We start from the raw sequence: 120,279 nt of genomic DNA, 5'->3' as shown, positions 1-120,279 counted from the left end.
ATCGCATAGAACCAGAAGGTAAAACACATTTTAACAGCAGAACCTAGTTATTTGCAGCAGAGTGAAAATCATACCATAAATAGTCTCATGGCCTCAAGTTCTATATACAGTGGGTACAGAACAATTACTCATTTCATTTTTTTCACTTTTTGTTTCATTGCAGCCAATTGGATCAAAAAAGTTAGTTTTTTCGCTCATTAAAGTATACTGCACCCCACCTTGACAGAAAAAAAATGTAGATAATTTATTAAACAAAAACTTAAATAAGATGCTGTAACACATGTGCTGACCCTTCTTGAGATGGTTCTGCTCCTTCATTGAAGTCCAGCTGTGTTTAAACTGGTTGGACTTGATTAGGAAAGGCATGCACCTGTCTAGATAAGACCTCTCATGCCAGAGCACATGAGAATCACAAGGCCTAAGAAACTACCCAATGAGCTCTGAGACAGAATTGTGTCAAGGCACAGATTTGGTTAAGTTTTATAAGAGTGTCTGCAGTACTCAAGATTCCTAAGAGCATAGTGGCCTCCATAAACCTTAAATAGAAGAAGTTTGAGATGACCAGAGACCAGAACTCTTCCTCAATGCGACCCTCCAGCCAATCTAAGCAATCGCGGGAGAAGAGCACTGATGAGAGAGCTAAAGTAGAACCCAAAAATCACTGTGGCTCAGCTCCACAGATACAGTAGGGAGATCGGAGAAAGTTCCACCGTGTCAACGATCACTGCAGCTGTGTACCAGTCAGGGCTTTATGACAAAGTGTGCTGACAGCTCAGTGTAAGACATATGAAAGCCTTATACAGTTAGCAAAAAAAACACACAAGGGACTCTCAGACTAAGAAATAAGGTTCTCTGCTCTGATGAGATGAAAATGGAGCTTTTTGGTGTTAATTCTAAGTGGTATGTGTGGAGAAAACCAGGCACTGCTCATCACCTGCCAAATAGAATCCAAACAGTGAAACACAGTGGTGGCAGCATCATGCTATGGGGTGTTTTACATCGGCTGGAAAGATGCACCGATATCTTGGATAAAAACCTCTTCCAGAGTGCTCTGGACCTCAGAGTGGGCTGAAGGTTCACCTTCCAAAAAAACAATGATCCTAAGCACACAGTTAATATAACAAAGCAGTGGCTTCAGAACAACTCTTGACCATTCTTCACTGGCCCAGCCAGAACCCTGCCAAAATCCAATTGAGCATCTTTGGAGATGCCTGGTCACCATCCAACCTGAGGGAACTGGAGAGGATCTGCAAATCCAGGTGTGAAAAACTTGTTGCATATTTCCCAAGAAGACTCATGGCTGTACTAGCTCAAAAGGTTTTTCTACTCAATTCTGAGCAAAGGGTCAGAATACTTCTGACCATGCCATGTTTCAGTTTTTATTGTTTTAATAAATTAGCAAAAATATTTTGGTTTTTAAGATGGGGTGCAGAGTGTACATTAATGAGAAAAAAAAACCTTTTTCTTATCAATTGTCTGCAATGAAACAAGGAGTGAAAAATTCAAAGGAAATTGACTACTTTCCATTCCCACTGTACATAAAAATAGAACCAAGCTCAGTATACTGCCAGTAATTACTGTAAATCTGATTTATCATCTTAAAGGGGTTTGCCTGTGAAAGAAAATTATCCCCTAGTGATGTTAACACAAAGATATCTTTTATTCCTACTTTAATCAGTTTTATTGCTGTTTCAGCCCCTATCACTCAGTGATGGTCAGTGTAAAATTCCAGAGTGTAGGCAGGGACTCTCTAAGCAGACACTTAATTATTCCTCTAGTTCTGTGAGATGCTGTGTGCTGACAATGTGCTTCATTTATTGTGCTTTTCATTTAAATTCTGAACATTCACTAGTGTCAAACACAAAGAAAGAGAGATGAGATGCATATCACACATGATATTCTCAGCTCTGCTATAACAGCCATGCCATACACTCTCAGCCCTGCTATATGCCTCACCCTCCCTCTGCCCTGGATAAAGACCTTCTCTTTTTTCTCCTTAGGCATGAAGTCTCTGTGTAAGCTTATCCTGGAATGTAAGGGGGAGCACTGCAGAGAGCAGTATGTCCTTCCCGACCCTAAATCAGAAGATTCAGCTACAAGTTGTCTCTGCTGATTTAGCAAAGCAAAAAGTTTAGGCTTCTCACTTCATCATCATGATCTCCACAAGAAAATGGTGCAAATCGTTTTATTCACCATTTTCATTGCATTTGGAATTTTTTTCCCGCTTCCCAGTACAAGGCATGGAATATTAAAGGTAGGGAGTAAAAAATGGAAACACAAAAATGAAAAAGGGCCTCGGCGTAAAAGGATTAAAAGATGTTTTTCTAGGAAGCATTTATTATTTGTGTGTTACTGGTACCGTATATACTCGAGTATAAGCCGAGACCCCTAATTTTACCACCAAAAACTGGGTGGGAAATGCATTGGTCACAGACACCACCCCAGTATATAGCCAACCAGCCCCCTATAGTATACAGCCAGCCCAGCCTGCCCCCAGTAGTATACAGCCAGCCCAGCCTGCCCCCAGTAGTATACAGCACCCTAGCCTGCCCCGTGTGGTATACAGCCCAGCCTTCCCCCGGTAGTATACGCCTGCCCCCAGTAGTATACAGCTTGCCCCAGCATTAAAAAAATAAACGTATATACTCACCCTCCGCGGAAGCCTGAAGACGAGCCGCGCGGACATCGGGGGAGCAGCGCTGCACATCGGGGCCACCGGAGGGTGACTATATACGTTTATTATTTTTAAAGTATTTTTAACTTCCTATATGACTCGTGTATAAGCCGAGGGGACGTTTTTCAGCACATTTTTTGTGCTGAAAAACTCGGCTTATACACGAGTATATACGGTATTTTCAGGAGCACTTTCCTTGTAGCTGTATTACAGTATTTGAGGGAGAGTGTTAGGATAACCCCAAGAAAACCCTGTTATAGGGACTATGCAAAATATAAGGGGAGAGATGTATCATACGCCGGCGCTCGTGCACAACACATCTGGCACTAGATAAGTTTTATGTTTCTGAGTTAGCATTTTAGGTGGCACTAATCATGACTTACCAGTGTTTCACAGCATTTAAAACAATACTTAATGGTGATTGTTGCCCTGGATTTACTATTGGATGTTGATAGACACAATTATGTAATGTAATTTGTTCTTGGTTTATTCTCCCCTTATCTGAATCGGCAGCATTGTTCATCTGTGTCTGTTATTATTTAAGCTACACGCGGACTAGGAAATGCATATTGTAACAATACGACAAATCCTGTACTAAGGCATCAAATGTTTTTGAGTATCAAGTCTGCCCACTAATACTTTTTCAGTTTGTTCTTTTCTTATATTTTTAAGATTGGCAAGATATAAATATTCAGACACTTTAGTTGAAGTTTGAAACTGGAGATTTTCTAAAATTTTCATATGATTCTTATTGATAACATTGGAACTTTTGAGTTTTCCAGGAGATGGCACCATTGTACAAAAAAAAAAATGATTCTACATTTTCCTGACAGCAAAGCATAATGCCAAAAAGTGATTACTCACTATCTGGGTCTCTTAACTGTATATAAGTGATTGTAAAATTGAATTGGCCATTTCAAATTATGCATAACACATAATATGTTAAATGTAACAACAAAACTGTATTCACCAAAAGCTTTCCAACATTTAACCTGGTTCACACTGGTAATGTTGATAGATAAGGTAAGTCATGCTCCATGATGCAGAATATGGTTTGACTCGCATTAATGATGTATATCCATTATATACATCATTTGCTATAGATAAGAGTATGTGAAGAACTAGACATAACATTGATGTAGGTCAGAGAATTATGGTATCTCAACAGGGAAAAGAGAAAAAGAAAACCTCATTTGGGAAGGCTAATATGTGTATTTCCTGGAATATGCGTCCCCTTTGGGGAAAATACACCACAAAATACAAAAAAATTGCAAATATATGTATAATAAGTATTTAATTAAAAAAATTCTAAGTTTAGTTGACTCCTTAAAGGGAACCTGTCATCAGGATCGTGCATTTCACCTAATGACGGGTTCCCATAACCTTTTTAATACTAATTCCCAATCTTTGTTTTAGAATTAAAATTCCTGCACCAATCAATTTTAAAAGTATATAACAGTATACCTGGCTCCCTTCCCGAAAACTGCATCGATGATGGAGGCATCTTTGCCAGGCTGCATTTCTTATGTCGTCGTCGTCATCATCATTACCTTTTTTCTGCTATGCTCTCTCTTCCTGCTTCCCTCCCTCCCCCTTCATCATGCAGCCATTTGCTGACCCCAAGCTCCAAGAAAATATCTGGTAGCTATTGTCTGCAGGAGGAGGCGAGGGAGAGTTAGAGAGGAGATAAAAATGATGACACAAGGACTAGGTCACCCCCATGACGCAATGCAGTTTGCTGGCACGGAGCCAGGTATACTTTTATCTACATGTAAAAATTAGAGGAAGCAGTTATGTGATTATAATAGCAGAAAAGTGAATTGATAAAAAAATCTATGGGAACCTGTCATTAGATGAAAATGGGTTATGCTGACGCCAGGTTGGCTTTAATGAATGGATATTTTTAGCAAATTTCCGTACGTAGTAGTTTAATGGCCATAACTATTTGGGTGTGCTACTGTAAAGTATTTTGTGGTGTTTTATCTCTTAACACATAGGAGCACATAAGGGTCCATGGACCGCAGGTTTCCCGACTATTTGATTAGTGGCGTATTTAACAGGGGGTTTTGGCGCACGCGATCGGATTTTGCCGCAATCTCACTGACTTTCAAACGACACAAATTGGGGGGCGTGGCTGTCGGACAACCGGACTGATTCGGACTAAGCGCAGGATTTAAAATTTAAATTGTGTTGCAAGACAAGCACTCACATACACCGGGAAGAAGATGGTGAACTCCGGCGGACCTCAGCGGGGAAGCGACACATGCAGGATATCGGGCGCACTTAGTGAATCACACTGGACTTAATCCTCGTCGGAGAACGCACCTCGTGGATCGCGACAGGACTGGGTAAGTAAATGTGCCCCATAGAGTTAGTTAAAAAATAACAATTGTTATAGTATTTTTTTTCTCTTTTTGTTTTTAGTTTTATTCAGGGTTTTAAATTAACTCAAAATGACCATTATAAATGAATTTTTTTGAAGGTTGTTTTTGATATATATTAGTATTAGCTAAAAAAAAGTTTTAAAAAATGTAAAATAAAGATTTGAAATCACCCACCTATCCCTAGAAAACATAGAAAAACAAGTAAAATCAAAAACATGTTAGATATTGGACATTTTAGGATGCGGGCAATCTATCAAAATATAAAAACAATTATTCCCAAGGTTGAACCCCTTAAAGAAAGTAGAACCCAAATTTCCAAACCACCACTTTTTTGCCATTTTGCCTCCAATAAAATTTTGAATAGAAAATGATCAAAAGGTTGTACAGTTGTAAAAATGGTTTCATTGAATCACTTTCCCATCTTGCAAACTATAAAACCTTACACAACTCCATATACAGAAGTATAATAAAGTTACAGGTGTCAGAAAATGGCGATGCAAGACATTCTTTTTAATCCCAATATTTTTGAATATTTTGTAAGATATGAACATATAACTGAACTATATAAATTTGGTATCTCCGCAATCGTACTGATACAAAGAATAAAGGAGAGAGTGTGTGTTTGTGTGTGTTATCTTGAATGCACATTGAAAGCTGTAAAAATAAAGACCATCAGAATATGAATGAACTGAGGTTTTTTTTGGTCCTGAAGTTAAACAAGGTTATCCCAAATGTCATACCATTTAAAAGGAACCTAACCTATACTAACTAAACTATATTTTGAAAACTGATATTATACAGCAGTACAACTATTCCCTATAGTGTTATTCCCCATGTTCCACAGTCCATTTGTAAAGTTGAATCACCATCCAAGCCAATTCCACCATTTTGATTTTGATCATCGTCTTTCCTTTAAGCTGTGTCCAGCATATTCATGTCTTTTCTGCCCAGCCACACTCTCAGCTCATTTCCCTAGGTGAAGAGATTTCCTGAGGTTGCATACAGGCTGTTGTATCTCTCTAAACCCCCTCATCCACCCCTCAATCAGGAATTCTCTTTAGCGAGTCAAACAACCAGCATCTCTCTCATTCCTGAGGGAGTGGTGAATGATGTAGCAGAGCCTAGTTCACTGGGCTGAAGAGGAAGCCGGCCCTTTCTCTGTTGGAGGCACAGCTAAGATAGAAGAAAATTAATATGCATACAAGGTGAGTCAACTTTACAAACATACTGTGATACTTTTCAGGCATGGGTAATCCCAATATTGGGACAGTTGTACCACTGTGTGATAGCAGTTTTCAAAGATATGCTTTGTCAGTATGGGTTAGTTTAACTGACAGGTTATTAAATGGTAATAACAGCTGATATATATTAATGACTTATGTCCTGTTATGTCTTGATGACTTGAGGATAAGGAAACAGCCAGGCTTGTCTTTCAGATTTGTTGCCCGTCTTCTTACAAATACAGTTTAAATTAATTACCCTCATGCACAAAGCTATGCACAATGCTTCACAAATCCTCTGCAATGACCTACTCAAGTCTATCAGACTAAAACCCAACCCCCAAAGCTTCAAACATGCTATTAAAATCCATCTCTTTAGGCAGGTCTATCACATTCCCTAACTGCGTGCAAGTTGTTGCATGAGTTGGTTGCACAAACAGTGGGCAGCTCACAGCCCCCATAGACTTGTATTCTGCATGGCGTTGTGCCACCCCCCTGCCGATGTCCACTGGGCCTGTTTGCTGCCCATTTTGCATACACATTAGTGTGCATTAGGCCTTAGCATGTTGAATGATCAAGTTCAATTATTAAAAGCCTGAACAGGTATGGCTTGTCTGGAAGAATTGCCATGAGTTGCTTCTTCCTAAAAAACATAAATAACAAAGTTTAAATGTACACACCTCAAAATTTGGACAGATGTGACCATGGTGGAGATGTTTTACCATAATGGTGCACACCATAATTAGGTCCAAATACAGAATATCAGCACATATGCCTCATATCAATAGGTAGCATGTGGGTGGAGATGAGGGATTTGGGCTTGCTGTTCTCCCACAGAACCTGAGAACCTTGCAGTCATTGAGCCAAAAATTAACTCCTCTGTACAATCAAGTATTCTACCCACAAACCTCACTAAACTGAAGCAATGTTGACCGTGACAAGTTAGTAAGCAAGGCTATGATGCTCCACAAGGTCCAGCCATCCCACAGGTAACAGCACCACTCTCACCCTGAAACTTGTTGTATCCCCTCAACCCAAAGCTCAGCGCTATATACACTGTAGAGAGGAGCCTAAATACGAGACTCAGGGTGATGCCACACGTTGCAGTTACAACTGCATCACAATCAGCTTTATCTTCATTTATAGGCAGCTGTGAAACAGAATAAGGCTACATTCACACAAACGATGTGGTGACCCCTCCCCTCTCCATAGCAATGCATGGCGCACAGTGCCGTAACACAGGGAAAGATAGGACAAGTCCTATCTTTTCCCTGTGTATGTAGCGGTACGGTGCCGCATGTGTGCTACACAGTATCGCTCTGTGCGCCTATTGCCGGCCTACGCATCCGTTTTCAGTCCATTTAAAAGCGGTCCAAAAACAGTCCAAGAACACGACGTGTGGCAGCACCCTTACCCTGTTCAGTTCAGCAGATAATTAAGGAAATTAGCACCAGGTGCCAGATCAACACCAATAACTTGCAGGTATCTGAAAGTGTTATGAAATTAGCTTAAAATATCATTTTACTCATGTTAGGATACATTCACATAGGATTACACAATGACCTGGACATTTAGGAAATTGTGCGTCTTTCCCTAATTTTTGTTCTCTGATATTTGTATATTATCACTAATCTTTCTATATTTATATATTTTGTATTATTGTTTCAAATTTAGACCACGTGGTTGTCTGGAGCATAAAGCAAAATTCCAAAAGGATTCCCTGGCAAGAAGTTTCTTTCTATGACACCTTAAATGGAGCATGTGACACCTCAAAAGTGTTTGGAAAAGAAAGGAATCATGTAGAATCTCAAGGGTCCTGTTGTACACCCTAAATACTTGTAAGTAGTAGGTAAATTTACAGATGAGGTAGTATTACAGTTAATGGATGACTATTTTAAATTGTTTGCCTTTTAAAGCAGACATGTTCTTGTATATATGCAAGCTTTGAAAATGTTATTCCCACGCATATAACTGCCTTGCACTGTTAGCTAATTCTGCTTATTTTGATTATTGTTTTCCAAAAAAAAACTACAAGTAGGTGTAAGTGCTCTTCTAGGTGAAGCTCTAAAATCTGAGCAGATATGCTGTAATTCTGCATTTTAATAAAAAATTTTAACTTATTTCTAAATAAAACCAGCTACTTTTTAAATTGCCTACAGTAAAATTTGACAAATGTGATTGCACTCTGTTTATGTTTGTGTGGACCATATCACTTAACCGGTTTCGGAATGCTTGCTGGCGTTAGACGCTAGCCACCGGAGCAGGACCCAGTCACAGACACCCGTAGACCCTAGGGCCCTAGGACAGAGTTCACCAAATAGGACCAAATCCACCAAATCTTCCTGCAGTCCCAGGAAACTTAAGAGATGCTGCTCTCAGCGCTATTTTAAAGCGACACTTTATTGGCTGTTTGGAACTGCGGAAAAAGGAAGAAGGTGTGGACAGAACTGCATTATCTTTGGAGGTTCTCATTCTGGACCCACTATTCTTCCTCAACAGAGGCCCTGGAGAGAAGCTACGACGAGAGTCTGAATTTGCCCTCCTTATTCCAACTGTATTGGTGGACTCAGGGGCCGATATGATTGAAAGATGTGGAAAAACAGGTAGCAATAAGTTACTGCTTAAAATGCCATGTTGGCACTTCATGGTAAATAAGTGGATTTTGGTTGTATTTTGGGCACTCTGTCTCCAAAAGGTCGTCATCACTGCCCTAGGGAGATGCGGTTTATTACCGCTCCTCTGCTCCTCACAGCATCGCACTTAAGTAGGAGCTATAAATTCCAAAAAAAATACTTTTCCACTTTTAACCCCTTTGTGTCTAAGACATTTTAGACCGTTAGGACCAGGCCTGATTTTTAAAATTTGCCCTGTATCATTAAAGGAGGTTATAACTTAGTGACGCTTTAACATATCCAGGGGATTTTGAGATTGTTTTATCGTCACACATTGTACTTCAAAGTAATAGAAAATTTTTAATGATATCTTTTGTGCTTAGTTGATTTAATTGAAATTTGGCAAAAAATTCTAAAAATTATTCATTTTCAAAGTTCAACATTTTCTGCTTTTCAGGCAGATAGTCATAGCACCCAAGTAACTTTATAACTAACATTTCCGGAATGTCTGCTTTATATCGGCATAGGGTTTTATGCATCCTCTCTCTTTTCTAGGTTGTTAGGAGGTTCAGAATATTGGGTGCAATTTTTCTCATTTTTATGAAAATCGCTAAAACCCTTATTTAGAGGCACATGCTCAGCTTTAACTGACTTTGAGAGGCAGTAAAACCCCATAAATCATGCCATTTTAGAAACTACACCCCTCAATGTGTAAAAAATCAACTTTAAGAAGTGTGTTAACCCTTTAGATGCTTCACAGGGGTTAAAACAAAATGGAGGTGTAATTTACATGTACATTTTTTAGACAATATATTAATTTTGGCCAAAAATTAAACCGTTACAAAGTATTAAATGACAAAAAACTCCACAAAGTCTGATACCCAATTTCTCCCGGGTATGAGGATGCCCCAATATGTGGTGATAAACTGCTGTATGGGCGCACGGCCAGGCATAGGACGGAAGCAGCGCCATTCAGAGCAGATCTGCAATGTCACATTTTACAGGCTATAAAATGTTAATTTTTTGTAATTAAATGGGAGATTATTTTTTTTGTGGGTGAGATCCACTTTTAAGGTGCATCATTTACAGGGGGCTCAATAGCTAATAATCAGATTTTATTAACTCTTTCTTGGTGGTGGTTAAAAAAATCATTAATTCTTGTTTATGGTTTTTAGCTTTTTTTTTGCCGGATGTTCACCATACCATAAAAATAATGTGTTATCTTTATTCTATGGGTCTTCACGATTACAGCGAAACCCCATTTATATGGCTTTTTTTATGGTAAACTTGCTTTGCAGAACATAAAACTCATTTTGTGAGAAGTTTGTTTGTTTTTGTATCGCCATGTAACAATGGGTAGAACATTTATATTTTTTCACTATGACCGCGGCATCTATAGGGTTAAACAGTCGGGATCGCAATAGTCGTGATCCCGGCTGTTACTGCGGGATCCCGGCTACCGCATACCGCCGGGATCCCGCGGTGATCAAGGTGCGGGAACGACCTGCATCCTATGACGTAGTATCACGTCTAGGTGCGCAAAGGGGTTAACCCAAAAAAAATAAAATAAATGAAAACATTGTTTTAAACTTTTATAACGTTTTAACTATCTCTATGTGTCCCAAAAAAAACACAGCAAAAATTTTAAGATAGCACGCAACAAAATGTAATGGCCCTTATACCACCATGTACAAAATTTCCCCGGTTACTAGATTCTTTTCAGGCCGTGTCACTAAGGGGTTAAAAGGTGAGACCTAGTGCTTGTATGAGCATAAACACCTGTTTTTTTATGATATTATTAGCACCAAGTCTATAGTATAGTGATGTGGGCTCACAATGTAATCTGCCATTGCTCCCATCCTCTTGTCCTGCTCACATACTCCAATGGTCTTTAATAAATTACAGTGACCCTTATTTCCGTCTGCAAATGTAGAAAATGAACATGCTCTGGCTTTTTATGCCAAAAACTGAATGTAAATTCACATATCATGCAGATTTACATTATTGTTTTAAAGAGATTTGCCTTCAGATTTTAGGTGTGAAGATTTTAATCATCTTCTTTCACTTCTGATCTTCTATCATAATTCCAGAATAAACTGCATAAAATCTGCAACAATATAAGGTTTGTTTGCCGATTTCATGCACATTTTTAAATGCATGGAATAATATGTTTACCTGGTGTAGAAACCACACCACAAGTTTTTCCATGTTATAAAAATACATAATGAAATCACAATTGGACTTTGTGAAAATGTACTGGACTACACAGCGTAATCTCTGTATGTAAATAATCAGCCATGGTCACAGCATAAAATTATCTGTTAGCCTACAAAATGTGACTTACTGCAATCTTGGGTTCCCTAGTTCCAGCAGTAGGGTTTAGTCACATGGGACGCTTGCATTCAGTTTACTAATGCAATCCAATGCAAGTGCACGGGGACAGCCTGGTTGCTTATGTGTTTCCATGTAAAAGTATGCTATTGGTAACCAGCACCCAGTGTGTTGCATTGTTTAGCCCCATGTAATAAGCAGCAGGTTGGGAACCCACTATTCTATCCAACTGGATTTGACTTTGGGCCACACTCTAAGGGCATTACCCCTGGACCTCTCTGGTATTCACCCTTTTACCCCTATACAGGGGTCTGGACTTCGCTGCAGGGAGATCGTGGCATGCAGTGTACAAGCAGAATGGTAAACAAGCCATGGCAGGCAGCACAGGTTCAGTATACAAGCCGGGGTCAGATACCAGGGAACACCGAGAAGAAACAGAGTCAGAGGATGAGCTGGGGTCAAGGAAGACCAGCAGATACAGACACCATACAGCAAGTTAGAACAACCTTACTCAGGTGCGGAGAGTAGGGCATGCTGGACTACATGACGGAAGGTGCATGCTGATAGGATGGGACAGCTTAGCTGCGAAATGCCCTGTTCCTTTAAGAAGGAGAGAGAGGCGCTGCCCACACCCTAAGGGGGCTGAAGGTAAGTCTGTAACAGGGACCACAACAAGGGACGGAACCTGTCACCAGGGTGACACCCCTGACTTAGCTAAGCCCTAGGTGCAGATACAATTGATATCCCTGACAACTCTGTTCTCCATCCCTCTTATCCCATCAGTGCCACAGTAATGGACTAATCCCTCATTAATAACGATTACAGAATTGGTATCTAGACCTCTAAGATTTTGATTATATGCCTTGTAGATATGTTTGAGATTGTGTTTCAATTGGTAATTAAATGTAGCACTTAATTACTTCCATTTAACCTGTTTCTTCTGATAGTATCCAAGAGAAGGATAACCCATTTGTGTTTGAAACAGGGAGACGTGTAACAAAGCTCTGTACATGTAAAAATAAAAGTTCAGTATATTGCACTACAAAGAAAATTTCTGTCTTTAAAGGAAACCTACCATTTAGAATGGCAGGGGTAAGCTGTAAGTACCGAGCACCAGCTCAGGGTGAGCTGGTGCCGGTACTTACTTTCGTTAGTGTTATAAACCGCGGTATCGCGGTTTTAACAGTTTTTAAACTTTAGAGCAGAAGGGGCTTCGGCGCTGCACGCGACCGTGCGCGCGCAACATCTCCGCTATTCCCTATGTAGGTGCGCGCACGATCGTGCGCACGCAACGCCGAAGCCTGTTCTGCTCTAAAGTTTAAAAAGTGTTAAAAACGTGATACCGCGGTTTATAACACTAACGAAAGTAAGTACCGGCACCAGCTCACCCTGAGCTGGTGCTCGGTACTTACAGCTTACCCCTACCATTCTAAATGGTAGGTTTCCTTTAAAGCATAAAGTACATTTTTAAGAAAACTCAATAAATTAATAATGCAGAGGATTATAGTAAACTTATTAATATAATTTTTATATGTTTTTAAACAGTTTGTGTAAATCAGCTTTGTGTCCTGTATACACTGACAGCTGAGAGATAAAGGAGCCCTAAGTATCTAATAACACACAGTCCCTGTAGAGTCTAATCTCATTAGAGAGCTGATCATCAAGTGAAATTTTCTCTAGATATGGAAAAGGTTTATCTTAAACCTGCTTTCCTTATCGGCTGCTCAGTGCAGGAGAAAGAAGAAGAGAAAAAGACACAGAGCTTATTTTCTTAAAGGGGTATTTCAGAAATATGAACGTCTGATTAAAAAAACCCATAATCCTAAAAATAAATTAATACAACAAAATTCAATGTAATCACAAAATGGAGCTTTAAAAGTTGGCTTTTATGATTCATCAAATGATATGGGATTTCTAAAGTAGGTGGTAGGATACTACAACTCCCTCAGTTCTCAGTAATAGCTCCTCCCTCTCATACTCCCAGTGATGATGTAATAGACTATCCCGCTCTGTTACAATAGTAATGATGTGTGTAACTGCCATCACAACTACATAATTTGAATCAGATGTAAGCCACAATATCAATTCCTTAAGAACAATATTTATTCCAGACTTCAAGATATCAAAATATAGAAAAATTTAATTAGCGCAGTCTATTCAAAATCCTCAATTTCACTCCACCGAGGCAATCAATAAATTATGTAATCGTCTATAGGATTCCACAAGGCGTAGGCTTCACTTGATTTAAACAGGTGTGCAGTGCTATATTTTGGAGGACAAGCCTCATTCATGCCTTTCAAATATCAGACAACCCCTTTAAATCTACCAACAAGCAAAATTTTAAAAAAAACAACAACTGCCCAACATACAGTGCTACATATGAGGCACTCCCTGAATCCTTCCAACATAGTCCCATGTAAATGCATCTGTCCTGTTCCTCCAGCCTCCTAATATGCAGTCCCATGTAAATGCCAAACATAGTGGTGATCACATGACCCACACAGGCAGGAGTAGGACATGTGACCTACAGGCATCTTATCTCCTGTTTTTCCTCCACAGAGACAAAAACAATTGGACCGATACAGGGCCATTAGCATTTTAATTCTGCATTATATATTTTAATGATCATTTGAATATTAATTATGCTTATTCCTGGAATACCCCTTTAATGAAGTATGTAACAATGTTTTTTTATTATCACCTGCACTATTAATTTCTTTAATAAAAAAAATAGTTTCAAAGTTTAATTACACTATAAAGTTATTAAAACCACACTGAGTGCTTTAAAAACAATTCCTATTCCAGTTTTTTGTACCCTCCATTACAGAGCACCATATATTAATTGCCACCATTAAGAAAACTCATATTTACTGCAAAAAACTTTGTTAAAATGTTAGAAGGTAGTAAATAAGAAAATAATAAGTAAACCCTAAGAACAGACTGGGCTACAGTATGGGGTTCTAGAAGGTTACTTTGTGACTCCAGTTTCTGGAAATTTCACAGCACTATTGAGTACCGTATATACTCGAGTATAAGCCGACCCGAGTATAAGCCGAGACCCCTAATTTTACCATCAAAAACTGGGAAAACCAGGTAGTATACAGCACTGCCCCCCCAGTAGTATACAGCACTGCCCCCCCAGTAGTATACAGCACAGCCCAGCATTAAAAGAAAATAATAAACTTATATACTCAGCCTCCGGTGGCCCCGACCTGCAGCGCTGCTCCCCCGATGTCCGCACGGGTCCTCTTCTGGCTTCAGCGTCCGTCTTCTTTCTTCTCTAACTTCGTGCTGGGCGCCGCCATTGTTTTCCCCCGGACGGAGCCTAGTATGATGCGCTGCTGCTGACGTCATACTAGGCGCCGTCCAGGGGAGAACAATGGCGGCGCCCAGCACGAAGTTAGAGAAGACAGAAGACGGGCGTGGTAGCCAGAAGAGGACCCGTGCGGACATCGGGGGAGCAGCGCTGCAGGTCGGGGCCACCGGAGGGCGAGTATATAAGTTTATTATTTTTCAAATATTTTTTATGACTGTATGACTCGTGTATAAGCCGAGGGGACGTTTTTCAGCACATTTTTGGTGCTGAAAAACTCGGCTTATACACGAGTATATACGGTATGTGTCGTAGGTGCCACACCCCAACATATGCGAAGATTTGGCACTCAACACAGGAAGTTGCTTATTGACGCTTTTATAGTTTATTCAGAACACAATCGAAAATGATCACTGCTGCCTCCCGTGTAGCTGTCACGTGATGCGTCCCGCGCACACGCACTCCACGCGCTCTGTGACCTAACTTCTTACCTAGAAACCATGTTTCAGACACTAACTCTTAAGTCAGACCCACTGTGTACCGTTCTGTAGGTCCTTGAGGTGTTTGTTCCTTTTTCTCTCCCTTTTATTTTAATTTTTTATGTAAGAAAAACCAAGATTGCCAGGTCTCATGCAATGTATTTACTGAGTTGGTAAACTTTCCAATTGTAATCACTCTACATAATATTTATCTTTCTTTCTTTTGTTGAAGAGATGAATGCTTATCATTCTGTTCTTGCAAAGCTATTTCTTAGCCTGTCACATCTTATTGCGTGGATGATTTTTGAGCCCTCAATCCTATTGGAATAGAATAGTATTCGTTTTAGTTTCCTAAGAGACACTACTAGGATACATAAAACATCTGTAGGGTTGGGAGGGTGAGAGCTGTTGCTGGGTGGCTGACCTACCCCCTAAAACAAATGCAGTTTGCAGCTCATGGATTCCTGCAAACTCACCAGCTAAAGGGTAGATAAGCACATACCTGGTAGTGGCTCTCATAAAATCCAGTCTTTCCCGTTCAGTAGGTCAATAATATTTTACAAAAGTATGTTTGGAAGACCATCTGGCTGCTGTTAGTGTTAGTCCGTCGGTACTTTCTTTGCTTTTGCCTTAGTTGCAGCAGCACCTATGACTGAATGCGCCCTGAATATGTTAGTATCTTGCTCATTGCTTCAAGTACCTAACCCCTAATGGTGTTTAGAGATGCTCTCCTTATTGGGGTTCTAGAGGTGATAAACAGTTTTGTAAGTGTGTCAGTTCTAGATATTTCCTCATTGCAATGACTATGCATAAGCCCGGGTCTAATATACCCTCAATTTAATCAATTTCTACTAGACTTTGGTCAATATGTGAGGATTTTGTTCTGCCTTTGTTCTGCCTCGAGGATCACCTACCTTGTTTTCCCCAGAGCCCACTGCAAAGCAGTTTCCACTTGCTGCGGCATGGTACCACCAGGTCGCTCCACAGGCGCTAAGGCGAAGTACAGAATTGTGAGACAGTATCGTGGTCGTGCATGCGACCCGAAATATGGGTCACCTGTGCCCGTGACAGTACCCCCCCCCTTCCGCCTCCTCTTCTTCTTGGACTGGAGGAACCTTTGAAGAAGAGCACGATCTAGGATATTCTCCTAGCGCTCCTAAAACCTCTCCTCCAGACCAAACCCCTTCCAGTTGACAAGATAGAATCGCCTCCCTCTGACCATATTCATCTTAAGGAGTTCTTTTAACCTCAAAGACGTCAGTAGCATCAGCTTCATGAGCAGGAGCAGGTTTATGCCGAGAGAAGCGATTGAGGATGACAGGTTTCAGCAGGGAGACGTAAAAGGAATTCGGGATGGGCATGGTGGGCGGAAGACGAAGCTTGTAAGCCACAGGATTAATGCTTTCAATACCTTGAAAGGATCCAATAAGCAAGGACCGAGCTTGTAGCTGAGAATCTTCAGCTGGACATACGTGGATGACAGCCACACTTTATCCCGTGGAGAGAAGATCGGAGGGAGTCTGCGATTTTTGTCAGCCTGGGTTTTGGTTCACGCAGACAAGTCTGCTTCAAGATGTACTTAAAGGAAACCTACCACTTGAAGTGGCAGGTTTCAGATGGAAATACCGAGCACCAGTTTAGGGTGAGCTGGTGCCGGAGCTTATTTTTGTTAGTGTTTTAAACCGCGGTATCGTGGTTTAAAACACTTTTTAAACTTTTTAGCCGGCGCAGGGAGGTACGCGCTTGGCGCTTACCATGCGCGCGGCTCTCCTTCACTTCCTATGTAGCCGCGGGCACGGTCGCGCGCATGGTAAGCGCTGAGCGCGTACCTCCCTGCGCCGGCTATAAAGTTTAAAAAGTGTTTTAAACCGCGATACCGCGGTTTAAAACACTAACAAAAATAAGCTCCGGCACCAGCTCACCCTGAGCTGGTGCTCGGTATTTCCATCTGAAACCTGCCACTTCAAGTGGTAGGTTTCCTTTAAGATATCTGACCAACTCCTCCACGGCAGGAACATTGGAAGTAACAGTCAGAGGGAGTGGTGGACGAGGATGCTGTCCATAGACAATGAAGAAGGGGGCGAAGCTGGCAGATACAGAATCCAAGGAATTATAGGAGTGAACCAGTCGCCTTGACGGGCAGAAACAAAATGACGGAGGTAACATCCTAGAGTCTGGTTAACTCTCTCTACTTGTCCATTGGACTGAGGGTGGTATGCAGAGGAGAAATCCAACTTTACTTGAATTTGACTTCGGAGAGAAAACCAGAAGCAGGTAACAAACTGCACCCCCCTGATCAGGGACAATGTGCATAGGAAGTCCATGTAGCCGGAAGATGTGGATGAAGAACAGGCTAACAAGGCGAGAAGCTGACGGCAGACCTGGCAGAGGCACAAAATGGGACATCTTGGAGAACCGGTCAGTTAAAACCCAGATGATGGTATTCCCAGAAGAAGATGGAAGATCCGTGATAAAGTCCATGGCCATGTGAGTCCATGGGCAGCTGGGTATTGGTAACGGCAGTAGTAGACCAGCTGGTTTGAGGCGAGATGGTTTATTACGAGCACAGGAAGTGCAGGCTCCCACAAAATCCTGTACATCTTTGACCAGATCTGGCCCCTAATAGAAACGGCAATTGAGGACTACAGAGCGTTGCACCCTATGGTGCCTAGCCACACAAGAGCAATGTCCCCAAATCAATATCTTCTTTCGAATGCAGGTCAGACATAGGTCATGCCAGGAGGAAGCTGCCGAAGATCCACTGGAGCAGCATCAATCAGTCGCTCGGGTGGAATAATATGTTGAGGAGCCGGTTCTTCCCCAATAACATCAGAGGTCATGGAGAATTTGTCCACTTCTCTAGGCGAACCACAGGAAACTGATGCTGGGAGACCAAGGCAGCATCCATGAAATTCCCTGCAGAGCCAGAGTCCACGAAGGCTGACACTTGAACTGGGTTGCCTGTTCCAAAACTGAGAAGTACAGGAACATTCAGAGGAGAAGCTTTGCTCTTACATAGGGACGCTTCTCCCAAGAACCGTAGGTGCATTTATTTCCAGGACGCTATGGATGAACTGGACAAGACATAAGAAAGTGCTCCAGGCTGGCACAATAGATGCAGAGGTTCTCCTGTCTTCTCCTAGAAGACAGACAAGCTCTATCCACCTGCATGGGCTCCTCTGCAGCAGACACGGTAGACAGCTGAGGTGGTCTTTGGAAGACTGGAACCCAGTGGGGCAGATGTAAACTGAGTGCTCAGAGTGCTCAGTAAACTGGCAGTCAATCTGAGTGGCCAGAGAGATGAGACCACTCAGCATATACGGCAGGTCCTGTGCATACAGGGTTTCTTTGAACTGACCAGACAGTCTTTTTTCAAAGTAGTAATCAAGGCTGCCTCATTCCAACCCAGCTTGAAGGCTAAAGTATGGAACTGAACCGCATAGTCTCCAACAGAGGAGTCCCCTTGACGCAGGTTCAGCAGTGCAGTCTCAGCAGAAGATGTCGGGCAGGTTCCTCAAAGACGTACAGGAATTCAGTGAGAAACGCAGTGAGAGTAGCTGTGATCGGATCATACCTGTCCCAGAAGGGAGTAGCCCACACCAGGGCTTTCCCGGAAAGAAGGCTGTTTATGAAAGCCACCATAGCCCGTTCTGTGGCGAACTGTGAAGGCATCAGTTTGATACGTAGGAAGCACTGAGTAATGAAGCCCCTGCATAACTTTGTAACTCACCATCATACTTGGAGGCCATGGAAAGACGCAATCTGGGTTCAGTAGTAGACAATGCAGCCATAGTAATGTGGGTGGTACTAGAGGTATTGGACGCTGGTGCTGGGTAGCCAACAATTGCTGCAGGGTGGCGGTGAGTTGTCCAAGTTGCTGTCCTTGTGCGGCAATCTGTTGAGATTGCTGGACCACGATGGTGCTAACATCAGTTCATGTAGCGGATCCATGGCGGAATCAGTGGTAGTGGATCCTCTGTGCCACCACGGACGATGACGTAAGCTGACACCTGGGAGTGAAACCTAATTGGCATCTGGTTTTCAGCAGAACCCGCTGCAAAGTGGGTTGGCCAAGCTGCGGCATAGTACCGCCCGGTCGCTCCACAGACGCGACTTAGTCGGTGGTGGCGGCCAGGGCGAAGTACTTTATTTTAGTAATATGAAAATTAACTGCAGAAGCTACTGGGGCGCCAACTAACCTGGCCGGGCACTGGGAGCCGAGGCTACTCCACACCCCAGTAGCCTCTACAGTAAGTTTTTAACAAATCAGGTTCCAGGATTATTAAATTACAGATTAGGGCAGAGGCAGGCAGGAGGAATCTACCATCAGATCTTCTTCTGATAGCAGATTCCTCATGATAGGTTTCCTTTAAATGTCCTCATTCCTAATTCTGATGGACTTTATTGCTGAGATGCTTTTTTTTCTCCATCTACTGAAGTGTCTTGGCTTTATTTTTTTTTATCCTAAAAAGACATACTAATTTGTACTTGAATATTCATTTCTCTCATAAAACCGATAATAAGGAGAAAAAATTGAAAAAAATGAGGCCATTATGGATGTTCCAGCATGGATGTGAACAAATTCTTCTCTGCAAACATAATAAGCTGTGTAACAGATTTATTGCAGTCATTGATATTACATGCCACCTACATATGTTAGCGATTTTCCTTAAAGGGATTGTCCAGGGACAACAAGTTAGGGGCTAACTTGTTGATTAGTGGGAGTCTTATTGGGAGTCACAGATCATAGATCACAGAACGTGGGTCCTTGGACCAATTTGGCAAGCTCTGTGTAGCGCTGTGTAATCTGTGTGCGCTACATAAATAAAGGAATTATTATTATTATTTATTAATGGAGAAGCCAGTCATGCATGCACCCTGCTGCTCTATTCATCTTTATGGCGCTGACGTAGATAGCCAATCACAGTGCACGGCTATCTCCATCAGTTCCATAGACATTGAATGGAGCAACAGTAACAGTGAATGGAGCCTGATCTCATAATCCGTGGGGGTCCCATCATTGAGACCCCAGCCGATCAACAAATTAGGATGGGGCTAACTTGTTGTCTCTGGACAACGCCTTTAGTTCTTTATTGCTACACTCTATGTGATCGCCCTGGTGTGAAGCTGGAAAGCTTTGCCGTCTGATCTGACAAATCTGATATTTCCCCCATGGTCCTCTTTCACAGAAGATATCATGCACAGGGTGATGCTGACACATATTAAATAAATATTGAAAAATATGACTTTGTTTTGTCAGAGAATACTTGGCAAAACAGCAAATCTTGTGAAAAATGATGACAATATTAGTATGTAGAGGCCAATGAGCTCTTTCACAATTGGGTTATAGTGGACAGAGATTTTTTCGACTGGATCTCATGACACACATATAAGATTCTGTATTTTATGCTGGTTTATAAATCTGTGCAATTTGTGTAACTCAGCAGTGAACACACTACTGTAATAGGGCTCTGCATATAACCATACTGGACTTTATATCTATCTCAATGAATTAATCAACTCTATTTCATTTTCTATGATGTGTTTGTATAATGTGCATTTAGCATGTACATCTTTTCTGTTATTATCAGCAAACTGCTCCGTAATGTCACATAAGAAAACCTATCGTCACAGCTGTGGATGAAGCCAAGTGAAACTCAATCTGTGATGCTTCTATCTGCTGCTTACTTTTTATTTTTGTATTTTTATTTATATAGCATTGACCTTGGACCCTGTTGGCCTACAGATGCAGCTGTAATCCCCCTCCCTAACATGCATAACAAAAAGCTAAAGATAAAGGTAGATGATTGATGTACTGTGCTACAAAGCCCCCACAGACAAAGGTTACATTTAAAAAAAGAGCTAGATATTTACATCCAAAAAAACATCAAAATTACATTTATAAATACATTTATCACAACAAATCAAATGCCTCATACAATCAATTAGAATACAAAATAATAATAATGATAATCTTTGTAATTATGTTATTACAAGAAATATTAGGACTTAAGCCTCTCTTGGGATTTGATGATCATTGTAATTGTTATATTCTGTAAAGGTTTATGTTATAAAATTATGATTAAATTGTACTATGATTTGATCAAAATATTCACCCACTGCTTTCTTACGATGGGCTGGAAATTTAATATAGTAAGTAAACTATTTGGGGAACATAAATTGTATATGTGATAACATCATCTATTCTCCTATGGTTGCCTTGTGATATCATGTTTGCAGTCTGTAATGTTTTACTCTATTTTTAAATTTTATTTCCTTTTTTTATACTTTTTTTTCACATTGAAGCAAAAAATAGTCAGTTTTGTGAGAAGGAATGCTATTTCCTATAAATACCGATATACTTGAAAATGCATTTTTTAATCTATTAAATAGCCATTAAATCACAATTGAGATGGGACTGTCTAAACCATATATATTCATGAAACGTGTCCACCCTTTGACTGACAGATAACAGCTGAGCCATGATTGAGGTCAGTGGAGTCAGGATAAAATAAATCATCAATACAATAGTTTTCAAAGGCGGAGGCAGGGGATTGTAGATGTATTCTGATGCTGTTTGCATTAGATGAGGATTGATGAAACTGTATAACTATTGTCAGGGATCAAAAATCATTCTATACAATTATGAGAAAACGGTTCTAGAGGTTGCATTCTAGGAAGCCAACAATGACCATATGTTGCACCATGTGTACATGAATGTTTGATCTATACAGGTCGGGGGGCTCTATTTCCTATAGTGTTTTAGATAAATAATACTGATCTACATACTAATCCATTTGTTGAGAAGGCATAGGACTAGATTATTCTGTTAAGTTACTGTGACTGTTTAGACCTACATCATGCTTAGAATGACATAGATGCTGTGTTGTCCTCAATCATTTTCTATGCACAGATGCATTCCCTGCCACCATTCACTTCTGTGGAGCTACTATTGTACTGCGCTAATGTTTTGCTTTCAAAAATAGAAATTTTAATAGATGTCTTAAACATCCTTTGATTTGTAAAGGACTTCCATGAGACCGCTTACAAGGAGTTTGTTCCGAATCTTTAGGTCCATATAGGGCAGTTCAGAGGGACATGCAGTTCCCTTTTCTGCAGACCACACGGGGTTCTACACAGAAGAAATGCCAAAAGGACCTCCAATTCCATGACTGCTGCAGATTGAACCATAAAGCAGTGCTCCACTTGAAATAGGTCCTGGCTCTTCAGCTGATATACCTGATTGAGTATACATGTTATAACTAGACATTAGAAACCTTTCATTACTTATTACCTATATGAGCAGACGAATATATAAGTTCATTATTATTCTAACTTTTTGTGGATAAGCTGAGTAGTGGCCCTATCTATGGCGATTATATGACTCTCTTCTGAGGGCTCCATTTGTGACTTCTCCTACCTTCTCCGATGACCCACATAAGTCTTGGGTTTAATTTTGTGCTTGATATTGCCACGTAACCTTTAAAATCACATTTCTACCCATTCACCAGGTCCCCCATTACCACCACCCACCAAGCACCTCACTGCTGTGGCAGATGCCATGAGGCCACTCACCGCTGGTACCTCCAGGTGTACCAAGATATCTGTTTCACTGGCCCTAAGAGTTACTCAGTACCAACCAGGAACCTGCATCTTTTTTTTTTTTAATTTTTTATTGAAACTTTTTTAACAGATTTTAGATGAACACAGTCAAAAAAGACCACAAAACATGAGATATATACAAATACAACACCAACCCATCCCCCCCAAACCCTCACATCCCCCCTTCCTCCTCTAATAATAATAATTTTATTAATATAGCGCACACAGATTACGCAGCGCTGCACAAAGCATGTCAAATTGGTCCCTGTCCCCATGGAGTGTAGGAGGAAACCAGAGTACCCGGAGGAAACCCATGCAAACACAGAGAGAACATACAAACTATTTGCAGATGTTGACCTGGGTGGGATTCGAACCCAGGAGGTGTCCTAGAGGCGACTTATGTATCGTAGTTATATAAACAGGAGAGTTTAATTAACGGGCACATTGCCATCCAGTCAGCATTGGTCTACTAGTATACGCAAGAATCTAATTTCCCCAGCTCTGTATTAACAGAGTCAGTTCCCTCAGAAGGGCAGGTGGCGGTAAACCAGGAGTCAACAACGTGAGCGCCATTGGCCTTCAAATTTTTTTAGTGAACAAATGTGTTTTTCCATTTTTGGAAAATGTGTGATTAAGTTGTTGTTGACGTTTATAGTTCAAATGTTATAACCTTATAGATGTGTATTTATATAGCATATATAATGTAACCACAAGAAATCAACTACTGTATATCACTGATTAAGCAACCACTAATACGCTATATGTATGCTATGCACTTTTATACTGGATAAAAACCAATAAAAATAAAGTAACAAAAAAAGCATGTTCTGTATAGTTAGGAAAGGGGGTTTCTAAGCAATGAGATGCAATTTTCTTGCCCGCTTGATAAGATTTTAGATACAGTGAGTTTTTATTAGGTCTATAAGAAACAATTAACGGCATCCAAAATATCCTTACAAGCGTCATCAGTGAGTCCTGCAATGTCATTGCCCTTTTATCTCTAAGACCATCTAATCAAGTAGGTATAAGGAAACAAAGTAACTGTTTGGAGAGGAAGGAAATCAAATCACTGGTGGAACCCATTGATGGCAACTTACTAAGGCTACATTCACACTAACGTATGGGGGACGTATATACAGCCGACGTTTATACGGCCGATATACGTCCCCATAGGCAGCAATGGGCGCACGCACCCTACGGGAGCGTTACTGGACCGTACCGTTCCGTACCCGGGAAAAAGATAGGACCTGTCCTATCTTTTCCCGTAATACGGCGCCGTGTGCCATTAATTCCTATGGAGAGGGGCGGGGTGAGTTGCGCTCACCTCCTCCTCCTCTCCCCGTACACTGCCGTTGTCCGCTACGGTACGGTACGGGCGGGCAACGGCAGTGTGAATATAGCCTAAGTATCACTGACGACTGTAGTTCTGGAGTAGAGACCAACTGTGTGAAACTGGATGGCCTGGATCATTCTCCCAATTATTGTATCTTTAGTGAAAACATACATATGGTCCACCTAAAGATACAACATAAAGGGGGAAATTTATTAATTTATGGGGCAAGTTATGTTTTAGACTATGATTTTAAATTGTGCTGCATATCTTTGATTTATTTAGCGCAATCCAGGAAGAAAAAGTTGGTGTCTGAAATGACACTCCATATTTAGGAAGGGTATTAAAAGTTGATAGACTTGAGAAACCATGAGGTTCGTAAAATTGAGGTTTTGTGGTGTCAACACTCTTCTGTCCTGTCCGAACAGGCATAAAATAAAAAACCCTCGGTCTGCCTGACAAAAAATGTATTGAAAAATTCTGTACAACAAGCAGAATACGTATCTAGGCAATGGATCAGATACACCTCAGATATCCATGACTTTACAATGGCCAACATTTATCCAAATCAGTGCAAACTACACTAAGTGCAGCATGCCTGTGGAGTGGGGAGGGTGAGTCATGAAAAGTGGTACACGGTCTTCATGAATCTGGCACTCCCTGCACTGCACTGGAAGTGTGCACCAACATTTTTTTTGGTGCTTCTTTAACAATTCTGTTGTGGTAATAAAGGCGGTGCACAGCCGGATTCTGCACCGGTACGCCTCTTTATGTGTAGAATGTTGTACCAGCATAGTGCAGCCGCTCTAGAGGGTCCAGTTCCAGTATTGGGGAAGTATTCTGTAAGGCTTCTGGTACCATTGGAAGTGCTGATGATGTGCCCATTGTCCATGTGACCTTAGGAGTCATATGCCACTCATTCATACATAAATGCTGATGCAGGTATTATTATTGGAAAATCCCTTTAAGTTGCAGTCCCTGTAGAGTGTGGTTGCAGTAGCAGTAAAGGTTCATTTATTCTGCATTCACAGTATATATTTGAAATACGTCCCCCATAGTTCTCTTGGTCACTGTGAAGCCATGTCAAATATATGTCAGAATGCCTTTTATGGTTCCACATAATTGCATAGGAGCCTACTGTAGTCTACATTAAATAATAAATTATTAACGAAAGCCAATAAGTAGCATAGCAGCACATATTCATAGAAACTGTCCTGTAAACAATGGCTGCCAACCCAATTGTTCCTTTTTTCCTAGACAACTGATACAGAAATCATAGACAGATAATGGGGCCCATTTACTTAGGGTTGTGCGGCAGTTTTCTGTCAGACTTTGCACGTTCTTTCTAGTGCAAACTACTAGTCTTTCTAGTCGCACACGACCCTTTTGTGGCGCAGGTGTACTAGTCTTCATGGGACACAAACTTCTGCACTGAAGAGGGCGTTCCGGTGCTCAGTCGGACTGTGTCTAACAGAAATGTGTTGCACACCCTATGTTATAAGTGCACCAAAAAAAATGCTGCACTCTGACGGGGGAGTGCAGGGGGCGGCAGATTCATGAAGAACATGCGCCAGAAATCATGAATCTGGTGCACTCTGCACTATACACAGGCTACGTTTGCACTGTTGTTAGTAAATGTGCCACGATGTATTTTGTGGAGACAAAAGAAAATCATGATAAAGGTAATGATTTTAGTTTATGTGTAAAGTAAAGAAGCCTAATAGACCCACATTAGCAATAGTTATTGAAACATATAAAATAATTATAAGTACAATCTGATCCTATGTGCGATACACATAATATGAGTCCCATCACGTATCTGGTGTTATTCACACGACTGAGCTGACTGCTGGCCATGAAATATGGATGTTTCATTTTTTTTTTTTTTATGCCATTTTTGCATCCATGTTGTATCTGATTTTAATTAATTCACATAAACTACAGTCTTTATAGATCCATGAAAAATGGTTCAGACTGGGACATAAGGGCCATGTGAATTGGTTCATTAAAAAGTAGTGCATTTAGTCTAGCGGTGTGTTATCCATTGAAAACAAACCCCAAATGAACATGTGAGTAAGCTCTTACATGTCAGACATATGCGCCTGTCTTTAAAAGGGTCTGTCCGATTACCATTATGTATCCATCAGTTTCTGGAATAAAAAAATCTTGTGGGACTTTTAAACCTGTAAAATTTTACAGACTATTCACCAAAGACTCTGGGTGATCCTATGAAAAAAATGCAGACATAGTTTAACTTGCACAAGTTCTTCTAGTCTTGAATGGAAACATCAAATTGTTGTTTTTAATTGAGATACTTTTTTTTTTCTGAAATATCCAAGAATTAGTGGGCAGTTGGCTACCCTGAGTTATATGGAGTCACAGAACTAGAAGATCCTGGGCTTGATGGAAATTCTGTAACAAAGCTCTTATATAATAAGATACTACTTGTGCACCCCCTATAGTCGCAGCACCTGTATGCTACATATACATTAATTTATTACTACTAAATATATATAAAACATACACATAAAGCTTATATCTTTTGTCCATTTACCAGTGCATTATATATATATATATATATATATATATATATATATATATATAAAAGGAAGCAATAAATTGGTGATAATGTCCTCACTGCTGTACCCTTCTACTACATATATACTATATATACATGGTAAGGTCTTGGAGATTGGCCTGCACTTGCCTTTAGCTACAGGTTCTGCATGCCATAAAGCGGCAATAAAGGGGAAGAGGGGGGGGGGGGGTGTTCCAGAGGTGGATGAGGAGGGAGCACAGGAGTGTGACAATAAGAGGGCTTTGTGTCTTTAAGATGTGTCACAGCCCCCTTCCCTGTACCAAGTCACAGGCTCTGAATCCAGAGGAGTCACTTTGCTCCTGTTCTCTTCCTCTCCTCTCTCTCTCCTTGCGTTTTACTTTGTTGACAGCCCTGCTAGGGGCCTTTTGTTACCTCTCCAGCCAATGAAAGCATTTTACGACAGAGAACAGTTGGGATATAAAAAGAAGGAGTCCCTGTGCCTAGTACATGATCTGTGGTTGCCTACCCCTCCCCTATAAAGACCTGCACAAGGCAGCTGTCCTCTCTGCACCAGTCCTCAGCCTGGGCACTCAGCGATGCTGTCTCAGCGCTACTCACTCTTCTTCTGCATGCTGGTCCTGTCCCTGGAGTTTTCCAAGAGTGGAGGAGAGTCTGTGATGGAGAAAGGAGCCCTGCAGGTGGAGAGCTCCCTGGCAGAGAGTGAGGAGCAGGAGTGCCCGGTGTGCATGTGGAGGAAGCACAGCAAGGAGATGAGGCTGGAGAGCATCAAGTCCCAGATCCTCAGCAAACTCAGGCTAAAGGAAGCCCCCAACATCACCCGGGAGGTGGTCAACCAGCTGCTGCCCAAGGCTCCCCCTCTGCAGCAGATCCTGGACCAGCACGAGTTCCAGGGAGACTCCTTCCAGCATAATGCTTTCGTGGAAGAGGATGAGTATCATGCCACCACGGAGACAGTCATCAGCATGGCCCAGGAAAGTAAGTGAACCCCTATTACCACAGCCCTGTCAGGGCACCCGCACGTGCTTTGTACCCACGTGTGACAGCTCACCCATTGATCATCAGTGCAGGCAGATGGATGGCTGCAGTTCTCTGGGGCTTCCAAGAGGTTAAATGATCATTTCATGCCCTCACCTGAGGTTAAAGTGTGTGATGAGGTCCTGAGCTTGTAGGTTCACCTACTGCCTCCACTGACACTGGGCATGACCTTATGCTGGTGCCAGAGTGGGTGAGCTAGGCAGCATTGTGCAGCTGTAAACTGGAGACTGTAGAAAGTCTGCCAAGAAACTATTGTAGTTCTACAACTAAGGAGCATGTCATGGGATAGACAGCCAGTACTGAAGGAACTGAATACCTTCTACAGGTCTATAGCACCTTCATATTAAGATAAAGAGACTGCCTGCCTTGGTGAGTTTACACTGTAGGAGCTTTCCCTACAGTCTGATATATTGTGATCACATATATAGAGATGATCACTGACATGATGAAATGACATGAAGGAGTATAGAAATGAATGGCCTCCATGTCATGCTCCATACATGGTCCTGTGCAATCATCACAATCTATATTGTAGTGTGACCTGACAATATTCAGAAGAATGATAATGATGTATCACAGCCAACCACAGACCAATGTAACAATATTGTAGGTCCTTGGAATTGTTTTTTTTTATATGAATAATAATTTATAGGGATTTTACATTTTTATCAAGTTGGAGCATGTATCTTCTGTGGGTACATTGATTACACTGGATGTGGGCTTTACACACATTACAATTGTGATTATTGTGTGCTGGACTTCTGTGGAAACATTACATGTCTGTACAATTTACTTTAGTTTATTGTGACAATGATATAAGAATATCGCTATTCCTAGCTGTAGGTCATCAATAGTGCTGCAACGTTACAATACTTTATGTCTTTTACTATTTGGCTACATTGTGCTTTGCATTGTTTATTACATGGCGTTCTATAGGTGACAAGCTCTGCAGCCTGAGTAAATTCAATTACATAATCTAAACAAAATCACTTTAGGTTGTATAATTTTTGTGATGTTTTGGGTATCATGATGCTATTTTTTGTAGCATGCTCTCAGTATTGTTTTTCTGAGTTCTCTTTTGTGCAAAAAAATTGCCACAATGATACTTAGCCTTGAGACTAGAAAAATGCTCTAATAGTGTGCATAAAAAAATTTCCCTGTCCAGTATGTTGAGTATTATTTATGGTGTGAAAATTCAATGCCTGATGTTACATACCTGCGTGAAAAGGGGTGGGCTTACCTGGGCCCTATAATTGACAGAAGGTTTGACAGTCATTTACCTAAGTGCTCAACAAGTGATATATGTTTCTACATTCTGACAGAACAAGTTCCTCCAAGCAGCTGGGGTCATTCATCCTCAAATGTTCCTTGTCTGGAGATAAATACTGCTGTGTCATGTTTTGCAGCCTAGAAAGAACATTTGCTTTGCTGGGTCATGTGAATACATTTTCTGCATATTTATAGCTAAAAGTCTTATGGAAACATTTGCTTAAAAATGTATCTATCCTTCTGTCAGAACATTCTAATAAAGATGTATTTATGCTCTTCCTCCTTCTTCCTCCTCGTCAGCAGATTCAATTCCATTTTCAATGTCTTTTCTTTCTCATACTTCCCCCTGGTTATCCCTTCTGCTAATTCCTTGCTGTTATCCGCTTTTATTTTCGCTCTGGTTTTGCGCTCTCCTTGGCTCATTCTCTCTAGTCTTTTGTTATCCTCAGGTCACTTCTGTTGGTTTTTCCTTTTTACCATGTGCAGTAATAACAAAGCCTGGCTGTGGTTACCCCCATGGGGTCCTTGTGTTGTCCTTTTCATTGGTTTTGGGAGGAGATGGACAGATCCATTTGGCAGTGTTAAAGGAATGTGACTGGAAGCTTTTCTAATCCCCTATGTCTATTCCAACTCATGCTTAATACCTATACTTTATAATGTCACTAGATCCACTGCCTCCTCATTGTTCATGTTCGAGTTATTAAATAGAAACCCAATTGCCATTTTCCTGGAGTCTAAGTTATTTCTCCATAGGAATTATCTATGTTTTCTATATAGTAACTTTTTATATTGTTGCCAAGTCTAAACTCTTATCTATATCCAATGTTAAATTAACATTCAAAGGCAACTTCTTCCATACCAGGCAATAGTTACACTGAGTTCAGATCATATCAAGCTTTTTGTTCATATAATTTTTCATGGCTCATCCAAAAACAGCAGCAGCCCTGTCCATGGGCTGTGTCCAATTGAAGAGTTGTCCAATGGAACTCAATGAAACTAAGTATCATTGCCACATGTAACCTGTGGACAGGTGTTACACTTTTTTTTAGAAGACAGAAGCTATATTTTTACATTACTACACCATCAAAGTCTGCATCATTCGGGAGCAGAATTTTCTTATGTTACATTTTGCACTATTTATGAGACATCTCAATGTAAATGAAATTAGATCAGAAATTTACTTCAGAAATCCAAACTTATACAAACTTATAGTTTCTGGATATCCTCATAAGAAGAATGAGTGATAATACTATTTCTACTACACTTTTTTTGCAAAAAGACAGCGGGCAATAGTCTTCTACACTGTGAAAGCTTTCATCCGCTTCCCCGTCATTGAGGCATTCCTAAAGGTCAGTTTTTGCACACTAGACGCAACTGCAAATAAATATGCCTACTTAAATGAGTCTCAGAAATTGAGCAAGAGATTATTTTCACATGGATACCCGATACCCGAGAGATATTGTTACGAAAGCACAAAACGGGGCGAGTTAAATTCTTAGGCCCGTTCTACACTTGCGAGTGTGATGCGATGAACTTGCATCACACTCGCAGCCCGTGCTGCCGGGATCTCCCAAATGCTGCAAACCGAGACTGAACTGACATGCAGAGTTCATCGCATCACACTCGCAAGTGTAGAACGGGCCTTAGACCGCCTCTACTGATCCACAAATTTAGACAAAGGGATAAAACCATGAGGATTATAGGTGCCTATGATACTGAACATGTGGAGGTTAGATGGAATTTTGAAAGATAACGGGTACTTCTCACAACAGACCCCAGATGGGTGAGAAGGTGCTCTTCCTTTCAAGATGCCAACCCAGGAAGGGTATACCAATCAAGGGATCTTGCTAATTGTTGAACTTCCCAAGTAGTAGGCCTATACACTTGTAATTGTGGACTAAGATATGTAGAGAAAACCATAAGAGAATTTAAGACTTGTATACTTTACATTTGGGTGATATTACTTACACACGAACAAACCCCACGCTAGGCACGCCATTGATCATCATGGTAGATGATACGGTAGTAGTTTTTGGTGCTGGAGGTAGTCCCAATCTCAATACTTTGGGGTGACTGTGATACAAGGCTGTTACAAAAAGAAATGGAATGGATTTACAGTTTAAAGACATTATCACTAAATGGTTTAAATGAAAATCTTACATATACTGCATTCATCTAGCTTTTCTTCATCTATGACTTAGGTGTACCATGTGGGCCAGATACAGCCCTCGCTAATTTTAGTTTTTTACTCCTTTTTCCACCATCTATACTTGGGATAGACAAACTGTGCTACAATTGGGGGTATCTGAGTACTGGGAGACTGCTTTGATCTGTATTATTGTAAGCGCTACTTTAGCCGGTCAGGGGTATAGGAGTAACGTTTCTCCAAATATAAATTCTGGGGTGTGCACTTAAAACAATGTCTGGATACCCTGACTACGGCCAAACGTCGAAGTAGTACATGTGCCAACACTCGACTCATGGCAGAGTCACATACATCACCTTGGTTATGGCTCAGCATTCCTTCGTACCGGAAGTATATCTAACTTACAGGTTGCATATAGTGCACAGGTTTGACCTGGGGTCATAATTTCTAAGTACTATGTCTTGTGTTATAAATGTGGAGTGAGTAGTGGTCCTTATGGAGAAGCCTGATATGTTTATTAAGACACTACATATTTGTATATTTGTGTAGTTAATAATTCAAAGCTAATTTTTAAGAATATAATGAAGGTTATCTTTTCAATTTTTCTATTGTTGCAGTGACTATTTATTGTAATTGAGAAACATTGGGGGGGGGGCATTTATTAATTTGGGTGCAGAGTAGTGTTGGAAGCGTGCTGTATTTTTCAGATTGATATAAGTTTGAAGCACAAGGGATTATTGATTTAGTGCAAGAACCAAAAGGCTAAGAACTGCCTCCACATTTAATAGGTGAAATAGAACACCATAGACCAGCTTTTGGCTGCTTTAATAGTGCCCCAAAACTTGCGCCACTAAACCAGTTGGAAAAATAGAAGCACTGGAAAAGTGTTGGATTCGCAAGCAGCATCACAATTTTGCGCCCAAAGACAGAACAAATTGAGTGTCGGAAAATCACCAAAATTGTGGCACCGACACTTCATAAATAATGCTCAAGAGGCGCATCCAGGGAAAAAATTCCGCCAGTTTTCTGTTTGAAAGGCGATAATAAATGACCCCCATTGTTACCTTCCCGACGGATATACTCGGTCAGGCTCTTTGATTCACAAGCAACCAGTGGACAGATGTTACACTTTTCTTTTTTAAACAAAAGCTATGTTTTTACATCCTTTATTACACCATCAAGATCTGCAACGTAAACTGTAATGAATTTTCTGTCCGGGAGCAGAATTTTCTTATCATATTATATGCATTTGTTATAATACAGAATGGAAGTTTTATCATACACAGTGGGTGTTCATAAATCATTTTATAATATAACTAGTTGAGATCCAGCCAATATGGAAAATGCGTGTATGCTGATGTGTATGCTTGGTAAAAAAAAACTTAGGCCTAATAACAGTTAAGGCTCTCCTTTCTGTTAGGTTATTTGAAACAATGGGGCTTATTTATTAAAGGTCTGCGGATCGCAATTTTGTCAGATTTTAGAAATTTTGTGACAGGTATTTAACTGGTGATTGTGTGGCACACGATCAGATTGTGGCGCGGCTGCGCTGGCTTTCATGCAACAGAAATCAGGGGTCAGGCTGTCGGTCGTTCTGAGTGATTCAGACTAAGCATGGGATTTAATATTAAAATTGTGTTGCAACCAATGCACTTACATGCACCAGGTAGAACCAGCGGACGATATTTGTGAATTGGAGTACATTGGAGTATTATCAAATTATTCACAGCTTTTTGTTACATAAAATATGGTACTATCCATTCTGTAATTAAATACTGTTATCAAGATTCATGCTTAAAGGGAATCTGTCATCATAAATTGGTCTAATAAAAGATTACCAGTAGCAGCGTTAAGCCTTCCAGATCATGTTTCTTTCATGACCCTGCATCATTCACAAAATCAACTTAGAAATGAGATGTAAATTGGTTGTATAAAGTCAAGCAGGCGGAGAGTTTAACATGGAAGTCATGGTCTCCCTGCCTCAGAATGCCTCCTCCCCTGTTATCGACATCATGCATTAGACTTCTGGAGATCAGGTTAGTGATTTCTCTGGGTACAGGCCCATCAATTACAATGAAAGGGCGTTCTGAGGAAGAGAGAGCTGGAATTCAGTGTAAAAATCTCTGCCTCCTTGACTTTATACAACCAATTTATACTCACTTGATTTTGTGGATGATGCCACCACACTGGACCATGAAAGAAACCTGATCTAGGTGATATTAAGCTGCTTGACAACATACTGGTAGTGATTTATTCAATTTCTGCTGATAGGTTCCTTTTAAAAATAGATTCACCATTGCAAAGTCAGTTTTGTGAGTCAGTTTTTAGACTGTCTTAGGAGCTCATAGTGGCTTAGACTGGCTTAGGCATTTCAAGTGTTAAGGTCTGCAGTGTATTTACGACTTTTCTTTTGTCCAACCAGCTCCTTAGTATTTCCTAGGCCAGAAGGAGACTGGAGTGAATTTGCACCAAAAAATTTGACTTTTTGAAAGGTTGCTCATTATAAATCTGCGTGAACCAAGTTATGCGGTAATAAATGTAGTTTGACAGTAGTCTATTCAAAAGTGACTTAGAAGTTAGTTCAGCAGAAAAAAGCCCCCAAAAAATAAGCAAAAGCGAATCTGAATTTGTAGAGACAAAAAATAGGCAGAAGAAGAATGTAAAATCGTAATCGTAAAATCAAGTTTGTTGAAAGGGTTGGGTACACCTCTATGATTTGTGGGCTTATTTTCATCAATGAAGGGCTAGTGGATCAAACAGATGAAGCTCTGGCACTAATGATCCCAGCAATCCTTCTGCGCTTGGTCACACATGGAGAGGGGATGCAGGCCAGTGAGGATTTTCCTGACTCATGGTGATGCTCAACCAAGTTGAATAGTCCAATACAGATTTTTAAAAAAGCGATCTAGGTGTCAGACTTTCTTAAAAAATGGGCCGCTTTGTGCTTCCTCGAAGCCTCTGACTTTTAGGCTTTGAGAAAGTGCTACCTAGCATGATATGGCTTGTCACCTGTACAGGGCGGACGTCTTACTTGCACCTCACTTAGTGAGAGCCGCTGCGTTCACACCGGCTTTCCACAGACCCAATTGTTAATAGTGGAAACAATGCTGCTGCAGCCCGGTCTTCATTTCCGCTATAAATAACAGACAGAAACATGAGGTACATTGAAGTTTATCCCAATTTTGGGTATTCAGTGAATCTTCCAGTCTTGAACATATTAATAAGACTGCTGACAGAATGAAAGCCAGAAATAATGCTGCATCACTCATAAAGAATGTGTTTTATCTTCCAGCATAAAATCTGAGCTTTGTGATGTTTCAACCCATCAGTTTCATTAGATCTTTTCATTGTGTGGGTTCTCTCTGCTTTGCCATAACCTTGTGCAGGAATGAGGCGATCACATAACTTTAATATCTTTTATGCCTGAATAGGCTTTATGTCATTCTGTAAATCATTACTCAATCTCTGCCTATGGAAAATGAATTCAGGCATTCGATGTTATGCATGAATACTTTTGTAGGCATAGAAACAAGTTTCAAGGATAATTCCTGAAAATTGCACTTATGATATTGCAATGCATTTAAACCATATTCCTAATATCGGCATATATGGGTCCAGGTGTTCAATCATGTGCTTTCTCTTTTACATGGATTATATTAAAGATTATACATTGTTATTCTGCTATCTCATGAAGATGTCCACTGCTCATGTTAGGACATCATAGAAGGAGAATCTTCCTTGGGAACCCCAGTATGGAGAGTTGTTCCTTATAGTCTGTATTTAATAAAATTTTGCTGCAGATTTCTAGCAAATGAAAGAAATGGCCCCTGCTGGAGCTTTTAGAAAGGCATTACCTTGGAGATCTCTACCCCTTATAGGAGGATAAAATATATGTATAAAAACTGGGTAAAGAGTGTCTTCTTTAAGGTTTACAAACAGATTTAACATTGCAGAAATGGAAAGGAACCATTTTAAGAAAAGGGCTTATAATCATAGTTTTTTTTTATTATATGTGCCTCCATTCATTTATATGGGAAGTGTTCTTTCTAGTAACTAACACTCTAATTTACCATGGAGTACATCCGATGAATTGTTCTGTGGTTAGCACTACAGCCTTGCAGCGCTGGAGTCCTGGGTTCATGTCCCATTCAGGTCAACATGGCCTGAAGCAAAGACTGGTTGTATGAAAAATCACGACTGTTGCGGCTTATTATGCCTGTATCATCACAAAGGTTACAGATTGGATGTAGTGTTCGGATGCACAGGTAAAGCACATTATTGCCGCAGGATCATCAGGGAGGGGACCCTAGTACTGAGTAAAGTATATATTTTTTGTGTATTTTACCCCATTCTTTTCTTGTGGTAATTTTGTAAATTGTAGAGACCCCTTTACCATAGCGTGTGCTGTCTTAAAGTCTGTTAATGTTGCCACTTTTCCTGCCACCCTGGCACTGTGAGAGATATACATCTTTTGATTTAAAATGGTCTGTCACTAATGTTGAACCATAAAATGGTCTGTCAGATTCTTTATGGCTGTTATAGGGCGGCACGGTGGCTGAGTGAGTAGCACTTCTGCCTTGCAGCACTGGGGTCCTGGGTTCGAATCCCACCCAGGTCAACATCTGCAAAGAGTTTGTATGTTCTCTCCGTGTTTGCGTGGGTTTCCTCCAGGTACTCCGGTTTCCTCCCACACTCCAAAACATACTGTTAGGTTGTTTAGATTGTGAGCCCCATGGGGACAGGGACCAATTTGACATGCTTGTGCAGCGCTGCATAATCTGTGTGTGCTATATAAATAAAGAATTATTATTATTATTCCAATAACAGTGTTGGGGATTGGTTTTAAATCTACTGAGCTGCAAAGAAATGTATTTTAACAGGGCATAGAAAAAAAGTTTTATAGTGCATGTAAATACAATTTGGCCAAAACCAGCAGTGCTCTGGTTCTTTTGAGTAAACAACTGACTGACCAAGGCAGGCTCACCGGAAAATTCTTCCACGCGTTTAGGTTTAACTTTCAGTTTTATATACATTGGTCCACATTTATTAAAGCGCTTGTGCCAGTTTTATGTCTGACTTTGCTTTAGAAAGAAAGTGAAAACTGCTTGCACATATATTTATAAAATGCGTGAGTATTGTGTCGCGCCTGCACTGTGTCCAACGAGACAGAAAATATGTGCACCTAGAGGGGCATGTCAGTGCACAGTCCATGCGCCACAATCCTGTCCGACATGCGCCACAATTCTGTCTGCGTCACAATTCAGCAGCATAAACAAAGTGCACCAAAAAAAAAAAAAAAGGTGTACACTTCCAGAGCAGTGCATCAGGCACCTGGTCCATGAAGCGTCTGCCACAATTCACGAATCTGACGCACCCTGCACTATTGCACTGTTTTTTATTTACGTGGGACAATATGTTTATTTTACCAGTCTTACGAGCGGGATCCTCTCTCTTATTCTTTCATTAGACTTTTTTATATTGCTTTGTAATGTCTTATTTGGCCTCTATAGGTTCCCCATGATCTGTAAAGGGTTGAGGAATTTGAAAACGTTATATATGACTGCGCTATATAAATACATTTTATTATTATTATTTTTATCATTATTATAAAAAGATATAGGGGCAGATTTACTTACCTGGTCTGGTCGCGATCCCCGAGGTGCTTTCTTCGACGAGGATGAAGTCCGTCTCGATTATTCAAGATCGTGCGTCCATTTTCCTGCATGTGTCGCTTCCCCACTGAGGTCTGCTGGAGTTCACCTTCTTATTCCCAGTGTATGTGAGCACACTGTCTTGCGGCACAATTTGAATTGTAAATCCCACGCTTCGTCCGAATCAGTCGGGTTGTCCATCGGCCACGCCCCCCCATTTGTGTCGCATGCAAGTCGGCGCCAAAATCTTATCGTTTGCGCCAAAAACTCCACTTATATGCAGCGCAAATCGGAAATAGTCGGGAAACCTGACGGAAATGTGACTTGAACCGTTAGTAAATGTGCCCCAGTGTCTGTATAATGAAGTATCAATAACTTCCAAGTCTTCTAACAAAAGATTTTAGTGTTTTTCTCTCCCAAACTAGATTTTGGTAGGTAAGACTCATAAGTGGCATTCTTTCCAAAACATTAAGCGGTTAATTATTTGTTTGGATTTTCTTATATGTTAAATGTCTACTAGTTAAGTAATTATGTTGCGCCTCAAAAGTAAACTTAGTGCCAGATGGGTCATGACATTTGGAGGCTTGGGAGCCACTGTTGTAAATGTTTCCAATTACACAAATATCTTGGTTTAATTGTCTATGAAGTGTACATGACACCCATGACCCCTGACCTCTACCCTTGCTTGAAGGTCTAAAATAACACTAATTTGACCTGTTTAGATAGAGAAGTGTGTAGAGGCTGGGCATCTGTGGAAAGCGAACTATACAAGTCACATACATGGAGAAAATATCAAATAAGGCAGCCTTATTTGCCAGTAATAAAATCCAGACTTTTGTATAGATTTCCACCCTGACAAGCATATTTTGCATGTTGATCCTTGATTTTCTCTGTGAACGGAAATAAAACATTGTGTATAAAGATAAACATTTTGCAAACATATTAGAATAAATATTATAATAGAATAAATAGTGTACAAGATGTACCGCACTGATGATGATAAATATCCAGTGACTCGTGTGTCGAGGAATGTGAATCTCATATATTATGATCTAAACCCTCAGTTCTGTGAGCCAATGATCTAGTATTATAAAAATATAGAACAGTATAGAGGGGGAGGGGGAGACATGTTTACGATCCTTATCTTATGGCCACATTAGAGACCTGTTACATATTATTGTGTCTGCACCAACACAATTGTATGAAAAAAAAAGTGTCTTTGGAGATTGCACAGGTATTTATATTAAGATGAGATTTATCAGAAGTCTCCGAGAGCACGACTATTCTACTTGGCCATGGCAATCAATCAGCGCTCAGCTTTCATTTTCCAACAGCAGTTAATAAAATTAAAGCTGAGCTCTGATTGGTTTCCATGGGCAACTAGAACAGTTTTACCTCAGAAACTTATGATCTGTGAACTGTGAACCTAAGGCCCCTTTCACACTTGCGTTTTTCGCACGCGTTTTCTGCGTGTGCTTTTGACGCGCAGAACTTGCATTTAATAAAACAGCAGTTAATAAAATTAAAGCTGAGCTCTGATTGGTTTCCATGGGCAACTAGAACAGTTTTACCTCAGAAACTTATGATCTGTGAACTGTGAACCTAAGGCCCCTTTCACACTTGCGTTTTTCGCACACGTTTTCTGCGTGTGCTTTTGACGCGCAGAACTTGCATTGCACTCTGACCCATTGTAACCAATGGGTCTTTTCAGACTTGCATTTTTTTTCACGCACACACGCACATTTTTTTTAACGCGCGTTTAAATCTCAGCATGCTCTACTTTTGCAAGTCACGCGCGTGAATAATGCACCATACAAGTCTATGGAGACGCATCAAAAACGCATTGCACTCTGAGACACTTGCAAGTGCAATGCAAGTGCAATGCATAGAAAAGATAGAGCTCAGTCCTGAGTCCTTTCACGCACATTTTCTGCGTGTGAAAACGCATTGAAATTGCATTGAAAACGCACGTGAAAAACAGACACTGAACAAACTTTGACTGAAAACTGATTGCACTCTGATGCAAAACGTCAGTTTTTCACTGACCAAACCCTGATCGCACCCTGATCAAACTCTGACGTGATCTGCAACGCAAGTGTGGAAGGGGCCTAAGGGGCACGGTGTTGTGTGTTCCTAATTTCCACTATACTGTTGTAACAGCATGAAGCAAAGTGCACCAAGAAAAATTAGGTGCAACTGAAAACTAATTAATTAAGAATGTGCCACACTATTAAATAATGTGGCACAACTTGCAGTTTGTCAAAGAACCTTTTGAATAAATAAGGATTGTCTAAATCAGAGAACCGTGTTAAAGGGATTGTACCAGCAGTTTTTACTATAGAAATCTAAAGACAGTTTTGGGTAGCAGGCCATCTCCCCAGACATCTCTCTCTGCTCCCCTAATATCTAAAGAAAAGCCTCCTAGTGTCCTAACTCAGAGGTCCAGCTACAATTCTAATATGTAAAAGTAATGCTCCATTTATTCCCTCATAAGAATAAGTTTGAAAGTGGGACTGAGATTCTTACAGCAATTTACAATTGTACCATGATTTATTAAGATGTAATTCCATTGTAGCCCCAGCTCTATGAGTAAAGCCAAATCATTTATTGCTTAAAACACAACCACTTGAATCCTTAAAAACAACATCAACAATGTCTCCATAAGGCCTCATGCACACAAACGTATAAAAAGCGGCCGCTACATGCATTCCAATGGGCAATACTGCTATCTATGTGAACGGGACATATAAAAATATAATAATAATTCTTTATTTATATAGCACACACAAATTACGCAGCGCTGCAAAGAGCTTGCCAGATTGGTCCCTGTCCCCATGAGGCTGACAATCTAATCAACCTACCAGTATGTTTTGTAGTGTGGGAGGAAACCGGAGTACCAGGTAGAAACCCACACAAACATGGAGAAAACATATAAACTCTTTGCAGATGTTGACCTGGGTGGGATTCGAACCCAAGACCCCAGCGCTGCAAGGCAGAAGTGCTACCCACTCAGCCACCGTGCCGCCTGCATAGAGCATTTCCTATTTTCCACCGTATTCCAGTTCCGTATGACCAATAGAAGTAAATGGGAACGTATAAAATACGGGCTGAGGCTACATTCACACGATGTATGCCCGCCGTACCGTAGTAGGGCAGCACACATCGGTGCCGGGGAGAGGAGCAGGGGATGAGCGCTACTCACCCCACCCCCCATCACAGAAATACACAGCGCACGGCACCATATTTTGTAGAAAGATAGGACATGTCCCATCTTGCTACGGACTGGTAAGGTGCCGCACGTGCGGCCATAGGAGTTTAATGGGGACGTATATACGCCATATATACGTCAGCCGTATAAACATCCCCCATACGTTCATGTGAATGTAGCCTTAATATGTGGTGCATACGGCTGTGCAGCGTATGCTGCTGTATATGAAAGTACAAACCAGGCACATTGCACCAGTTTTTATATATGAGGACCTGTCTTGGTTAACATTACACTCACAACCTACAGATTTGATTAGATGCTGTGTAATGTTTTTTTCTCCTTTGGTGGTGCTGCAGGCTGTTACTCTCAGCATCACAATTGATAGTTGGGCTCCCATAATGAGGAACTTTTGAGATCTGCAGTTTGTCAAAGAATCTTTTGCATAAATAAAGGTTGTCTAAACCAAAGAACCTTGTTAAATTGTACCAGCAGTTTTTACCATAGAGATCTACAGACAGTTTTGTGTAGCAGGCCATACTTTTGTGTATCTTTGTAGCCGAACTTAAAGAGAACCTGTATGTTTTGTCAGTATGTTGTCAAGCACCTTCCAGATCATGTTTCTTTCATGACCCATTGTGGTGGAATTATCCAGAAAATCTTCTTTGAAGTGAAATTAAAGGGAACCTGTCACCAGGGGCCTCATTTTTCACTAAAGACAGGTTGCAGAAGCCCATGACACCTGCAGTGCAAATCTGCCTCTCTGCCTTTTCTAAGCATTTGCATTACAATATAATTGTGTGTTATGACTTACTCTTGCTCCATGACAAAATCTTGGGGTAGTCACAGGGGCTGAACTTTGGTTTAGATGCATTTCATAAAACAACATGTGGCTTGTCTGTGTTACTCCTCAGAGCTCATCCCCCACCTTTGTGCTCCTGTCTAGCTCCTCCTCCTGCTACTTCTCAGAGGTCACAGCCTGGTGAGCTGACATCAGTGGGGGAGGGACAAGCTGTACAGGAGCACAAACATGGAGACAGCCTGCAGCTCTGACATGTCACATGTTGTTTTTTGAAATGCATGCAAACCAAAGTCCAGCCCCTGTGACTACCCCAGGATTTTGTCAGGATGCAAGAGTAAGTTATAACACACAATTATATTGTAATGCAAATGCTTATAAAAGGCAGAGAGGCATTTTTGCACTGCAGGTGTCATGGGCTTTTAGAATCTGTGTTTGGTGAAAAATGAGGTCCCTGGTGACAGGTTCCTTTTAAATTTGTCAAGGAGGTGGAGATTTAAAAAATTTTAACACTGAAATCAAGCTCTTTCTTCCTCAGAAAGCCCCTTCACTGTAATTGATGGTCCTGCATCCAGAGCCTCACACACCATATCTCCTGAAGTCTGATGCATGATGTCAATCACAGAGGACGAGGCGTACAGAGCTCCTCACCTTGACTTCACTGAAATTCTTACAGCAATTCACAATTATACCATGATCTATTAAAATGGTACTACCTTGTGTAGCCCCAGCTCTATGAGTAAAGCCAAATAATTTAATGCTTAAAACACTGGCAACCACTTGACGTCATAAAAAAACAACCACAATGGGGAACATTTACTAAGGGTCGTGCGCTGTCGGACTGTGCACGTTCCTCATGGCTAAAAGGGCTTTCACAGGTATTTATGAAGTGTCTGTGCTGCGGTTGTGTCGCACATGATCCTTTTGTGGCGCAGCTGCGCTGGCTTCTATGCAACACAAATTATGGGGCGTGCGGACGGTCTGACTGATTTTGACCATGCGCCGTATTTAACTTGCAAATTTTGTTGCACGCCCTATGTTAAAGGTGCACCACAAGAAAGATGATGATCTCTGTCAGATTATGATTTCTTGCGCACGATCTTAATGTATCGCGGCACGCAGCATTATACACGGGCAATACACTTGTAGTGAACTCCAACCAATCAAAGTAACAATTACAGGAACCAAATTGAAAATCTTTGGAGGGAGGTGAAACTCAAGGTTGCCAAGGGACAGCCCCGAAACCTGAAAGATTTGGAGAAACGTTACTGTATCAAATATGAAGTTTGTCATGTTTTTTTAAATGATTATTTAAAAATCATACAATGTGATCTTCTGTATTTGTCTAACATTCTATCTCTCACAGGTGACGTGTACCTACAATACAATTACAGACCTCTCTCTTCTTTGCAGGTGGGAAAACATGCAAAATCAGCATTTTAGCAAATACTTATCTCCCCCCCCCCCTAATTGCAGCATCTCATCTTAGTAACATCTCTTTATTTGACCCAGTAGGAAAGTACTTTGATTATGGAAATATGTTTTACATTGGTTTGAATAGCACATACAGTACTGTATACAGTGTATATAAGGTTTTATGTATACGCTCAGCAATATTGAGCAGCTCCTTTCCAAGCTTTCCAAGCTTACTTGAACATGTTAATTTTGTGCTGAACAAGTTGGACACACTGCTTGCCAACATAACTGAAACGATCCAAGTTGCCCACAGTTCAGAGGCATTGAGCAGATCTGTATTTGGCAGAAGCATGATCATTTGGATAACTTACTTTCACAAAACAGTGCCAATACATTGCTGGGGCTCGGAAACCCTATTTCTGGCAGAATGAAGACTGTCTGATTTTACTCATTTAGAAACTGGAATTCTATTTTATCAGAAAAAAATGACAATTGTGTATTTCACGGGCACAGTAAGGCTGAATTCACACCACTGTATGGGGGGGGGGGTGTATGTATGGCCGCATGGAGTGATACGGTACCACACGTGGGAAAAAGATAGGACATATTCTATCTTTCCGTGTGTGCATGGCCCGTACACCTTGCATTTCTATGGAGAGGGGAGGGGTGACCCCTCCTCCTCTTCATTGCGCTGGATATATGCCTGCCCGGCTACATCCCGTTCGTGTGAATTTGTCCTTACTATGGATCTACAAATGATACTAAAAACCTTCTTATATGCTATGACATGCTATGACAATGAACTTAAGTTTGCATATCAGATTGATACATTGAAATTAGATAACAATAAATCTTATAACAATAAACCTTTTTTCATATAGTGCCATCATGTTATGCAGAGCTTTAAATATCATGGGGTACATATACAAATAGAGTATGATATTAAAGAGCAATAACATGGTTTATGAGGATAAAGAATCCCCTAAAATCCTTAATGTTTTTTTTATTAGTCAGTTTTAGCTGACATTGCTTGTGGCTAATTCTTTAGTGAATTATTGTGTATCCTGTTGATTTTATCATTTTGTAGAATTGCTTTATACAGAAACAAGGGGATTAATATTGATATTAAAGTGGTCTATTATTAGAGTCTATTATTAGAAAGAGCGTCCGTGTTTTTAGCGCATGAATTGTTTGGTGATTTAAAGTGGGATGTTAGATTTTAGTGCATGGTTTTAATGAATTGGTGCAAAACCGACAGGGTTCTAAACTGCCTCTTCTCTAATTTATAGCTCATCTTTTTGTACGCCAAAAATTGAGCCAGAAAGGGTGTCTGGAATCTAGAAGTGCAAGCAAATTGTCTGGATTAACAAGCTGCACCCAAATTGACCGTCCAAAAGTTTAAAAAAGCAGTGAGTGTCAGAAACTTTGTGGCACTGACACCTCATAAATATGGCACACCAGGGGCAGCAAGAATTAAAAAAAAAAAGGCAAAAAACTGTGAAAAAACCCCCATTATGCATGTATGGTAGGGTGGAAATCTACATATGCTCAATGTGCCAAAATATATATAGGGGAATGTATAAACCCCTTCGCGTCACAGCGTTTTTTTTGTTAATTTTTCGCTCCCCACATTCAAAAATCTATAACTTTTAAATTTTTTACAAAGTTGTGTAAGGGCTTCTTATCTGTGTAACAAATTTTACTTATCAGTGATGTTATTAATTATTCAATGTTGTGTACTAGGAAGCTGGAAAATAATTTTTTATGTTATGTAAAATCACATAAAAGTAGCGTTTCAGACATTTGGTCTTATAGTCTTATATCAGTTCTAGGGAAAGGGGTGATTTGAATTTTTTTTAAATTATTTTGTTAACTTTATTTATTTTTTTTAGACCCTCTAGGGCAGTGACGGCTAACCTATGGCACGGGTGGCAGAGGTGACACTCAGAGCCCTTTCTGTGGGCACTCAGGCCATCACCAGAGATGACTCCAGGTATCTTCCTGCAGTCCCAGACAGCCCAGAACTTGCTGTGCACAGAAGTATTTTAAAGTGACAGTGCTACCTGGGACTATTTTCTGCTTTATTGGTGTCCTCAGGGTGCTGGTTTCAATGAAAACTGTGACAGAGAAGGGAATATAAATCACAAATTAAATTTCTGTGCTGGCACTTTGTGATAAATAAGCGGGTCTTTGTTGTAGTTTGGGCACTCGGCCTCTAAAAGTTTTGCCATCACTGCTCTAGGGTACTTTATCCCTAGATCATTCCTAACCTATGCTGCAATACTACCGTATTGCAGTATATGCCATTTTACACAGAATTCATTACGATTCATTACAATATGCCACTGGCACATCCGTGTCCAAAGTGCCATCTTAATTTTTTTAAAACCATGATATCGAAAAGGGTCATTTACTGATTGTGTATTTTGGAAGTAAACCTTAGCCCTAAGGTGTTCAGATTCAGATCCTCTATGGCAGTGATGGCAAACTTTTTACAGTGCCGAAGCAACAACTAAAATCCACTTATTTACCATGAAGTGCCAACAGGTCATTTTATGCAGTAACTTATTGCTACCTGTTTTTACACATTTTTCAATTGTATCGGCCCCTGAGCCCACCAATACAGTTGAAATTCAGACTGTCATTGTAGCTTCTCTCCAGGGTCTCTCTGTACAGGAAGAATGGTGGGTCCAGCAGAAGGACCTCCAAAGATAATGAAGTTCTGTCCAAACCTTTTAACTTTTCCTGCAGTTCCAAATGGCCAATGTAGTGTCGCTTTAAAATAGCGCTGAGAGCAGCATCTCTTAAGTTGCCTGGGACTGCTGGAAGATTTGGTGGATTTGTTCCGGTTTGGTGAACTCTGTCCTGGGGTGACAACCTGCGTGCCCACAGAAAGGGCTCTGAGCGCCACCTCCGGCACCCGTGCCGTATGTTCGCCACCACTGCTCTATGAGTTCAGAGAACTGCTTGGTGTCATACTCCCAGATGATGAACACATCATCTATATATACTATTGACGTCTTTTACCGGTGGAGTTTTAGTGTTCCTTTCCTTAAGGTCCATAAATGGGCTCTGTCCTGATGAATTAGGATTCTTATTGGAGAGACTCTGCAGTACTCTAACAGCGTGAGTATATCAATGGAGATGCCAATTTTCCGGGAATTCCTTCTATCTTTAAGTCTAAAATGTTTATGCCACCTCAGTTTTCTTACGAAAAGTTGTATGTCTTTTTGTCAGTTAAAGACATCCCGTTTGTTGGTGGGGACAAAATATAAACCTCTCCTGAGAACTAACAGCAACTGTCAGGGTCAGTAGTAAAGCTTACAGTTACTTCAACCTGTTATTGTTGTTTTTTTTGTCAGAGTATCTAAATGTATTTTCTCCTCTTCTAATAATAATTGCATCAATGAACAAGACTTTACCTCTTTTTCCCATTTGGCTGCAAAGCCTCGACCTTAGTATCTAAGTAGATGTAGCAGGAATTCATTCTCAGACCACGTGGGACTATGTTATCTTTAATATAGTTTTCCAGTACTTGTAATCTAAGTACCCACTATTTTTCATTGTATTGACGTAGTAATCTTTTGGGAGTAAGACACTACCTAAGCCTTTTTGTATTCTCTTAGTAGATCCCAAAGCCATTTCTGCCATGTCGGACCTGCTTAACCCCCCCCCCGCCCTTACTTCTCTCCTCTTTGTTCTTGTTAATAAGTTAGCTTACCTGGTCAGTCAATAGACCCTAGGGGTGCTCATACTTCCATAAATATTAAGGTTGCATCCCCCTACTCTGTCCAACTAGAGTAGGGGGGGTACTCAGGTTCACAAAGGTGGCTCGGAGTAATGATGGCTTTGAATCTAGCAGACCATAAAGGTTACACTGCTGACGAGCCGGTAGGTGCATACTATGAGTGATTGACTGCGACCTGTGGCGAAAAGAGCAGACAAGTGTACATATTGAACCCTGTTGGAGTCACCATCATCCTCATCATCTTTATTGTGTACTTATTCACAATCTCCGACAAATATGCATGCCACCCACTACTTACAGTCCGTAACGGAGAGACTGCGAAAGCACAAGTGATCACGGAGCACCTACTGAATAAGTGTTGATCCTATCAGAGACTTAGCTAACGGAACTTGTTCATGTTTTATTGCCTTTCCTTCTCAGTACTATTCTGTACTTTTGATTCTTATATATGTTTGTAAAACTTATTTTTGTTTTGGTACTTGTTTAATAAATCTTGATTGAAGCGTAAACTGCTGGGTGGAAAACTTAAAAAATTGGCGGGAAAAGGGACTGCATAGTTATACATGCCTACATATATCACACTGTTTTATACAGTTTTAGACACATTTAAAAATGAAAACATTCTTAAATATTGGGGATTAATATGAGGCAACAATGCATTTTATGGCCTGGGGTGCTCACATAATAAAGAGTAGACTGATTTTTATACTATTTGTAGTTTTTTAATGGAGATGAGTGTATGCATTTGTAAATTGCTTTTACTATGATAGCAGGGTTTTGCTTTTTTATCAAAACGTGAGAACTGTAGTATTATTCTTATTTGTGTTGGGTAACCACAAGTGAGAATTTTAATTTTTTAAAAAATATATTATTGATCAGCAGATATTTAAAGCTGCGACTTGAGAACCACACAATACACAAAAAACAGACAGTTCCATCAACTGGATAGTGGCTGTGCTGGGTTACTGCACCTCATTTGAATAAAGACTGAGCTACAGTAGTTAGTTTCAGCCAATATATAGCGAATACAGTAACCCTCACACAGTTTATTCTACCACTTTAGTGCCCCCCACATCATATATATCTCCTTAGCAGCGTGCAAATAGCACAATGGATCTGCATGGTATAATGCCCCCCTCATTGACACCCTGATAATGTAATGCCTTTCTACATTTTCAAACACCCCTCCCTCCAGGAATTTCAAGGTTCAGGGTTGAGGTCAGGGCTTACCGGCCACCTGTCTATACAGTAGGACAGTACCTGAAATCCTGCTGAATGCAAAACTGTTGGGAAAACTTTTTATTATTTTTGCCAAAGTAGCATTGATTTTTACTAAAAAAGCCAAATCTCTGACCATGAGGTAGTTTGAAATGAGGATAGGATCAATAATGCACCAAATCTTACACATCAATCTCTACTGGTTTACTTTTACTCTATGTACTGGACATCATTAGTAAATGGGGGTCAACATAGCTCCTTTGTCTCTACTATATTTTATTACTAATATTTTTATTATTATTTATGTCACTCTGTATACAGTTGCTATTTCTGAATGCTATCATAGGTATTTTGATCACCTTTCAAGCCATCCATGACCTTGCCCCTGTTCTTTGCCCACACTATTGCTTACTGATTGAGCATTAATGACCCTACTGGTTTCACTTGACCTTTTAACCTTAGTGACTAATCTCTACTGCATGCCTTAAACCTTCTGGGGACTGTCAGTAACCAGTAATATAACTACAAGTTTGCTACTAGGTTCAATGAGTAGACAGTAGACACAGTACGATCTGTCATTTCATAGAAATAAATATTAGAATTTTAAGCAACTGTTCAAGAAGAATTATTTAGAATTATTACAGAGAATTTTTCAGCTTTGTGGACATGTATGTTTTAATAGAATCTACTTATATTCTCAAAGGGGTTTTCCCATCTAGACTCTTTATGACATATCCATAGGCAGGGCTGGCGCAAGTACTGGGCAATCCTGGGCAAGTGCCAGGTTCTAGAGTTGCTGTGGGGCCCACATACTGAATCCATATAAATTAACCGTCACGGAGCTGTCTGGAATCATAACTAGGGAATATTTAGGGAACCGGAGACTGTTTTAGCTTCAGAATTTTTAATATTGCCATTTGAGTTCACTGCAAAGGGGGCCCCTGAAGCTAAGTCGCCTAGGGGCCTACTGAAGCCTGAAGCCGACACTGTTCAAAGGTGTGGGTCTAACCACTGCATGAGCAGCCACTCCCCATTTAACTCTATACTATACCGTGATATAATAAATTATCTAAAACTATAAGCTCAACAATCCCATAGAGTTGAATGCAGTCATTGGATTTTGTTCTTAAAGGAAACCTACCATTTCAGATCGTCGGTGTAAGCTGTAAACACCGAGCACCAGTGCTTAGTTTCGTTAGTGTTATAAACCGCGGTATCGCGGTTTTAACACTTTTTAAACTTTATAGCAGAAACTGCTTCGGCGCTGCATGCGCACGATCTGCATGCGCACGGTCGCGCACAGCGCCGAAGCGGCTTCTGCTATAAAGTTTAAAAAGTGTTAAAACCGCGATACCGCGGTTTATAACACTAACGAAACTAAGCACCGGCACCAGCTCACCCTGAGCTGGTGCTCGGTGTTTACAGCTTACACCGACGATCTGAAATGGTAGGTTTCCTTTAAGATGTGGGTCCCAGAGGTCCCATATTGCTCAAAGATTTATATTTGAGTAAGGCCTCATGCAGATGAACGTGACATTTGGTAGCCATTTGTTTTTCAATCTCTAGACACATCCCCATTTACTGGTATGGGCTCATTTCCACGGGCATGGATTCCACGGCTTTGTTCATGATCCAACCCAAGCGGCAAACGACAGGGAAGTCATCTTCTATAGCCATGGGCATGTTAGCGGGGCTCAACGGTCAATTACGGGACAGTTGTTTGCAGCCCACGGAACTGCACAAGTTATGTGCAGGAAGGTTAACAGGGTAGAACTACTTTTACCCCTCTATAATGTTGGCAACCTTTGTCACCAGCAATGTGCATTTTTATTAGCATACTAGTGAATGTGTTAAAGTATATAACAAGCTTTATACTTATATACCAGTAAATAGTAATATAATTGTTAAGTATAATCATAAAAGAATATAACGCAAGAATTTCTCATAATGGTTAGCCGTCAAGAATAAAATGAGTGCAGAGTTCCTGGCGTCTCTGTGTGTTCTTTATCAGCGAAGTTTATAATACTCTACATATTAGCAGTTGGCTTAGCGGGAATTACTGAAGCATAATTAAGTGCTCCTGTGAACAATAATTGGGACCCATCTGCTTTTCACATAGCAATACAAATGACATCCCGTAATCATGGGGAAGGTCATGGAAATGAATGGCTGGTGTCATGTGTGGATGAGGTAGTGCAATTGAATGGAAGATGTCATTATAAAACATGGACTGGAAAACTGTGGTCTTTATATATTGACTGCATGTATAGAAACTTTTATTGGGACAGAAAATTACAATAATGAGCGTTTTTTAGCAAACAGTGTTGCAAGTGATTATGTAATACTGAGCAATGTACTTGATTTATTGTGAGTGTGACATAATGGGAATCCTAATTTCTGGCAGCGGACTTGCCGTGTTCTCAGGCTTTGTCAGCTGTTGAGACAGTATAAGCATCTAAATTGAGATGTTAAAAAAGACTCTTAAAGAAGCTCTGTAGTCATTGCCCAACTCGCTATAAAACAGAAAGTAAAGTATGTCAGCACAGGCAGTAATGTAAATGAAGTAATATAACAATGATAGTAATAAAACCCAGTGATAAAGTTATTATAACACAAATCTCTTGACATGTCGCCAATCCTCCTTTTATCCCTTTATTTTTTGAATTGTTCAGTCCATTCTTGCGCTATTAATCATGTAACTTGTATTTCACCTTACAATCTGCTCTCCTCACTCTGTACTGTAAAAAAGTTGTTATTACCAAAATGGCAAAAATATATTGCAACTACTATTGATTTGTTTAGATCAGTGTGGTGCATAACATTGTAGACACAAACTCACTATGATGGGCATTATTATCTTTAAAAGGTTTTTCCTTCTCTGGAAAAGAAATCACCAATCTCCTAAATTATGGTCAATAAGAGTGGAGAGGTGGTAGGCAAACTTGGCTATTCTCAGAAACCCCAAGTTATTGAGAAATAAGTGCATGCACTGCAAACAATTCACTCACTCACAGCAGATATGAGACAAAGGACCATAGGAATAGGACCATCTCTGACTGCAGGTTCACTTTTGGCCTTATTTATATTTTTTTGGTACATGCAGCCCTTATTTGAAAACTATTCAGTAGGGAATATCACTTCATAAGAATCCTTCACAGCTCAGCCGTTTGCCATATTCAGCTGAATCCCATTGATTCAAATTGGAGCTCTGGCCATGCAGCATGGACTGCAGCCAGAAAACTTTGTAAGCAAATTGAAAAAAGATTGGTCCCAGCTCCGTAATTAAAAATAGTAACTTCCTTTGTTATGACATATTAAAATACAACAACATGACAATCCATTCTAAGCAGCTGACGCGTTTCGGGCAAAAGAGAAATCACATGCCCTTAGTTATAGCTGGATTGATAGTCATGTCGCTGTATTTTGATATGTCATAATAAAAGAAGTTACTATTTTTAATAACAGAGCTGGGGCCGATCTTTTTTCAATTTCCTTAGTGGAAAACCTGTCATACTGGTTTACAGGACAGAAGGTGGAGGCTCCAATTTCAGCCCGTTGTATTACAGCCAGACATAGGGAAAGGGTTGGCATAGTTGAGCTTCTGGGTCACAAAGAGAATTGTGTATATATTTCTTGATTTCCATTATAATTTGACCAAACTTTTTGATAACTAGTTTGTGTGTTTGCTGTATATAGAGTTTCTTTAAGAAATCAAGGTAATTTAAATATGCAGCATAGTAGCAGTCCCTCAAAGTATATAGGACGGTAATTAATAGAGACAAATACTGCCAACCTGACCACTGTAATAATCCTTACTGTCCGGTTATGATGGTTTGGTGGCCACTGGTCTCTGTTTATTGTCCTTTAGTCCTTAAGCTGCTTAACAGCTACAGCCAGTTGTTATGCAGGCATCTACTATACATTGTCAGTGATAAACAAAGATCTACCGTAGCAATGAGCACTGGAGCGGTCAAGAATTTAATAGGTCATTGTTGTTTTTGTTTCTTATTTGTAACAATTTCTTAAACTCCCACTCATCCCCTTTAATGAGAAATGCAAATAGATAAAGCAAACCATGGATCTGCACCTTCAGAAATCTAACTTGAGAGAAAATTTTACTTTTGGTGCCAAATCAAATAAAGTACAATACAAACTTGTCTGTGCAAAATCCCAAATATTGTAAGCAACCATCTGACTTCACTCAAAAGCTGGAACATGAAATCTAGGAGTAATAAACACTCTATATAGTGCAGACCAGCAGGTAACACGAGTATTTCGGTCTTTTATTCCATATTCTCACAAAATAGGTAAAATATGAGTAGTTTTAAAACAGCCCAGAAATCCAGCATGCTAAACCATCAACGGCCCAACCCTGGGTTTGACCCACTTACAGCGTCTTCCTTTGGTGGTCACTGATGACATTTTCCTCCAGAACCATACATACATATACTTTACTATAGCCAATCACTGCCCTCATAAGCCATTCAAGTATATACTGCACAAGACCAAGAAGGTTAGTGATTGATTGAATTGATCCCTTCATGCAGTGCACATCATTATAAGAAATTAAACAAAGATCTAAGAATTTAATAGGTGCGCTATGGCCGTTGCTTTTTTTTTTTTTTTTTTTTAATAATTCCTTAAACTTCAGACAACCCCTATAATAATATAATGCCTTGTTACCAAATCTAATTTGTAATACTTATTACATTCAGGGAGGTAAACTATATACTAGAGAATATATCATAAATCTTTACCGTACCGCCCTGTCTTATATTTAGATATAAGGGATACTAAATGTCAAGTTCCAAATTAGTTAATTTCTTTCATAATATGGTATTTTCTTCACTTTAAACACCTGATATCTTGTCTATTCTCTGTGGCAATGATATATGCAAATCAATTCGATCCAAAGCATCCCAACTTTTTTTTGGAATTGTGGTTGTATTTGTTTAGCCAAAGATCCAAATTGTTTTCAAATAATTGAGGGTGCCAATAGTTGGGCCCTCAGTTATCTGGTATTAATGGTCAATCAATCACCAATATCAACGTCCTCTTTAAAATTACAAAGAAGAAGACTTTGACTCAAGTGTGTGGAAAGGGTGGACTAATTCACGGTGGAATGTCCACAGGGGAAATTTCACATTAATTCCAGCTATGGTATAAACCCACCACATTTTTTTATGCAGCATGTAGATGGGATTTGATCCCTTCCACCATTTATATAACAGTTCAGCCCTAGGAAATGATCACTAATATCAAATCAGTGTGGGTCTCGTGCTTATGACCACAGCAATGAAATGTTTTAAATAATAGTAGTCTGTCCTTTGGATTCTAGAAATACTTACAATTATTGTATGTACTTTTATATTGTTATATTATATATATGTATATAGCCATGTATTTTCCAAATTCTAGTACTGTATTGTGTGGCTGCCATCTCTATGACTCTGAGACAACTAAGTGAATCAGCCATATGTTAATGATCTGTTCCTACATAGATGTCAGTACACATACCAAGGCTCCTTTATATATGGGTATGTTTCACAAGCACTGCACTGTTTTTATGGCATCACATGCTTCAGCTCTCTTCTATTAGATGATGACAGGAGATCTCTGTAATTATTTTTTTCTAAAATATGTGAACTTCTATACCAAGTATACATGATAGTATGTCATTAGTTTAATATAAACATTTTTAGCATTTTTAAATATTCTCAGTGTAAAGAAAAGCCTGTTATATAAGATAATGTATTGAAAGTCATTAGGCTGTGTGCATAAGGCCATGTAATGTATTAATGACATTTTCAGGGACCTGTCACGTTCACCAGCATGTACCATACCCCTTACTTGCCAGTCCAGGTCATTGGGTCTTTGTTTATCCAGCAGCTGGAGCCTATTAAATCTGACACGTGCAGGTAGTCTTTGACCTATTTCAGCTCAATGAAGCCCAGATGTTGCTATGATAGTAGTTCAGAAAGGTGAACACTTAGTTAATTGCTTTTGAAACAATGCATAACCTTGTCCTCAAGTGTAAACTACATGACATATGTAAGCAGTATAAATCAAACTGCAATTTTAATGACTTAAGAAACATGTTCCTTATGGACTCATGCTATTTATATTGTGATACTGAATTTTGTACACCCCAGATCGTCTTAAAAAAGAAAAGTCCATGTGGTTATCTGAAATCAAAATGTATTAGCTTGCTTACTTCTATCAAGATTTTTTTAAAATAAATGACACTTGGCTTGAAACCCAGAATAAGTTCAGTGGCTCATAAGCGTTTTGTTCGTCAACTTTAATAGTTGTTCAGTGTCCGGGTTGGATAATCCAAGCAAGTTCGGTTTCATATCTTTTCCATACATCACTTTTTTATTTTTGTCATGTTTTCTTGCTACTTTCCATCCTTTTTTTTTACCCCTCACTTTTTTCCCGCTATCCCTATTTCTTCCTAGAATTTCTGACATTCCAGTGTTTTTGGGGATGATGACATTATTACATGAGGTAAGTTCCCATATAATACATCTTGATCTCCGTATATTGTCAACTGATTGCTTAACTTATGTAGTTAAACTGTAAAATTACTTAAAGGGTTATGAAGTTGTAGTGTTATTAACATACAGTGGGTACGCAAAGTTATCAAACCGCTTTAAATTTTTCACTTATTGTTTTTTATTGCAGCCAATTTGTAAGATCAAATTAATGCTCATTAATGTACACTCTGCACCCCATATTGACAGAAAAAACGGAAATGTAGATATTTTTTGCTAATTTATTAGACAAGAAAAATGGAAATATCACATGTTCATATGTGACACTCACATGCTATCCATTTCCTTCTGATCTTCCATGAGTTGGTTCTACTCCTTTATTGGAGTCCAGCTGTGATTAATTAAACTGATTGGACTTGATTTGAAAAGGCATACACCTGTCTATATAAGACCTCACAGCTCACAGTAAATATCAAAGCATATAAGAATCATGAGGTCTAAGGAACTGCCCAAGAAGCTCAGAGACAGAATTGTTTCAAGGCACACATCTGGCCAAGGTTACAAAAGAATTTCTGCACCACTCAAGGTTTGTAAGAGCACAGAAGCATCCATAATCATTCAATGAATTCTCTGGTCTGATGAGACAAAGATAGAACTTTTTGTTGTTAATTCTTAGAGGTATGTGTGGAGAAAACTAGGCAATGCTCATCACCTGCCAAATACCATCCCAACAGTGATACATGGTGGTGGCAGCATAAGGCTATGGGTGTATTTTTTAGCTGCCCAGACAGGAACGACTGGTTGCGATTGAAGAAGATGAATGCGGCCAAGTACAGAGACATCCTGGATGAAAACTTCTTCTCAGACTGGGCTGAAGGTTCACCTTATAACAAGACAATGACCCTAAGGACACAGCTAAAATAACAAAGGAGGGCCTTCAGAACAACTCTGTGATTATTTTTGACTGGCCCAGCCAGAGCCCTGACCTAAATATAATTGAGCATCTCAGGAGAGACTTGATAATAGCTTCCACCAACGTTCACCATCCAACCTGAGGGAACTGGGGAGGATCTACAAATAAGAATGACAGAGGATCCCCAAATCCAGGAGTGAAAAGCTGGATTTGGGGATAAAGGGGCTAAATACTTATGACCATGTGAGATTTAAGTTTTTCTTGTTTAATAAATTATGAAAAATATCTAAATTTCAGGTTTTATCTGTCAAGATGGGGTGTCTACATTAATGGGCAAAAAAAATAACTTTTTTGGTCTTACCAATTGGATGCAATGAAGCAAAGAGTGAAAAATTTAATGGGGTCTGAATACTTTCTGTACCCATCGTATGTAAAGTAGAAACATTTTTCCAGTCAATACAATGTCATGGAGAACATTTAGGGTTTGAAATAAGTATGTCCTGATGAAGTAGCAAAAGGAGGTATTGTTTTCCATGTTACACCTTGGAAAACTTATTTGCATTCTTCCCTGATGGGGTAATGGCAGACATGTGAACATGGATGTATCTGGTAAAAACATCTATACTGACTACACTGCAACTTCAGATTTTGCCTGCTGACATTTCAGAAATTGTAACTTTGGATGACAATGAAATACATCTTTTCAAGTTATTAGTGTAAACTTATGAATGTTTATTTTTTCTTTTGCTATGTTTCCTTTAAGTGATCTTTAAGTCAAATATAGTTCAGCCAAAGAAACGGATATTAGCATGATTTTTATAATAGGATTTTTTTCTGTAAAACAGACTATATTTAAAGTTCATATATTATTCTTTGGTGAGATTTTAATCTCCACTTCTTTCCATGCCCCAAGACAGGAAATTTCTATTGCAAGTGTTTGCATTTCCAGCTATTGGAAATTTGGCCAACAGAGATCATATCTGTGCATAGGGAATGCAATTGATGCATGAAAAAACATCTACATTTTATAAATCAGTGAAACATTCTCTCTTATTAATAAGAAATCTTTAGCCCCATATTCAAGTCCTTCCTTACTCTGCTCCTTCTCTGACTCATCTTTGCACACCATCAAACATGTAGCTTCACCCAACTATAACCTTTTCCTCCATCCAATAATCAGCTGTTAGCATCCCAGATCTAGCTGTACAATTTCTGGCCATTTTGCTGTTTTTAAGGTTAATAACATTTCCATGTTAAACATTTTATTGACCAGTAGAATAGGTCATTTACAAGTGGGGATGACCCAGAAACACAGCTGTTTAGATGAGAGTGTTGCAATAGAAGCAGACAATTCCATTGTGTAGCGGATGTACAGGATTACTGCAAGCTTGTCTTTAAAGGGAACTAGAGCCGAATTGCGTACTGTACATGTTCCGATCATCTGTTCCAAAATACTTTTGGATGAGCAAACCCCTTCAGGATGCATGTTATTGGCCATAAGAACATAGGGATTGACAGAACCTACACAGTAAGTATAGTGATTCCAAATCCTAGTTACATATGAACTTTCTAGAGGCTCCAAGAATAGTGTCAGGTTCTCTTTAAAATACAATGCCACAAATATAAAAAGATGCCAGTGCATCTAAACTTATTGTAATGATGGAAATATTATAGAAACAACATTGTTTGGAGAAAAGCAATATGTTAACCTAAGAAAAGTTGGACACAAGAAATCTACAGAAACTTCAGAATGGACAATAGTGATAGGTAATAGTGATCAATTTTGATAAATGATGAAGAATTGGCTAATCATTTATCCTTTGGACTTCCCTTACTGAATTATTATTCTCACCATTACCATTTCAAATTTTAATAGAAAATGATAAATGTAAAAGTGACCTTCTTTAAAATGTCCTTCCTAATGCCACTTACAATTTTGTCAAAGCGTATGAGCTGACCTAAGGTATCTACGATTTGTAAAAAGGACTCATTACATCTTTGATTTGTTTGTTTTGGCAAATACTTGTGTTGCTAATAAAATAACTGATTTTTATACATTTTTATAATATTTAAGATCTTTAAAAAAATTTTAATCGTTGACAACTTGGAGTAATCGTTTATTGAACAATTTTAGAATACAACTTTTAAAATAGATGAGAGTTGACAGATCCTTTTTTAAACATGACCCCAATTGACTTATAGCTAATAGATGGCCACTCTTCTCCTTACCTCTTTAATCTACCCTTAGTAATAGATTATTCTGCACTCTATTCCCATTAGTTTTATATATTGTGTAATGGATGTCCCATTTTAACTATAAATGGTTGGACCAGAAGGCCCACAGCATGAACACACAGAAAATAAAAGAAATGCGAATGATTAGAAAGCATTAGGGAATTGAAAATTCCAGTAAGGCGGTCCCCTACTTAAGAACACCTGACTTACCGACGGCCCCTAGTTACAAACAGGCCTCTGGATTTTGATAAATTACTGTACTTTAGTCCTAGGCTGCAATAAACAGTTATAACAGTTATCAAAGGTGTCTGCAATTAAGATTTATTGTTAATCCTGGTTCTTATGACAACCCAACATTTTTAAAATCCAATAGTCATAGAGACCAAAAAAAATATGACTGGGGTTACAATAATAAAGTATACAGTTCCGACTTACATACAAATTCATCTTAAGAACAAACCTACAGAAGCTATCTTGTACATAACCCGGGGACTGCCTGTACTAAATTCTTACACTAAATGAAACTAAATTCTTACAAAATGCCTTTTTATAGATTTTTTAAAAATAAAATAAAGAATCATAATAACAAATAATCACATAAGGTTTGTACATAATGTGATTCAGCAAGTTATAAAAGGTAAATAATAAGTATATAATGTTAGGATTTCATAAAAAAGAGAGATAGCGCCCCGGAAGAAGCTGAGGTTGGCGAAACCCAGGGTTGTGTGAACATGTGAGGCTGGCGTCCCATTTACAATTTTATATGCACGTTTTTAAAATTTGTTTGCGAGTATAATTTTTACCAATAAATCTCAATAAATCTTAAAGAACATACCGGTACTACGCTATCCGTGTGTATATCTCTTCTAGCGTTCTACTATGGTGAATGGCGGAATCGCAGAAGGACAAATCACACTAAGGATGTTCTGAATAGGGTCTATTCTTGTCGGAGGTTCTTTTTATTTATGTGATGGAGTAGAAACCATATTTTTGAAAGAAAACCTGTGGAACATTTTAGAAAGAGAAGTAGTTGGAATATCTGGAGCTCCGGTCAGAGTATAAAATAAAATGTATCTCTCTTTTTTATGTGTTCATTGTGGGACTCGTAACAGAAAAATGCCCTTTATCTAGCTACACACTCTAATAGCAATAGAATGTCGGTAGAGGACTGTACCAATCACCTTAATTAGTCAATATCAAATCGCATGGTGAGTAATATTAAAACTTAACATTTATTTCATTAATAAAATATATCAATCTCAAAAAAGACCACTATTGCCACATGTATTGCTCCAAGCCACAATCTCATTATCAATATAACTTATCGACATATATACATTATATACAAGGCACATGCGAAAGTGCTGTCGTGACCAAATATAACATGGGGTGTCCCACTTAGAAATATATCTGTGGAGGGAAGTCACTGTTGTTCACAATCAATGCAGGAGATGCATAAATAAAGACATAGTCATATCTGGACGCAATAGTATCACTACATCACATAGCATTAGATCCAATTCACATTTACTAGCCGATCCAAATGCAAAATCCAATACAGACAGGTGGTCAATACAGTGCTAATACATTTGTCCAGGTATGTAGGAAAACATGGAAAATTCTTACCAATCCAGGGTGCAGAATTTGAACCTTAGGGATCATGCAGATAATGATGAAACACGATTTCCCTTACACCCTAATATATAGTCTATTATGGTCCATGAGCTCCCGTCCTAACAAGGACGATCCACATCTGTCCCTGTTATATAACTTGCCCTCAGTGTTTCACCTCCATGTTATCAAATGCAAGGACGGTCCACATCTGTCCCTGTTATATAACTTGCCCTCAGTATTTCACCTCCACATTATCAAATGGTCCCATACAAGAAAAACTGTCCCAACGCCTTTCTTCCGCTATCTTGCGGATTCATCAGGGGATAAGGTTATCTCATATATCGATGGATGGTCAAGCGAATTGTTCATTTAGTGGTAATGGGTAAGCAGTGGCTCCATCCCTCTCTGTAATGTCCGGCTTAGTGAAGCCTGGACATCCGACTGGCTTTATATTGATAATGAGATTGTTGCTTGGTGCAATACATGTGGCAATAGTGGTCTTTTTTGAGATTGATATATTTTATTAATTAAATAAATGTTAAGTTTTAATATTACTCACCATGCGATTTGATATTCATTGTGGGACTCTCTGTTTCTGGATCAGTCCTGGGCCGTTTGCCACTCCCTGTATGTGAAGTGTGCTACACATTACCAATGTTTTTACATTATGATTTGTAAAGCGCTGTGGAATTTGATTGCGCTACATAAATCAAGATTATTATTATAATTTAGATTGCCTTTTTATCATCAATCTAAAAAATTACAAAAGCGATTCTGAAGATTTCATTTTAGAGCTATTTCTTTAATGTGGGTGTCAGTTACCACTGTAGGTGTTGTCTGATATAACATGGCAGAATCAAATAAACGACTCTCTATTTAATACAAGGTTCATTCAAGGTCTTCAAAATGGGAGGCACTCATGGAGGAGGGAAACACCTCTACAAAATCAATATCCTGTAATTTCTAAAATATAAGTGATATAAAATCCTTATTATACCATATGCAAAAGAATGAAAAAAAATCTAATCTCATATATTTTTAATAGATTGGGAGGGTTCTCATCTTTGTATACAAGGAGAAAACCACAGAGCACTCCTTGTTCAGTCTAAGTATCATTCATTTAAGTTTGATATTAAAATCAAAATCCATCATGATAAACCAGTGGCATTCATAGATCCAGACACTGTGACTGTGGTATTCTTCTTATATTTGTTATCCATGGCATCCTTCCTTCTAAAATCAACCTTCAAAATTATTCTCAAGTCAGAAGGGAGTTACCAGAGCCCCTTGATGCTGTAGTTTCACAGGCTATTATACACTGCACCTCTCACACTTAACTCCTACCTCTGCCTGTTGTAATCTCATGGCAGCATAGGAAGTTTTAGCACACAGTAGAAGGGGAAAGTGTTCCTGTACAGTCTGTAAAGCTATAGCATATAGGGGCTCTGGTAAAACCCCATGAGGCCTTCTGGCTAATAAGCATAATATAAAAAAATATTTTTGAAGCAAGGAGGCAATTGATGTCCCTTGTTTATCATGTTGGATTTTGATGGTAGATTTCTTATAAGGCTTTCTGTAACCAAGATACTATACCCAAATGTGCAACTTGTTTCATATCTCTTGAACTGATCATACTAAAAATTTACAGATCTCTTTGGTTATGAAAATTACATTTTCTAATATAACAATTCTTGTTTCTATAATTTTGTAAAGTTAATCAAATTAAACTACTACTTAAAAAATTACTTTTTATGATCAAAAATAGTTTATTGTTTGAAAAGAAATAAAAGACTGTGTTTTATGAAAATTTGGATACATTTCCCAAGTGCCCAAATGCAGTAGCTGTGAATAATAATAAAAAAAAAAGTAAAAAAAAATCTTAATATGAATCTTATTATCAAAATAAACTGGGTAAACCAGTAAAATATTTTTATAAAAAAATAGCCAAAATATGTATTAGCTACTATTAACTGTATAGGGAATTGAATGCACTTTCTATAAGTAGGTCTCAATGGGTCTTAAAGAAAGAAAGTTCCTAAATTTTAATACAATAAAGATTATTTTTACCGCTTTACTTTACAATTTTACTCAGTTTTCTTGCTGTATAACGCCTATAACTCATCGATGGTCAGTGTACAATTGGGTGGGGTGCGGACTCTCTAAGCAGACATTTCATGATTCCTCTGTGCTATGAGATGCTGTGTGCTGACAATGTGCTTAGATTATCATGGTTCAAGGTTTATCTACAGTTTTATTTAGCTTCAAAACATTCTACTACCATCTGACACATAGAAAAAGAGATTAGATAGATCAAAGATGAGAAATGATGAGATCAATAAGATGGAAATGAAACACTTTCAGCTCTGCTTACTCACCTAATCAATAAAACACACAGCTATAAAGACCTTATCTGTCTGTAGCTTGTAGAGTAAGTCTCTGCACACTGCTGTAGTGTCTGTGTCTGAGCTTTTAATACAGGGGGAGGATCAGAAGGCAGAGAGCGCCACAGTGTGCAGAAAAGAGAAGCTATTCATGAGAAGAATCTGATCATAGAAGATTTACAGTTGTATCAAGGAACAACCAAAATTGTAAACACCAAGACTGATAGAGACTGTGTTGGAAGTATTTTTGTTAATGACAGTGAATAAGACAATGTATTATTTTATTATCCTGAGTATATTTAAGAATCTTGTCTTTGTGGGAATATCTCTTTAAGTAGCGATGAGTGAGCCCGAAAGACACCAAGTAACAAACTCGCTGACATCATAGTGTGTGCCAATGCTGGCGCACACATTAGAATGTCAGTATGAGGCTGACGTCACGATGCCTGCGACGGACCATGCAGGGGCCGTAATGGATAGAAGAGGACCTGCTGGGGGGGGGGGGGCAATGGAAGGTGAGTACACTTTTTGGTTTTTTCCTTAGCACAAGTTAGGGTTTTTCAGCAAAGAAAGGACAAGCAAGAAAAAAACATATCCATATTTTCCTTATTTATATTTGAGGGGAGCCACTCTCTACCATTGAATCCCTCAACTCTGAAGTCTACAAACTCCCATTTGCACAGTCCAATCTAAATAATCCACTAACTATGAACTAGAAGCAAAAAATAGAATTGGAGGGGAAAAACTTTAACTTTACAAATACTGACTAAATTAAACTGCAAATACCATCCTACTGGGAAGAGGAGAGAACCTCACTACCCTTCAGCATTATTCTTCTACGATTGTATGTTCTCTCTGTGTTTGAGTGGGTTTCCTCCGGGTCCTTCAGTTTCCTCCCACACTCCAAAACATACTGGTAGGTTGATTAGATCTTGAGCCCCCCTGGGGACAGGGACTGAATTTGCAAGTTCTGTGCAGTGCTACGTAATCTGTGTGCAATATATAAATAAAGGAATTATTATCTGCTATGTACTTCGTACACAGATTTTCAACACTTATGTCAGGTATCTTTGTTGTTCCAATTATTAATTAGGTGTGGGTCTATGGGACACAGATCTACGGCTTTTCCACCCCATATTGAGGTAGACTCTATCCCATTCCAGGGTCATGCCAGATATCCCTCTCCGCATCTCCCTTCTCAGCCTCTTTTTATTGTCCCCGATTTGCTCCTTTCCAATCCTTTCATTTTCTCTCTTCACCCCATTTATTTGACTAGCATTTATGGCATTATATCATTGTGATTTCCCTTTTTTAAATTGTGTAAATAACAAATATTTAGAATTAATAAATACACAATACTTTTATGGGAAAAGCCCTCAATTCATGTGTTCAATTGGCAGTATGTTTTGTGGTAAAAACGGATCATTTTATTATCACATTCTGTACATTGTTTTTGAAAATTGCTCAGTTTAGTGCACAAACCAAGAAAATACAGGCGGTCCCCTACTTAAGGACACCCGACTTACAGACAACCCATAGTTACAGACAGCCCCTCTGACCTCTGGTGAAGCTCTCTGGATGCTTTACTATAGTCCCAGATTGCAATAATCAGCTGTAAGGTGTCTGTAATGAAGTTTTATTGATAATCCTTGGTCACATTACAGCAAAAAATGTTTAAACTCCAATTGTCACTGGGACCAAAATTTTTTTGTCTGGATCTACAATTATAAAATATACAGTTTCGACTTGCATACAAATTCAACTTAAGAACAAACCTCTGGTCCCTATCTTGTACGTAACCCGGGGACTGCCTGTATATGCTATATTTGAGATGAAGTACAACGTGGTAAGTTTAGGAAGCTTGTTATGAAGATAGATAGAGATTAAAATGATGGAACGCTGGGCTTTCATAGCTGAAAAGGATGCAAAACATAGCTTACCAAGTGCACACAAATCAAGGGGAATTTATCATACATAATATAGTTTGTCTTGAATGTCTGTAAAGGTCTCTAATTTTGGCACACAGCTGTCCTTCATGTGGACTTCATAGGTTTTGATGCGTTTGTGTTATGCACATACTAGTATGAGAATGGTTGGAAGAGCTGTTATAGTCACAGACATATAGACATAATAAAATAAGGAAGATTCACTAAACTAAATGGTGAAAATAATGATAAATGAATAATGATAATTTATAACATAATAAAAAGGCAAACAAAATATGATAGGTCAAATAGATGAAGCAGGTAGTTTTATTGTGGTGTCAATCTTTTATTAATCTAAAAGTTGCTCACAGATGACAGATCTTTAAAAAAAGAAAATAAAGCAGAAGCGATGTCCACAAAACCCTTTCATGATAACATTACCTGACCCTACATGCAGCTGCCACAACCTGGTTCCAGCTCCTGCCATTGACAGGTGCAATGCTACTTGTAGTGATTACCAATGAGGTCGGTGATTGACAGCAGCAGTGAACTACTGTTGAACGGCACATCATCTGACAGCAGCCAACGGGAGTTGCAGGATCGGGAACTAGTGCTTTGACGAAGAGATCTTACTTATTTTAACACTTTACTGCATCAAAACTGCTTTACCAATCAATGGGACAACCACGCTATGTATGTACATTTCTAAAAACTTTCAAAAACATTGATGGAGACCCTCTTTATAAATACTGTCTATTAATGCCTGCCTTATGGGACAACCCTTTTAAAGTTGATAGCTATTAGATTAGGATTTAACATTTCATTACTTTCTAAACAATTGTTGACACACTTATATTTCTCTCTAGATTACATTTTTACAACACATTTATAAACTATCCCCTGGTGTCCACTTGCCAGAGGTTAGGAGAGCTCATTAGTCATAGTTGATTTGTGTGGGGTTACCTGCTGCTCACCTAATGACCCTATTAAAACCTAGCTAAACCTAAACATTTAGGTGTGATTACATTCCCCCATTTCACACTTGCCACAGTCCATGGATCCAAGATATGATTACATGAATAGATTTTAAAGGGACCTCACAATGTAAAAGTAGAAGAAATTCTTAGATCAGACTACAACATGAATGGAATAGCGTAATTGTTGTTAGTTTTCTGATAAAAAATCTGGCTAAAGCAGTTATATTACCCTGCGGAGGTAACAGAACCACACAAGGCTACGTCAGCTTCTTAAATAAGGAGAGAAGGATATTTGGACTGGATATTTCTAGGTTTTGAGATAAAAAGTAGGCAGCCATTGTATGTTAGTATATTAATATTACTATGCCATAAACCGCATAAAAATCTGCTGCTATATGAACCCACATGGTACTTACCGGTACATCTCCATATATTTTCATAAAACATGTTTTAGATATTTACTCAACTGTATTCTATTTTTGTTATAGTAGTAGAACCTACTAGAAATCTTTGCTATAGTAATGAGTACAGCTAGATACAGAAGTACTGTTCAAAAATTAGGGTTCAACTATATTTGTTGATGCTACCACTAGATGGCACTTCTTGTACTTAGAGTTTTCACAGCAATCGTATAGCAAGGATGTTTTACACAAGATAAAGAAAATGATGGTTTTCATGTTTTGGCTAACTATAAAATATAACTAATAAAAACAATACAATTATTTAAAAAGTAGATCAAAGACACAATAGAAGTTGAATTGATTACATAATGTTTGATAAATGGGTATTCCCATCATTAGCATCACTAGTGACACCATTAAACTTTAAGTGGTTAAGAGGGCGGGATTTATATTTGGGAATTTTCTTAAAATACAAAAAAATTTCTAATTTAATTTCCTAATACTAAAATGTTTCATTACATCTGTTTTGTTAGTCTATATACACAATGAGGGAGATTTATCAGATGTGTCTGAGGTTAAACTGTGATCAGCTGTCATTTTATAAACAGCTGTGAGAAAATAGAAGCTGAGCTCAGTTCTTCTCTCAGATTCTGATAAATAGCTCATAATAACTGTACAGGCGGTCCCTTACTTAAGGACACCCGACTTACAGATGACCCGTACTTATAGATGGATCCCACTGCCCACTGTGACCTCTTATGAAGCTCTCTGAATGCTTTAGTATAGCCCCAGACTGCAATGATCAGTTGTATGATCTCTTTATTGATAATCCTTGGTTCAATTACAGCAAAAAAATATGAAACTCGGATTGTCACTGGGCTAAAATGTTTTTTTGTCTGGATTTACAATTACAGGCGGTCCCCTACTTAAGAACACTCGACTTACATACAACCCCTAGTTACAAACGGACCTCTGGATATTGGTCATTTATTGTACTTTAGCCTTAGACTACAATAAACAGATATAACAGTTATCACAGGTGTCTGTAGTGAAGCTTTTGTGTTAATATTGATTCTTATGACAACCCAAGATTTTTTAAATCCAATTGTCACAGAGATCAAAAAAGTTCTGTCTGGGATTACAATGATAAAATATACAGTTCCGACTTACATACAAATTCAACTTAAGAACAAACATACAGACCCTATCTTGTATGTATCCCGGGGACCGCCTGTATAAAATATACAGTTTCGACTTACATACAAATTCGACTTAAGAGCAAACCTATGGACCCTATCTTGTACGTAACCCGGGAACTGCCTGTATTTTTTAATTTGCCTGATTCACATAGAAACCAAAACCATGTCATCATCTTGATATTCTCACTAAAAGACATATACTATGGCAGAATATCTCCATATTAATAAGCCTCGTCTAGCCTTCACCTTGCTTCACTAATGTGATGGTGAAGGAAGTTTTATTATACCGTCACTAATCTGATATTGATGACCTATGCTTAGGATAGGTCATCAATATCAGATATATTAGGATATCCTTAGGATGTTGGCCCATTCCTACACCCTGTACAGAATGAGAGTCCTTGCATTATATAAAAATTTGTACAAGTTCTGTACAAGTTGTGCATTCTGTGTAAGTGGGCCGATATATGAGCCTGTTTCCACCGGCTGTATCCAGTAGTGTTCAGAAGGCCTTAACAAGATTTTCTTCATATCATTTGTGGCTGTAAAATATTTTTGTACAACTCTTACATACACACCAGAGACACGTTCAGCCATAAATGATTGCAGTGTTCTACATACAGAACGGCACAAGTCTTGGATTACAACTTTCCATTGAAGCCATGTGAATCAATGCAGGAGAACCACATTAAAAATGGAAACGTATGCAAAATTCCTAAACAACAGAGGCATTTTGTGGATTGAATTAGGATCCCATAAACTTTAGGAAAATGTCTCTAAGAAAGGGGGAGGGTGCCCTACAATAAATAATGATTACTAGAAATTCCATATGCAAGTAAGTTATATCTATTACATAGATCTATATTAAGTTATAGGTTCAATATCTAATTGTATCATACATCAGACATTTAGATCTCCTTCTGTTTGCCTCAGGCATCCTATCCGTTTACCGTTTACTAGAAATCTGCAAATCAGCCATTTTGTTATTTCCTGACCATTTTTTATGTGGGATTGCAATGTTGTTAAGAAACAGATCTCCTCCCAAGAGACATTATTTTCTAATAATTTTCTTTATTGGTTGTATTCATTAGACTATACATGCTATACCAGGCTCCTATGGTATGATTTATATTAAGCAAACATGGAACACAAAGTTTATGTATGATCTCATCAAATGATGTGACTATGGCTTCTGATTTAGTTAGACACCTAAATTAGTTTTACAAAATATATCTAAAGGTTTATAGACTTTATACAGTGTTAAGGTAAATTTACAATGTCTACTTTGGTGTATTCGTTTTCAAACAAATCACTTAAAGAATAATACATTTTCTGTATACCATGCAATTGAGAGTGGCGTTGTGAGTAGGGTATGGTTCAGATCTCTGGGGGTAGGAGGCTGAAGTAACAGGAAAGGGGCTCTATGGGAAGAGAGCAGAGACAGTGGGGCTCATTTACTAAGGGTCCGAACACCGCACTTTCGTCGGGTTTTCCGACGATTTCCAATTTGCCCTGAATTGCCCCAGGATTTTGGCGCATGTGATCGGATTTTGTCGCAACCTGACGGATTCGGACAAACCGCGGAATTTAAAAAAAGATTTGTGTCGCAAGATCAACACTCACATGCACCTGGACGAAGAAGGTGAACTCCGGTGGACCTCAGCGCAGCAGCGACACCTGCTGTATATCGGGCGCACGGACCTTAGTGAATCCCGGCAGACCCGAATCAGCGTCGGACAACACGCCGCTGGATCGCGACTGGACCGGGTAAGTAAATGTGAGTTGGTTTTGGAACACTGAGGTGGCAAGAGCTATGGGGGGAATGAAAATAAAGGTTTTTAGAGGGCTTAGAGGTTTCATAAGCAGAGACTAATAGCAAGGGCTATAGCAATAGAATTGAGAAGAGAAAGCATTAGGTGTATTTGGGGATGGATACAGTGTAGCTAACGGCTGATGTAGGGAGAGATGGGGACACATAAAAACTATAGTACAGAAGTTGCTGTTTGCATTGGAAACATGCAGGTTAGAAGATCTTTGAACCCCCTTTCCTTGTCAAAAATGCACACCGACCTGTTAAGAAACACGGAGGGGACAAGCTTTCATCATCTCTTGAACACCATGTAAAGCCAGTATGTTGTGTACTGGTTCATAGATTATTACAAATAAATCCCCCTCACATTCTTTCATTCTGACCCGGGCAATAATTCGGACCAGGAGGGATGCTGCCAGGGCCCAGAGCTTCTATTGGGAGGGGGGCCACATGGCCTAGCAGTACCTGGCTGCTGGTGCTCCCCCATGGGGGGCTGTGTATAATAGAACCTACAGTAAGAGGCAGCTGTATATAATATAACTTACAGTATGAGGGGGTCGCATATAATAGAACCTATGTGGGGCTGATATAATAAAACCATAAGGGGTCTGTGTATAATATAACCATGTGGGACTGTATATAATATAACTTACAGTATGATGGGGTTGTATATAAAATTACCATGAAGGGGCTGTATATAATGAATCTGTGGGAAGCTGTATGTAATATTACCATGTGAGGCTGTAATAATTGAATATATATGATTAAATATGATTATAAATATATAATTAAACTATGAGGGAGCTTTTTGGGATGCTAAAAATACAGAATGTGGAGTCCCTATGGGTAGAGATAAGGGGAGGGAAAAAGAATAATAAAATATTACTAGGGGTTTGTTATAAGGCTCCAAATATAATGGCGGCAGCAGAGGAAATGCTGATAAGTGAAATGGATGCGGCTTCAAAGCATGGTGAAGTACTTATAATGTGGGACTTCAATTACCCCCATATTGACTGGGGGGTAGAAACCTGCAGGTGCTTAAAAGGAAGCAGGTTTTAGTCAACAACAAGACAATTACCTGTCACAACTAGTCCTGGAGCCAACAAGAGGGGGGGCACTGCTGGACCTTATCCTAACCAACAGACCTGATAGGGTATCAAAACTACAGGTTGGGGAGAACCTGGGTAATAGTGATCATAATATGATTTTATATTATACTTTTCTAAGATGGTTAGTAAAGTGGCAACAAACACTGTAAACATCATTAGGGCAAATTTTAAGCAGCTAAGGGAGGACCTTATGGGCATAAATTGGGACAATGTTCTCAAAAACAAAAGCACCCAAAAAAAAGTGTGGTTAACTATTACTGTAAGGAGAGCAAGAAAGAAAAGGCGTTTAAGGTGCTAAAATGCGAATAGCAAAGTAGCAAAGAGGCATTACAGAATTATAGAGGGGAAAACAAATACTGTAAAAAACAGATAAAGGCAGAAAAAATAGGTACTGAAAGACATATTGCCAAGGAAAGTAAAAATAATTCCAAATTATTTTTCAAGCATGTAAATGAAACTAAGAAACTAAAAACCGAGAGTGTGGGCCCTCTGAGGAATAACCTGGGTGTCAGGGTAGAAGGAGATGAGCAAAGGGCCAATCTATTGAATGTTACCTTCTGAACTGTATTTACCCAGGAAAATCCCATGGTGGAAGACACGATGAGGAATAATGTAAATTCCCTTTGGAATGTCAACAGTTTAACCCAGGAAGAGGTATCCTCACAACCACTAAAATCACCGGGCCCAGATGGCATACACCCCAGGGTACTGCATAAACTATGTACCATATTAGACAAACCATTATTTTTAATATATGCAGATTCCTTGAGGACTGGTTCTGTTCCACAGGAACAAATGTGGTGCCAGCATCACAAAGCAATCCTGGAAACTACAGACTTGTGAGCCTTACTTCTGTTGTAGGGAAAATATTTGAGGGGTTTAGAGATGCTATCCTGAAGTGTCTCAATGTACACAACCTTATAACCCAGCATCAGCATGGGTCTATTGGGGATCGGTCCTGTCAGATCGGCTTATATGAGGAGGCAAGTTCCACACTGAATCTGAGGGAGACTTTGGATGTTGTATATCTGGGCTTTTCCAAGGCATTTGATACATTGCTGCATAAACGGTTGGTACATAAAATGAGATCTCAGAAACATCTCCAGAATCCAACCATTTATGACCATGTCAGACCATTTCTGACAATTGAAACTTCAAAAATGCTAATATTTGCGCTGATTCACTCTCAACTAGACTACTGTGACACCCTACTAATCGGTCTTCTACTAACTAAACTCTCTCCTCTACAATCTATTCTTAATGCAGCAGCCAGGCTCGTCTTTCAGACTAAGTGCTACACGGATGCCTCCGGTTTGTGCCAGTCACTGCACTGGCTGTCTGTCTCCTTTCGTATTCACTTTAAAATAATAACCCTTATCCACAAAGCTCTGAATAATGCTGCACCTCCGGATCTCTCTTTTCTCATCTCAGTCTATCACCCAACCCGAGCTCTTGGATCTGCCAGTGATATTAGATTAATCTCTACTTTAATTCGAACCTCTCATTCACATCTCCAGGACTTCTCCCGAGTCACTCCAATTCCCTGGGTTGCCCTTCCCCGGACTCTCAGACTAATACCCACCCTCCAAAGCTTAAACATGCTCTTAAAATCATCTCTTTAGTCAAGCCTGTCACACTCGCTAACTGCATGAAATTTCAACTCTCCCTTTACTAACCCATCCTATGTCCTATCTCCCGTCTGTTATCTGGCAAACAGCAGATATATAAAAAGTTCTAGGCTTCTCTGTAGTCATTTTCACCTTGGACCCTGTAAATAAGATGGCGGCTGAGGGCTGGTTCAAGCAGCAGGTTTTTTATTTATTAAATTATTTATTAAATTATTTTTTATTGTTCCCTTATAAAGAATGGCTGGACTATTATACAATCTCTTTTACCTCTTGTGTCAACCCCTTTATCCTCATAGACTGTAAGCTCTTGTGAGCAGGACCCTCACTCCTATTGTTCCATATGACTGTTTGTACTCTGTAATGTAATATTATATTTGTATACGTCCCCTATGATTTGTAAAGTGCTATGGAATTTGATGGCGCTATATGAATAAAGATTATTATTATGAGACTGCTGGGGCTATAGACAAATCTGTGTGTTTGGGTAAGTAATTGGCTTAGTGATAGAAAACAGAGGGTCCTCATTAATGGCTTATTCTCAGATTGGGTTGACTTTACCAGTGGAGTACCACAGGGGTCAGTATTGGGGCTTTTTGCTACTTCTTTTTAATATTTTTATTAATGACCTTGAAGTGGGTTTAGACAGTCAAGTTTCAATGTTTACAGATCATACTAAGATGTTTAAAGTAATTAATACTGAGGCCGATAGTATAGCATTTCAGAGGGATTTGTTGAAGCTTGAGGAGTGGTCAGAGAAATGGTTGATGAGGTGTAATGTAGATAAATGTAAAGTTATGCACTTTGGCCATGGAAAGAAAAAGTACAGTTATGTTCTAAACAGTCAATTACTTGGTAAAACTGCAGCTAAAATAGACTTGGGGGTTATTGGTGGATGGGAAATTTATACTTTTAGGGAGCAGAGGCAGGTGGCTGCTGCTAAAGCAAATAAAATTATGGGATATATCAAGAGAGGAATAGATTTTTATCATAAGGAAATATATTTGCCCTAGTACAAACCCCTGGTCAGACCACACATGGAATATTGTGTACAGTTTTGGGCACCGGTGTATAAAAAGGACATAGGAGAACTGGAATGGGTGCAGAGGAGAGAAGCCAAGATTATTAGGGGAATGGGGGGACTAGAATACAATGACAGATTACAAAATTTGGAGTTATTCAGTTTTAAAAAAAGATGGCTGAGAGGAGACCTCATTACAATGTACAAATACCTGAACGGACAGTACAAAGATCTCTCCAAAGTTCTTTTTATACCTGGGCTGTGACCAGGACAAGAGGCATCATCTACACCTAGAGAAGAGGTGGTTCTTCTATCGCCATAGACAAAGCAAAGGTTCTTTACTGTAAGAGCAGGGAGATTATGGGACTCTCTGCCACAGGAGGTTGTTATGGTGGACTCTTTGTACATAGTCAAGAGAGGTCTTGATATATAAAAATATCATGGGTTACATTTGTTTAATTTTAAAAGGTTGGACTTGATGGACTTTTTCCAGCCTTATATATTCTGATACTATGAGTATTTTGGGGAACAGGTTCCTGTTTACGTTTCTGTATTTTTAATGCTGCCACGTTCCGCCGCCGGAGTTCACTACAAAAGAGCCCACTGAGGCTCTGTCGCTCAGGAGCTTAGGGAAACCTTGCGGCGGCCCTGGATGCTGCCACCTACTGCATACAAGAGGGGACATTTATAATGCCCTGTATGCCATGCAAGGCATGAAAGATTCACAATTCTTTGCTAGAAAATTGCATCTTTGTCCTCCTTTTCCCCCTTGCACCACTTTTCTGAAAAGTGGGTGGGGTACAAAGTGAGGCCACTAAATTTACTATAGCCAGAGTTATAGTACTGGACAAGCATGATGCAATAGTCATAAAAATTCCCACCACTATCTTTCATTTAAAACAGAAGAGAGAAAACTATTGCAGTTTCCAAGCGCAACCCTACTAGCCCTACCCTAGTCCTACCCTACCATAGTCCAATGATATTCAAAATGTTTCATTGAGTTAAAAAATGTAAATGATAAAAGAAAGGCATATACCCTAAAAAGCATAATCATGTAGGCAGGTGTCCCAAACTACAGGTATGATGTCTTTCGGGTCCATATTGACCCTTCTTCAGATACACAGGTAAATCCTAAGATGGGATGAATAAAATAGAGCATATCTAATATATAAAGCTGAGTGTGTGTGTGTGTATGTATGTATGTCCGCTAAAGGAATCTGCACCGTCGCGTTTACGGTCACCAAATTTTAGACAGCCTCTCTGTGACTCAGGGAACCTCATAGACTTGCTTTTGAGCTGAAATTTTCACCCCACGCTTTTCAAAATCCACTTATTACCCACCATATACAGGAGCCATTGTCTGCTGCTGTGGCAGTTGGAAAGTGAGCCGTGATTTGTTGCTGTTCTGTCACACGTCATTAATAAGAGCTCTGAGCTTTGATAGCTTACTATAGGCAATGAGTATAATATAGATGTGAAGTAATATGTGAGGTAATATGATAACCACCTTATACAGGAGCCATTGTCTGCTGTGGCAATCAATCACAGCTCAGTTTCTATTCTGCCACAGGTCATTGATATGAACTCTGAGCTGTTATTGGTTACTATAGGCAACTAGTATAGTACAGCTTAGATGTGAGGTAATATGTGAAGTAAAATGTGAGGTAATATGAGGTATTATGATAACCACCATAGACAGGAGCCACTGTCTGCTGCTGCTGTGGGAGTTGGAAGCTGAGCTGTGATTGGTTGCTGTTCTGCCACAAGTCATTAATATGAGCTCTGAGCTTTGATAGGTTACTATAGGCAATGAATATAATACAGGTTAGGCTGTATTCATGCACAGTGTTTTGTTTGTATTAACACATGCGTTTTCATTACCACAACTGAGAAGAGGAGATTTGCCTAATTACATTGTCGTGAACATTGCATTTACAAAACACAAGGGTTAACATATACATGTTAGTAAAGTGTTAATGTGTATGTTAACCATTTGTTAACATACACAATTTTGTAATCACAATATTGACAGCAATGTAGCTAGGCAAATCTCCTCTTCTCAACTGTTGTGATGTGTTTGGAAATGCATGCGTTAACACAAACAATGCAGAGTGCATGAGTGACAGAGAGACAGTCAATGAATGTGAGTGAGAGACAGAAGGGGAGAGTGAGAGACAGACTGGGAGAGTGAGAGACAGATGGAGAGAGTGAGAGTCAGGCAGGGAGCATGAGTGAGTGACAGGGAGACAGCCAGTGAGTGTGAGTGAGAGACAGACAGACAGGGAGAGTCACGGAGAGACAGGCAGGGAGAGTGAGTGACAGACAGGGAGAGATGGATGCATAGATAGATATATATTATTTTTTTGTTAACCATTTCTACTTTATTATAACTAAGGGCAGTTATTTACTATGCCAGGCCCCTTCGGGATCTACAGCTAGTATAGTTATATTAAAATATTTGCCATAACTTACTTATCAGTGTACTTCATTAGGCCTATGTGAACTCGGGTGAAACGTGTCAGCACAGCCACATAGCAGTGACTGGAAGACATCATGTAAGAAGTACTATTTTCTGACAGTTATTGTTACAGATTTTCCCATGGACTTCTTTACCCAAGGCATTGTGTGTGTGTGGGGGGGATTTATTAAGACTTTCATTTAAACCCAGTTCTTAAAATTCCCCCAGTCCCCCCTATCTATTAAGTATCTATTAAGAGGCTCCGGCTTCTTAGTAAATACTGAAGCAAACTCCGACTGTTAGGACCTAAGAACAGGTCTGACCTGGTGGAGACTATAGTTAACATGATTGCCACACCCTAGAAAAGCATGGAAACTGTAAGGAATGGGGAGATTTTCATGTCTTCTCCAGAGCTCTTCATAAATGGACTTCTGCACAAATTATCATTTAGTACAATGATAGCCTAACATCAGCCTACATTTCACTTTGGAATCATTTTTTTAACTCCCGTCATTGATTAAAGTTCTGATATAACAAGCATAGTGTCCAACAAAGGTAGGGACATTTTTGTGAGAACTGGATTCAATGTAAATATGGCCTAGTTGCTGGAGATGAGGAAGAGAATGGTGGGTCCCCACAACACCCATTCCATCAAGACAGTCCAGTTATTAGAAGTGAACTGTAAAGTTGTACTCACAGTCACATTCATGATATCTAGTTTATTTGAGGCACCACTTGTGGACCCAAGGTCTTATAGTAAATGACTCTGGATATGTTTATTTTCAGACTAGATATACTACACATGTTTATCTTACATTAGCTATGTTTCATGCATTTTTCATTATGTGTTTGATATGTTAGATAAATGTAGCATTTTTTCATCTAATTTGTGCGGTCGCACCTCGGAAGATGGGTGCTAAATAGGATTTGGGTTCCCACCCCAAGTAAATACAAATTAACAATAATCCAAGCACTTCTTTAGATATGATGCCAAGTGATGTATTTATTTACATAAAAAAGGGTCAAAGTCATTCTGTGACGTTTCGGCCAATCACAGGCCTTTGTCAAAAACTACAAGATATAAAGGATATATATACATGAGACAAACATATAGGACTTGTTGCAACATGATGCATATTCCATACAGAGTATATAAGTAGGAGTTAGCCAAAGAAGTAGACTTGTATCATAGTTGTAGTATATAATGGTATACAACAGAATACATGGAGATAAATTGTATAGGTAGCCTTGTGTGTCCCCTATTACTTGTATGAGGTTGCATAGTCGGCAGTATAACAAATTCTGTATAGTAACCTAAAGAGACAAGGAAATAGGCAGAAAAATCAGAAAAATCATATTTATCGGATCGTTAGTGTGATAGGATGTAGTTGGACAGCACAGTGGGCATCTGGTATAGCGGATGGCGTGCTGTGTACTAATGGCCGCCGCAGCATTTAAGTGCGTGAGTGCGTCAGAAGGGTTAGGGAAAGGGGGGAGGGGAATAAGGGGACCACATAGAAAGGCTGGCCCGATGGGGAGGGGGAATGTTGTGTCCTACGGGGAATGTATAGGGAGTCTATGTGCAGGTGATCTTACCGTCTTAAGAGTGAGAAGGCCTACGGTCTCTGTGGAAAAAATTAGGATATATATATTAGATAAGGCAAGCTATATAGTCAGAATACAACAAGCAATTATATGAAACTCGAAATTTCATAATTACTGTTCATGCCTCTAGGTTCCAAGCTCTACAAGGAATGAATCAAATAGGATTCTTGTTTTTTCAGAAGCTGAATGCTGTTGCCTCCTCTTCTTGGTCTCAGTACGTGTTCCAATATTTGGAAGCGTAACTGAGCCAAATTATGACTTTTAGCATGAAAGTGAAATGGTACTGGTAGTAAGAGGTTGTTAGTTCTAATTGCTGATTTGTGTTGATCTATGCAGTCTCCTATTCTTCGGATAGTTTCCACTACATAGACTAGATCCCAAGGGCATTTGATGAGATAAACCACAAAGTTTGTATCGTAGGTAAAATAGCCCTTTACTGGGTAGGACTGTCCAGTATGGGGATGGAAGAATTGATCTCCCTTTAGGACAATGGTGCACTGGGAACATGAGAGACATAGGAATGTCCCTTTTCTGGGTGTCCGTAGAAATTGTTGCCATGATGTTTGTGTGTTGAAACCTATGTCTGCCCTGATGAGGGAATCTCTAAGGTTCTTGGGGCATCTGTAGCATGATAGCAGGGGATTTTTGAAATTATGTGATGTCTGGTAAGGCCCTTGTTAGGATCGACCAATGTCGCCTTAGGATCTGTAAAATTTAGTTGGAGACCGGATGGTGATTGGACTGGTACTCTGGGATTGGATGAGGTGGGGCTTGGTGTGTTAGTGTGGGCTAACATGTTGTTTTGGATGGTATGTTCAGGGAACCCCGTTCCCTGAATCTATGTGCCATTTCTTGAAGACGGGTGGTTTGTAGTGTAGTATCACTGACCAAAAGCCTAACTCTAGTGAATTGGGAATAGCCTGTATAGTGAAAGGTGAGTGGCAGCAAGTAAAATGTAGAAGGCTTTTGCAGTCAGTGTCTTTCCGGAAAAGATTCAAGGAGAGATATCCCGTGCAATTTTTTGTGACTGTGGTGTGCAAAAAACTGATGGTAGTGGGGTCGTGGTGTAGAGTAAATTGTAGCTCTGGGTATATAGAATGGGCCAATCCCAGATACAGAAGATATCATCAATGTACTTTTTTTACATGATGACATGTTGACTGAAGAGAGAATGGTGGTAGAGAAAAATTTTTTCCAAATAGTCTGTATAGCAATTTGCGGAATGCGGTGCAACATTTGAGCCCATGACCATAGTTAGAATTGATCCTGGAACATGAAGTAGTTCGGCTTCAGGAACAAAGAGAGTAACTCAATGTAGAGGGAATGTATCAAATTTATACATGGGGCAAAAGGATAGTCATTTTTGTAGTAGATCTATTTGGGCTAGAGAGGATATGTTAATGGTAAGGGTTTGGGAGTTAGAGCTGGAAGCGTGTTGTCTTCGTGGGTCTTTCTCTGGTTGGGTCGCCTGCCACCCTGCTTCCTCTTCTTCCTCGTGTTCTCAAACGCTGATCTAAAAAGATGTGGTTGTCGTTGGAACATGGAATTTTCTGGATCTGAGTCCGAAAATGATGACTCTTTCAATGATTATCTGTTGTAGTGAGGTCCATGTCTGGAGGGAAAGTTGTTGTGCCATTTGTATACGGTGTCCCAAAGGAACTAGCGCCTCTTAGCTGCCTCGACAAACTTGTTATGTTCACTTAAATGTTTAGAGAATTGTTCTTTTTGTTGGGTAAATTCCTTTGCTGCAAGTGTATCTGATAGCTGTTGTTCAATTGTCATCACCTGTTACTTAAGTTCTCCTACTTCCTTGTTAAGGGGGGATACTGTAAGTGTCATAAGATCAAATGCACATTTGTTAAGGATGGATTCAAACTGTTTGCAGTACGTTGTGTTATCACAGAAGATCGTGGGTCGCAGTGGTACTCGTAGTACACGTGGTATCCTTTCGACTTTAATGTATTCCACAAAAGTAGCATAGTGTAATTCGTAATTAGTGAGTATCTTGGAGACTCGTTCCAGGTCCCGAGTTTGCAAAAAACTTGAGATACTATAGCTTCTCTTTCTTCTTGGTAATAGGATAAAAAGGGACTTGTCATGATTCTTCAAGTGCTGAACTGTAAGGGTTATATAATCTGAAATGTCACAGACTGACTTTGATTGTTTTCTATGTGAATAAATACATCACTTGGCATCATATCTAAAGGAGTGCTTGGATTATTGTTAATTTGGTTTTGTAGCATTTTTTCAGTATGAAAAATGATAGCAATTTTATTAACACTCTGGAGTTGCAAAATATTGTGGATATAAAATATTTAGGCTATATACCTGCTGTTCCTACTTGTTTTACCATTGATTCAGGTACTGCTAATCCTTTCCTGTTGATCTTCACTTTTGATAAGGTGATACCGAAAAACGATGCCAGGATGGTTGGCAAATGATAGTTGATTCATAACTATGGATAACTATGTGGATAAGAGAAGGGGCATCATATTTTCCATTCTCAATTGAGTTATTATGGTATTGCAGTTGAATTATTATGAAGGATTATGTAAGACTTATGTCTGAGCAATTTGCTGAAAAAGTATTTTACTAATAAAGTAACATTCTTTGTTCATAGGTATTTCTCTTCTGTAGATGTTTCTTCTCTCACTCACTGAAGGCTTGTTTGTTCTCCTTGCAGAAACAATAAATTCTTCCCTGAACCGCCTGATGACTCAGTAGACATCTCTTATCTGTACTCATCTAAGTAATTATATACACTTATTTATCTTTAGAACTTGTTTTAACCACTAAGGAAAACAAAAATAAGAGGTACACTGAGCCATGAGATTACACTGCAAAGAGGTTTAACCGATCGGCAGTGATAGTTAGAAGAAGCATCTACAGAAGAGAAACAAAGCAACATTTTTGAAGGTAAAAATTAATGTCCAATAATATATTATAGATTCATATATTATAGATTCATAGCCAGCTACTGTATCAATTGAGCAATAAAGTATAAGGGGGAAGGAGTGGTAAAGGGGCACACAGTGGGGGAATGAGAGAGATAAAGGCCTCAACACAAGATTGGTGTAAGTGTAGTAAGTGAGAAAGTTTGCCGTGATGGAGGACTCATATGAGCAATGAAGTTACTGATAAATCTGTATGTAGGGTGATAGTATCAATACCCTCTCAAGATTGCATCATTAAAACAGCTGGAAGATGTTAGTGCTGATCGCCTCAATTTGCTCAACCAACATCAGTAGGTTAATTCTATTTTTGACCGCTGTAAGTCAGATGATTTCCATTTTACCGCTATGTGCATTCGAGTTGCCAGTGCTATGAATTGAATTAGCCAATGTGCTTTGTTTTTGACCCTCACTGGCCCATCTGGCTCGCAAAAGAACTGCTGGTGTCACTGACATTGCAGTACCTAATAGGGACTGTATGAGGGTTTCATAGGGAATGACATTGTTCCAGAGAGAGGCAATTATAGGGCTATGCCGCCCAAGACACTACAGCTCCTGGAACAAGTGTTGGGTGGATGGGGATACATATGGGGATAGGGGCTGGTACATACTAGGCCCTATGTAGTAATCTGAGGGAGGTTTCCGTTCCCTAACTTTAGCTATGGTTGTGGAGCAGTGTCTCCATCTCGACAAAGAGAACAGGAAGCTCAGGTCAGCTTCCCACTGTTCCAAGAAGCATGACTTAACGTTCAGGGGAGGAACATTAAAGATAGAATATAGGAGGGAGATCATCCCTCTACCAAACTGATCATGTATACAAATATTTGTGAAATCTGTACAGGTGTCCAAAGATGTACCCCGAGGTATAGAATGTGATTGAGCCTAAAGACTTCGGAGGAAGGGACCTCATATTTTGCACTAATTTTATTTCTCAACATAAATTTGCCCCAGGACATCACGTGCCGCATATGTACAATGCCGCTGTGCTGCCCACCATCTGAAGTTCCCTTGTTCCAGTCCTAAAGGAAAGACAGGATTTTAGGATAATATATAATATACAATAGGGAAGGGTTGGATTGATGTTTATGTTGGATTCTAAGAGAGCACCATAGATTTAAAGAATGGCAATGTCACCATTTTAATGGTGTGGATACAGCCAAGCCAGGAGAGGGTCGGTTTAGACCGGTTATTTATATCAGTTTGGATTTGCTGTAGTAGTAGGGAGTAGTTCCAGATGAATAGTGTCGATCTATGATTTGTATTTCCAAACATGTGATATAGTGTGGCTGTATTTTAAAGCTAATAGAGGCTACCAGGGCCTCCTGTGTCCTAGGTGGGATATGTAGGCAGAGGGCCTCTGACTTATCCATATTTACCGTTACCCAGAGATGGACTTAACGCTGTTCAGGAAATGCAGTAGTTTTGGTAGGGATGTGTTGGGGGCTAGTGATTGACAGGAGCTGGTCATCTGCGAAAAGGCTTCTGTCAGTACATTTTTAAAGCCTAATTATTTGAAGAGCAAAAGGGTAACAATGTTTTGAACTTTTGCCTTTCAGGCTCCATATCTCCCCATCCCCTACAGCTTTGAATATGAGACTGCCATTCTACATTCTACTAATATCTGACACATCTGACAATATCTGAACAAGGAATATGAGAAATCAGAGATGAGATCCATGAGATGGATATAACACACAATGACACTTTGCTAATTCAGCTATTACACACAGATGGTCAGCTCTGCTACATGCCTCCTTCCCTTTAAAGATCTTATCTGTAGCTTGTAGAGTAAATCTGTACATGTTGCTTGCCAGCAGGAAGTGTCTGTGACGATCTATATCTGAGCTCATCTTGTAATGGAAGGGGCAGAGATCACACTGCATCGAGCAGACAGGAGAAACAATTCTTGAGAAGAATCTGTCCTGCCCGACCATTGCCCAGGGCAACCGAAATTGTATACACCAGGACTGATAGACAGGTTGGAATTATATCCTTGAAATGCTGTATTTTTGTTGATAACAGTGAATTAGAGATTATGTTATTTTATTATCATGATAATATTTAAGAATCTTGCCTTCGTGGAAATACCCCTTCAAAGCCTAACCTAGTCAAAAAAGCTTTCTGGAATCGATATGCTGGTTTGACTTTATTCCCAAATCATGTCTTTGGCTTCCTGAAAGTCATTCTTGATGTCAAGGTGGCTGCTTTACAAGATAGCAAAAGAGGCATAGTTTTCCTTATTCCATCCTAGAAAACATATTTGGATTTTTCACAGAATCCCCTAGTGGACGCCTACAATGCAGCCTAATTAGCAAAGTTGCCGTAAGGAGAGCTCTTACTTTCCAATGCTTTGAAATCACAGATGTCCATGCAAGCATTGTGCATAACATAGGTTGGGAATGGTAGGCCTTAAAGAAAAAGGTGAAGAAGCCTCAACTTCATTATAAGAATCTCAGACTAGAGTTTGAAAAGAACAAAATGTGGATAGTAGGAGATAGGAAATGGCTGAGAGAGAGATGAGATTAAAGTCTTTAGCCTGGCTCTCATCGGTGATAATGGGTCTGGGTGAATCACGGTAAAGGGTATGGATGAAGAAATTGAAGAAGTTCAGCATAGGCTTGATGATATAGTATTTTTTTCCACCTAAAAGAATTGTTGCTTTTCCAGAATCTATGATGGTCTCAATTCTGAGCTTTGTGAATACCCTACAATAAGAATTACTTAGTTCACTAGATTAATATGGATATGAAAAGAACAGCACTGTTCCAGCCACACAACAACCCAAAGTATATATCAAGATTGGCAAATATATAGAATTAAAAATTGAAATTTAGATTTTTAGGAGCAAAACAATAACCAGATTACAAGGTTACATAACAAGAATCTGAATAACACTGCATTTACTGTGTTGCCTTTCTTTATTTTTTGTATGTATATAAGGTTTACCACACTTTGTTGGCTGGCAACCATTTTCAACAAAGGATTATAGTTGGTTGCAGTGCTGCTCTGGACTCTTTGTTACATCATCTATAAAATAGCCAAGTTGATTGTCTATACAACAGAGAACCTATTAAAGAATTAATATAATTGATTTCAACCAAAGTGAAATTAAAAAATACATTTCATGTAAAAAATGAACACTGATCAAAATAAGAGAACACTTTCCTATACCTGCAAGTTATTGATGTTATTCTAGCACCTGGTGTTAATTTTCTTAATTATCTGACAAACCCTATTTAACTGACAGCCTAACGTTCCAATTTTCACTGACATTGCAAAAATAGTGTGCCGTTCCAAAGTGACTGATACCCTATGTCTGCAGGTTGTCCAGATGAAGGCCAAAGGGGTGACCCTATCAGCCATAGCAAGATAAGTGGGTTGTTCCAAGTTTGTGATTTCTAGAATATATCAAAAACTTAATTTAAGTCCCCCAAGAAGGCTGGTCACCATTGAAAGTCAAATGCAAGAGAAGACAGGATAATGTGGAGAATCTCCATGGGTAATTGTTTCAACACTGCAGCTGGAATTGTTCACCAGTTCAGCACTGAATGGCATAAGCCCACTATGCAGTGAGCAAACCTCTCATTAGCAGAAATCAAAAGGCTAGACTCACCTTTGCTGAGGAGCATGTTGTGTGGACAGAAGAGAAATGGTCTACAGTTTATTTTAGTGATGAAAGCAAGTTTAATTTTTTGGGATCTGATGGGAAACATTATGTTTGTCATCAAACCAGTGTCATGGTTTGGGGAATGTTTTCTGTAGCTGGAGTTGGCCCTCTTATACAGCTACGTGGGAGAGTGAATGCAAGTGTGTATCAGAACCTTCTTTACAACATTTGGTCCTTCCTTGCGTTCCTCAATCAGCCAACAATTTTGATGCAGGACAATGCCCCCTATTGCACAGGAAATGGGTAAAGCAGTTCCTTAAACAGAAAAGATTGTAACAATGCAATGGCCAGCCTAGAGTCCTGATCTAAACCTAATAGAAAACTTCGGGAAAATCCAAAGTTATGCCCAAGAAACCCACGACAGTCACAGAACTGTGGAAGAGACTGGAAGAAGAGTTGACCACAATCACACCAGAACTGTGTGATTCAAGGCAAAGGCCTGTACACTTCCTACTGATTGGTGACTGTTGTAACCTTCAGAAACTGTAATTATAATTGTTCTCTGTTCTACAGTCATTGCTGGTCACTAATTCTAATCAGCAAGTTTTTTGCAAAATAAACGTTTTATGTTATACTTTGGTAATTTTGTAAACCACTGTTCTTGTGGCATGGTGTACCCCTTACAAATGTTGATCAATGGAGACTACATTATATCTGAAAAAATCAAGTGATCATACATTGTTCTCTAATTTTGATCTCCAGTGTGGAGTATATAAATTTAGCTGATATGGTCAGGTAAATGATTCTACAGAATATTGCTCTCTTCTTATCCTAAAGACTCCATTGTATGCTCCCTTTCTCCTTCCTAAGTTTATTTTCTTTCTCCACAGTTTTTGACCCAAAAATGCTAGAAACCACTGGGTTGTTTTTTCTCCGTCCAAGATGACCGTCTATTTGTCTATTACTTAGTTTATCCCACACTGTTTATTTGTTATGATGTCAATAGATTGGATAAATAAGAATGAATCACTTGTGATACTACATTACAGCGCTCTTGGAAGTACAGTTATTGCTTGTGCAAATAATCTTGAAAGGAAATGCTTATCTCAGGACTTTTTCAGCGAACAAGAGAACAAATCAGGAATTTTGAAAAATTGCAGTAAAAGGGATAATCTTAGCATAATAATACATACTTTCCATTATTGGGTTCTAAATGTATAGAATGAGGACTTTAGTTTGATAATTACTATTTGATTGTTTCCAATTTCTGGAGAGAAAGTTAAATAAACTGTTTAATATCTTACTACTGCACCTGTTTTCCATCTTAATCACCAGGTTACTTCTCAGTTCTTTCCATCAATGCCTTCTATATGTTTTTTATCTTTCAATCACTATGGCTGTACGGGGTCTTGCTTATTTCAGGACAAATGTAGTTTTTAATAGCACAATTTTGAGTTGCATGTGTCTTACTGGGGAACTTTTATTGAACATTTCTGCAAAGATTATTTAATAAAAGATCTGATATAATTTCTTCTGTTAAAAAATCTGTATCTATTTTAATAACATAAAATTTATAGTTTTTTTCAAAATGACCTTAATTTGCATAATGTTATTCTATTGGGGAAATAAAAGACTATTTCCATCATCGCCTTCTAAGCGCCATGTGGCTATGTCAATCTGGCTATGTGAGGGTATAATTTTTTGTGTGAGAACTTTAGTTTTATTTGTACACACTAAAGATTTTTCGCATACAGGATAAAAAGTTCTATAGTTTTGTAGCCTGGGTAGGTACAGGTGTAAAAGACAAAAATGGGCGATAGATCTTCTGTATGTTGGTGTTTTTTTCCAACTTTATTTTAGATTTTTGTTTATCATATGTGCAAAGTAATGCTAACTTACATTTGTCCCCAAAGAAATAGGGGACAGATGGAGGAAAGTATGACTAGGATTGTTTGTTGACTGCTACCATGGAGATGCATAGGTCTACATAGGTCTGTTCTGCTGTAGGCACAAAGGATAATTTTTTATTGAAGATTGTGTGCCCAAATATGTATTTATTGGAGGGATATTAGGTTTGCAGAGACCTTAACCACATTTAAATATTTTTGAGATATATCTCATTTATCTTAATCCTGCAAATAAATTAATAAAAAAAATATAACAAATGCTTAGAAGGATTAGAAAAGGGCTTGGGAAGCTGTCTTTGGGATGTTTAGAGTTCAAATCCCAGCCTCGAGTTTATATTTTACTTAGTTATGCAAAAACAAACAAGAAATAAACATAGAAAGGAATGTAGCCCTGTTCACGGGAGGCTTCTGGACTGTGTCTTGCGATGAATTTTAGCAGCATTGGGTAAAAATAACTACTGGGGCATCAATAAAATGTGCAATTTGTGTAAAACATTTATTTCATTACACGTAAATGACTTGCTGTTTGGATCTTTACAGATCCAATGGAAAGGCCCATGCTTTTCAGGGAGTGTTGACACATAAAAGGAGACAGGGTGAAACACAGAGAAAAATAATTTGAAATACTAATATTGTAATTTATAAAAGAAAAAAAAAAGGTTATATAGCTATATAGCTTATATCAGTGAGTTGTCACCCTTAGTGAATATACAACACCCTTAAAGACCTTAAAAACTATTTTTTGTTGTACCACATCCAAAACTATGTCAGTATAAATGAGCATCAATTGCATCACTGACAAAGCATGGGTGTGCCATACAAGGAAAAAGACTGGAAGTCATCGGTCTTACTCGTTTTCAAAAAGAATTGACAGTAAATCATACCCACTGCACATATATAGCTTAGTTCCTTTGTTCTATGGAATCATTATGTTTTGAATTACCGCATATTCCGGCGTATAAGACGACTTTTGAAGACTGAAAAATCTTCTGTCTGGTCGGGGGTCGTCTTCTGGGGCCGGTAAGGTTTCTTCTCACCTTTCCCGCGATCCACCGAAGCTCCACTGCTACACTCCCGCTGCCGGTGACAGCTCCGTGGGTGCCGGCGTCGCAGAGAATATGATGTCGGCACGCGGCTGACGTCATATTCTGTGAGCCGCCAGCGCTCAATGAGCTGTCACCGCCGGCCGGAGTGTAGCAGCGGAGCTTCGGTGGATCGCGGGAAAGGTGAGAAGCTGTTGTAACACAACGTGGCCGCCTGGCCGTTACCTTGGACCCCTCAATGCTGCTCCCGAGGCCTCCCGGCGCGCTCTCCAATCCCGCGGCCTCCCGGCACGCTCTCCGATCCCGCGGCCTCCCGGCGCGCTTTCCGGTCCCGCGGCCTCCCGGCTCGCTCTCCGGTCCCGCGGCCGCCCTGTAGGCTTCCTGGTCCCGCGGCTGCCCGGTAGGCTTCCTGGTCCCTCGGCCTCCGGCTCTCCACACTGCTCCCAAGGCCACTCACCAAGTTGCTGCCCGGCCAGCACACTTCCTAGGCTCGCAGTATGCCTCCTAACCGACCCACCCCACTGCAAGATATGTAAATCCCTATATATGTATGTATAGTTAATTAATGTATATTATATGTGTGTATTTGCTTACAGTATGTGCTGTATGTATGGAAAAGGGGTAGTCTTATACGGCGAATATATCTTAAACTCTATATTTTAACAGGAAAGTAGGGGGGTCGTCTTATACACCAGGTCGTCTTATACGCCGGAATATGTTATATATTAGTGTGTCTTTACTATTTTTCCTATGGATATGGCCAAATGCAAGATTGTTTAACTTTTTTATGAATTCCTATTGACCCAACACAATAAATAATATGTCTTTGAAGCTTATCCCACAGTCTCGGCCTTAGTTCTTGGAATGAAGGATCTTTCTTTGGATAACATGATGTTCTCAGAAAGCTCATACTTATATATAAAAGTATGCAAAAGTAAAATTAAATGCCTTGTCCAATGCTCAAAGAAAAAGCAACATACCTGTAAGAAGTTGACACCTTTAAAGGGGTTTTCCCATGAAAGAAAATTCTCACATTTCAACCCCCTAGTGATGTTAACACAATAAAGATCATTTAACCCCTTACTTTACAATGTTACTACAATGTTTTAGCTCCTATCATTCCCTAGGCTGCTCTGTGCAAAATCCCAGGGTGTGGGCGGGGACTCTCTAAACAGACACATTATGACCCATCTAGTGCTGTGGGGTGACAGTGTGGTTACATTATCAGGGTACATGTGTATATACACTTTCATCTGGTTTCTAACATTGAACTAACACACTAACACATAGAAAGAGAGAGCTGAGACAGATAAGAGATGATGAGTTCCACGATACCTATTACAAATAGGCTGACAGACTTTTACACTGTTACATTGTGAGCTCTGCTACATCTTACAGATATGTGACTGCCTCTCCCTTCCCCCAGATAACTTATCTCCTTGTAGTTTGCAGCCTCTCTCTCTGCTCACAATCTCCTGGCAGGAAGTGATCAGTGAGTGTCTCTGAGCTCCATGCAGGGGGCATGACTAGAGGCACACAGCAGAGAGAGACATAAATCTCAGCAAGCATGGCCTCACACAGAAATCCAAGATGGCGGCCAGACCCTAAGTCAGAAGTTACAGGATCGTGTCTAGGGGCAACTGAAATTGTATACACCAGGACTTTTGTCTGTTAAATGCAGAATTTTTGTTAATAACAGTGAATTAGAGAATGTGTTATTTTGTTATCCTGAGTACAGAAACTTGTCTTCGTGGGAATACCCTTTCAAGGCCATATTTTAGGGTCAGTGCCAAACTCATCAAAGTCACGACAGGTTAGCAGCTGCCTAATTGCATGCAACAGACCACAGCTTCCATCATGATTTTCAGGGCCCAACATACACAAATCCTGTGTCTCCCTGTCATACATCAATTCACATACATAACTACTAGACCAAAAGATTTTAACAGACCTCTGATACTATAAACCACTGTCAATATACCTGTCCTTTTAACATTAAGAATAACATAAAATATGACAGCGTGTTGCATTGTTTTCCAGCATCTTTCGACACATTTTCAAAAGTAACCCAAAATTAGATAACAACATACCCTAAACACCGGGCCTAACGGGTTAGCTGCTGCATAATAGCAGGCATTGGTAGAGTATAGGATTATAGTAAATCTCATCCACACGCTGCAGAAAAAAACACTTCAGTGCAAAGTTACTCAATGGAAGGTGGAAATACACACTTTAATAAAAAAAAATACTTCCGGCTGTATTCAGGTCCATTGTGGCCTCTGTAGAGTAAAATAGTCCCACATACCTGCCACAAACATCACTTACCATTTTAATTAGTAGCAGCGGCTGTCTCCTTTCTCTGTGCTGGCCCGGTCCTGGTGGACCCTGGTGGCAAATCTTTTCCATGATGACTTTTTTTTATATTGCTGCAGAATTTGCTGCCGTGATGTCATCCATTGCAGCACAATTCAGCCCTGAAAATACCACAGTCACTTCCAGTATAGTACCCCCTATATAACAAATATGCCCCCTATTGTGCTCCTGAATAAAATAAATTCAACACAACTGACCACACTCTGCCCCCTTCACATATATACACAATCTACTCCTCAAACCAGAATCGACCATGCTTTGCCCCTACATGTCATATTGCTTCAATCAATTGCCACTGTTTGATTTACAATATCTCTTGTGATTCAAAACTTGGAAAGTTGCCCCATGAACCGGAAATGTTATTTATGGCGCACAGCTTTCTGATGAGTGGTGTATAGTGCTAAACATAAAGCTGAAGGTGCGGGATCCAATTGTTATGAACCTGCATGAAAATCTATGGAGAATCACTGTACAGGTGGTCCCCTACTTAAGAACACTCGACTTACATACGACCCCTAGTTACAAACGGACCTCTGGATATTGGTAATTTATTGTACTTTAATCCCAGGCTACAATGATCAGCTGTAACAGTTATCACAGGTGTCTGTAATGAAGCTTTAGTGTTAATCTCGATTCTTATGACAACCCAACATTTTTAAAATCCAATTGTCACAGAGACCAAAAAAAATTTGTTTGAATCTACAATTATAAAGTATACGGTTCCGACTTACCTACAAATTCAACTTAAGAACAAACCTACAGACCCTATCTTGTATGTAACCTGGGGACCGCCTGTATTGATAACTTTTGAACCACAACAGTTATTGCCAATCTGATTTTCGCAATCAATTTCTGAGACAATTTGGCATCGATTTGCTATATGACCACCTACATTGGAAAAAACTCGATATTGATTTATTATGGTGGCTTTCAAGATGGCAACTATGTTCCTGGCACAACCTAAAAGAATGTTCTGCTTAGTTAAGGAATCGTTTTTTCCTGACTAGTGTCACAGGTAACTGCCAGTACAAGTTTTGTTCTTATTTTTTTAAACCTTGATCTAGTTCAATAAGTTCTAGCTTTAGATGAACAGGTGAGATGTCAAACACTTTGAAATATTACACATTGAATTTACATTACACCTTTATTCAGTTTCACCTCAAAGGAAAAACATTCCCGAAAAAAAGAACAATAATCAGGTTATTGCATTAGGCATAATTTCATTTTTACCTAAGTTTTATTAAAATTAGATAATGCAATACTTTTCCAAAATAAATTGAATTATATGACGTATTTTCCTGTTTACGTGGAACTTTATTACAGCAAGCTGCTTGTTGCCGTATGGTCTTTATTTAGCAAATAAAATATTGTAACCATGCACATAAAAATAATAATGTCACCATATGCATAGTTTTAAAAGGACTTCTTAGAAATTGCCTTGGTTACCATAGTTGTTAGTAACATGCAATACAACAACAAGAACAAATAAAAAACTTCAGATATTTAATTTTAATAAGGGTAAAATCTGCTTCTGCTAAACTTCAAATGGATGGCGTAAACTTATTGTGAAGAAATATTTCCATTATTTAAACTTTGAACACATATTGGATATTATTGAGGCCTTGGGTTACTGAAGAGAAGTATATGGAGGACAAGAACCTCTGATATCGGTTTGCAATGAGTAACTTTTTTCTTACTCTTGATAAATCTTCCAACAATACAGGCAGTCCCCTACTTAAGAACACCCGACTTACAGACGACCCCTAGTTACAAACGGACCCCTAGATGTTAGTAATTTACTGTACTTTAGCCTTACACTACAATAAACAGCTCTAACACTTATCAAATTTGTCTGAAATTAAGCTTTTTTGCTAATCCTGGTTCTGAAGACAAGACAGTCCAATTGTCACTGGGGTCAAAAAAATTTGTCTGGGGTTAAAATTATAAAATATACAGTTCCGACTTACATACAAATTCAACTTAAGTACAAACCTAAAGAACCTATCTTGTACGTTACCCGGGGACTGCCTGTACTTTTTTACCTGTAGTTGAAAATAGAATTCAAATAAAATTCAATGCAAGCCATGGGGTGTCCAGCAAATATTTCTTCGCTGTTAATGTCTCTCATGTCACTACTAGGGATGACCAACTATTGGTTGTGATAGCCCAACAGATCGTCACACAATAGTTGGGGTAGTGTGTCAGATAATTTTGAAGCCCCCAGACTTCAAATTGACCATCAATGGTTCCCAAATATTCTGCATTAGTAAAGAGGTTACAGTTCCAGTGGACAAAAGAATTTTTTAGAAGATGTTATTGGTGGGTGTAAGGATAAACCTTCACCATTTCTAAAACTGCTAATCTTGCTCTATATATCTATGGTTATATTCACACATAGATTTTTTAAATGAATTGGGTTGGCATACCACTGCACTAAATGCAATACCTTTTAATTATTCAATGTCCATTATGGGGACAGGAACCGATTTGGCAAGCTCTGTGCGCTATATAAATAAAGGAATTATTATTATCATTAGTGAAGCCGGCAACTGATCTGTTCAAAAGCAGAGAAAATCTTTGTCAGGACCATTTTTCATGGATCACCCATAGGCTATAATTTATCAGGATCTGTGAAAAATGATTGTCTGAATGAGACAAATTTGCTGTGCAAAACAGACATGCACTGAGAGCCCTCATCTCAAAGCTCAGTCTGTCTGCTGTGAATTTCATAGTTGGAAGACATCAAAATCTGCTTCAAAAAGCATACAATAACTTATATGAGTAAATGAATGTATGAGAAAAGCCATTTCCATTTCAACAACTACTACACAATTGCTGTTCCAGCTCGTGTTCCAAAATGCTCCTTCGCATAGCTGTTTGGTGCAGCATGGTGGTTCTGTGGTTTGCACTACAGCCTTGCAGTCCTGGGTTCCAATCCCATCAAGATTCACATCTGCAAATAGTTTCTATGTTCTCTCCTTGTTTGCGTGGCTTTCCTCTGGTTTCCTCCAAAACTGGTAGGTTGATTGGATCGTGAGCCCCATGGGGACAGTGACCGATTTGGCAAACTCTATGCAACGCTGCATAATCTGTGTGCACTATATAAATAAATGAGGTACAGAAAGGCGGACAAGGGGAGACCAGATAGCGTTCATAGAGTAGTAAGGGTGTGAATTGCGGTGATGGTTAGGACAATTAGTGAGAGGCTCACCGGGTTTGGTTGTGCATGTGAGAATTCCGTGTGCACCGACTGTGACCATTCCTGCTATACTATATAAATAAAGGAATTATTATTATTTTGGTGGGGAGAGAGTTAACCCCCATCCTAAGGATAAGTCCTGAATATTAAACTCACTTAGGCCAGGAACACAGATCAAAAATTTTCAATGCAACTTTCCCTTTGACTTTTGTATTTCAAAGGTCAGATGCTGGAATTATTGACAATTATTGACATCCTGCAGATTCAAAACTTGAGGGTATTACTGCAGGCCCTTTATGCAGCATGTTGATATTATTTGTCTGATTCACATATGCCATGTCACTGTGGATTTGCCTCTAGTGATTTCATAAGAACATAGGACCCTCAACCTGTGGGTCCCTGGCCTTAAAGAAAGTTATCGATCTATATGGGAAACACTGTTCATTTTTGCCTACAGATGCAATCTGCTTTTTTAGCTTGCACTATGGATCAGCAATATATTGGGGCTCATTTACTAAGAGTTGCGCTGCTCACTTTCGTCGGACTGTGTGTCTTTTTCGGGGATTGCATGGCTTGCACAGGTATTTAGTGTCTGCGCTGAGATTTTGGCGCACATGATCATTTTTGGTGCAGCTGTGCTGGCTTCCATGAGGCACAATTTAGCAGGCGTGCCGTCGGACTATTCGACTGATTGGGACTGAGCGCAGGATTTGACATCAAAATTATGTCGCAAGCCCTAGCCCTAACATGCACCACTAAAAAGATGGTGAGCTCTGTCGGACGTGAGCGGGGAAGCGACACATGCAGGATATTGGGCGCACAATCTTAGTGAATCACGGCAGAGTGCATTGGAGTTGGACAATGCACTTTCGGTAAACTCAGGGGACTGGGTAAGTAAATGTGTCCCATTGTGTCCTCAAACTAAGAATGATATATCCACCTACTTTTAACTAGTTAATTTACATGCAAAATAACCTCCAATGATTGGGAATCTAACTTAGCCCTTCCTACCTGTCTGCTGTTTGTCCTCGCTTTCTTCTTTGTTCCCTCCTCTTCTTGTATCCTCCCTCTCTTCCTTGCCTCTTTTCTTCCTATTGTACATTCTATTTCTCCATCTCTCTAGTACCTTTGACACCCCTTTTATTTTTTCTCTTAAACTTCTCAGTTCTTCAACTTTATTTGTCTTACTGTCCTTAAATATCCTTACTAACTATTTGTCTATTCTTCCTCTTTTCTCTTTGCTCTCCTTTGCACCTCTTTTTAAATTGTTACATTTTGGGGTATTTATTCTTCTCCTAGTTTCTCTCTTTACTTTTAACAGTTTTTTTTTTCATTTTTTACAATTTTATACTGTAAGTTCTTAATTTCTATTTCTGATCTTCCCCTCCCTCATTTGCCCTCTTGTCTTTGGTTCTCTGGGCTTTGATGAGTTGATTGTTTGGCTTGGCTCCATACTGGAGGAATTCTGGCTCTGTTCCCCAGTGTTCATTACTCCTCGGGGAGCTCTGAAACGGCCTGCTGCACCAGAAACTTTATTAGAAACAGATGTCCCTCCGTCTGTCCCTTGGGGCTCCGTCTCTTGAAGAACTGGTGCCACTAAGATCTCTGCCATAGAGAAAGAAGGAGGGAGCGGTGGAGAAACGAGTTTGAAGGGGGAAGAGTGATTGCAAAAGCTGGATGAATAAGAAAAAGTGAGGGTTATTAAATAGGTGAAATAGGGCAGTATCACTTACGTAATGTAAGAATTCTAAAAAGAAAACCACATAACAAAGCTAGTGGTGTACATTCATACTGCCATCTTTATCGTGATAATTTTATTACACAGACAAAAGTACAGGATGCATTTTCTCATGTTTGATTAACAGTTTGTCCAGGCCGGTCATGCTCTGTTTAACCTTTACAGAGACAAACTGTTCAAAACTATTGCCATGGCTTCAGGATGTAGAAACCTTGTTAGAGAAAAAGGCTTAAAGCCAGCTCCGGCAATACATTCCAGTTCTCTGCATTACTGAATGCTTTACATGATTGTTTAGTTGCATCTTTAGTTTTACAGTAGCTAAAATGAATTCTAGGAAATTATTTTTTTGCTCCATATAATGTTTATTTATTTAGCGCCATCAAATTCCGTAGTGTTTTACAGATTATGGGAAACATGTACAAATAAAATGACAGAGGAATAACAGTCATATGAAACAATAGGAGTGAGGGCCCTGCTCACAAGAGCTTACAGTCTAGGGTGAAGGGTGACACAAGAGGTAAATGAGCTTGTATAATGGACCAGCCATTCTTTATAAGGGAAAGGAATAAAAATAATTAAATAAATAAAAATGCTGCTGCTTGAACCAGTCATCAGCCGCCATCTTATATACAGAGACCAAGGTTAATGGGACTGCAGCAAAGATTGGAGCTTGGTATCAGATGTTTGCCGGATAACGGGAGGAAGACACAGGATGGGTTAGTAAAGAGAGAGTTAAAGTTGCATGTATAAAAGTGTTGAGCTATGTTACTATATTTGTGGATATAGCGAATATGTATATATATCTAATATAGGCAAGCGTTCACTAATGCTGGGACTTATTATAACTTACACTTACAATTTCCAGAATTTCACCTTAAAGTACTGGGTTCCTTTGATTTTTTTATTTTGTCTTGTTCATTGTTTTTGCAAAATTTCTTTTCAATCAAACAGCAAGATACAACATCGCTGTATAATAGGTTAGTCAGTGGTGAAAATAAACCTTATCTACAGGACAAAGTAAAAGATTTATATATATATATATATATATATATATATATATATATATATATATATATATATATATATATATTTAAATATGTATATATTTGATATAGGGCAGAATGGTTGGGAAGGGAGGTGGAACAGTAAGCGTTGGTGAGAATTTTGGGGAATAGGGAAAAATGGTGGTAAAAATGAATAAACAAGAGGCCAGATCTAAACACAAATGACAATGTAGCATTTTACTCTTATTGTTCTGTATCAATGATTGCAATCTCTTAATTAAAAAAATATTTGCAAAACAGACAAAAGCCTAGAAATCTCCTCTGTATAAGTAAATAATAATAATAATATTTAAATTTATCGAGGCTTGTACTAATGTGCGACAAGAATTGTAGTCCCCCCTTATGCCATCTTCATGCCAAATGGGTGAGAAGGGGTGTCCAGTTGGCTGTATCGGGACATCCTGCAACACGTCATTGAGATTACTGGTCCAGGTTTTCACATTTGGACTCGGCCAAACCAGAACTAATATAGGTCCCTCTATGGGGGATTATAGAGGTGCATGCCTTAATAAGTAGGCTCTACCATATTAATATTGATGGAAGCTAAAAATAAAAATATGTTTAAGATGTCTGAAATAGCTTCATTTTCGTTTGTTAATTTTTACCTTTCTTTTCCATTACAGCTGACCCTGTAGTGAGATTGGATGGGAATCCTCACTGTTGCTATTTTAACTTTAGCCCAAAAATTATGTTTACCAAGGTAGTAAAAGCCCAGTTATGGGTTTACCTGCGACCTGTGCAGCATACCTCCACCGTCTACCTGCAGATCCTGCGCCTGAAGCCTGTAACAGAAGAAGGCAGCAAGCACATTCGCATTAGATCTTTGAAGATTGACTTACATTCACGTACAGGTCATTGGCAAAGTATCGATTTTAAGCATGTGTTACAAAACTGGTTCAAGCAGCCACACAACAACTGGGGGATAGAAATTAATGCCTTTGACCCCAATGGAAATGATCTTGCAGTCACATCGTTAGGACCTGGAGCAGAAGGCCTGGTAGGTATTAAATGTTGGTTTACTAATTATTTAAAAAAATATTTTTTACCATACGGGCGGGTTACATAAAAGATAGGTTCCATAGACTTCTTAAGTTGAAATGTATAATTTATCATTGTAGTTCCAGACAGGATTATCAAGAAAACTTCATTACAGACACCTTACAGCTGATCATTGCAGTCTGGGACTAAAGTAAAGCATCCAGAGAGCTTCACCAGAGGTCACAGTGGGCAAAGAGGTCCATCTTTAACTAGGGGTCGCCTGTAAGCCGGTTGTCCTTAAGTAGGAGACCGTCTGTATTTATAATTTTATTAATGTTGGCGATAAGTTAGAAAATCGTTTAGATGTCAAAAGACAAAAAATATGCTATGAAGTAAATGTAATTTTATTGGAAAATTTGCTTGAAAAAGTATTTGAAAGGTGATTGGTCCTCTTCTAATAAGGTCAATGCTTTAATTTCACAAAACGATTTAGTAAAATAAGAGGTTGAGTCTGGTTGGTAGCCATTGGCTCTATGAAAGAAGTTATTATTGCTGCCAAACCTAATCTAGAATAGCATTAAAGGGAACCTGTCAGCAGATAATGACCTAATAAATCAATACTAGTATGTTGTCATGCAGCTAAACACCTTCCAGATAAAGTTTCTATCATGGTCCTGTATACAGGGGTGAACCTAGCCTTTCTGCTGCCTGAGGCGAGCTATAAAAAGACGCCCCCCCCCCCCCCACTCCATATATGTATTACATCAAGGAGTGTCAGGACCAGACCCAAATCATATTGGTTTAATTTGAAAATAAAGCTATGCAAAATACATAAGAGTGTGCCACCATGTACTATATAATGCACACAGCGAGCTACCATATAGAACAAAATACATACAAGAATCAATACATCATGCCACCATATATTATAAAATACATCCAGCGTCCTCCATGTAATATATAATAGATCCAGTGTGCCACCGTATACCATATAATACATACAATGTGCCGCCATATACCATATAATACATACAGCGTGCCGCCATATACCATATAAAACATACAGCGTGCCGCCATATACCATATAATACATACAGCATGCCCCCATATACCATATAATACATACAGTGTGCCCCCATATACCATATAATACATACAGCGTGCCCCCATATACCATATAATACATACAGTGTGCCTCCATATACCATATAATACATACAGCGTGCAGCCATATACCATATAATACATACAGCGTGCCGCCATATACCATATAATACATACAGCGTGCCGCCATATACCATATAATAATACAGCGTGCTGCCATATACCATATAATACATACAGCGTGCCGCCATATACCATATAATACATACAGCGTGCCGCCATATACCATATAATAATACAGCGTGCTGCCATATACCATACAATACATACAGCTTGCCCCCATATACCATATAATACATACAGTGTGCCTCCATATACCATATAATACATACAGCGTGCCCCCATATAATACATACAGTGTGCCGCCATATACCATATAATACATACAGCGTGCCGCCATATACCATATAATACATACAGCGTGCCGCCATATACCATATAATACATACAGCGTGCCTCCATATACCATATAATGCATACAGCGGTATGCTGTATGTATTATATACTATATGGCGGTATGCTGTATGTATTATATGTATATTGTATGTATTGGCATGCAATACATACAGCGAGCCGCTATATATATATATATATACACACACAGTATACACACACACACACTCATACAGCTTGTACACATATATACAGCATATATACTCATATAGCATGCATATACACACACTCACCACACACATACAGTATACACACACTTATATACAGTCATACAGTACACATATACACACACTCACCATACAGTATATACATGTATACAGAGATGCATATAAATATACATGTGTGTGTATATATATATGTGTATATATATGTATACACATGTAAATTTAGATGCATCTTAGGATATAATAAATACATACTTACCATGACAGCGGCCGCGGACGGGTGAAGCAGGCGGCCGGGAGAGTCGGGTGGGCCACGGAGGCATGAGGCTGACGGCCGGGAGTTGTGGGCCGAGGAGGCTTGAAGCGGGCGGCTGGGAGAAGCGGGCGAGCCGCGGAGGCGGGTGGCTGGGAGTGGCGGGCTGCGCACGAGTGAAGCGTGCGCCCGGGAGACACTGGCGGGCTGCGCAGGTGTGAGGCCGGCGGCTAGGCCGCGGATAATTGAAGCAGGCGGCCGGGCCGTGGAGGCGGGCGGCCAGGAGTGGCGGGCCGTGGATGGGTGAAGCGGGTGGCCGGGAGACGTGAGCAGGCCGCGGAGGTGTGAGGCGGGCGGCCGGAAGTGGCGGGAGAGGTGGGCGGCCCGCGGATCTATGAGGCGGGCGGTCGGGGACAGGGGAGGCGGGCCTCAGATGGGAGACGTCGGCCGGCCAGAGGCAGAGAGGGAGGGGGGCGGACCACGGACTGGAGAGGCGAGCCGGGGGTCCGGGAGAGGAGGGTCAGAAGGCGGCCGCAGACAGAAGGGGCCGAGCTGCGGTGAGTGACCAGCCTGATGCCGCCCCACTGTCCACCAGGAGGCGGTGCCGCCTGAGGCGAGTTTCTCAACTCGCCTCATGGTAGGTGCGCCCCTGCCTGTATAGTGGAATCAATCAGCTTTGAAGTGAGATGTGAATTAGTTGTAGAAATCCAAGGAGGTGGAGAATTTAGCACTGAAGTCAAACTCTCCTTGCCTAGAACGCCCCCCTCCTTCACTATAATTGATAGTCCTGCATCCAGAAACATCACTAGGCAGATCTCCTTAATCCGGTGCATTATGTCAATCATATGGGGGGATGTGGGGAGAGCTTAACTTCAGTGTTAAACTCTCCACCTCCTTGACTTAATACCAGTTTACTTCTCACTTCCAAGTTGATTTTCTGCATGATGGAACCAGGCTGAGCCATGAAATAAACATGATCTGGAAGGTGTTAAGCTACTTAACAACATTATAATAGTAGTTTATTAGGCCCATTTCTGATGACAGGTTCCCTTTAAGGAAGATGTCTATGTGTACAACCACTGCATTAGTCCAAACTATTTAAAATACTTTAAACGTTTCTTCTTTCTACATGGCTTTACTTTCAAACTTGTTTATTTCCCATATAGCACCCCTTTATGGAATTACGTGTTATGGAGAACAACAAGCGATCAAAGCGAAACTTGGGACTTGACTGTGATGAGCATTCTACCGAGTCACGGTGCTGTCGCTACCCACTTACTGTGGACTTTGAGGCATTTGGTTGGGACTGGATTATTGCACCCAAACGCTACAAAGCCAACTACTGCTCTGGTCAGTGCGAGTACATGTTCATGCAAAAGTACCCCCACACTCATCTGGTCCAACAAGCAAATCCACGTGGGTCTGCCGGTCCATGCTGTACCCCTACCAAAATGTCACCCATTAATATGTTGTATTTTAATGACAAGCAACAAATAATTTATGGCAAGATTCCTGGAATGGTTGTAGATCGTTGTGGATGCTCTTAAGACTTTGGCTTTCTGTCGTCTAACTACTCATATTCAGCTCTTTTCTTTCTCTCAAGGGTACAAGCAGACCAAAATTTGGTATTGGGAATAGTGCAGTATTTATGCTACCACTCCCTTTATCCAAACCTAATTAAAATAGAGATTTGACACTTGTCTTATTTCTGCATAGTTATGCTCTTGCAATGACTGCCTTTGTCTACACCTGGTCAGTATGGCACCTCAGAGTTTGGGCCAATTTATATCTGATTGGGATGAAGAAAGCTAGTGGTAGCTCAAATCATGAAGTGTCATATTACTAGAACCAGATGAAAGAGATTTGCTGTCATTTAGACAGCTTACAGTGAAAGCTAATCTTTTTCATTGTGCAAAGCTGTGCAAATTTATTGGGTATGAAGGGGATATATTCGCTCCTAAGAATTTTTTAATATAATTTCTTGCAAGTTGTTGGATGCAAACTGGGGCCAAAAAAAGATCTGTTTTGCACTAGACAACTGGCTATTGCGTTACATATGTGTTTTCTCAAACTGGTCTTCTTGGAAGTGCAAGGCATTGGTTGCTTTGCGCTTTACATTCTACTCACTCATACATAACTGCCCTTAAATCACTGGAAATTCCCTCCTACCTTCAGTCTTTTGCAACTATTCCCTTTAAGGGAGACTCCAGAAGAATATTTTCTGGAGGTTGCCTGTATCTACTGCTCTGTGCAATACAAAATGCAAAGCATAAGTTAAATAAAGACTTCCTTGTATATTTCCACTTTTGGCTAATCATGTAACGTCTTTGTCCTTTCCTCAGTCATATGCCATATATAGTAGCATATGTACCAGGAATCCTGTTTGCAAATCGGTGGCAAAGGTCTGAATCCATAATCAATGGGATAAACTTAAAACTTGAAAGCAAATAACACTAGAAAGATACTTTGCCCAAAATGTGTATTGTTCATTCTGGATTTTCTTCTTATAGCAGTCCAGTAAGTATGAAATCACAAGGAATCATAGTATTAATGCTTCTCAGGGATTGGGCTAACATCAGATTTGTGTGAAATTCCTACTTTGTGTAATTTCAACTCATTTCCACTTTCTATCCTTCCCACTCTGTTATTTCAATCCATGTAAACTCATCAGATTTTCAATTGGGTTTGTTATACATGTAGCTTTATCAAAGAGGGTTCCGAAAAATGTTATACTCAATCACCCAATACAATTAAGTTGCATTAATAGTTCAAGGTACCCTTATACATTTGCACTTCTGAAGTGGGTATTTTTGGGCACTGTGGGAAAACAATCATTCCTTTTTTGTGACGTGTGGCAATAAATGATACTAGCCTGGGAATAAATAGGTGTTGTTCACATCCCTACAGTACAACTGTCTTCAACAACAAATATAGTATTTTTTGACTTAAGTGCCCCAGTCACTAAATCCACATAAATAGACACTTTGTCCAAAATCTATTAAATAAATAGATTTATTCATAAATTCTAGATTTAAACTGTAATAGCTTTAAATGAAGTGATATTTCAAATATTTCCTAATAGGAAGAAATTAATCAATATAGAACAAAACTGGATTATTTTGCAATGCATTTACAAAGTCCATAAACATGACTACAACTTAAATTATTTTTTTTGCCAATTGTTCCTTTATAAGAACATTTGAAACTGCAGATCCAAAATCAGCATTAACTTTCAGAATAATAGTAGTAGCTAATTATAACAATATCTTGGGCAGAAGAAACATTCTTCGTTGTATTTCATACTTCCGAAATGTAGAGAAGAAAATCACGGACCATAAGATTGGTTATTTCTTAGGATCAGAGGTCCAAAGGATCTCTTTTATTTTTTTTTATTTTGGGAGGGGGGTCAATGGCACCATTTGCACTATAGAAGGTCTTGTGACCAGTGGAAGAAGAGATGCCATTTTTTGTTCCTGTTTAGTCTCCAACAGGCTCCAGACTTGAAGGGACAGGTTGTCCAGATGCTGTAAATTCTCTATAGGAGGCATTGCACTGTAATCACCCACATGCATCAGAATTGTACATCCAGGACTACTAGAGGTAGTCCCTTCCAAGCTGGGACTGTCCATCATATATATGTGTATGTTTACCTGTGTGAGTTGGAACAGTTTGTAGCAGGTATGTATAGAATTAAAAGAAGAAGGTTGTTTTCTACTGGATGGCAATTGCCTGCCATTAATCAGTACAAAAACCAACTAATGCCTATTTTAGGGGTGACAATATCCTTATGCCAAATGCTAATTAAGCCCTGTGTTGCTGTGCAAGCCTCCACAAACTTTAATGGACTATATCTGTCACAAACTTGACTTGACTGTCATCATGGAACAGTTGCTTGCAGCTTCAAGCTTTGAGCTACAATATAATCATTATTCCTATCATTACCTGATGCTCTCGTAACTACATGCAAAAGCAAACACCATTTACTGCACTCATGTTTGGCGGCTGGATACTTTAACTGATGGATTTTCTGCCAGCTCTTGAAAAAGATGACGCAAGGAGGATTTTCTTCTCTGTGTTGACTGGCCAAAATGACACTGCCCAATGTGACTCTCATTGTCAATGACAGATACTCTGATGAAGGAACCTGTGTTTACCAGTGGGACATTCAATATTTTGCCTTATTAGTATGTGTAAATTTTTGTAAGCTTTGATGTCATAAATTTTGCCCATATAAACTGTGCCTGAGAGCCTGGCAAATGTATTCTGTCTGTTGTTACTCCTTTGTTCTTGAGTTCATCCATAAAATGGAGGAAACTCGATGCTGTAGTCCTATAAACATGTCTCTTTTTACATATGAATATTGTTTCCATTAAAAAAAAAAAATTCATACAATATTTAACTAATTTAAGTTATGTCAGGAATAAACCATGGGGTGTTTCATTGCTATTGTTCAACTCAACGTAGCAACCCAGTCATATAATTTTTGCATATGGCAATGGAAACATGAATAAGTTACAAATATGTTTATAGGACAATGGTACAATACAGTGAATCCTTTTTTTTTGAGACAACTACCAGTTGAATTAAGAAGTTATGCTCCAGAGAGACAACCCTCACAATGGTGATGACCAATATGTATAGTATATGGTGGAACCTTAACCCTACTAACCCTAACGCAGATCTCCGGCAGTGCCATTCCTGATACCACTCAGTTTCTTGCCTGTAAGTACTTACTGGTCCAATTACTGGCAGCCAATTCCTGATTGTAGCAGGTCAATATTATAATCAGTGATTGTATACATTGATAGAAAGGTCATATGTCAAGACATCACCACTAGGCCAGGAAGTACAGAGCGGCAAGGAATCTATCAGCTTCAAGAAGTTGAAGGGAATTGGTAAAATTTTGCTTTTATGTTAATAGGGCTAATTACCTTTAAATTATTTTTCTATTGGGAAACCCTTTACAAACCTATACTTAAAATGTTGGGCAAAATGAAAAGGAGTGATCTTCTGGAGAGTTTTCACTGTTCTTTACTTGTTATTTTATATGTATATTGCAATTACATTTACACCAATGTTTAAAGAATTGGTCTTGTATTTCTTTGTAGAGTCTTTATGTATTTTCATTTTCTCTGTTTGCCTTTCTGAAAGAAGTTATTCATGCTGTATTATTTGAAGGGATGATATATTTATGTCCTATACAAGCCTGGACCTGCTAAAGACAGGGCGGATTTCGATGTCTTATTAGGCTCATCTAGGCTTCAATGGTTTCTTCAAGATGAGCTGCCCAGGCACTCAAAGTAAAGAATGACATTGCATCCATTGTCAATTAGTATTCACCCCTACAATATCTTCTCTTATAGTTCACTTCTGAAATCACACGATGAGGGAATTGTAGCTAAATGTCCATTTGTGCAAAAACTGGTGTAACCGCCTAATACCAGATACCTTCTCACTATACAGACTTACTAGACACTTTTAAAAAGTATCTAGGATAGTACACACAGTTTGAGGAATTTTGGTGGATCTTGAGAATTATGGTGCAAAATATTGGTCTTACATGAGCGAACCAAGACAAAGAATGTGTAGCAAGATGCACCAAATGTATCAGTTAGCATGGACCATTGTATAATTGGTACATCTACCTGGTCTAGTTACAAAATGTAAGTAACACCAAATTTCTCCACCTGTATTTTCCATATCCACAGAAAAATGAAGAGGGGAGAGCTGCTGTCGAAAAGGAAGCAGTCTCTTTATTTAGATTTCCTCAAAAACATTTCTCAAACACCCATCTACAGTTGCTACATTACACAACAAATAACTGCTTGGTCTCAGCATCGATAACTTCTCCTGGTTAATAAGATATTAGGGCAAGTCGTGCTCTATAAGACAGACCCATCGTGAAAACCTCAGAATATTAGTTAGACCTTATTTTAGGCTTTCTCAAATGAAATATGGTTGAACTGGAAACACCCAGTCACATTAATTATAATCCATGGTAATATCAGTAACTAATCACATGTCCATTCACATGTTAGTTCTGTTTCATATATTACTGCTCCTGTCTAATATACTTTATCTGTCTTTTGTATTTTATGGCAACACAGTGCAGATTGTGAATGGTTGGTTTTTTTGGTGGAGAGAAACAACATGGTTTTCATTTGCCTCATGCTGTGTATAAATGGTGTTACTCTATAATATGTTTTAGTACTTGTTAATGTAAATTTCTACCACCCTAGCACCTCCTCCTCCATTTTTATAGACTTTGTTTTGTATAATAAAGTTCATTAATATAGCCAAATGTTTTCACTTCTTTGAGTTATTTTATTTTCTCTATGAAGGAATAAATTCCACCAAACGGCAACAATAAAATTATTAGAAATATATACATTGAGCCCTTCAAACAGGTTAAAGCGTAACTGTAAAGTTATAGTGGTTTTACCAAATTATTATATGTGATTCCCCCTTTGAAAATAAACAAAACGATGCCTACTTTAGATTTCCACAAGTAAATCCAGTGAACATGCAGGATGTATATGGTGACAGCCTGGCAGCTTCCATCACATGGAGGAGCAGGGAACATGTACAGCACATACAGGATGTATATGGTGACAGCCTGGCAGCTTCCATCACATGGAGGAGCAGGGGACATGTACAGTACATACAGGATGTATATGGTGACAGCCTGGCATCTTCCATCACATGGAGGAGCAGGGAACATGCACAGAGCACATACAGGATGTATATGGTGACAGTCTGGCAGCTTCCGTCACATGGAGGTGCAGGGAACATGTAATAAGTGGTAGAAATCATTAGTAAACTATTTACATGACGTCTATAGCCTGTGCTGTGTGAGCATTAAGGGTTAATAGCTTATCTGCACAGTGCACATACACATTACAGCATGTAATAAGTGGTAGAAATCATTAGTACATGAAGTCTTGAAGGGTTAATAGCTTATCTACACAGAGCTGATACTGCCGATGACAAGGTAAGGGAAGGAAGCAGTATGAGGTGCAGAGAGAGAGTATGCTGTGCAGGAGTCATCTTTATCCACTGCTACATACACTGTGACATGACCTCCTCCTTTGTGAACAGGGAGCAGCAGCTCCTCCCCTGCCATGAAACTGACTGAGGAACAAACTATAAACAAAGTACAGACTCACTGGTCTTATCAGCACATGGAGAGGAGGCAGCTATTGCAGCACTGAGGTAATCTGAGGGGGATAGCAAAGAGACTGCTACATATAGGTAACAAAAATAAAAGGAAAAGTTGTTTTACATCCCAAAATCTATTGTTTTGTGAAAAAACCCTTTACAGTTACTCTTTAATGAACAATATATTGGATATTTCACTTTAGAACTTGTCATAGCTTTTAGTATTACAGAAAAATGATATAGGTGAGTTTCAGCTTAACTTAATAATTTATTTGGCCCATTAGAGCAGACCAGGCATTGTATAGCCCATAGGCACGTTTAACTGTAACTAACTCAGACTGGCATAAATCATAATAACTACTTAATTTGTATAGCGCAGACAGATTACGCAGCGCTCCACGGAGCTTGCCTAATCAGTCCCTGTCCCCAATAGGGCTCACAATCTAATCAACCTACCTGTATGTTTTTGGAGTGTGGGAGGAAACCAGAGGAAACCCACGCAAACACTTAGAGAACATACAAAAACTTTGCAGATGTTGACCCTGGGACATGAACCCAGGTCCCCAGTGCTGCAAGGCTGTAATGCTGACCACTGAGCTCCCTTTCCATCATTAAATAATAATGATTTATATAGCATATAGGTATTGGGTAGAACCGAGTTAAGTGTATTAGTCTGGCCCACTAAAAACATTCCAATTTCTCATGTGGTCAGTGGACAAATGAAATGCCCTCTCCTGCATTAAAATTACAGGAAGTAAATATTAGTGCAGATATTGTTATACCAGTTGGTTGTACAGTATTTGTAAGTTATCCACCACCTTCCGCTGTGTCATGTGATCATAACTCTCAAGGAATACAGTGTTTTGCGTGGTCAGGAAATGTTTTTTTTAAGTTATTCCTATTGGATCCTTGATGTTAATGACTTTACGTCCACACATGAAACACTAAAGTAGTTAAAGAATGATCTGCTTCTGATGCTTTCAATCCAGATATGACCTTTCATGAACAGCCTAAGTTTGGATTTAAATTAAGTACATTAGTCTTTCTGTTTGGTCTGGCCTAATAGCTCTTCGACAACTTTATAGATGTGTAGAATACTTAGTATTGAATACATCTATTCATAGTTCTGCTCCGCTTTCTTGATATGTAAAGTGAAGCCTCCTGTCTTTTACCTCATCAGCCAGAGATTCCTCTCCATAAAATGGCTGCAGATGAAGGGTCATGTAATCTTATCTGTCCATGAACAATCGCCCTGTCAGAACCTTAATCTTAATTTCATAATTTGTATCATAAAGTGCAGTCAGGGGATTGTGCACCATCCACAATGCATCCCATTTGTAACTGTATGAAATAGCAAAGGATAGTGAAAGTAAATGACAAATTTGCTCCATTGTAATGTTAAAAAGGCAGAAATTGCAAAACAGTGACAGTTAACAATTGGTATACTGCAGTTCAAGCAAATATGTGTACAAAACTGGAAAGACTAATGAGCTAGGTTTAGATATTTCTATGCACATTGTCCAAATGGATGGATTCAAAGCACACCTAAAGGGTATAGTAGTAAAAATATTAAAGGGGGTTGTTAAGTTCAGGGAAACATTTGAAAAAAAAATAAAGTGATTGACAACGATTTATAACAAATAGAAGTTGTTAAACTCAGCTTTTGTTAAAAGGTAAGTGCAAACAGAGAAGTGTTTGTCCCTTAAATATACTTATTGCATCAATTAAGCTGCAAATGCAGAGGTTGTCAAGCACAACATACTTGTTTTTATGATGAGCCATATAATGACTGTATGTAGACAATAGTGTTACTAAGTGCTGATAATTGACCTGCTAATTCCAATAATAATTTTAAAGGGCAAATACACAGCACTCCAATGCATTTGGTGCAGCCATGTTCTGTCCGCTAAAGAAATGGACGGCACTCATCCATTTTACGGTTGTGGGCGTAATATGACTTTGTTCCTATGTTTCTTGCTTTTTTTTAAGGTTTTTTACAACACAAAATGATCACCTCCAGACAGAGAGTGATGTATGATCACACAGTTATACTGTGTGTTCTCCACCATTAGTTCCACTTGTAGGGCATTGATGTTCCATGTGTGGAAACAAACAAATCTATGTATCCCAATTGTTTACTTAGTCCCAGCATGTTTATCCTCCATTAGCCCATCAACCATTTTTACATATGATGGGCCTATAGCAAAATTTACAAAAGAGGGCCCTCTAGTAATGAGGTATGCCCATACATGCAGGATATGTGGGTACTTATATGCTGAGCTGAAAATACACATATAAACATAGGCAGAAACACATACTTTATACAGACACAAAACACACACTGACCTCACACGCCTGATCTGTCTCCTCTGCAATGCTGGTTGATAGACATATATTTACAGGGCAAGATACGTTATTACATTTGCATGTAATACTCGTCCTTAGGATCCCGTCCCTGTCGACACAGGACCCAATGCAGATGCCTGGTTACAGTGGGTAGCCCAGGATGTGCTTCATTCAGCGTTATTATGAGGCATAATAGTACGACACATGTCTGCTGCAGGTGTATGGAGAGGGCTCAAGGGCTACATATTGCAGCAAACATCCACCATCGACACCTGCGACTGGTGCAGCTTTGCCGGCGGGAGTGAAAAGCCGGTGGTGTGTGGATACCGGCATATTGACTTAGATCGTCAGTCCCCTTGACGTCATCTGGGAGTGTGATCTGTTACCATGACAGCCTCGGGTCATACAAAGACCCAATGCTGTCTCGTTTAACACCATCTATTACAATTTATGATTTGCACATTGTAACACATGATGTGGAAAATCCCCATATACTGCCATACTGTATTATTGTCACGGGTGTCCCCGCGATCCATGTCTCGGATCACGGGGGCACCCGTGTCCTGGTCTGCCGCGCCATCCCCCCGGTCCGGTTTCATCACGGGTGTCCCCGCGATCCATGTTGCGGATCACGGGTGCATCTGTGCTCTGCTGCCGCTGCCCCGTTCCCCTCGGGTCAATACTTACCTGTCCCAGCTCCTGTTGGCTCCATCGCGGTCCTGTCCAGGTTGCAGGTCTGTCTCCTGTGTAGGCCGTGCACTCCCTACTCTTTAAGAATTTAAAGGGCCAGCGTCCTCCTTATTGGTGCTGGCATACCTGGCTCTGCTATATAGCCTGGCTACTCCCAGCATCCCCTGCCGGATATTCATGTCCTGTTACTGAAGAGAAAGCCCTCCGTGTTCCCTAGCCTTTCCAGACACCTCTGTGATTCCCGTGTTCCGTGGTGTTACTGTGTTCCGTGGTGTTTCGTGCTGTCCCTGTGTTCTGTGGCGGTCCCGGTATCCTGTGGCGGTCCCGGTATCCTGTGGTGCTCCCGTAATCCAGCAGCCTTCCCTTAGTCCTGCCTGCCTTCCCGTGGTCCTGCCTGCCTTCCCGTGGTCCTGCCTGCCTTCCCGCGGTGGTCCAGGGAGTGCACTGTTTATTCCCCGAGATTGTGACAGTAAGACCCGGCCATGGACTCCGCCAAGGTCATGATCTCTGCCAAAGCCATGGACAGTGTCAAGAATCTGTACCAGCTTCTGGGTGACCTTCCCAGCACTATTGCCCAGCAGTCCCAAGAGATTGTGGCGCAAAAAGAACTCTTGGACAAACTCGCTGCCACCCTGTGGATTATTGCCTCCCAGCAGCAGGTTCCTGTGACTCCTGCTGTTGCTTCTGTCCCCCAGCCATGTTTTTCGGCAGCATGCTCAGGATCAGATTTTTTATGCCAAACAAATTTGATGGCAACCCCAATTTTTGCAGGACTTTTGTTGTCCAGTGCTCGTTGTACATCAAACTGACATCCTCCCAGTCCACCTCCTCTATGGGAAAGTGGTGACCCGGACATGGTTTCCCATACAAAGTTTCTGGCAAAGATCCAGTCCAGGTTTGAACCAGCTCAAGTTCGACCATTTCGCCCCTCCTGCCTGGTCCCAGTGTTCCCAGTGACTCCGCAGCTTCCCAGAGCTTCTCTTGTGAGCCCGCAGCTTCCCAGAGCTGCTCCCGTGACTCTGCAGCTTCCCAGAGCTGCTCCCGTGACTCCGCAGCTTCCCAGAGCTGCTCCCGTGACTCTGCAGCGTCCCAGAGCTGCTCCCTTGAATCTGCAGCTGCCCAGAGTTGCTCCAGCGGCGCCCAAGCCTCCGCAGCTTCCCGCAGCTGCTCCAGTGGTCCCGCAGCTCCCCAGAGCTGCTCCAGAGACACTCCAGCTTCCGCAGCTTGCCAGAGCTGCTCCAGAGACTCTCAAGCCTCTGCAGCTTGTCAGAGCTGCTCCAGAGACACTCCAGCCTCCGCAGCTTGCCAGTGCTGCTCCAGAGACTCTCCAGCCTCCGCAGTTTGCCAGAGCTGCTCCAGAGACTCTCCAGCCTCCGCAGCTTCCCAGTGCTGCTCCAGAGACTCTCCAGCCTCCGCAGCTCCCCGCAGCTGCTCCCATGGCTCCGCAGCTCCCCGCAGTTGCTCCCGTGGCTCCGCAGCTCCCTGCAGCTGCTCCCGTGGCCCTGCAGCTGCTCCCATGGCCCCGCATCTGCTCCCGTGGCCCTGCAGCTGCTCCTGTGGCCCCGCAGCTCCCCGCAGCTGCTCCCATGGCCCCGCAGCTCCCTGCAGCTGTTACTGTGGCTCCATAGCTCCCCGCAGCTGCTCACGTGGCCCCGCAGCTCCCCGCAGCTGCTCCCGTGGTTCCGCAGCTCCCCGTAGCTGCTCCCGTGGCTCCGCAGCTCCCTGCAGCTGCTCCTGTGGCTCAGCAGCTTACCTCAGCTGCTCCCGTGGCTCTCCAGAAGTCGTTCCAGTCTCTGCAGCTTGCCAGTGCTGCTTCGTTGATACCTGCCTCCCCTGAGGCCGCTCCAGAGCCTCCAACGGCCTCCTCTGAGGCCGCCCCAGAGCCTACACTGGCCACCCCAGAGGCCGCCCCAGAGCCTCCACCGGCCTCCCTGAGGCCTCTCCGGTATGCCTAGAGCCAACCCAGCCTTCCCAAGTCTACTCTGTGCCTGCTCTCCCCCTAAGGTGTCTTATCATCAAGAAGAATTGGAGGAGGCGAAGAAGGAAGAACAGCGGGCTGAAGAAGAAGAGAAGAGGGGCCCTAAGGGGGTGTACTGTCACGGGTGTCCCTACGATCCATATCTTGGATCACAGGGGCACCCGTGTCCCGGTCTGCCGCGCCGCCCCCTGTCTGGTTTTGTCACGGGTGGATCCGTGCTCTGTTGCCGCTGCCCCGTTCCCCACGGGTCAAAACTTACCTGTCCCGGCTCCTGTTGGCTCCATTGCGGTCCCGTCCAGGCTGCAGGTCTGTCTCCTTTGTAGGCCACGCGCTCCCGCTGCTAGGGCGCGCGCGCCTACTCTCTAAGATTTTAAAGGGCCAGCGTCCTCCATATTGGTGCAGGCATACCTGGCTCTGCTATATAGATTGGCTACTCCCAGCATCCCCTGCCGGATCTCATGTCCTGTTACACAAGAGAAAGCCCTCTGTGTTCCCGAGCATTTCCAGACGCCTCTGTGATTCCCGTGTTCCGTGGTGTTTCGTGGTGTTTCGTGCTGTTCCTGTGTCCTGTGGCGGTCCCGGTATCCTGTGGCGGTCCCGGTATCCTGTGGCGTTCCCGGTATCCTGTGGCACTCCGGTAATCCAGCAGCCTTCCGGTGGTCCTGCTTGCCTTCCCATGGTCCTGCCTGCCTTCCCGTGGTCCTGCCTGCCTTCCCGTGGTCTTGCCTGCCTTCCTGTGGTCCGTCAGCACACGCCCCGGAAGAAGCTGAGAACGGCGAAACCCAGGGTCGGGCGAGCGAGTGGAGCTGGCGTCCCGTTTTGTATACTGTTTTATGCGCATTTTAAACATACTCTTGTGAGTATAACTTTTAAAATCCAAGGTTTTAAGAACGTGCTATGCGATTTGGTGCCTACTTTCTCTTTTAGTTTTTGCTACCACACTGTTGAGTGAGTTTAAGGAGAAAACTGCACCTTAAGGACGTTCTGAATAGTGACCTACATCTTGTTGCAAAACTTTCCTCATCAGTAGAATGTAATTGAAGATCTTTGAAGGAATTTTGAACAACAGCCGTATTGGAATCATTGGGAGCTCCGGTCAGAGTTTTTTATACTCCTTTTTTTATTGTTCCCGTGGTCCTGCCTGCCTTCCCGTGGGCCATGCCTGCCTTCCCGAGGTGGTCCAGGGAGTCCACTCTTTATTCCCCGAGATTGTGACAATTATGGGAGCATATGGTTTGATCAATCAGACATCCATGATAAAAAAACATTATAAAATCCATAATGAAAACATTATAAAATCTATATAAATCCCTGTGATTTTACCGACCCAAAGAATATAGGAGACATGTCATTTTCCAAAAGTTATAGATTTTTGAAGGTGGGGAGTGAAAAATGGAAATCAAAAACAAAAAAGGGCCTGGTTGTTAAGGGGTTAAGCAACAATGCCTGGGAGAGCAGGAGGAGTAAGGAGGTGTGGACAGGGCTGGCTTATCAGGGCTGGACAGGTGCTCAATATACAAATAGTTCCTACTAAGAAAGATCAGTCGGTGGAGGGACGATAGATCCCCTAGTAAACGATGTACGTGGACCGCAATAGACATGGTGCACATTGGAACGCTACGGAGGACATCGGGTGTGCGGAACGCATTACGTCACTCACAGGAATCCTAATGGTTCATGGGTTTGACACGATCGGTGAATATACATTTTTATCTTATATTATATTATATATCAGAAATTTCATTTAGCCCATCAGGGCTTAGTGTCTGCATTTTAAAAATCCAGTAAATCTCCCTCCTACAGAGGGTTTGGTAACGATTATGCACAGTATCTGAAACATGATCAATAGGGCTAATCTTCATCAATTTCTCATTTTTCTGATGTTTACACAGAAAGTGCTTAGACAATCCATGTTTTAGAAATCCTTTTTTAATGTTGCATCTATGTCCCGTGATGCGGTCGTGAAGTTTTTGTGTGGTTCTACCCACATACTGTAGACCGCACGGGCACTCTATAAGGTATATCACATAATCTGACTGGCAGGTCATGGTTGTTTTAATTGGAAAGCTCTCCTGTGTAACATTGGATTTGAAATGGGTAGCATTATTGTTGATGTTTCGGCAGCAGAGACATAATTGATGCCCACACTTTCGTATTTTGGGTACAGTCTCTCGGGTACTCATTTTTACTTTATGTTGTCCTTTGTTGTGTTGTTTTATTTGACTCGGGGCCAACATATTTTTTAAAGTAGTTGCCCTTCGATAAGTTACGATAGGGTTAGCAGGAATGATAGCTTTAAGGATCTGATCTTTCTGTAGGATGTGCCAATGCTTCTTCAATATGCCTGCTATCTCTCTATAATTATCGTTATATCTAGTGGTAAAGTTAAGAGGATATTCCTTAGGGTCTTTATCTATGCTTTGTGTTTTATTTTTTGACAAACATTCTTGTTGGGTAAGGGTGCTAGTTTTACGATAGGCTTGCTTTAAAACATGTAGTGGATACCCTTTGTCAAGAAAGCGTTTTTTTAGGATTGCGGCTTGTTCTCTAAAAACATGTGTATCGGAACAATTTTTCCTGATCCTTTTATATTGGCTAAAGGGAATGTTGTTTTTCCACTTTTTAAAATGCGAGCTTTTATAATTCAGGTAACTATTTGTATCTACCTTTTTAAAAAAGGTAGAAGTGTGAATAGAATTATCTTTGATGTACAATATAAGATCTAGAAATGTGATGGTGCTCTCATGATGTTCCCCAGAAAATGATATACCCCAGTTATTAACATTGAGATACTCAATAAAGGATTTGGCATCCTCTGCTGTTCCTGTCCAAATGAAGATGAGATCGTCGATATACCGTCGATAATAATATATAAACTGTTTGTATGGATGTTCTGACAGCAGATATTGGGTCTCAAAATTCCCCATGAACAAATTAGCATATGCGGGTGCTAGTGTGGTCCCCATTGCGGTCCCGCATTTCTGGTGGTACAGAGTATTATTATACATAAAATAATTATTTTTCAGTACTATTGTTAGTAGTTGAAGAAGTAACAGCTTGAAATTCTCTGAGAGGGAGGAGTCTTCCTTCAGAAATTTCTTTACACATTCAATACCTCTATGATGTTGGATATTAGAATATAATGAGGTAACATCTAATGTTAGGAATGAATAACTGTTTGGTAAAGTGAGCTCGTTGATTTCATGGATAAGTTGATCAGAGTCCTTGAGGTAGCTGGAGAGTTTGATAACATATGGTTGGAGATAGATGTCAACGTAATGGGAGATATTGCTAGTGATGGATCCTATACTAGAAATAATGGGGCGTCCAGGTGGTTCTTTGTCATTTTTATGGATTTTTGGTAAAAAATAAAAATATGGCACAGAAGGAAATGGTATGACTATAGGACTCTGATCAAATTATCCATGAAATCAACGAGCTCACTTTACCAAACAGTTATTCATTCCTAACATTAGATGTTACCTCATTATATTCTAATATCCAACATCATAGAGGTATTGAATGTGTAAAGAAATTTCTGAAGGAAGACTCCTCCCTCTCAGAGAATTTCAAGCTGTTACTTCTTCAACTACTAACAATAGTACTGAAAAATAATTATTTTATGTATAATAATACTCTGTACCACCAGAAATGCGGGACCGCAATGGGGACCAAACTAGCACCCGCATATGCTAATTTGTTCATGGGGAATTATGAAACCCAATATCTGCTGTCAGAACATCCATACAAACAGTTTATATATTATTATCGACGGTATATCGACGATCTCATCTTCATTTGGACAGGAACAGCAGAGGATGCCAAATCCTTTATTGAGTATCTCAATGTTAATAACTGGGGTATATCATTTTCTGGGGAACATCATGAGAGCACCATCACATTTCTTACATCAAAGATAATTCTATTCACACTTCTACCTTTTTTAAAAAGGTAGATACAAATAGTTACCTGAATTATAAAAGCTCGCATTTTAAAAAGTGGAAAAACAACATTCCCTTTAGCCAATATAAAAGGATCAGGAAAAATTGTTCCGATACACATGTTTTTAGAGAACAAGCCGCAATCCTAAAAAAACGCTTTCTTGACAAAGGGTATCCACTACATGTTTTAAAGCAAGCCTATCGTAAAACTAGCACCCTTACCCAACAAGAATGTTTGTCAAAAAATAAAACACAAAGCATAGATAAAGACCCTAAGGAATATCCTCTTAACTTTACCACTAGATATAACGATAATTATAGAGAGATAGCAGGCATATTGAAGAAGCATTGGCACATCCTACAGAAAGATCAGATCCTTAAAGCTATCATTCCTGCTAACCCTATCGTAACTTATCGAAGGGCAACTACTTTAAAAAATATGTTGGCCCCGAGTCAAATAAAACAACACAACAAAGGACAACATAAAGTAAAAATGAGTACCCGAGAGACTGTACCCAAAATACGAAAGTGTGGGCATCAATTATGTCTCTGCTGCCGAAACATCAACAATAATGCTACCCATTTCAAATCCAATGTTACACAGGAGAGCTTTCCAATTAAAACAACCATGACCTGCCAGTCAGATTATGTGATATACCTTATAGAGTGCCCGTGCGTTCTACAGTATGTGGGTAGAACCACACAAAAACTTCACGACCGCATCACGGGACATAGATGCAACATTAAAAAAGGATTTCTAAAACATGGATTGTCTAAGCACTTTCTGTGTAAACATCAGAAAAATGAGAAATTGATGAAGATTAGCCCTATTGATCATGTTTCAGATACTGTGCATAATCGTTACCAAACCCTCTGTAGGAGGGAGATTTACTGGATTTTTAAAATGCAGACACTAAGCCCTGATGGGCTCAATGAAATTTCTGAAGCTATAATATAAGATAAAAATGTATATTCACTGATCGTGTCAAACCCATGAACCATTAGGATTCCTGTGAGTGACGTAATGCGTTCCGCACACCCGATGTCCTCCGTAGCGTTCCAATGTGCACCATGTCTATTGCGGTCCACGTACATCGTTTACTAGGGGATCTATCGTCCCTCCACCGACTGATCTTTCTTAGTAGGAACTATTTGTATATTGAGCACCTGTATTTGTATATCGAGCACCTGCATGGTTATTTTATAAATGTAAGTATTACTAATTAGCCATTGATGGGTTGATAAAATCACAACATATGAATGGCTAGATGCACTGTCAATCATGACATCATTTCCTGGTAGAGGGCTATAAGACTCTTTGAGTTACCAACATACTTCAGACCTGATGAAGCGTCCAATAGGTTGACGCGAAAGGCGTTGTCTCTTTTACTCTTTTTTGTTATGTTTTTATTGTTTTAACCTATGTCATTTGAATAAATTGGCATCGAGTATGCCTGGAACTTTTACCGGATTGCGCCATTGAAAAAGTCCATTTTTTTCCTTCACCGCCTGACGAATGAAACCTTCTTCCGATTGGGCTGATTTGTATCACTCGACGCCGGTAGCTACCACTGCCGGTTAGGACTTGGCAGCGCCCGACACGCACTATACGGTGCTGTGCCCGGACGCACAACCCCAAAAGGTGAGCACCCCTCCTTACGGATTTTAAAATACATATTGGTCGTTTTTATCTGCACCAGGAAGCGCCTGTCTTTTTCTCTTTCCTTTCTATAGTAACTATTTCACTGTAGTAATACTGGTCAGAACTAGTATAATACATGGTAAAGATGGTCCCCTACTACATGTAATTACAGACGACCCCTAGTTACGGAGCTCTGGATGTTGGTAATAATTATCCGTAACAGTTATCACAGGTGTTTGCAATTAAGCTTTAGTGTTAATCCTGGTTCTTATGGCAACCCAACATATTCAACTTAAGAACAAACCCACAAAAGCTATCTTGTACGTAACCCGGGGACCGTCTGTATATGCTAGCGGAATTTTGAATACACGTAAACTCAATAACATTGAAATTGCAACACCAAGAAGGATAATAATCTTTATTTATATAGCATCATCCAATTCCATAGCAGTTTACAGATTCTGGGGAACATATACAGACATTACAGATGAATAACATTGCCATATGAAACAATAGGAATGAGGGCAAGAGCTTACAGCCTATGAGGAAGAGGAAGGACACAAAGCTTACAGTCTATGAGGATGAGGGGGGACACAAAGCTTACAGTATATGAGAATTAGGGGGTGACACAAGAGGTATAAGACCTTGTATAATAGTCCAGCCATTTTTATAAGGGAATGGAATAAATTAGCAACAAAGTGGAGTTTGATCATAAAAGCAAGTGGTCTACAGTGCTTGCTTCCATGATCAAACTGTATGTTTACTAGTCTCCAGAAACCTCCGGCAATATGCATTTTGTACTCTACTCTTAGTATGTGCTAAGAACAGATGACAAAGAGAGAAACAGACAAGCAAAGTCTGTGTACCCGGGTCAAAGCCAAGATGGAGGCGAGGTACAGAATCGTTAAGTAAAGAATAGTCATGAGAAAAAAAAATAGAAGAAGTGACAAGGGACCAATATAACCAGCACCTGAGTGAAGTAAGGAGGAGGTATACAGTATATGGAGTTCCTGGAACCCACTCTCGCTGTTGATTGGTACAGCCGATTGGTACATCACTCAAACCACACCTGATGCGTACACTCAGCTCAGAGATGAAGAACAAGAATACTCTCCTACCAGCAAAGCAAAAGACCTCGATGAAAAAGCCAAAAAGGGGTTTAACTGCACACGTTCTGACAGAAGCATTTCCTATTATGAGATGTATTACAAAGTTTCTTTTATTCTCTTTTACTTTTGATTTATGAAATGTTTTTGGAATTAGTGTCACTATTTAAAAGATGTTGTTCTGCAGATGAATTTAACATTTAAAGAAAGCAATATTTCTAATTCAGCCTGTTGGAGGCAGGTTGTAATAGAAGCGCACTATATTCAAAATATATAAAAAAAAATATATATATATATATATATATATATATATATATATATATATATGTAAATAATACACAGATTCAACACAGACACCTTCTGCACAGCTGCATGGGGAATCTACCACTGGATCTGCTTTGCGAAGTGGATTTCTGGTGGTAGATTTCCTTTAATGACTGTTAGACAACATATTTATAATGGAGGGTGGACACTAAATTAATTTCCTTTCAATAGATTTGTCACACTTTTAAACAGACCGATCCATTAAAAAGTAGAGCATGTCCTAGTCAGAACTATTTTCCCGGGTCCCTCAGAAGATCAATGAAAAATTAATTCTAGACTAATGCAAATTGTTGAAAACCAGACATTAACATCCATTTTTTCACAGCTGATTTTTGCGCCGTTCCAGGTGCAGGTAGTCTAAAGTGGTGAAAAAATTTAAAGAATTTATTGAACAACCTGTTTAAACACTCATAGTAGAATTAATCCGGCCTGTCCCAACATCACAAAATGCCGGATCTATTTGAATATAAAAAAACCCATCCCATATGGTGAACATCAAAATGTGCAAATCACCAGTTTTACATAATTTTGCTACCCATAACATTTTTTATAAAAGGTCAATTGAGATCAAAAGGTTGGACAGGTCGAAAAATCAATGCAAATGCCAGCTTATCCCACAAAAGAGTTGAGTAAGTTAAACGGATAAAACTCTCTATATTTTCATATTCAGTTATGCACCAGTCCAAAAAATTAGTTTTTCCTATTTTTACTTACACATTTAAATAGCATATACAGAAATATGTTCTAGATGAAAATGGGTCCGCGACTGCACTTTCGTCTGATTTTCCGAGGTTTTCTGGTCTTGCGCGGCTGTGCCAGGTATTTACAGCTAGCTGTGCGGCTGTGACAGGTGTGACAGGTAGCTGCGCCCTGAAGATATCTGGGTAGGAGGATCAAGGAGCCTACTGAGGCGTGGTGTAGCCGTGCCGTGTAACCTCAGCTCCAGCTACTCCATGCCCCAGTAACCTCTTTGGTAAATTAGCATATTACATATCCTTACATACATTAAAGGCACCTACCACCGGATCTACCTTAAGTCAATAACTTGACTTAATTTCCATATGTTAAAAAACATGCAGAGGTGGGTGCGGTGGCGCTTAGCTGACTGTGGCTGTTCTGCAGCATAAAATAAAACAAATAAAAAAATAAAACTTCCATTAGTGTAGTCATGAATTCCTAGAACATTAATAATAGCATCAACAGGAGATAACAGAAAAAAATTGATTTATAGGAAACATGAACCATATTGTAACCACCATAAGAAGATGGAGCTCTGACTCTGATCCTAAAACCATACACTAATAACCCTCACTGTCTCTAAATATATCTTCTATATTAACTGTAACCTGCTGTACTGGTACTGTACTACAGTACTATAAATGTAACATGTTACTTGGGTCTCATTACAGGGACCTCCAGCGATTAGTGAGCTCCTTGTGAGTGACATATCTGTCAACATATAATCCATTCCTGGCAGCTACAAATAGACCCTAAATATAACTGATAATCAAATAACATTGTATTTTATTTATCTTGTATAGAAAGAAATGTATTATTTGCCACTTCTTTACAGCCTAAATAAACAGCAGCTTTTAACCCTGTCATTTAGTGCTCGAGTCTCTGGTGAGGAGAGGTTAGAGGTCACATCTTGAGCTGGGTCACAGGTGGAATGGTTTAATCCATGACTTTGTGTGATGGAGCAGGCACCTGCATGGAGAACGTTATTGGAAAGGCTTTAAGGTCAACACTACATTATAAAACAGAAGTAAAAGGGGGAAAAGTTTCACCTTGTTTTACCTTCTGATTTAAATAGTATGTTCAGAAAATTACATTGCACTTTTTTCTTGCAGTGCGGCAGTAATTCACAATGCCTTGTGCTTATCATTATTTCACTGAAGGACTGGAAAGCTCTGACATTTATGAAAACTATGTCTGTTGGATTATTTTTCAGTAGACCTAGGGTTATAACCATGGGTGTGGTGCCGGGCAGTTACAAAGGGTGCTATCCAAAATTAAACTGCTGCCTGTTATTAATAATAATAATTCTTTATTTACCATATATACCATATAAGCCGACCCGAGTATAAACCGAGAACCCGAATTTTACCAACAAAAACTGGGAAAACCTATTGACTCGAGTATAAGCCGAGGGTGGGAAATGCAAGCCCCCATTAGTAAATAGCCAGCCAGCTCCCAGTATTATGTAGCCAGACAGACTCCATGTAGTATACAGCCAGCCTGCCCACTGTAGTATACATCCAGCATGCCCCCTGTAGTATACAAACAGCCCAGCCTGTCCCCTGTAGTATACAGCCAGCCTGCCCCTGTAGTATACAGTAAGCTTGCCCCTTGTAGTATACAGCCAGCCCAGCCTGCCCCCTGTAGTATACAGACAGCCCAGCCTGCCCCCTGTAGTATACAGCCAGCCCAGCCTGCCCCCTGTAGTATACAGCCAGCCCAGCATGCCTCCTGTAGTATACAGCCAGCCCAGCCCGCCCCCTATAGTATACAGCCAGCCCAGCCCGCCCCCTGTAGTATGCAGCCAGCACTGTAAAATGAACGTATATACTCACCCTCTGGGGGCCCGATGCTCAGTACGGCTCCACAATGTCTATCTTCCCCGCGCCGGACAGGAAGATAACATGGCCACGTCCCTGCCGGCTGTACAGAAGACGGAAGAAAGAAGAGGAGCTGCGCTGAGCATCAGGGCCACCGGAGGGTGAGTATGTAAGTTTATTTTTTTTATTGACTCGTGTATAAGCCGAGGTGATGTTTTTCAGCTCATTTTTTGTGCTGAAAACCTCGGCTTATACACGAGTATGTACAGTATATAGCGCCTACAGATTACAAAGTGCTGCACAAAGCTTGCCAAATCGGTCCCTGTCACCATGGGGCTCATAATCTAATCAGTATGTTTTTTGGAGTGTGATTGAAAAGCAGAAAATCCGGAGGAAACCCACACAAACACGGAAAGAACATACAAACTCTTTGCAGATGTTGACCTGGATGGGACTTGAACCCAGGACCCCAGCACTGCAAGGCTGTAGTGCTAACCACTGAGCCACCATGTTGCCCATAAATCTAGATCTCTCGTCCATGACCACACGCTCCAATGCCTCCTTCTCCCTTCCACCGCCTCCTCATGCTGCCACCCATCACTGATATCATCTCACCACAGCAAGCACTTCCTGCACTTGAGGTGTGATCTCGATTGCTGTGTCATGCACTCTGAGCATCATCTTCTCATCTCAGTGTGCATGACAGAGTTCCCCACGGGACTCACCAGTCAATTCTAGCAGGAAGACAGGTACCTTTGGGAACCTGTCCTTTGTGAAAAATGGCAATTGTGTTGACAGGTTCTTTTTGGTACTAAATCAAAATATATATAAATTAGCAAAGTCAACTTTTGTAGAAAATCTTCATACATTTATCAAAGTGTGTTGTCATGAGATTCAGCTTCTGAAAAATTGTAACTCTGGTGATGTTTCGAGCATCCACCCAGTTTTTCAAGTATCATATGGAGTAAATAATGACATTATAAGCTGGAAAATGCATTAGATTCAAGTAATTATATGTATTGCTCCGGTTCATCACACGAGATAAAAGTCCAGGAAAACTGGCTCCATGCCCTGTCAAATACAGGGGGTCTCCTACTTAAGGACACCCAACTTACAGATGACCCCTAGTTACAGACAGCCTCTATGTCCCCCGTGACCTCTAGTGAACTTCTCTGGTTGCTTTACTTTAGATCCAGGCTGCAATGATCAGCTGTAACATATCTGTAATGAAGTTTTTTTTTTTTAAAGACTTCAATTTTTTTAATTATCAAAAATTAAACAATAAAGCTTTATTAATAATCCTTGTTCCCATTACAGTAAAAAATGTTGAAAATCCAATTGTCAATGGGACAAAAAAATATTTTGTCTGGAGTTACAATTATAAAATATACAGTTCCGACTTACTTTCAACTTAAGAACAAATATAGGGGACTGCCTTCATACGAATTATAGAGTAGGATTTTTGTACCTTCTAGGACATGTGAAAGTCTTAAAATATACACTACCCATGTTAAATAAAGCAGAAACTAAACAATTTATGGAAAGTTAAAACAATCCATGACCTTGTATCATAAATAACAATAATAATACTTACTATACTCACCCAGCTTAGTTCTAAGACAATAAATAGTTACTTGACACACTGTGGTCCAGATTTCCAGATTTTCCAATTATTTACAACTATTATCTACATAATTTTAAATAATAAAGTATATGCTGATCTAGCATCATGTTTCTCAAAAATCTAAATGTTCTTTTTCTCATATGTATTTTGCCCTCTGCACATATGGGTGTTTCCATCCATATTATTTATTATGTGATGGTTAATGTGAATGCAAAGGTCAGAAAAATTAGGAGAACCTACTCTTGGGTGGAAATTTGGTTTCTCAGGAACGTCACATGAGGACAGTTAGCTCACATGGAGTTGGCAGTGAGGTGATAGGTCATATGATGTCATAGTTGGCGTTAGCTATAGGCTTGCTCATGGACAGCTGTGGGTGGCCCAGCAGGAGGTGGTGGGGGAGGATTTGAATAAAAAGCTTTTCTGTGCCCTAATTTTTACTACCTCCGCCCCTTCCATTCTCTCACAAATAACCTTGTGATTATTATGAATTTATTTTTTGTCCCCTTTCCACTTGTGAATTTGGGTCACTGTTGTTTCAGTGTATCATATGACTCACTTGCTGGACCCTCTACGTGACCAGAACAATAGAAAGAGCTTGTTAAACTTTTGACATCTAACTTGGAGAAAATAAATAAACTCCTGAGCCTGAAAACTTTACAACCAGGGGTATTGCTCCTCTTCCCAGTCTTTACTGTACAGCTCAGAATTCTCTTACACTAATTTCATCTCTTCTTGTCCTCCAATTTTTATGTTGCTATTTGATAACTTTGGCAATAAAATGTAATCCTTTCTATGGCTTCTATGAAGCATCTAAAATCCGAACATTGTCTGAAGAGAGCAATTCATTTGTTTTAATGTGTAGCTCTAAAAGAAAACACAATTCATAATGATTGCACACAATTCGACTACCGTAAATGCTGTCTTACTGTTACACACAAAATAATATATTATACATAAAATATTGTAGCATTGTTCTTATATTTTATTCTTGTGTACTGTGAAAAAATTGGATATAGAGATTTAAATATAAATAAGTTTTGAATTATCATCCCATTTATTTAAAAAAAAAAGGTCATCTTTGGGGAAGGCAAACCCTCAGGATCTCGCTGATTTATTAAAATAGTAAAGGACAGTACTGTATTGGAGAATGGAACAACTGTAGTTACAAACACGAGATGGAATAACACACCAGAATCTGTGAAGTAGCCTCTCACCTTGTTATGGTGGTTAAATCAGCATATAAAATAATGGAAAAATCT

At 39.8% G+C, this 120,279-nt stretch overlaps 1 protein-coding gene across 1 annotated transcript; it reads left to right on the top strand.

Annotated features, from left to right (window-relative positions):
- The first annotated feature begins 26,818 nt into the window (after positions 1-26,818).
- GDF11 (growth differentiation factor 11) lies at positions 26,819-101,946 on the top strand. The gene is made up of 3 exons (XM_072135040.1): positions 26,819-27,480; positions 93,265-93,638; positions 96,820-101,946. Exons 1-3 carry the CDS (start codon positions 27,081-27,083, stop codon positions 97,198-97,200), a joined length of 1,155 nt encoding a protein of 384 aa, XP_071991141.1. The 5' UTR covers positions 26,819-27,080; the 3' UTR covers positions 97,201-101,946.
- The last annotated feature ends 18,333 nt before the right edge of the window (positions 101,947-120,279 follow it).

This window comes from Engystomops pustulosus, chromosome 2 (genome assembly GCF_040894005.1).
Source record: "Engystomops pustulosus chromosome 2, aEngPut4.maternal, whole genome shotgun sequence".
NCBI classification, from domain to species: Eukaryota; Metazoa; Chordata; class Amphibia; order Anura; family Leptodactylidae; genus Engystomops; species Engystomops pustulosus.
This window is presented reverse-complemented; position numbering and strand designations above follow the sequence as displayed.

Bases quoted from the DNA above. Each gene is read 5' to 3' on its own strand.
- GDF11 (XM_072135040.1), top strand. From the start codon at position 27,081: ATGCTGTCTCAGCGCTACTCACTCTTCTTCTGCATGCTGGTCCTGTCC. The intron at 27,481-93,264 runs GTAAGTGAACCC...TTTCCATTACAG, and splicing joins CATCAGCATGGCCCAGGAAA to CTGACCCTGTAGTGAGATTG. The intron at 93,639-96,819 runs GTAGGTATTAAA...TTTCCCATATAG, and splicing joins GACCTGGAGCAGAAGGCCTG to CACCCCTTTATGGAATTACG.